This window comes from Eucalyptus grandis, chromosome 4, assembly GCF_016545825.1.
Source record: "Eucalyptus grandis isolate ANBG69807.140 chromosome 4, ASM1654582v1, whole genome shotgun sequence".
NCBI lineage: Eukaryota > Viridiplantae > Streptophyta > Magnoliopsida > Myrtales > Myrtaceae > Eucalyptus > Eucalyptus grandis.
In genome coordinates this window covers 35959497-36100917 of record NC_052615.1, presented here as the reverse complement: position 1 = coordinate 36100917, position 141421 = coordinate 35959497, and the positions used below count along the sequence as shown (strand labels likewise).

The window sequence follows — 141421 nt, the reverse complement described above, 5'->3', positions numbered from 1 at the left end:
GCCAACTAGCCTTGCCATGGCTAGGTGAGGCCGTTGGCCAAAAGAAGAAAAAAGAAAAATATTAAAAAATATTAAAAATTTAAAAAGAAACAAAAAAAAGTTTATGTTTATTTTTTATTTCCTGAACAAATTTACCAAACGCCTTTCTTCATTAAAAAATTGTTCGCTGGAAGATAAATAATTTTTTTTATTTCATTATCTATAACAATTTTTGAAAAAAAATGTTACCAAACGCGCCTTAAGTCTCATTCACTCGTGTGTTCTCATTGCATGTTAGAGCAAGTCATCCATATGTTCACATGCGTTCAAACTCATTCAAAGAGCTACAATATGGTAAGCCTCGTTCAATTTGCTTATTTTTTCTCCTCAAGTGATGGGAAAGCTTCTTCATTATCTTTCTTTATTCTGAGAGAGAGAGAGAGAGAGAGTGAGTTAAAATGTCCAACTACAATTAGCTTATGAGTTATCGGGTGTATTTATATTTTTTTAATCATCAATAAAGCTTTATCTTAAAATGGATTCAGGTTTTGGTTTTGGGTTAAATATAGAAGTGTTGCGAGCCATCCATAAATTACAAATTGAGTTTCGACTTTGAGTTTGGTCTTAATAAATCACATTCAAATTTGAGATATTTATCTTAATAGTTTATTCGAGAAATGCACATCTTATCACTAATATATCGTTTTTATTTTGTAGATGCTTGTGAAGCTTAATCTTGTCCAAATATATAAAGTAACATGACAATCAAGCATTAAAGATCTTTTGCCTACTCAATTTGAGATACCGGAGGTGAAGATTTAATTGAAAAGTGTTTGGTATAAATTGCACAATTGTGGATTATATCAATAAAGCTCAACTTTCGTTGCGTTTTTTTGAATTTTTATATTGAAATGTGGCCAACCCTTGATTCTCATGTGTCTTTAGTTAAAGTCGAGGAGTTTTTAGATGTCGTAAGGGAGCTTGATCTCGCTGGAAAGAACATATTTGAAGAAAAGAAAAAAAACCCTCGGGGACATTTTTTTGTTAAAAAAGTCACTCGAAAGTTTATTTTCGCAATTTTTTATATTAAATGATATTTCTATTTTAGCATAAAATTAAAATGTGAAAGCGAAGGCAAGAGCCGTGTGACTTTATGAGTGCGTTTTGAAGATATTTTACTGTGGGGTCCACAGTTTTCAGAACTATTTCCATCTTCCATGGAACGTGGCAGCCGTTTCACACCCTCCGACGCGTCATGCACGCGGCCGAGACTGATAGGAGTGAGAGATGGCGCAGTCCAGTCCATGACCCGCTCTGGTTGGATTTTAATATTTTTAAATTTATTTTCCCCGATCCTTCGAATATCCAACAACTCATTTATAACACAACCCCAGATATATTAGTAAAAAAAAATGAGTTTATAACCTGTTTTGACATATCAAAAGCGTGTTTGAGTTTTCTATTTTTTGGTTTAAAGTGATCGTTGCAAAATTATTGCACATAACCCAAACTAAACTTTTAAGCCGAAGAAAAAAAATCAGCTAAAATAAGACGGAAAGACCAAACTTGACCTTTCGGTCGCCTCTCTTGCTGAATTTGGGATACACGGTTGGGAAAGTTCACTGTTATTGACTGTTAGCCTAGCGGCACCATAAAGTTGCTGACTCTGCCATGAAATTGAGGTTCGTGCGGATCGAAATCGTTTAAAAGTTAATTTGAGAAAGAATGTCCGTTGCGTTTGCTTAAAATACAGGTGAACTCTAAAGGCAGTCGATAGCTTATTTACTCTGCACCATGGGGCGTACATTTTCGTCCGGGTCGAACCCCTTCTCCGTGACCGTGAGCTTAACGGCGAAGAGGAAGGAAGATGAAAGTGAGAGGAGAGACGAGAGAGTAACGACAACAGCAAGGCACCCAATTTTAATCGCGACTTTCTTTTCAAATTTTTTTTTTTGGCGCTTTTTCGTTCTAAGTGTCACAATTCGAATGGGGAGAGACCACGATGACGTGACAATTCGAAGCTACCTCACATTTTCTCTGGCCGAGACTGGAAGCATTCGGAACAGCGACGGCTGGAACGCGCTTTTTGCAAAGGAGACGCGCTAGTCCAAAGATACCTTACGGTCTGGAATGGACAGCGGTGAAGACTGTTATCAGTCGAAAGGACCCTCTGTCGGCTCCAATAATTGTACTAGCCTGTGTGCTCCAGTAATTGTACTTATTCCATAGAGGTCATCTTGTTATCTCTACCATAACCCATATTGCTTACTCTGCCGATCTTTACTCTTCTGATTTAGCCCTAAAATACAAAATTAAAAATGTTTCTGTCCGTAGCGCCGATACTAAAAGTCATCAATTGGAGAAAAGGCAAGATGCCAGTCATTTTTGAGATGTCTACAAGTGCAAATTTGTCAACTAGAGCAGTGTCCGGTAATTTTTTGGGGACCTACAAATGCAAAGAGCCAATCAAAGTGGCTCCCCCCCAAACAATAATCTGTCATTTGCATTTATCAATGCTCATAATTACGAGCTCAATATTTTATGCCATCGCTATATCAAGCATCGTCGCTTTAACACGGATCGTTCATTCGAGGCATGAACGTCGTCTAGTTCAAAAATGTAAGCTCCGCCACGTAAAACGAGAACAGCTGGAACGCACTTAGCAAAGGAGACGCAACGGTCGATGCAAATCGGTGGGCCCCACCGACAACTAAATCCGACTTTCCCAGAAATGGGTGGTTTGCGAGGACGCGGACTTCACACGCAACGACTGCTCGTTCCCTCCCGATCCATGTGCATCCTGTAGTGTAAAGCACCAGCAAATAACCCTCTGCACGGTCGTCCTGTTGGGCAACCCGATTAGAGGCATTTCGTTCTTTGATAGTAACAGAGAGATCGGTTCAAGAAACATCGGAGGAGTAAAAATGAAACGTGATCGAGCGCCCGCACACAATTCTGGCCAAAGCAACAAGAAGAGCGCCCGTCGAAAAGTTGATGATGCCAGTGCGTCTAGCTCCTCCGCCGCTTCGACGGGCAGTGACAGCTACGATGTGTTCTTGAGCTTTAGCGGTGAGGATACTCGCTTAAAGTTCGCGGATCACCTCTACAACAGCCTCGTCGATGCCAGAATCCGCGTATTCAGAGACGAAAATGAGCTTCGCGAAGGTGAGAAGATCGACACCGAGCTTCTTCAGGCCATTAAAAATAGTAAAATCTCGATCCCGATCCTCTCTCCGAACTACGCTTCGAGCAAATGGTGCCTTCATGAGCTCGCTGAGATGATAGAGTGCATCAAAAGCGGGCACGTTGTCTTGCCCATATTTTACCATGTTCAACCGACCCATGTGCGAAAACAAGAAGGGAGCTTTGGAGAGACTTTCTGCCGTTTAAGTACGAATCATTCGGAGGAAGATGTTGTGAGATGGAAAAAAGCACTCGAAGAAGTGGCTTCTATAAAGGGATGGGAACCAGCGAAAACTGCTGACGGGTATTTCTTTTTCTTTTGAAGCCTCGTTTGCTTTCTTGCAACATGATCTTGCTTGTAGAGGAGGCTATACATTCGTGTGCTTCTCAACTTGTGCTTGCTTTTTTTTTTCTACTCTTATATGCTGTAGTGTTGTGATGATGAGATATTACAAATATGACTGTTCTTCTAATGCATTTTGGCTGGAATGCTTTATAAACAGCCACGAAGGAAAATTGGTGAGAAAGATCGTCACAGCAGTTTTGAGAAAGTTAAAGAAGCCCCCTCAGCCTGTTGTTACCGAACAACTTGTCGTTACCGAACAACTTGTCGAAATCGATGATTCTGTGGAGGATATTTTGAGAAAGCTGGATGGTAGCCCTAATGGTACTGTTGGTATTTATGGAATGGGGGGCATTGGTAAGACAACTTTGGCCAAGGTTGTCTACAATAAGCTCTTAGACCAATTTCGGTATCATAGTTTTATTGCAGATATTCGAGAATCCTCGCGAAGCAAGGGCATTCCTCGTTTGCAGAAACAATTAATACGTGATCTGAAAGTGGTAGAACGAGTGTCTAATAAGGATCATGGAATCAGGATCCTGAGATCTATATTTAAAAGTAAGAAAGTCCTAATTCTTCTAGATGATGTGGATGATATTGATCAAGTTAAAGCTTTGGTTGGGAATTATGATTGGTTTGAGATGGGAAGTAGGATAATAATCACCACAAGAAGCAGGTCTGTTCTTGATGAAGCTGAGGTGAAATGCAAGTATAAACTCAAGGAAATGGCTAAGGATAAATCTTTGAAATTGTTTAGTAGACATGCCTTTAGGAGTGACTCTCCTCAGTGTGGATTTGAGTCTCTCTCCAATTCCGTCGTGTCCATTACCAGAGGGCTTCCCTTAGCTCTTGAGCTTATAGGTTCACATTTGCGTGCGCAAAACATAGATTTTTGGCAAGACGCGTTAAAGAAGTTACAGAAAGTACCATATGAGAAAGTGCAAGAGAAGCTCAAGATAAGTTATGAAGCATTAAACTATGAGGAAAAGCAGATATTTTTGGACATTGCTTGTTTCTACGTTGGAATCGATGGATATGATATGGGAAGCGATGTAGATGAGGTATCATACATGTGGGATGCCTGTAATTTTTTTTCGAAGATGGGGATTGAAAAATTGAGTTCAATGTCACTAATAAAAATTGAAGATACTCAAGTGCTGAATATGCATGACCAACTGAGAAAACTTGGTAGGGAAATTGTTCGTCAAGAAGATTACAGTACGCCTATGAATCGAAGTAGGCTGTGGGCCCCTGAGGAAGCCTTGGAAGTACTTCAGACAAATAAGGTACTTGTAACCTCTATCATCATTCTACTCTCTTTTGACATGAATTCTCTTAATTGGAATGAAGTGTTAGACCTCATAACCCAGATTACTCTCCTTATATTCTTTCCTTGATGTGATTTGGGAGTGATGTGCTTAGCATCTATACATGGTAAGACATTTTCTATCGAGTTGAAAAAAAAAATAAACTTTTGGGTTTAAACATTAAACTCACTGTTGATTAGTGGTTACATGTGCACTTGGTGTTAGTATTGATTGATTCTAAGTCTTTATTCGATGTAGCCATCGCATTTTTCCCCTTGAAATGATCTGTTACCCTGATTCTCTAATTGGATAAGAGAAGAAAAAAGGAGGAGGAGCTAACGGCATAAACAAAAGAAGGGAAGAATTTCATCTTAAAAAATAAATAATCACATATATGATAATATCTAGTCTGATCTGAGCATCAACTTCACACTATAGAATGAAGGCAAAGTGACATATATGGGTCTTTTGTTTGCTGATTTGATGCAACAACATTTGTGAAGGGAATTGAAAAAGTTCGCGTTCAGGCCCTCCTTCTCGACGGAATTGAGTCGCCGATTGAAATCACAGCTGAGCAATTGGAGATGCTACCAAACTTAAGGCTCCTTATAGTGAGAGATGCAAAACTGATTGGAGATTCCAAAAGCTTGCTTCCTAAGTTACGATCGCTTTTTGGATGGGATGCCCTGCATTCGTGCCCGGTCATTTCCATCTAGAGAAATTAGTCATACTTAATTTACAAGAAAGCGACATTTCAGAGATTTGGGAAGGTTGGAGTCATCTCCGTGGTTAGGGAGAGTATCTTGTTTTGTCTTTTGTTTCTAATGATTTATTCTTTGCAAAAATTTATCAACCACTTTGTTTTGCAGGTGGCGAAGCAGTTGAAAGTTCTAATTCTTAGGTATTGCAATAATTTAAAAATTACTCCTGATCTCTCACCCTTCCGAAATTTAAAGATGTTAAACTTGAGAGGATGTGAAAACCTAGAGAAAATTCATCCCTCTATTGGAGAAGCCAGGGGCCTCGTTTTTTTATTTTTGATGGAATGTAAGAAACTCTCAAAGCTACCGCATGAAATGGGCAAATTGGAAGAACTGAAGGAGCTTCACATATGGAAGACTGCTATACGGGAAATTCCTGCATGTGTAGGTTCTTTGAAGAAGCTGCAAAGGCTTGATGCCAGTGATTGCAGCTCATTGGTTGCCCTTCCCGACTCAATTAGCCATCTGAAAAATTTGTGGCTCCTTGACTTGAGTGGTTGCTCTGGGTTATGTACACTTCCAAAGAGCATTGGATCACTCGTAAAATTGCAGCGCTTGTCATTAAGCGGAACGGGGGTTTCAATAGATTTGCGGTTTGATTATCGTATCCCTAACTCGATTTGGAAGTTGGAATGGTTGACACAACTGAAGTTGTCATATTCGGGCATTTGTAAATTATCTAAATCCATCGGGGATTTGAAAAAGTTGGAATTTTTGGATATTTCTCATTGTGAGAAATTGAGTAGTTTACCTAGTACTATCGGCAAGTTGGGCAACCTAGAAGAATTAGATGCCTCAAATTGCAAGAATCTAGGAGGAGAAATTCATGTAGATGGGCTGTCTTCATTGAAGATCCTTCGTTTAAGTTCAACAGGTGTTTCTGGCTTCCATGGCACATTCGATAAGGTTTCTTGTCTTGAGCAACTTATGTTAGACGATTGCCATATGCTTCAATCATTGCCGGAGCTTCCTACCTCTTTAACAGTTTTGGAAGTCAGCGGTCAGCATCGCACATTTCCTAAACTTTCTCGTTTAAGCCACCTGAGAAAGCTCACTGTTAAGGATTGCCCACTGTTGAAATCCATGCCTAAACTTTCTCGTTTAAGCCACCTGAGAAAGCTCACTGTTAAGGATTGCCCATTGTTGAAATCCATGCCGAAGCTTCCCTTAAGTCTATTGGAACTTTTTGTCTGCAATTGTGGTGAGTTGGAAGAGTTACCGAGTTTGTCAAGATTGGAATTATTGTTAAAATTATTTCTTGAGTCGTGCGGAGAGCTGACAGACATTAGGGGTCTAGAGGGATTAAAATCCTTAGGATGGCTTACCGTATCTAAATGCTGGAAGTTGTCCAACCTTGACGGCCTTGGACATCTAGAATCTTTGAGAGACTTGTGTTTATTGTCAAGTGGTTCAATATTGAAAGATGATCAAGTTCGAGGCTTTGAAAAATTGAAAAACTTGGAAAAGCTAGCGGTAGCGGGCTGTGAGTCCCTTGTAAGAGTGGACGTTTCGCAATTAACACGTCTAGATCGTTTAAGTTTTCGTGGATGCTGCAAGCTACTCGAAATTAAAGGCCTTGAGAGATTGAAAAACTTGATAACGTTAATTCTCGCGGGGTGCCCTATTGATACATTACCAGACCTCTCGTGCTTGCATAACCTGGAACTTGCGTGGGTTGACAAGCGCTCGAACATTACCTGATGTTCGGGGAGTGAGGAGAGCCTAATATGTGGGCAACGGATTTTATGAGTACCGGCCTCAGTAAATTTTCCACATCCATCAAATTTCGAAGATTCGATGAAATAATGGGGGGTCAAACTCGCATGAACTTCTGGACATCGCAGAGCTCTGGGAATCAAGGCGTTCAAACTCTAGAAGGCATTCAGCGATGCAACTTATCAGACGAGTTAACGGTATTCGGCCACAACGTCCGGAACGATTCACAAATCCTCGGAGAAGGTAAATAAAGCAGATCACGCTATTCATCGTCTCTGTCTCCATCTCCCCCGCCTTTACGACCCAAGTCTCCAATCTCAATTTTCAATTCTTGATGTTCAGGAGGTCATAGTTGAAAAAGCAGAGGAGATCGAGTTCGGAAACAGCACACGCAGCAGCGTCATTCTTCATGGTCAAATTCAGATAAGTGGAACCAGCTCCTTCGGTGGGCGATGATGCTTCGAAGAAGCACGACAAGCAGCGGAACAAACCGCGAGTCTTTTCGTGTGGTGAAAATTGCTGAGAGCTTATTCATCCACGATTCTTGTTCAAAGGGGCTTTTGAAGGACGGGTTGCACAAAGTACTTGAATCTGGTGAAGCCTTTGGTACATGGGAGTGACGCCGTGAAGTTCCCCTCTCGGTTGAGTCGCTGCTGGAATCGTCTCCGGTGATGGCAGGCTCTTCACTGAGGATGGGGAAAGGGGTTTCGAGTGAGGCCGAGGCACCTGCCGGAAAAGATCAAGTCGAGGACTCTTGGCTACGGCGATTGTTAGCCATCTCTTCTGCGGACATCATGATGCAGGTGCGGTTAGTAACGCATAAATTAGTTAGTGATCAATTTTTTTTTTTCCCTTCAAATTATGCAAGCAGGCACTACAATAGAATTACAAATGTGTTAATAAAAATAGTAACTGAAAGATTTCTTCTATTTTTAAAGATTTTCACCAGCTAAAAATGTTTACTGTTAATGTATTAACCATTTGATATTAGTGACGTACGAAGGAAGAAGCTTGATATTTAGTTAGAAGTTTTTTTCCTTTTGTCTGCTTTCCCTTTGCATAAAATAATGAGGTTGAATTTAATCGTTTTCCATGACAATAGCATACTGTTTTTCCCTCTCTTTCGTGATTCAAGCAACAGGGTAGCTAATGGAGGAGGACAGCATTATGCTTTGGGGAAAATCACTCTCTTGATGATGCCAAGAAGTCATCGGAATGCCTTCTAAGAACATTACATGTCATAGCCATCAAGTAAGACTGCTGATCTTAGATAACCTATCAATGACTATCACCAGCAAATCCGAGTTGTAATTTTCTCTAAGTACCAAGTTTCAAGATGATTTGCTTCCTTCCTTGACATCTATTTGGTTATGTTTATTCGCCTATGCAGATACTGTTGACTTCATTTTATCCATGGGGATACTCAAATGAAAGAACAGTTTGCCTTAAATAAGCCAATATTGTACTCTCCAAGGAAACCCCTTAGCTTCAGTTATCTCAATCCGTTAAGAATTCTTTTCGTGGTTAAGTCATTAACATGTTTTTGATACACTGCTAAATTCTCTTCACAAGATTCCCTGGCCATTTTGGATTCTTGCTGAGATTTACGTGTTGAATTTGACCGAGGGCTGAGGGCTGAATATCGATCAAATTCATTCCGTCTGGAAAAATGAGCTTCAGATTTTATGTGTTACTCATTCAAGCATTAGAAATTTTTTTACGCTATGCAATGTGATTCGTTCTGCTGATGCTCATTCTGGACCTTTGGAATAGCAAGACATACTATAGCATGCTATGTACGATGAAAGAAACATGTCTTTTTAATCTGGGACATGTAAACCAAAGAGAACCATATGTGGAGGTAGTTCTGCTGTGAGATTAAGAATGAAGTGACTGTGTAAATGGACTGTTTGTTTGTTTCGGCACTGGAATGAGGCAGAGCTGGATGATGTTGCTTTTGCTTTGTGAGAATTTTGGTGTCAAGACTACTCTGAAAGATTTGATAGTAATCGATTCTGTGGATAACAAATTGATCTCATGATGTTGCGCCAATTTGCAGGAGCTGTTAATGGCTTTCTTAGGGATAGTTTTTAAGTTCACTGAATTGATGCAGTTTATGAAGGTTGCGATTTATAATTATTGTTCTTGACATTCAGGCAGCTTGAGACTTTGGAATTGTATTTATCCAACTCCTGATTTGTTGAAGGATTAAGACTTGACAAGCAATTTCTCTATGAACCTGAGGAAAATATTGACCATAATTGTGTGATTCCTAATGCGGAAGATTGAACATCCTGACATTAGTTATAGAGGACACATATGTGGAGTCTCAGGATTTCCGTTCAAAATTCTTTTGTTCCAGAGAAAATGTATTTTGATAGCCAGGACAGTTGCTGACTAGATGTCAAAAAGCTGTTTGTCAACGATTCAAATGTCTTATTTGGTTGCCCTTATGGTAAAATCAAGTTCTTTGCCCCTGATCATGATATTGTTAATTCAGTTATCTCAATCCCTTAAGAATTCTTTTCATGGTAAGTCATTAACATGTTTTTGATACACTGTTATATTCTCTTTACAAGATTCCCTGGCCATTTTGGATTCTTGATGAGATTTACGTGTTGAATTTGACCAAGGGCTGAGGGCTGAATATTGATCAAATTCATTCCGTCTGGAAAAATGAGCTTCAGATTTTATGTTTTACTCATTCAAGCATTAGAAATTTTTTTATGCTATGCAATGTGATTTGTTCTGCCAATGCTCATTCTGGACCTTCGGAATAGCAAGACATACTATAGCATGCTATGTACGATGAAAGAAACATGTCTTTTTAATCTGGGACATGTAAACCAAAGAGAACCATAGGTGGAGGTAGTTCTGATGTGAGATTAAGAATGAAGTGACTGTGAAAATGGACTGTTTGTTTGTTTTGGCCCTGGAATGAGGCAGAGCTGGATGATGTTGCTCTTGCTTTGTGAGAATTTTGGTGTCAAGACTACTCTGAAAGATTTGATAGTAATTGATTCTGTGGATAACAAATTGATCTCATGAGGTTACGCCAATTTGCAGGAGCTGTTAATGTTAGGGATAGTTTTTCAGCTAATTGAATTGATGCAGTTTATGAAGGTTGCAATTTATAGTTATTGTTCTTGACAAGTCAGGCAGCTTGAGACTTTGGAATTATATCCATCCAACTCCTGATTTGTTGAAGGATTAAGACTTGACAAGCAGTTTCCTTATGAACTTGAGGAAAATATTGACCATAATTGTGTGATTCCTAATGCGGAAGATTGAACATACTGACATTAGTTATAGAGGACACATATATGGAGTCTCAGGGATTTCCGTTCAAAATTCTTTTGTTCCAAAGAAAACGTATTTTGATAGCTAGGACAGTTGCTGACTAGATGCCAAAAAGCTGTTTATCAACGATTCAAATGTCTTTTTTGGTTGCCCTTATGGTAAAATCAAGTTTTTTGCCCCTTATCATGATATTGTTGAGAGTTAATTAAGTATAGAAGTATAGAGTAGTATGTTCAATTCGCATTGTTTGGCGATGCGGATCTTGGGTCTTGAACTCTCTGGCCAATTTATGTTCTTGTTTCTGCAATTATATTTGAAGTCCATTGTCAATTTCCATTAATCTTCCAATTCTACAGGAAAGGAAAACAAAGGCACCTTACTATACTCTCTTTTGTTTTTCCCATTTGTTGTGGCAGAACGAGAACAGACAGACAAACGGCAGGAAGGCAAAAAAACAATTAAAGAAGAAAGGGGTGATTATGAAGTGAGGTGAAGGGATCCAAGTTGATATATCCGTTGAACGAGGACAGAGATTCAGAGGTTGTGGAGGTATCTTCCAGCAAGCGAAGCAGCTTCCTTGACAAGAGAGAGGATGTCAACTTAGCATTTGCTTCCTCTTAACGTTCCCCCTCTGGAGTTCTGCAAGTTGGCCGTGCAGTTACATTAAGTTTTGGCTGCATTCCTGGCTCAAATAGCCATCTGCACAACACCTGCCAGGTCCCCATCTATGAATAATTGATCAAATCAAAGGATCGCCGCCGCTTAGTACATTTGACAAGCCAAAATATTCGTGAAGTTAATGTACCGGCACGGTTTATGAGAAAGAGATAATCTGGGTATGCACTTTTTGTTATAAAAGCAAATGTCGATATTATAGACCAACATGAGTGCATTTGCTGCCCCCCAGTCTCCTCCCTCGAAACATCAGAACAGTAATCAAAGTTGGCTTGTGAATGAAGAGATGGTCTAGTGAAATTGTGGAACAACAGAGTTAATTTTACTCAATCTGCAACGTACCTTTTCATCTTTGTGAATCCAGGCATGTGTAGACGTATGAAGCTATCTTTCCCTTGTGAAGAACGTTCCCACGTTCTCCGTCATAAAATGCTCATGTAAAATGCAGGGGGCCAACGACTAGTTATATCGATCAATTCAAAGAGGAGCAAGTTGAATACGTTGATGTCGAAACTCACTTATTTGGGCTTGAACCCAGGCTTTGCGCTTCATGCAGCAAGCGTTGAGGCCGTTGCAGGGTCTCTCCCCCCGACATCCGCTGTACAAATGGTAAACGCAAGGTCGAAATTACATGATAACAGGAAATAGGAAAATAGGGAAAGCCTGGTTGTTTTGAACCAAATATATAATTCAGTCAGAAAATTTGTTCCTCGGGCCACCATCGATGACCTTCCTCGACATCTTTGCCATTATTGGTTTCTCTGCTTATGGCGCGGAGGCTCGTGAGATGGAGGCCAACCCATATTCCTAATTCAGTGACTTGACCAATAAAGAACTTTCCCGTGGTCCTTTGAGTTGAAAAATTTCGTGACTCTTGATTTTCATACGTAGAAAACGGAAAAGGTAACTTTGTCAGCTTGATTTCGTTAGTGATGGATAACTTACACCCTTGCGACTTTTAGTGACTTTTATAGTTACCGGAACATCCCATGCTTTAACAAAAATATATGCTTTTTAGCTTCGACTCCCCGTTACCTATTACTTCGACAAATGGCCAAGTGACACATCATCATTCCCTACTAGTTTTTTACACTGAGAGTAATCGGTGATTACAACATCCAGACACTCAACTCCGAGTCTAGACAGTTAGATCTGTTGGGACCAGTAGTTTAAATTCAGTTTAGTATATGTACTCGCTATGTGTAAAAGGAGTAGAAAGCGAATCGTTGCCCTTCAGCACTCCTACACGAAGGATCTCTGTCCGTTGGATTACAAAATAACAAATCCCAGTCGTCCATTGAAAAAGTGTTCGTGAGGTAAAAATTATTATATGAGAGACGCAATAAGCTCTGGGATGTGACATTTTTGGGATGGAGAATCGATCTCTTGAGAGACCTTAGAACCCTGTAACTAAGACAGTGGTGACTTCAAGTCTTTAACATGCATGGAAAGAATTGTGTGGGCACATTGAGATTGAAAATTTTTAACATTTGAATTTGTGTAAGAAAAGTAATGTGAAGGAAATAAATGTAGGATTGCTCAACCAAAATAAATCAATAGCCGTAATTGATTGGGTGAGAGAGAGTGAGAGAGAGAGAGGCTAGCCATGAAGACAAAACTCGAGATTTCTTTTACTACACAAATGAGCAAAACTCAACATGAGATTCTTTCCGATGCTAGTGCCAGCGTCAAAATGGTAGCCAGGGAAGTTTCTTACGAAGTATGAAGCAAATGCATTTGATTGCTCTCAAATTTCAAAATCTCTTTGGCACAAAATTTGCAGCTCAAAGCATGTGATAATAGCTTCTCTATTTGTTGCGGGTCAAGGACTCTCTCCTTCCTTGAATTATGGTTCCTACTTTTCATAAAGTGATCTCTGATCAATGATAGGACAGAATCCATTTGATACATATCTAAAGGATTCCTTGATTTGAACTGAAGAAACAATGTCACTAGATCATAATCAAACTGGCCCCAACGTTCTTTTGTTCGCAGGCATCTACACCAAGGGCATGACTTGAAAGGAAACAAGGAAAGAAAGAAATGGGAAGAAGAATTAGTAGACAGCATAAAGTAAAGAACGTGCGGGATTTTCTTCATCAACCCCCCAAGAAAAGAACATGATTGAACCCCGACTCTGAAGTGAAGTTTGTGCAATGAGAACGTCCTTCCAGATGCAATCCAAAGCTAGAAGCACATATATTTCCAGCAAAACCAAGAAACCAGTGTACAATTGCGGATCTGCAGCAGAGCTTCACCAGTTATCGTGTTTTTTTTTTTGGTAAGGAGCTTCACCAGTTATCGTGTTATTCTCCAAAAACTTCAAAATGTCGATTTTCATCACCAAGACATCGTCCCTCAACTTCTAGCAACTCATGAGGTTAGTGGATACAGTCCTTGAATTCTGTTTCTGGTGGGTGTGGCGGCTCAAAGTGTGGAACAGCTTTCTAAGGCTTCACTCTGATAAGCCTGTCATGTACGTATACGGTGTTCGCGCAGCTTCGCTTTATCACTTTAGCTGCATGAGTAAACATAAAGGAATGAGCACAATTGCCCAATACCCATGATAAGTAGCCTTGTCTTAGCTAACGTAAAATACAGAAGCTAAATGGGAACATAAGAACGCCTATACACATTAATCAATGAGTTTTTTAGGCTGTGTATTACGTTGAGAAGATCAAATATGCCTCACTCCCTTTTTATCAAAGTAAGGACGATCAGAAATTCCTGTTTCCATTCAGCCTTATGCCAAAACAAATGTCATTTCATGAACGAAGAGGAGAAGAGTTGTCATGCTTTATGGATGCGTTCTCTCAAAAAAGTAAAATATTTTTAAATATGGATCAAATTGAATCCATAAAGATTATAAGATGGTTGTTTGTTGATGTTGGATTGGAAAATAAATGCCTGGAAATTAAATTGCAGGAAAGATAAATTTACTGGAATTTCAAAGGTAAGGATAATCTTGCGCAGAACATTTAGTTTTTTTTTATTAATTTTACAAGAGTATAATGTAGATATTTATAACCTACCATCGATCATTACATACAAGCAGTTTTTTATTTTTAAATCCACCAAGCAGTTTTATTTTTTACCGTGGCATGACCGTCGATTCAGCGATTTTCAATTAGAATTAGTGAAAGAATTAAATTGGCAAATCGTGAAAAGTTTTAGGAAGATTAAAAAGTTCAGGATTAAATCAACTGTCATACAATAAGTCTATGATTTTTTGGATAGTTTTCTCAAAAAACATATATGTATGGCAAAGCCTAATTGTTTTGAACCAAACAAATTCCTAACCACCCAGTACATTTCAATTTCCTTCATACCTACGTACCTAAACCTAAACCTAAATCCGTTATAACCATGAAAAACGATGGTGCATGGGAGACAATTTACTCTGACATGGAGTCTCCTGTTGTATGATTTGTAAAAGGAAACAGAAATATCATATGATTTCTCCTGCTTATAAGGTTCATGTTGCCTTTCGGTCTTCACAATATCGTACAACATTCACTGATGGCACCAACTTGTCCGCCTTGTTGTCGTCTCTACGACGACTACGTTCGTCTACGTAAAAGGGACAACGTTGTGATTATTGATGTCAAAGAGTAGTTAGCAAAGATGATTTCGCAAAATTTATGTGATAAGATTTATGTTGGTCGTTTTAGCACATTCATCCATGACCAATGCACCATTTGGGACACCACTCAATGGGCCAATTTTCCAAGGGCAATATCTTCTTCAACCATTCTCTTTAATTGATAGATTATAAGTTATAGACATCGGCCATATATAAACTTTTTTAAAACTAAATGTAAGTGATGTCTGTATTTATAACCCAACAATCAAAGGTATAATCAAAAGGAATTTCCTCTAACAAGGTTATAGGAAAATATGGCACATTTTGTAATAATAAAATTACTCTTTTGATGGTAATTCCATTATATCCTCTAATGAAATACCTTCACTTGCGATGATTTTGAGTTTTCATTCCTTAATATCACACTGAATCAACTAAGTACATTCTCCCTCTCACTTGAGTTCAATGGAAATAGATGGGTTCTACATCACATTCAAGAGGGAATTTAAAACCTATTAATTTGGCAATGTTATGTTGAGCGAATTATGAATAAACAACGTGTTAGGAATGTCTAGAAATCTATATTCGCTGATGTTTAACCATGAAACTAAGTTAATTATCCAAAGAAAACCGAAGAACTAAGTTTTTCTTTTCTTTTTCATTTCTTTACCAGTACCATTGAACTTAATTTGCAACTGCCGAAATCCTTAGTTTCCACAAACAAGCATAAATTTAAGTTGGTACCTTGCACTAAATCATCAATAGAGCTTTTGCCCTCGTGTTGTCATAAATTGCCGACTTTGTATACATAACATTTTTGTGAAGTTCCTCAAATCACCCGTCACATGCTATTATTATGCCTTCCCAAAACAACATGTCATCTCTTCACGGGGTGTACCCTCACCAATAATCTCTTATCAAGCTTCTTAAATTCCTTCCTTCGCTTTGGGCTGGAATACTTGCACGACACCTGCCATTTAGGCCCTGTTTAGTAATCTTCCGAGGAACAACTATTTCTATTCTTTTGTTCCCCAAAACGAAAACAAGAACATAAATCCGTTTGATAAAATTTTTATTCCCAATAATAGATTTGGAATAGAATCAAAAAGTGAAAAAAAAAGTAGCTTCTTGTTTCCAAGAACAATTCCCGGAATTGGTTTTTTTTTTCCTTTCTCTTTTCTTTTCTCTTCTTCTCTTCTCCTTTCTTCTTCTTCTCTTTGGCCGTCGCTGGCCTCAGCTATGACTAGTGACTGGCTAGACGAGGGCCGACAACGCTCCCCGAGCCTTGTTGTGGCTAGGCGAGGGTCAGCCTCTCCTTGGCTGAGTGAGGTCGACCTCATCGGGCCACCTCTAATTCAAGGTGGCCCTAAGTGAGGCCGAGCTTGAGCCTCACACGCCCCACGACGAGGCTTGGCCTCGCCAGGCTAGGGTGAGGTTGACCTCATGCTTTGCCCGGGCGAGGCCGAGGCTTGCCTTGGCAAGCGAGGCTCGAGCGAGCTCACCATAACTCGCCCAATCGGTCGCCGGCCACGGCGGTGGCCGATGACTAGCTACAAAGAAGGAGGAGGAAGAAGAAAAAAAGAAAAATAATAAAAAATAATAAAAGTATTAAAATATTAAAAGAAACAAAAAGAATTTAAGAATCTTACAAAATGCATTTCTATCCTAAGAATAGAAATGTTGGACAATAGTAAGCACAATCTTTTGCTCAAAAATTGTTTTCTGAATAGAATAAAAAAAAAAAATTATTTTTGATCAAAAATTGTTTCCCGAATAAAATAGTTATCAAACGTGCTCTTTGTGACTTGATGATGTGACTTGTTGACGTAGTGCTTCAAGAGAAGGTAAATTTCTTTTGTTAACAACGTCACAAGCGCAGCTCAACACATTGGATATAAAATTACCTAGGTTACACGACAAAGTACATGCTGTCAACATTTTCATAGTTAAAAAAAAAAAAAAATAACAACACACACACACAATTGCAAAACTAGAATTTGAATGAGTTTGTCGCCTTCAAAAGGTTGGTATCTGTTAATATAAAGAGGAAGAGCTTTGTTAGGTGTAGGATTATTAGCACCCCAAATCCTGGAAAACCCTCTTGACTTGCCGGTTTTGGACTTTTGGAGCGTATAACTCGCACCATCACCTTTAATACCATATTGAAACCTATTCGATTATGTCGGTTTCATTGCAAATTCCGCAGATTCTCCTAAACCCCACTTCTATTCATGAGTTTGAACACTTTGATGGCGACACAAATGCAACAAAACATCTAATCATACCGGGAATCCATAACAATTGAGATAATTGATGCTTGTTGATACCTAAATTTTGGCGATACGATCATTTATTTATTGCATAGAAAACTATTATTTAATTTTATTCTTGAAAAAATATTAATTGCATAGCATATAGATTTAGGTGCATTTATTTTTAATTTGCATTTTTTGCATTTATTTATTGGATCGGTGACGGGTGGATTCGAATTAGTGATTCTTAACTTTAACTTGGCACGTCAGACTAAGCCCACAGTGAGCAAATTGGCCCAAAAATTAGTGATAAAAATTATTTCGTGAAAAGTAGCAATTTGAAATTTTTCCGGGATACAATGAATTTTTTTGAATAGGGCAAATGTGAAAAGCAAATATTACTTTCGGCAAAACGAATATTGCATTTGGAAAAAGAATTTTAGTGGATATCGATTTGGAAAAATTGAAACCCCGATCGGTGGCCTATAAATAAGTTGTTCGCGTAGGGTTTTGAGAGGCCACATAATCGATACAAACGGCCACATTTAGAGAGACACAATAGAGACGAGGTGACTAACATCGTGAGAAAAAATCTTCTGTTCTTCTTGTAGTCTGCATGGTGAAGATGCATGCTTGAGCTCACGATCTTTTTCTTCCTGGTGATCGCTCATCAAATTTGCAAGGCCACGCCCTCAAGCCGTCCTTCAAGTCTCCTTTGCTGGGTTTCCACGATCTGCACATAGAAAGGCCAAGAAAGAAAGGAAGACGAAAAGAGAGAGAAGGGTGGCAAGAAGAAGACGAAAAGGGGGTTTTCTCTCGAGTAAAAGAAAAATCAAGACACGAAGAGAGAGAGAGGGACTAGGGGAAAACGTTCGCTGATTATAGGTTGTTGACACCTAAATTTTGGCGATCCATTTAGACATTTAAAAATCAGGGGTTAATTTTATCCCCGAAAAATAAAATCACATGGCATATAGTTTAGGAACATTTTTGTTTATTTTATTGGACCAACGGCGAGTGCAAAATTTTTCACATATTCGTTCGCATTCTTCACACATTTATGCATTTTCGAACAAAAAGGAAAATTTTGGATAGAATATGTGAAAAATACAAAAGGGAATATTAATACGAGGTGGATATATGTCAATGATATATTTAGGGGTATTATGCGCGAACAAAAAAGGAAAAATATATACCGTAGAGATACATTTTTAGACCTATATAATACCTCGCGTGCAATTTGTTTGGGAGGCCACACATATCAATCCACACGGCCATACAAAGGGGAAGGAGTTTCAAAAAAAATTTTGGAGCAAAAAGGGAGCTTCTTTTGGTGAAAAAGAACACAAAAGAAAAGCAAAAAGGAGAGAAAAAAGATGAAAAGGTGAAAAGTGACGTGAGAGAGAGAGACCAGAAAAAGAAAAGAGAAAAGGAAAGCCCCACGTTACTGTTCATCGTCTTCTTCGTGGGGGTGTCCTCGCCTTCGCCAGCCCACACCGTCGCCGCCTTACGAGCCGCAGCCCATCGTTGCTCTGCCGGTGACCCGCGAGTCCGCTCCATTCCACCGCGCCTCTGCTCACCCGACGCCGCTACCGCCCCACAGCTCCGTCCGCGACGCCCACGCCAGATCCGGCGTCCGCAAGAGCCCTCGCCGGAACCCGGAAGCGCGAGCTTCGCCCGCGGCGCCCCGCCTCTGTTCTGACGACCTGACGCCGCCCCCGCTGCTCAAGCCGTCGCTCCACCACACCTCCATCGTCCCGACGACCCGCGGTCCGCGGTCCGCGATCCCAGCTCCGTCGCCCCTCCTCAGTCCGCGACGCCGCCCGTGCCGACGCGCTCACCGCTCGCTCGCTGCCGGTTCCTGTTGAGCCCTCGCCGGAACCCTAGCCGGCGTTCTTTCCCCACCGGAGCCCTAAAACCAGCGGCCAAGATTTTTTTCTTTCTAAAAAAGAAAAGAAAAATTTTACTAGGTATTTTTGCTTTACTTTATTAAACAAGTTTAGGTTTTTCTCTGTTTTTATCGTTATCTTTTTATGTGTTGTTTTCTTTGGTTGAAATACCTATTTATGCATAATTAAAAATCTCAATGTGACACTCGAATCGCAACCGCGCTAGGGGTTTTATTTCATCTATAAGGCTTTAGATGAAATAATTAATTAAACGGACTAAAATTAATATTTTGATCTTTAAGGCTTAAGATCAAAGTATCGATTTTACTAGCGAAATATTGTCTCGATCTAAACGATGTGCGATATTTCGATGATTTTGAATGAATTGTCTCGTCTTAATTGCCTAGTTTATCTCGAGATATGTTTGAATTAGAATATTGCATGTCTTAGGGTTTACATGTTTAGAATAGGAATTTTATTTAAAAAATAAAAAAAAAAATCAATTTAGGGTTAGCTTCATTTAGATGCATGTCATTTAGGGATTGTTATTAGACCCATTTAATTAGAAATTGTATGACATTAGAATTAAGTCATTTAGTTAATATTGCATTGCATATTACATGATTCTCATTAATTAAGTGAAAAATAAAAAAGAAATTGCGTGGTAATTAGAAATCATATCTAGGGTTGTTGATGTGGTTTTTAACTTAACATTGCGGATGCTTTCGTTGTTTTGAGGTAAGTTTTTGCAATTTATTTATTGTTTATCCGGGTGTTAAATTAGTGGATTGCGCACTCATTTGATCACCTTACACGTGTTAGGAAAATAGATTTAAAATCAATTTAAGTCGCGCAAAACATTTTTTTTGAAAATAAAGTAATGGTACCGAAAGGGCATTAGAGAATCTAGTGTAACCAAGTCCCATACCCATAGTCTGCAGTTGTAGGAGTAAAGTGAAACTCCCATTACTTTACTTGGGTTTAATCGACCCACAAAAAAAATAGATTAGTGGCGACTCCTAATTGCATGCTAAAACATGAACCTAAGTCGCGACCAGGTATGGAGGCAGGAGGCGAGTTAGTTTAAGCTTAACAATCTATTAGCCAAACCTTAGGTGGCTCACCCCGAAAAATTGGTCGCGACATAGGTCAACCCCAGAACGCAGCAAGTTTCGGTGCTGCTCCTACGAAGTCAAACCAGCGCTGCTCCTACGAAGTCAAACCAGCAGACTCCAAGCGGCATCACAGCGATTCCTCATCGGTGTGGACTTTCAAACATCAACCAGCAAGAAAGAAAGAACGAACCCAGAATCCCAGCGGCGCCCTCAGCTTCTCCAGCATCGACGTGGACTTTCAAACATCAACCAGCTTGCTGTTCCTGCTGCTCTGCCACGCCAGCGTCCATCTCTTAGTGCAGAAGTATCCGCCGGTTCTTCAGCCTTGAATCGTGCCCATCATGGCCCAGCCCAACATCGGTGAAGCTTGCCGGTCTTGCTGCATCGACGATTCCGCTCATTATTCAACTCAACGCCACGGATTGCTTCCCCTCACGCAGCCTTACCATTCTGGTTTCGATGCTGTGACCAGCTCTCGACATCAACGATCACTTGGCGACACCGGCCTCCCTTCGAATTACCTAAGCTTTCGATAGTTTTGCAGGTTTCTTGGTGTCCCGTATCACAGCCCATCGAACTTGTCGTGGCCTTGTAGAGCCAAGCCGAGATGTTGCCACGATCGCCCATCCTCGCTACCCCGAGATTCCATCGTTATCCATACGGCACTGTCCGTTGAGTCAGACTTTGGAAAAATTCAAATTAGGTAGGTTTATTTTGTAGATTTATTTTATCTTATGCTTTGTTGGATTTACTTCTCCATGCATGATTGAAATCCCTGATGCACCGTCTTGATTCGATATCACGCGCAAATTTTTATTTTATCTATAAGGCTTTAAATGGAATAATTATTTACGTGGGAGTAAAATTGATATATTGATATTTAAGGTTTAAGATCAATTTATCGATTTTATTAGTGAAATAATCAATTTTGGATTTCAATTCGAGTGATGGATAGCATTTTTTATAACCATGGATGATTTGGTTTTTTTTTTTTTTGGTCAATCTACTCTATTCCTACTCTACCCACGACTTGTGCCCGGCCTCTTGCGGGCGTGGGAGTCGCAACCCACTCTCGAAACTTACGCGTCCCTACCTCCCATCCCCTCCCGAAAGGTGGGGATTGAACTCACCTCCCTTCCATGTTGGAAGGGTGGCATCACTCAAGAAACCCCCAAAGTGGTTTGGATGATTTGGTTGTTTATCTCGAAAATTAAAAAAAAAAAATTACATTTGCATTCCATGTAGATTAGCTTAAGGTTGCATGATAGGCTAGTTAGTTTTTTTTTTTTTTTTTAAATGCATGTTTAGAAGGTATCTAGAATAGATAATATCTCACTTTAGTTAGATTTTTATTTTTAGTAATTTTTAATTATGAATTTTCATAAAAATAAAAAATCATGCGCATGTTATGTAGGATTAGATTCATGAAATGCCTGTTAGTAGGTTCATTTAGTTAGAAGTTGCTCGTCATTAGAATTAGGTCATTTGGTTAATTCAGATTGCATATTTAATTATTGCATTTCTTTAATTTCAAATTTCATGGAAAATACAAAAAAATTTAGAATAAATCCATTTCATGCTTCAAGGTATGCTGCATGCTCATTTATGTCATATAGTTTAAGTCATATTGCCATGTTATATTATTTCATGTTAGATTAGTAGCATGTATTGCATAAAGTATGATTCTCATCGAATAAGTGAAAACAAAAAAAGGAAATTGCGTGTTATTTAGAAATTATATTTAGGATTGTCGATGTGAATTTTGATCTAACACTGCAAGTGCTTTCATTGTCACGAGGTAAGTCATGGATATTAAATTGGTAGTTTGCGTACCCTCATAAACACTTCACATGTTAGGAGGATAAATTAAAATCAATTCAAATTGCTTGCCAAACATTTTTTTCAAAATAAAATAGAAAAGTACCGAAAGGGCGTTAGAGAAATCTAACGTAATTAATTTCCCGAACTCACAGTATCTGGTTCGTAGGAGTAAAGTAAATCTCTCGTTACTTTACTTGGGTTTCTAATCAACCCACCAAAAATAGATTAGTGGCGATTCCTGATTGAAAATCATTTGCATCTTAAGAACTTGAACCTAAGTCGCGAATTGGTATGAGCTTGGGAGAGCTCGAACTAAGTTTAGGCTTAATAATCTATTAACCAAACCTTAAGTGGTTTACCCAAAAATTTGGTCGCGACAATGCTCACCTTATAAAGGATCTATCTTTCAACATAGGATGCATATAATTGGACAAATGATCTTAGATTATACATTTGTAACTTATTTACCCCTTTAAAGGCATGTGCATGGCACATGTTAAATGAAAAGATTTATGGGATAAAAGCATAACATTGTACAAGTTCGGGTTTGAGGGAGTGGGTATGCAACCTTATGAAGCTCAAAGTTTGTTGTGCACCAATTTCAAAGTTAAGAGGGTAAAATAAAATTCTCCCTAAATGTAAGAATGAGGTTCCACACTCATGAAACCTAAGAGTGCGATGATAATTTATCTAATTATAAGTGATTTTCCTCATTTTTTAAGCAATGTAGTTGCATTTAATCATGGCCAATATTTTCCTCCATATCTAGTTGGAGAAAATTTCCTCAAACCATATCTTTAATTGGTGCCATATTATGGATTGTAATTTTAACTAAAATTAAATGCGAGCGTATTTGCAACCCACCAATCAGAGTCATAGTAGAGAATAAGGAAAACATGGCCCTTCTGACCAGCAATGTATAATGTAACTATTCTGCTGCTGCATGGAGAGGGAGCGTCTAAGGAGTTGGGATGTCCTTTATTGATCTCAAGTCATTTTCCTTTTATTTTCTCCTTTTTGGTTTAATTTCTATACCATGTCATATTTTGCGTTGCTTGCTTCAGAAATTGCAAATTGGCTCAAGAAAAATTAAATACAAGTGGAACAGGATGTCCCATAATTAAACTATTTATCATTATAATAAGTTGTCTAATTAAAAAAAATTGCAAAACCAATAGTACTTAGAACATTTAGGCCAAAAGTCAACAAGAAGAAGAAGTAAGAGCATAAGTGTTCCATAATTAAATATGTTATTTTTTTTAAAGTTCATAAGTTAATGAAAAGCAAATTGTTAATGTTTGCGCAGAAAGAGAAAGCGTTATTTTTTTAGAGTTTAGAATTAAGCTTACAAAATCTATCCGGTGTATAGATCTAAAATAGCCCTTTGCATTTAATCATCCCCAATTTTATTTCTTGTAATTTATTTCACAAGTCTATTCTCGTGCATACCACGGTGAAAATTGCTTTTGTTTCAAAAACAAAGGGCAAAGGGAAGAGAATTCCTTTTAGGCACAAAGGATCTCCATCTAGGTCCACTCTCAAATCTTCCTTGGATTCGTGCAGGCTTAGCAACTTAATAGTGCACCTCATTCTAGGAGCAAACACAACAAGCAAAAAGATCAATTAGGGGTGTGCAACAGAAACCACCTGAACCGGGAACCGGTCGAACCAGACCGGACCGGTCGGTTTCGGGTGGTCCTAGAGGGTCTTGGTCCGGTCTCAGGTTCCTATTTTTGGAACCGGTGATCGGTTGGTCCGGTTCCCAATTTCAGGATCGGAACTGGATCGGACCGAACTGACCATTTATATATAATACCCATCACCATCATATTCATTTCTTCTCTCATAACTCAAAGCTAATAATCCTTCCTCTTTTTTGCGTTTCTGAACTACACTCAACAGTAACCATCACATTAGCTTTTATTTTTCAATTTTTTGCAATTCTCCTCACTTGCCCTTTCCCTCTTGAAACCTAAATGGCTAAACCCTTCTCTCTTTTTTTTTTTTTTTTGTTAGTTTCTACTTTAATATATAGTAACCATCACATCAACTTCCATTTTCCCAAATTTTGTAATCCAACTCGGCAATAATTCCATTCAACTTCCATTTTCCCAAACCCTTCCTCCCCACACATCATCATCTCTTCGCTCTCTCCCATCTCCCGTTGCGGCCCCGGCGATTCCCAAGGCCCTCTCGTTCTTTGAGGTGAGTCCCAAGTCCCGTCCTCGATAAGCTCTTTTGTTCTATTTTCATTGCCGTGCGGCTTCGTTGTTTGATCATTTATACTACGTAGTCTCATCTTCGTGTGTTTCGACATGCGATGTGATGTCATTGATGTCGCATTTGGGGTGGGGGGCGGGGCAATGGGCGATTGGATTTCGTCTCCTCCACGCATTTTGGTGTGGGTAAGAGCGCTTCGTTAGGGGATTTCAATCTCTTGGTTCTCTGTTGATATTTAATTCTTCATGTCTTGATGGAAGATGGGTTGGTGTAACTCTATTATTTGTGTTGCTCGTGTTTCGTGGACAGTGTTGCTATATTAGGCGCTGCTGTGACCTATATCTTCCATTGTCGATGCTCGAGCGAGCTACTGAGCCACTGGATTTAATCGAGCTGATTCAAAGAAGAGGGGGATTGAATTTATGCTTTGGATCAATGTTTCTTCTTTATCTGTTTGTTTTTTTGTTGATTATTGATGTTTTGTTGAGTCCATTTTCTATTTTAGGATTATGATGTGCGATTTTGGAATCCCATCGTTAAGATTTTGCAAAGCTTAGCAGGTTTTTTTGTTAAATGAAATGAAAGCAAGTGATGGTTCATTGGAACGGGACCGGACCAGTTGGTCCGGTCCGGTTCTCAATTCCAAGACAGCCGGTCCGGTCCACGGTCCAGAAAAAGTGGGAACCGGTCCTCCTGGTCCGGTTCCCGATTCTTGGGTGGAACCAGACCGAACCGGGAATCGATCACCCCTAAGATCAATGCCTGGCATCTTTACCTAACACCCAATAAAAGCTGGCCACATTGCTTACTCTGCTACTCTTAGTCTTCTGATTTAGCCTAAAAATACAAAATTGAAAATGTTTGCCTTCGTAGCACTCATTCCAAAAGTCATCCATTCGGGGAAAAAAGAAAGATGCCAATCATTCTTTGGGGGCCTACACACGCAAAGAATCAGAACATAAGCGAGGCGCTCTAAGTTTTCTCTTTTTATGGAAAATCTAGTTCAACTTGCTTTAACTTTTTCAAATGCACCCAAATTCATTCAGAAAGCTATGCAATTTGGCCTGTAAGTCTAGTTCGAGTTCGCTTTAGATGCTATAGCAAGTTATCAATGTTCAATGTGTTCAAACTCATTCAAAAAGCTACACTATTGTTGAGTAATCTTCCAAGATTACAAGGAAAAGACTATACTTACTTTCCCCTCACTTGAAGTGGGAATTTTCTAAAAACTCGACGGCGCATGGTCACAAAAGGCGTTCATTCCACATGAACGTCATACGGACAACATAAACACTGGGTATTATATATATCATGAAGCACAGGCAAATTAAATGATGATATAAGTATTTGAGAGCTCAAACGTCACAAGAAGAAGCCCACGCCAGCCTGCCTTCTCCCTCCTCCATCTTCGCGAGCAAAGAGCGAGAAAGAAAAGCTGGAGAGAGAGGGAGAAGGAGGGAGCATCGAGCAAGAATAGAGAGAAGAGAGAGGGAGAGAACACCGGAGAGCGAGCTTGAGAGAGAGAGGGCGAAGGACAGAGACCGGAGAGGAAGAAAGGAAAAGGAGAAAAAACACAAAAACGAGGCTTCTTCTTCTTCCTCGCCGACCCTCCTGCGGCACCCAGCGCCTGCAACCCAACGCCGGCAGCCGAGCCACCGAGCCTCACCGCCGCTCCGCGCCCCCGAAGTCGCGACCCCGCCTCTGTCGGCCCCGCTCCGCCCAGCTCTGCCACGTCGACGCTGCTGCCGCGACTTGCGGCAACCCACGAGCACCGCTGCACCTCCGCGAGCAGCCGTGAGCACCCGCGCCCTCTGCCGGTTGCTGCGTCCTCGTGCCAGTCACCGACACCTGCTGCCGCCGACTCCTTCTCTCCGGCCATCTGCGAACGCCGACGCTGCAGCAAACCAGCCGTTGCCTTCCTCCTTCCGGCGAGTTCCGAACGCCGGCCACCGCCGCTCGCCCCCGCGACGCCGCAGCAATCCGCGAGCTCGTTTGCAGCGCCTCCGTCCTCAGCCCGTCCGTCTGCAACCCCCTTGCAGCGCTTCCGCCCGCCGGTAGCCGCTCCTCCGCCTCTTCTCCGCCTGCGACTTGCAGCAGCCGAGCCCCCGCCTGACCGACCTCCGGCACAGCGTCGCCGTGCCTCGCCGTGCCACCGCCGCCAGGAAGCCCTAGAGAGGAGGTACGAGCCGGGTTAAAAAACGGGTAGGGTTTTGGGCGATTCAAGGCCGGATTTGGGCTTGTGAGCTTGTGGACTTCCCTTTTTTAAAAAAAAAATTAGACCGGACTGGACCTGCGAGGGAGTTTTTCTCACGCAGATTTTCGGATCAAAGCACTGCGCGCCATGGACAGCCAAATCCCACTTACCCTAAAGACAGGGCATGGTTGATTTTTTATTAATTTGTCCACTTTTCCCCTCCCGATCCATGTGCATATTTCCACGGGCATCTTAGTGGGCAACCCCAATAGAGGCAGACATTCACAGAGAGATCGGCTCGCTAGTTATTGGAGAAGCGAAAATGAAGCTTGATCTAGTTTTTGGGCTTTCTTTGCGGTGTTGGTCGCGTCGGTTCTTCTCTCTGTGCTCGCATACAATTTTGTCAAGAACAAGAAGGAGAGCCCCGTCGAGTAGCAGATGATACGGGCGCGTCTGATTCATCCGCTGCTTCGGCAGGAAGTGACTGCTACGACGTGTTCTTGAGCTTTAGCGGCAAGGATACTCGCAAAACCTTTGTGGATCACCTCCACAACAAGCTCATGGATGCTGGAATCCGTGTGTTTAAAGACGACAATGAGCTTCGCGAAGGTGAAAAGATCGGGACCAATCTTATTTTGGCCATTAATAACAGTAAGATCTCGATCCCGATTCTCTCTAAGAATTACGCTTCAAGCAAATGGTGCCTTCAAGAGCTCGTTGAGATGACAAAGTGCATGAAGAGTGGGCACATTGTCTTGCCCATATTTTACCGGGTTGAACCGGCCCATGTGCGATACCAAATAGGAAGCTTTGGAAAGACTTTCTCCCGTTTAAGTAGGAAGTATTTGGAAGAAGATGTTGCGAAGTGGAAACAAGCACTCCAAGAAGTGGCTTCTCTAAAGGGGTGGGAATCAGACAGATTTGCTAGCGGGTATTTTATTTTCTACCGAAGTCTTGCTTGCTTTCTTTCAGCTGAGACTACACATTCGTGTGTCTCTCAACTTGTGCTTGTGTTTTTTACTCTTATATGCTGGAGCGTTGTAGTGATGAGATAAAAAATATGATTGTTCTTCTAATGCATTTTAGCTCAAATGATTTATAAACAGCTACGAAGGAGAATTGGTAAAAGAAGTCGTAGGAAAAGTTTTGAGGGAGTTAAAGAAGGCCTTTCAGCTGGTTGTTACTGAACAACTTGTTGGAATTGATAAAGCTGTGAATGATATTTTGAAATTGCTGGATGATAAACCCGGTGCCACGCAAATTGTTGGCATTCATGGAATGGGGGGTATTGGTAAGACGACTTTAGCCAAGGTCGTCTACAATAAGCTCTCTGACAAATTTCAGCATCGTAGTTTCATTCCAGATATTTGAGAATCCTCGCGGCGCAAGGGTATTTCATGTTTGCAAGATCAATTAATCTTTGATATACTGAAAACGAACAATCTAGTGTCTAGTCTAGATGAAGGAATTAGGATTATGGAATCTAGATTTAAAGGCAAGAAAGTCCTAATTCTTTTGGATGATGTGAATCATAAGGATCAACTCAAAGCTTTGGTTGGGAAACCCGACTTGGTTTGAGATGGGAAGTAGGATAATCATTACTACAAGGATAAGTTCCATCCTTGATGAAGTCATGAAATGCAAGTATGAACTTAAGGAAATTGATGAGGATAACTCACTGAGATTACTTAGTAGACATGCCTTTATGAGGGACTCTCCTCCGTGTGAATTTGAATCTCTCTCTCGTGCTGTCGTGTCCACTACCGGAGGGCTTCCCTTAGCTCTCGAAGTTATAGGTTCATATTTGTATGGGAAAGATAAAGAATTTTGGCGAGGTGCGTTAGAGAAGTTACGGAAAGTACCACATGAGGAAGTGCAAGAAAAGTTGAAGATAAGTTATGAAGCATTAAACGAGGAGGAAAAGCAAATATTTTTGGATATTGCTTGTTTCTTTATTGGAAGTAATTTAAAAATTGTATCCTACATGTGGGAAGCCAGTGGATTTTTTCCAAGGTTGGGGATTGACACGTTGAGTGTTATGTCTCTAATAAAAATTGAAGATGACGGAGAGTTGAGGATGCATGACCAATTGAGAGATCTTGGAAGAAAAATTGTTCGTGACGAAGATTATTCTCGTGCCTTTGAATCGAAGTAGGTTGTGGGTCCATGAGGAAGCCTTGCGTGCTTTTCGAGATATAAGGTGACCGTTACCTCTATTGTTTTGCTTGGACATGAATTATCTTAATTGGAATGAATTGTTCGACCTCACGCTTGAGATCACTCTCCTTGTATTGTATCCTTGATGTGACTCGAAGTGATGTGCTTAGCATCTAACCATAGTAGACATTTTCTATTGAGTTGAAAAGAAAAAGAAAAAGAAAACTTTGGGTTTAAACAATAAATCCCTGCTGCTTAGTGGTTACTTCGTGCACTTGGAGTTAGTATTGATTGATTCTAAGTCGTTATTCGATGTAGCCATCGTGTTAACCACCGCCGCCCTCCCCTCTCTCCCTTTTTCTTTTTCCTTTCCCCGAAATGACTATTGCACTAGTTCTCTAATCGGATAAGAGAAGGAAAAGAAAAAGGAGCAAATAGCATAAACAAAAGAAGGGAAGAAATTTCATCATGTAAAAATAGATACTCGCATATATGACGAAATCTGGTCCAACCTAAGCGTCAACTTCAAAACTATAGTATTAAGGCAAAGTGATATATATGGGTCCAATGTTACCTGATTTGATGCAACATTTGTGAAGGGAATTCCAAAAGTTCGTGTTCAGGCCCTTTGTCTTGACGAAGACAAGTCGCAGAGGAAATTCACAACTGAGCAATTTGAGACACTACCGTTCTTAAGGTTCCTTGCAGTATATGGTGCAAAATTGATAGGAGATTCTGAAGGCTTGCTTCCTAATTTACGATGGCTTGTGTGGAAGGGATGTCCTGCATTTGTGGCTACTAGTTTTTGTTTGGAGAAACTAGTCATACTTGATTTATCAAGAAGTGACATTTCAGATTTTTGGGAAGGTTGGAGTCATCTCAAGGTCAGAAGAAGAGCATCTTGTTTTGTCTTTTGTTTCTAATAACTTATTCTTAGCAAAATCAATTGTTTTGTTTTGCGGTGGCGGAGCTTGATTGAAAGTTCTAGATCTTACTTATTGCCGTTGTTTAAATATTATTCCGATCTCTCGGCCTTTGAAAATTTAGAGATATTAATCCTCGAAGGATGTAATAAACTGAGCAAATTCCCCATTCTATAGGAAAAGCCAAGGGCCTCATTTTTTTGAACTTGCAAGGATGTGAGAAACTCCAAGGGCTGCCCCAAGAAATGGGCAATTTGGAACAACTGCTGGAGCTTAACATAAGACAAACTGCTATAGAGGAAATTCCTCCATGGATAGATTCTTTGAAGAAGCCGGAGATGCTTAATGCTCGTGGTTGCGAATCACTTGGTTAAAATTCCCGACTCAATTAGCCATTTGGTAAATTTGTCGACCCTTGACTTGAGCTATTGCATCAGGTTATGTAGACTTCCAGAGAGCATTGGATCCCTCATGAAATTGCAACGCTTGTTATTAAACGGAGTGAAGAATCCAAAAAGTTCCCAATTTGATCATGCTCTCTGTAATATCCCAAACTCAATTGGAAAGCTGGAGTGGTTGATTGAATTGAACTTGTCAAATTCAGGCATTTTGGAATTGCCTGAATCCATTGGGGATTTGAAAAACTTGAAAATTTTGAATATTGCTTATAATGAAGGATTAAGTAGTTTACCTAGCACTATTAGCAAGTTGGGCAACCTTGAAGAATTCGATGCTACAGAATGCGAGACTCTGGGAGGGGAAATTCCCATAGAGGGTTTGTCTTCACTGAAGATCCTTCGATTAAGTTCGACATGCATTTCTGGCTTCCTTGATGCATTTGATAAGCTATCTCATCTGGAGACACTTGATGTATATGACTGCCAGATGCTTCAATCGCTGCCACAAACAATCAGTAAGCTCCCTTCTCTGCAACACCTTAAGTTAACTAGTTGTGACAATTTTCGATCGCTGCCAGAGCTTCCTACCTGTTTAACGGTTTTGGAAATCTCCTGTCAACATCACACATTGCCTCAACTTTCTCATTTAATCCACCTAAAAGGGCTCACTATTGTGGATTGCCAATGGCTAGAATCCATGCCAGAGCTTCCCTTAGGATTAGTGGAGCTTCACGTCCACGGTTGTGATGAGTTGACAGAGTTACCGAATTTGTCAAGTTTGAAGTTCTTGTCAGAATTAGATCTCAGTTCGTCCAGCGAGCTCATAGAAATCAAGGGTCTAGGAGCTTTAAAATCCTTAGCAAAACTAAATGTATCTGGATGCTCGAAGTTGTCCAACCTTGACGGCCTTGAACATCTTGAGTCTTTGAGATTCTTGTGTATGAGTATGTTCTCTGGGTCAGATGCTCCAGCGTTGAATGATGATCTATTTCGAGGCCTTGACAAATTGAAAATCTTGGAAGAGCTGCAGATGTGGTATTGTCAGTCCCTTATAAGACCGGACCTTTCACAATTAACACATAGGAAGCAATTAAGTACTCGTGAATGCCACAATCTAGTCGAAATTAAAGGTCTTGAAAGATTGAAAATCTTGGAAAAATTGGATATAGAGGGATGCAGATCCATTGAAAAATTCCCAAGCCTCTTGTGCTTTGATAACCTGAGACATTTGAACATTAGAGGGTGCTCGAAGCTTGGTGATGTTCAGGGACTGGAGAAAGTCCCAGTTGTGTTTAAATGAGGGATTCAGCTTCGAGCCTCAGCAAATTGTCCACATCAGTCTAATTTCGAAGATTAAATGAAATGATGGGGTTTAATCTCGCATGACCTTGTGGAGATTCCAGAGCTCCAGAAATTGAGGAAACCAAGACGTTCAGCGATGCAACTTATCGGAATTTCATACGTTCATTGCACTACTATTGCAGAGAGAAAAGTTGGCCCGTGAGAAGATTGCTCCGATGAGTCAAGCACAATGGCCACAATGTCCGGAACGATTCACGTTTCCCTCAAAAGGTAAATAAAGCAGGTCATCCTGTTCATTGTTGAGATGCATTGCCAAATTTCATCAGCATTTCCAGCTTGATAAAGACCATTTTCTTGGATGGCCGGCTATTCCACTTCTGTCTTTTTAGTAGTTAAAAAAATTGAGACGCTGGTCGTGGAAGCACGATGGTTCAGGGGTATCGTGCTCTGGATCGTGGGAGGAGTCAATAATACATTCACAAGAGGTGCAGTTAGTAAAATACCAACCATTTAAATGATTTACCAATGTTTCCTTAAATTAGTTGGTGACCAATTTTTTTTCAAATTGTACTAGTGTAGACTGTCAATGGATCTACGAGTATGTCGATTAATTAGTAAGTTGCGAAATTCTTCCATTAACCAATAGGGGTTACCCCAGTGGCCATCCTTCCCATTTGGTATGGGGTGGAGATGCGTGAATGAGGAAGCGGGGTTTTGCAACCTACACAGCAATATCTAGAATATGATCAGACAAAAAAACAAAACGAATTTCTTCCATTATTAGACAATTTTTGCTGACTCAAATTTTCTATGGCTAATGTATTAACGATTTTGGTGTTAGCAACATACGAAAGAGGAGGTTTGATATTTAATCACCAGATAAAAAGATGGATTATTGTCTTTTTGTCTCCCTTTTTTTACATGAAATAATCTGGTCGAATCTAATCAATTTCCTTGACAACAGCGTATTGTTTTCCTTCCTTTACGTGATTCTATCAATGGGCAAGCTAATGGAGGAGCATGGAATGATGCTACTGAGAAATCACTCTCTTGATAATGCCAACAGTCATCAGAATGCCTTGAAATGTCATAGCCATCGAGTAAGATTGCTCATCCTCCATAAGCTAATAATGACTATTGCAACCAAATCTGAGTTGTAGTTTTCTGGGAGTACTGATTTTGAAGAATAGTTTGCTTCCTCCTTGACATCCAGGTGGTTATGTTTATTTGCCTATGCTGATATTCATTTTATCCGTCACGATGCTCAAATGGAAGAACAATTGCTTCATCTAAGCCATACGTACTTTTTAAGAAACCCCTCAACTTCAGTTATCTCAGTCCCTTTAGAATCCTTTTTGTGGTAAGTCATTAAAATGTTTTTGATACACTGCTGTAATTTCTTAACAAGATGCCCTGGCCATCTTGGATTCTTGATGAGACTTATGCATCGAATTTGACCAAGGGCCGAATATCAACCAAATTCATCACCTGTGGAATAATCAGCTTCAGACTTTATGTTTTATTAATTCAAGCATTAGAATATTTACGATATGCAATGTGGATATGTTTCGCCGATGCGCATTCTGGACCTTCAAAATAGCTATAGCTTGCCATGTAAGAAGAAAGAAACGATGTCATATTAATCTGAGACATGTAAACCAAAGAGAACACTATGTTGAGGTGGTTCTCATGTGAGATTAAAAATGAAGTGACTGTGTAAATGGACTGTTTTGGCGCCGGAAGGAAGGCAGAGCTGGACGTTGTTCTTGTTTTGTGAGAGTTCTAGTGTCAAGACTGCTCTAAAAGATGGAGATTCCTCAATGTCACCTCACGGCATGATTTGGTAGTAATCGATTCAGTGGATGACAAATTGTTGATCTCATGATAATGCACCAATTTGCAGGGGCCCTAAATACCTTTTCTTAGGGATAGTTTTCCAGTTTTTGAAGCAACTACTTGAATTGATGCAGTTGATGAAGTTTTCAATTTATAATTATTGTTCTTGACGGTTCCAGCAGCTTAAGACTCTGGAATTATATCCATCCAACTCCTGATTTGTTAAAGGATTAACACTTGTCAGCAATTTTTTTTATGAATTTGAGGAAAATATCAACCATAATTACGTGATTCCTAATGCCGAAGATTGAACATTCTAACATTAGAAACAGAGGACACATATGCGAGTCTCAACCATAATTCTTTTGGTAGCTACTACGGATGCTCACTGAAGGTCACAGTTGTTTGTCAACGATTCAAATGTCTTTCTTGGTCGCCCTTATGGTAAAATCAAGTCCGTTCCCCCTCATCATGATAATGTTAACATTAATTAATTTAAGTATGGAAGTATAGGGTAATATGTTCAATTCGCAATATTTGGCGTTCTATATTTGTACGTGGATCTTGTGTTTTGAACTCTCGGCCACTTCATGTTCTTGTTTCTGCAGTTATAATTGAAGTCCATTGTCAGTTTCCATTAATCTTCCAATTCTATAGGAAAGGAAAACAAAGGCACCTTCAATACTCTCTACTCTTTTTCCCATTTGTTGCAACAGAACGAGAACAGACAAAGACAGAACACGAAAGTTGAAAGAGAGGGGTGATCGCGAAGTGAGGTGGAGGGATCCGAGTTGATATGTCCATTGAACAAGGAAAGAGATTCAGGGCTTGTGGAGGTATATTCCGGCAAGCAAAGCAGCTTCCGTGACAAGAGAGAGGATGTCGATGACATCCTCAACTCAGCGTTTACTTCCTTCAAACATTCGCCCTCCGGAGTTCTTGAAGTTGGCCATGCAGCTCAGCAAGTTTTGGCTGCACTCCTGACTTAAGAGAGTTGTCTGCACGAATCCCTCAGGACTCAATGTTACAGCTCCCATACGTTTTTGTGGGCGATATGACCTTGTCTATAAATAAAAGTTAAAATTAAACCATCCAACAATATGATTTCTTCATCATTGATGTCGATTGGTACATTTGAAACAATATGATTTCTTCGTCATTGATATCGATTGGTACATTTGACAAGCCAAAATATTTGTGATGTTATTGTCCTAGAACGGTCAATGAGAGAGATAATCTAGATATGCACTTTCTGTTATAAAAGCAAATGTTGATATTATAGCTAACATGAGTGCATTTGGTCCCGCACAATCTCCTCCCCCGGAACCTCAGAGCAGAAATTACAGTTGGCTTGTGAATGTAGAGATGGTTTAGTGAAATTGAGAAACAACATAGCCTTTGCAGGCACATTAATTTTACTCAGATGTTTTCACCACATTTGGTGTCTATCCTTTCTTTTGACCCGTTGGTCCCTTACGCCATTTTCTCTTCATCTATAGACGTGTAAAGCTACCGTTCACCGGTGAAAAGCTATCCCGCATTCATCTTCATAAAATGTCCATGAGGATGCCGGGGGCCAACAACTAGTCATCAAGTGATTTGATGAAGAACAAGCTGGATATATTGATGTCGAAACTCATTGTTTTGGCTTGAACCCGAAGCGTCATGCTTCGTGCAGCAAGCATCGAGGCCGTCGTCGGTTTCTCTCCCGAAAAGAAAAATTATCCAATCAACAGTCTTAAACATTCCAATTTAGTTTTAAGCTTTTCATTTTTGCCAATTTAATCTTGAACTTTTGTGCAAAATTGGAATGTAGTTTTTTTGACCAATTTTCACTTGAAAGTACTAATGTGGTAATATCGTGCCATATAGCAAGGCCGATGATGACTAGACTATCTCACCATCAATTTTCATGAAAATTTGTCGGAAGAACTATACTAGAATGTTGTGCAAAGGTTTAAGATTAAAATAGTAAAATTGAAAAGTTTAAAACTGATTATATAATTTTTCCCATTTGCACATTCAAATAGAGGAGACCACGATATTTGTCGTACCTCAAAAAAAGAGGCATTGTATAATTTTCAATAATGATCTTTTTTATGTTCAATAGTAATTAATCAACAATATATAAAAAAAAAAAAAAAAAAAAAGAGCGGCAAATGAATCGAGAATCCTTCATCACATTATGTATTAAAAAAAAAAAGTGAAACTTTTCTAGAGAAGATAAAGCATTACTAGATACCTCAACCGAACTTGGATTCGCATTTTCCACTGCATTCTTTGCTCTGCGAGATTATTCATTCTTGCAAGTAACAAATGTTGCTACTGTCAATTATTACGATCATTGTGACCATTAATCCAGCCTTCGGCTGAATTGGATGAGTTTCAATTCTCTTCTTCCGAGTTGCCAAAACTTCCACCCCTCGGACCACAACGCTGCCTGCCTCATGTCTAGTTCTGATATTAAATGTTTTTGCCCGATTGATAACATGACTGGAATTTTGTGAGTTAATTTCACAGCTTAATTAGCACAAGGTTCGTGTAATTCGCCTTCTCTACGTAACCTCTTGAGGTCTCGTTATGAGTAATTGATTATTGGCGAATCCTCTGTAATAGTCTCGACACCATTAGTTTGCTCTTTGATGGAGCTCGAATATTACCGACCTAGGTCCAATCTGGATAATATACATGCGCATCATAAATGCGTTTAATTAATAGTAAAATTTTGGTAACCTATTTATATAGGCTTCTGTGCATTAGTAATGTGTGCTTCTTTTTCCGTGATATGTTTATTTTATTGATAACCTATTTTTATAAAATAGAGTTTTTTTTCTCAATTATTCTTTTATTGGTTAGTTGCGTTTGAATTTGCCTTTTTTAGAAACAAAAAGAGACTGTCTAAATTACATAAAAATCGTGCATTGAAAAAGAAATAAATACACCAAGAGTTGCATTTCCAGAGAAAATGCCTATATACATTAATCAGTGAGTCTTTTTAGGCTGTGCATTACATTGAGAAGATCAATAGGCCTCACTTCCTCCTTCGTCAAAGAAATAACGACCAGAAAATCCCGTTTCCATTCAGCCTTATACCAAAACGAATGATATGAATGGTATTTTATGAACATAGAGGAATAGAATCGTCAAACTTTACGGATGCGTTCCACCGGAAAAGTGAAATATCTTCAAATATGGATCGAATTGAATCAATAAATATTATAAAATGGTTGTTGTTGATCTTGGACTGGAAAATATATAGCTGGAAATTAAATTTGAGGAGAGACAAATTTACCGAAATTTTAAAGGTTAAGATTAATTTGCAAAGACCATTTAGTTGTGAAAAAATAAATCAATGTGGATAATTATAGCCCACCACCGATGATTACATGCGAGCAGTCTTTGATTTTTGAATCCACCAGGCAGTTTTATTTAAGTGGATATTTAGTTCTCACCACGAGGGCCACATTATTAATGGTCTAAATGGGGTTTGGTCTTCATGATTTATATAGATCCTACGATTCCTCCAGCGTAATTTCATGACCCAAACAGTTGGGAGGTCAATATAAACATCTGCTGGGCATCAGCCGGGACCCACTGCGTATTATGGGCCCACTCTAGATCAGATTCGATCTAATATGTGGGCCGGGCCCACTAAGAACTAAGCCATGATTTGGGGTTATGCGGTCGGCCCACAGACCCACTTTCCTTCTTATTGGGCCTCGTGCTCGACTGTGGTGCACACCAGCCCACTCATGTGGTGGTGCGACGACTGCACGAGTTCTTTTCCCCTTCACCCATCACTTTGACCCAACGGCCGCCGAGTGAATTGCCGTTCATTCTCTATAAGTATTTTCCATCGGGAGCTTTCAATGAGCCCAGCATTCAGACACGCACCTTTGCTTGAATGCCGACCGCTGGATATGATGAGACCCACACAGGTTTCATGCGAGTCTTGTCACATTTCTATAATCCAAATTTAATTTAGTATATGTTCTCAGTCTATGTAAATGCAGTAAAAAGCTAACCATCACTCTGGGGCATTCCTACAAATCCCGGAGGATCAATGAGCGTTGGATTGCAAAAAGAAAAAAAATCTCAAACTATTCATTGGAAACCTGGAAAATCTTTGCGATGTATGACATTTTGCATGGAAGATCCAACAAAATGCATGAGAATATGAAGGGCTGTGATCGATTTGGTCTGCCAAGACCGGTAAAGGGAGGCAGGATTGAGAGGCGGAGATCAAATTAGTAATGAAAAAGAGAATAGAATTTTTGGAAAAATGACATAGATGATTGTAAACTTTTAATATATATTTAGAGAGAGAGGTTTGGTATTGAAGAAGCAAGCGAAATGTTTAAGGAGAAATGGACAACCGTGCAAAAGCAATACCATGGAACAATCAATTTTATTCTCAGAGCCAATTTTTTACCAAGCAGAAAAATCTATTTCCAACAAAACCAAGGAAATTACAGCCAAGTGTACAATTCGGCATCTGCAGCAGAATTTCTCCTGTTACCGTGTTAATTTCCATAAATCATCAAAATGTCAATTTTCATCACCAAAACGTGTGCCTCGACATCTAGCAACGCACAAAAATAGTGGATACAGTCCTTGCATTGCTTTAAATGTCTAAACGATGTCATATTTTGTGTGCTGCTTGCTTACTTTTATAAAAATGCCAATTGGCCCAAAAAAATAATAATAACAAAGACGAGTGGAACATGAGGCCTCATAATTTAGCTGTTCCTCATTAAATATAAGTTATCTAATTTAAAAAAAAATTCAAAACCAATAGAACTGACAAAAAAAAAAAAACACAAAAGGAAGAAAAAGTACGAAAATGAATTGTCCTGTAGGCCGTAGTAATCCTTGAGATGGGTTTCCCAAATTACCCACCCAGTTTGAGTGAGATTTTTAAACCCGATGAAAATTTCTTGGAAGAATCATGCGTAGGCATTAAATGTCATGATGCTGATTTTTCAATTTGGCCCCAACAATATAAACTATTATTGGGATTTACCACTGCAAAGTCTTGTTCAACTTGCTTATCTTTTTCTCCTCGGCCAATGGGAATATGTAATGTTTAAAAATATAACAAAAGTAAACTATTCTCTACGTGTCGTGACCCAAAAAATAAACAAATCGCCACTTGCTAATCTTTTTCAAATGCACCTAACATCATTGAAAAGGCCATGCAAGTTGACCATTATGTCTAGTTCAATTATGTGTTCGCTTTAAATGTTATTATTAAGTTATCAATGTTTTCACTAGCATCCAAACTTAGCTACGTGGTTTTGGCCAATAGGTATAGTTCACCTTGTTTTTTTTTCCTCCCTGGGCAACAAGAATTCTTCTCCATTATTTACTAAACAAAGAGAGAGTTAAACTCTCCCGACTATCAATAGCTTCCGAATTAGAATATGTAGGTAAGACCGTCACAGATGTATTTGTCTCAAGTAGTCACCTGAAACTTGAAGGCATCTCTAGATTCCCAATGCAGACAAATGAAATGTACGATACTTTGACAGATTTTTTTGAATTATCAATCAAGTTCCATATGCCTTCATCCTCCCACCTCATCTGCTACTTTCCCTTCTTCCTCTTTATGAACGACACTTTGAATCTAGCACGGAGATACTCAAGTGGTCGTTTCGAGCTCAAAACCATCCAAAATGGTCAAGTAACCATCTTGTTTTACAAGAAGACAACCGTACTTTTCCCGCCTTGAAGTATAAATTGCGAAAAACTTGGTTCTACATGATCATAAAAAGTCTTCACTCCACATAAATGTCATACTAACAAAGCAAACGCTATGTATTATATATTATGAGAAAACATGGACAAATTGAACAACGACTATAATTATTTGAGAGCTCAATTATTTATACCATCACTAAACACGCATCTTTCGTTTATAGCATGAGTCTAGTTTAGAAATATAAGCTCTACTATGTATATGTAATCGTCATATTTTATTTTTATTTTATTTCAAGACCCGCACAGATAGCATCCCGGAAGAATTGGAACGAGAATTTAATGATTTTAATTGGGATGCGGCATGGAATATTTTGTTAGAATATTTAATTAACAAACTATACCTTAATGTAATGATTTAAACTTTTAGAATAGTGAGTTGTGCTCCCTTAAATCCTAAGTTCAAATTTTTTTAGGCTCCGTTTGCCCCCTTAGTTAAATTTCTACACTTACTATTAGGCAAAAAAACCAGACTGAATTTGAGGGGGATTGTTGGAATATTTAATTGATAAATTACGCTTTCATCTGATTTAAAATTTTAGTATAGTCAGTCGTGATCTCACTATGTGGTCGCTCAAACAAATCGGACGCGATCAAGTATAATAAGTACATCAAATCCATGGCACAATTGTGCACAGCCGTTTGTTGAATGATAACAATTATTATATCCTATGGAAGTGGTTAGGGAAAGGACATGACACGCGATAATTATTTATTAAATTAAGTTAGCGATTTAACAAATTGCAGCTTAATTGATGCACCATTAACGTAGCAGAATATGTGCCCTGGTATCCTTATAACATCTCTTTCCCACGCCATATAATTTGTCATCATAGCGCCAAAATCGTGTTCGTGGGCCACTCGAATAAGAAGATAGTCCGTATGGTCCTAAAGTTTTTAATAAATATTGAGAGAGCGAAAAGTTTAAGAAGAAATGGACAATCGTGTAAAAGCAATACCATTGTCAGAGGGAAAAATCAATTTTATTCTCAGAGCGAAAACTTTTACCAAGCAGCAAAGTTATTTCCAACAAAACCAAGAAAATTACACCTAAGTGTACAATTATGGATCTGCAATAGAGCTTCCCCTGTTATAGTGTTAATTTTCATAAATCGTCAAATTGTCGGTTTTCATCACCAAATGATGTGCCTCGACTTGTAGCAACTCACGAGAATAGTAGATACAGTCCTTGTATTGCTTTAAATTTCTAAACCACGTCATATTTTGTGTGTTGTTTGCTTCCTTTCAAGAAAATGCCAATCGGCTCAAGAAAAATTAAAGACAAGTGGAACATGAGGTCTCATAATTAAACTGTTCGTCATTAAAATAAGTTGTCTAATTTTAAAAAATTTCAATTCCAATACAACTAAGAACGTTTGGGCCAAAATTTCAAAGTATGAAAGTGAGTTGTCCCATACTAATCCTCGAGATGGATGTTCCCAAACTGCCCACCTGCTTTGATTGATATTTAAATTAGATGAAAACTTCCTGGAAGAATCATGCCTACGCGTTAAATGTCATCACACTGATTTTTCAATTTGGCACTTGCAATATAAACTATTATTAGGGTTTACCAATACAAAGGCTAGTTCAACTAGAATATATAATGTTTTAGAATATGACAAAAATAAACTATTCTCTACATTTGGTGACCCAAAACATAATCAATTCACCACTTGCTTATCTTTTTCAAATGTGCCAAAAATCATTTAGAAAGTTATGCAATTTGACTAGTTTGTCTAGTTCAATCATGCGTTCGCGTTAAATGGTATTAGTTATTTATCAGCATGTTCACTTATGTCCAAACTTAGCTACGTGGCTTCGACAAGAAGTTTAGTTCAACTTGTTTATTTTTTTCTCGTTGGGCAAGGGGAAGTCTTCTCCATGTTCTTTATTTATTAAACAAAGAGGGAGAATCATGCCTACGCATTAAATGTCATCACACTGATTTTTCAATTTGGCACCTGCAATATAAACTATCATTAGGGTTTACCAATACAAAGGCTAGTTCAACTAGAATATATAATGTTTTAGAATATGACAGAAATAAACTATTCTCTACATTTGGTGACCCAAAACATAATCAATTCACCACTTGCTTATCTTTTTCAAATGAGCCCAAAATCATTTAGAAAGTTATGCAATTTGGCCAGTATGTCTAGTTCAATCATGTAGTCGCATTAAATGGTATTAATTATTTATCAGCATGTTCACTTGTGTCCAAACTTAGCTATGTGGCTTCGACAAGAAGTTTAGTTCAACTTGTTTATTTTTTTCTCGTTGGGCAAGGGAAGTCTTCTCCATGTTCTTTATTTATTAAACAAAGAGGGAGAATCATGCCTAGGCGTTAAATGTCATCCCACTGATTTTTCAATTTGACACCTGCAATATAAACTATTATTAGGGTTTACCGGTTTACCAATACAAAGGCTAGTTCAACTAGAATATACGACAGAAATAAACTATTCTCTACATTTGGTGACCCAAAATATAATCAATTCACCACTTGCTTATCTTTTTCAAATGCGCCAAAAATCATTTAGAACGTTATGCAATTTGGCCAGTATGTCTAGTTCAATCATGTGTTCGCGTTAAATGGTATTAGTTATTTATCAGCATGTTCACTTGCGTCCAAACTTAGCTATGTGGCTTTGACAAGAAGTTTAGTTCAACTTGTTTATTTTTTCTCGTTAGGCAAGGGGAAGGCTTCTCCATGTTCTTTATTTATTAAACAAAGAGGGAGTTGAACCCTCTCAACTACCAACAGCTTTTGAATTAGAACATGGAGGTGGAACCGCCACGGGGTGTAATTGCATTAGGTAGTCGCCTGAAAATTGAAGACGTCTTTAGATTCTCAATGTGGACATATGAAATGTGGATATTTTGTGAGATTTTTTTGAAATATCAGTCAAGCTCTATCTTGCATTTCATCCTCCCATCTTGCCTCCAGCTTTCCCTCTTTCCTCTTTATCAGTGACGCTGTGAATATGGCGTAGAGGTAGTGATCGTTTCGAGGTCAAAAGTATCCAAAATAGTCGAGTAATCTTCTTAGTTTATAAAGAAACTACTGTAATTTCCTCCTATCTTGAAGTATTAATTGTGAAAAACTTGATGCTATGTGATCGCAAAAAGTTTTCACTCTAAATAAAATATAGATAAAATGACAACCGTACATTATATATCAGGAAAAGTAGTGACAAAATGAATAATGACCATAATTATGAGCTCAATATTTTATGCCATCACTATATCAAGTATCACCACTTTAAGATGGATCATTCATTTAAGGCATGAACGTCTAGTTCACCATGTATAACAAGAACCGCTGGAATGCACTTTGCAAAAGAGACGCACCAGTTCCGGAATTTTAGGGTGTGCATAACAAAATTTCTAGAATAGAAATCAATTTCTGGTCAGAAATTGATTTCTCAATTTTTATTCCATGGATGAGTTTATGAGTAAAGAAATATGTTTGATAATAATTTAAAATTTTTATTTCTGAAATAAAAATTCGTTTGATTACAAAATAAAATTTCTATTTCTAGGAGCGGCAATGATTGGTGTCCGGTAGCTAAAGTCTGACGTTCGACGACTGGCATTCGGCATTCGGTGATCGGCGGCGAGCAACCAAAGTTCGAAGTCCGACGTTCGGTGTCCGGCACCAAGTCCAGTGACCAACGACAGGTAGCCAAAGTCTAGAGTCCGACATCCAGGGTTTGACGATAGGAGGCCGGGCAAGTGGGTGGCCAATGGCTGGAGTTCGGTGGTGGGTGGCAAGCGGCCAACATTTGGCGGTCGGTGGCGAGCAAAGAAACGGTCGCCAACGAACATCCGGTAGTTGGTAATGAGCCTCGGCATCCAATGATTGGCGATGAGCAACCAACGACCGATGGGCATCTGCATCCGCGACCGGCGGTTGGTGATGGGTGGTTGGAGTGCGGTGGCCAACGGCCGACATCCGGTAACCGGTGGCCGGCGGCCAACATTCGGTAACCGGCGGTCGGCGGCTAGTGGCCGAGGTTAGTGGCTGCCGACCGGCAACCGGTGGCAAAGCGTTCGGCATCCCACGGTGGCAAGTGGGTAACAAGCGGTGACGAAAATAAACGATGAGAAAAATTTTGATTTCTCATTTCTATTTCAGAAATAAAAGAAAAGCTAAAAACTTTAACTTCGATTTACATTCCAAATTTATTTAAAATATAAATCTGTTCTAAAAATAGAAAAATAAAATTGCGTTACCAAACGAATTTTTGTTCCAAACTTGTTTTGAGAAACAGAAAATGGAGAAATAGATAAACCAAAATTTTGTCATGTGTGCTTTTAGGGTCATGAACCGACAGTTATGAGTAAAAACTTCGTGCAAAAACGGTGAGCCCCATCGACAGCTCAATCCCACGTAGCCAAAAGAAATGGCTTGGGTGGTTCGCGAGGACGCCCACTCCACGCGACGACTAAAACCGGTCATTTTCTCTTAATTTGTCTACTTTTTAACTCCCGATCCATGTGCATCTCCATCTTGTATTGTAAAGTACCAAAAACAAAACCCTTTGCAAGGTCATCTTGTCGGGCTACCCGAATAGAGGCATTCCATTATTTGATATTAACAGAGAGATCGGTTCAAGAATCACCGAACGAGTAAAAATGAAACGTGATCTAGCGCTCCAACACAATTTTGTCCAAAGCAACCAGAAGAGCACACGTCGAAAATGTCGAACAATTCATTTATAGCCCATCCCCAAATATGTGAGTCAAAAAATGGATTTATGTCCTATTTCAACACTTTTAAAGTGTGTTTGAATTTCTTAATCTTTTGGTTTAAAATGAGTGTTGCAAAATGATTGCACAGAACCTAAACTAAAATTTTTAAGCAGAAAAAAATCGGTTAGAGTAAGACAAAAAGACCAAACTTGACCTTTCGGTGGCTCCTCATGCTGAATTTGGGATACATGGCTGCAAAAGTTCACTGTTATTGACAGTTAGCCTAGCGGCACCGTGAAGTTGCTGACTCTGCCATGAAATTGAGGTTCTGTCTCATGCGTGCGGATTGAAATCGTTCAAACGTTCATTTGGGAAAGTATGTTTGTTGCGTTTGCTTAAAATATAGGTGAATTCTGAAGGCAGTCGTGTCTTATGCACTCCGCACCGTGGAGTGGACATTGCGTCCGGTCGAACCCTTCCGCGTGACCATGAGGTTTACGGCTAAGAGGAAGGAAAATGAAGGCGAGAGGAGAGAAAGTAACGACAGAAGCAAGGGACCCCACTTTTAATCGCGACTTTTCTTTTCAAATTTTTTTTTTTTTTTTTTTTTTTTTTTTTGCCTTTTCTGTTCAAGGGTCACAATTTGAATACTGGACGACCCCATTGACATGACAATTCGAGATTCCGTCATATTTTCTCCGGCCGAGACCGGAAGAATTCGGAATAGCAACAACTGTAACTCACTTTGCAAAGCAGAAGCGCTAGCCCAAATAAATTTACGGTCTGGAACCAACAGCGATCAAGACTTTTACCAGTAAAGGGAGCCCCTGTCCGCTCCGATAATTGTACTAGCCTGTGTGCTCTAATAATTCTACTTTTTCCAGGGAGGTCACTTCTTGTGGAGCTCTAATAATTTGCATACTGGCTCGTCTTGTTGGGCAGCCCCAATATAGGCATAGTTCGTTCTTTTCATATTCAAGGAGCGACTCGGTTCGTGAGTTGCTTGAAGGAGTAAAAATGATACGTGATCTACTGCTTAGGCTTTCTTCTGTGATGTTGGTCGCGTCGGTTCTTCTTTGTGTGCTCGCACGCAATTTTGCCAAGAGCAACAAGAAGAGCACACGTCGAAAAGTAGACGATACCGGCGCATCTAGTTCGTCCGCCTCTTCAGTGGGAAGTAACAGCTATGATGTGTTCTTGAATTTCAGCAGCAAGGACACTCGCAAGACCTTCGCGGATCACCTCTACAAAGGCCTCATCAATGCTGGAATCTGCATGTTCACAGACAACAATGAGCTTCCCAAAGGTGAGAAGATCGGCACCAACCTTCTCCAGGCCATTAAGAATAGTAAGATCTCAATCCCAATTCTCTCTCGAAACTATGCTTCGAGCAGATGGTCGTTGAGATGATAGAGGGCATGAAGAGCGTCAGGCACGTTGTCATCTCCTTGGATTCGCGCAGGCTCAATAATTTAACAATGCACCTCATTCTAGGAACAAACGTTGCAAGCAAAAAGATCAGTGCTTGTAATCTCTACCTAACACTCGATAAGAGCCTGCCATATTGCTTACTCTGCCGTATTACTTACTTTGATTTAGCCCAAAAATATAAAATTAAAAATGTATGCCTTCGTAGCACTAATTCCAAAAGTCATCCATCGAGGAAAAAAAGTAAGATGCCAGTCACTTTTTGGGGTCTACAAACGCAAAGAGTTCATCAAAGCGGCCGACTCTAATTGACTCTCTACGTTTGCTGGCTCCCAAAAAATGAGCGGGACGCTCAAACTTTTCCTTTTTAATGGGAAGTCTGGTTCAAGTTGCTTTAACATTTTCAAATGCGCCCAAACTCTCTGCAATATGGCTTGTAAGTCTAGTTTAAAGTGATCATGTGTTTGCTTTAGATGCTATAGCAAGTTATCAAATACGCTCACACGTGTTCTTTTGTTTTTTTGGTCAAAACACGTTCACATGTATTCAAACTCATCTAAAAAGCTCCGCTACAGTTGATTAATCTTCTAGGTTTACAAGGAAACCACCCTACTACTTTCCTTGCCTTGAAGTAGAAATTGCTATTCTGCAGGGTCACAAAAAATCTTCATCAACGAGTAGCAAGTACTATATATCATGAAATTGCACAGACAACTTGAAAGACGACTATAAATATTTGAGAGCTCAATTATTTATACCATCACTAAACATATATCATTCATTTATGGCACCGACGTCTAGTCAAGAAATGTAAGCTTTATATGTGTAATCATCGTATTCTTTTTCGTATGTTTATTCTAGGCGGTTTTCTCATACTGCATTTTAAAGCTGCGTGCGGCAAAAGCTTTATTACTTGACCAATGGATTTGGGGGCTCGTAAATAGAGTCGTAGGTGCGGAACAGGATGGTCCCACGCAGATTTTCGGATCGAAGCGGTGGGCCCCTTCGACGGCTACTTACCCGAAAGAAAGGGCATGGTTGATTTTATTATTAATTTGTCTACTTTTCCCCCTCCCGGTCCGTGCGCACCTTGAAGTACCAAAAACGCAGCTCTCCAGTCATCTTGTTGGGCACCACCAAGTAGAGGCATTTGATTCTTTGATTTTCACGGAGAGATCGGTTCTAGGGTTATTGGAGAAGTAAAAATGAAACTTGATCCAGTGTTTGGGCTTTTTTCGGCAGTGTTGGTCGCGTCGATTCTTCCCTCTGTGCTCGCATACTATTTTGTCAAGAGCAACAAGAAGAGCACGTGTCGAAAAGCAAATGATACCAGTGCATCGAATCCGTCCACTACTTCGACAAGTGAAAACTATGATGTGTTCTTGAGCTTCAGAGGCGAGGATACTCGCAAAACCTTCGTGGACCACCTCTACAATGGCCTCGTTGATGCTGGGATCCACGTATTCAGAGACGACAATGAGCTTCGCGAAGGTGAGATGATTGGAACCAACCTTCTCCAAGCCATTAAGAACAGTAAGATCTCGATCCCGATTATTTCTCAGAACTACGCTTCAAGCAAATGGTGCCTTCAAGAGCTCGTTGAGATGACGGAGTGCATGAAGAGCATCAGGCACGTTGTCTTTCCTATATTTTACAGGGTTGAACCGGCCCATGTGCGACACCAAAGAGAAAGCTTCGGAAAGAATTTTTCCCATTTAAGTAGAAACTATATAAAAGAAGATGTTGACAAATGGAAACGAGCACTCCAAGAAGTGGCTTCCCTAAAGGGATGGGAATCGGAGAAAACCGCTAACGGGTATTTCACTTTCTATCAAAACCTTGTTTACTTTTTTTCAATTGGATCTTGCTTGTAGAGGTGGCTATACATTCGTGTGTTTCTCATCTTGTACTTGCGTTTTTAACTTTTATATGCTGTAGCTTTGTGATAATGAGATAGAACAGGATACGGGTGCTCTTCTAATGCATTTTAATCCGAATCCTTTATAAACATCCACGAAGGAGAATTGGTGAAAATCGTTGTCAAAAAAGTTTTGAGTGAGTTAAAGAAGGCCTTTCAGCTGGTTGTTCCCGAACAGCTTGTTGGAGTCAATAATGCTGTGGAGGATATCTTGAGATTGTTGGATAATAAATACGGTGCCACTCAAATTGTCGGTATTCATGGAATGGGGGTATCGGTAAGACAACTTTAGCCAAGGTCGTCTACAATAAGCTGTTCGACCAATTTCAGCATTGTAGTTTTATTGCAGATATTCGAGAATCCTCGCAGACCATGGGCATTTCATATTTGCAGTATCAATTAAAATTTGATATACTGAAAGAGAAAGATCATGTGTTTAATCAAGATGAAGGAATCCGGATTATGGAATCTAGATTTAAATGTAAGAAAGTCCTAATTCTTCTAGATGATGTGGATGATAACAATCAGATCAAAGCTTTGGTTGGGAAACATGATTGGTTTGAGATGGGGAGTAAAATAATAATTACCACAAGAATAAGGTCTGTTCTTGATGATGCCAAGGTGAACTGCAAGTACGAACTCAAAGAAATTGCTAAGGATGAGTCCTTGATCTTGTTCAGTAGACATGCCTTTAGGAGGGACTCTCCTCCATGTGAATTTGAATCTCTCTCTCATGCTATCGTGTCCACTACCGGAGGACTACCCTTAGCTCTCGAGGTTTTAGGTTCATCTCTGTGTGGACAGAACCAAGCATCTTGGCAAGATGCATTAAAGAAGTTAAAGAAAGTACCGCATGAGAAAGTGCAAGAGAAATTGAGGATAAGTTACGATGCATTAAACTATGAGGAAAAACAGATATTTTTGGATATTGCTTATTGCTTTATGGGATATGGTTTCAAATATGCATTCTACATGTGGGATGCTTGTAATTTTTTTCCGAATATGGGGCTTGAAACATTGAGTTTTATGTCACTAATAAAAATTGGAGATGATGGAATGTTGAAAATGCATGATCAACTGAGAGACCTTGGTAGGGAAATTATTCGTCAAGAAGATTACCATTCTCCTATGAATCGAAGTAGGCTGCACCTCCGTGGGAAAAAGTTGGAAATATTTCAAAGAAATAAGGTAATTCTAACCTCTATCGTTGTTCTACTCTCTTTTGACATGAATTATCTTGGTTGGAATAAATTGTTAGACCTCACAACGGAAATTACTCTCCTAATATTATTTCCTTGATGTGATTAGGTAATAATGGGTTTTGCATCTATACACGGTAGATGTTTTCTATTGATGTTTTCTATCAAGTTAGGGTAAAAAAAAAAAAAAGAAGAAAAAGAAAACTTTTGGTTTAAACAATAAACTCCCTGCTGCTCAGTGGTTACTTGTGCTCTTGGTGTTAGTATTGATTGATTCTAAGTTGTCATTCGACATAATTATTGTGTTTATTTTTTTCCATTGAAATGACCTATTGTACTGCTTAGGATGATAAAATCTGATCTCACCTGAGTGTCAACTTGACAACTATAGAAAGGTAAAGTGGTAATGAGTGTAGCTAACTCGATGCAACATTTGTGAAGGGAATTGAAAATCTTAACGTTCAGGTCCTTGTTCTCAAAGGAGATAGCTCGCGGAGTGAATTCACAACTGAACAATTTGAGAAACTACCGAACTTAAGATGCCTTATTGTGACTGATGCAAAACTGATTGGAGATTCCAAAATCTTGCTTCCCAAGCTACGATTCCTTATGTGGAACGGATGTCCATCCGTGGCTACTAAATTTCATCTAGAGAAATTAGTGGTACTTGTATTACGGAGAAGTGACATTTCAGAGCATTGGGAAGGTTGGAGTTATCTTGAGGTCAGATAAAGAACTTATTTTGTCTTTTGTTTTTATTGGCTTACTCGCAACAAAAATTTATCTAATCATTTTGTTTTGCAGGTGGCAAAGAAATTGAAAGTTCTAGATCTTGCATATTCCCCTCATTTAAGAGTTACTCCTGATCTCTCGAGCTTTCAACATTTAGAGATATTAATCCTCATAGGATGTGATCATTTACAGCTAATCCACCCTTCTATTGGAGAAGTCAAGGGCCTCGATATTTTGAATTTAAATGGATGTGTAAAACTCCGAGAGCTACCACAAGAAATGGGCAAGTTGGAAGAACTAAAGAAACTTTACATAAACAAGACTGCTATAGAGAAATTCCTCCATGTATAAGCTCTTTGAAGAAGCTGAAGAGTCTTGATGCCAGGGATTGCGAATCATTGGTTGGAATTCCTGGCTCAATTAGCCATCTAGAAAATTTGTCAATCCTTAACCTAGCTAATTGCTCGAAATTATGTAGACTTCCAGAGAGCATCGGGTCCCTTGTGAACTTGCAAAAGCTACTCTTAAGCCGAGCGCAGTTTTCAGGAGATTTACATATCCCTAACTCAATTGGGAACTTGAAATTGTTAACTACATTGGAATTGTCATTTTTAGGCATTTGTCAGTTACCTGAATCTATTGGGGATTTGAAAAACTTAAAAATTTTGAATATTAAATGTTGTGAGAAATTGACCAGTTTACCTAGTACTATTAGCAAGTTGGGCAACCTTGAAAGATTAAATGTCACAAGATGCAAGAGTTTGGGAGGGGAAATCCCTATAGATGGGTTGTCTTCACTGAAGATCCTTCGATTAAGTGGGTCAAGCATTTCTGGCTTCCCCGACTTATTCAGTAAGCTTTCTCGTCTAGAGAAACTTGAAGAATTATATGCCACAGGATGCAAGAATCTAGGAGGGGAAATTCTTATGGATGGGTTGTCTTCACTGAGATTCATTCGATTAGGTGGGACAAGCATTTCTGGCTTCTCCAATGGATTCAATGAGCTTTCTTGTCTTGAGAAACTTGAAGAATTAGATGTCACAGGATGCGAGAATTTGGAAGGGGAAATCCCTATAGGTGGGTTATCTTCACTGAAAATCCTTCGATTAAGTAGGACAAACATTTCGGCTTCCTAACTTATTTAATAAGCTTTCTCATCTTGAGCAACTTGAAAAATTATATGTTAGCAAATGCAAGAATCTGGAAGGGGAAATCTCTATAGATGGGTTGTCTTCACTGAGGGTCCTTTGCTTAGGTGGGACAAACATTTCTGGCTTCTCCAATGGATTCAATGAGCTTTCCCGTCTTGAGAAACTTGAAGAATTAGATGTCACAGGATGCAAGAATTTGGAAGGGAAAATCCCTACGATGGGTTGTCTTCATTGAAAATCCTTCGATTAAGTGGGACAAGCATTTCGGCTTCCCTAACTTATTCAATAAGTTTTCTCGTCTTGAGAAACTTGAAGAATTAGATGTCGGGAATGCAAGAATCTAGAAGGGGAAATTCCTATAGATGGATTGTCTTCACTGAAAATCCTTCGATTAAGTGGGACAAGCGTTTCTGGCTTCCCTAACTTATTTAATAAGCTTTCTTGTCTTGTGAAGCTTGAAGAATTAGATGTCAGTAAATGCAAGAATTTGGAAGCGGAAATCCCTATAGATGGGTTGTTTTCACTAAGGATCCTTCGATTAGGTTGGACAAGCATTTCTGGCTTCTCCAATGGATTCAATAAGCTTTCTCGCCTTGAAAAACTTGAAGAATTAGATGTGAGACAATGCAAGAATCTGAGAGGGGAAATCTCTATAGATGGGTTGTCTTCATTGAAGATCCTTCAATTAAGTGGAACAAGCGTTTCTGGCTTCCCCAACTTATTCAATAAGCTTTCTTGTTTAGAGAAACTTGAAGCATTACATGCCGTAGGATGCAAGAATCTAGGTGGGGAAATCTCTATAGATGGGTTGTCTTCACTGAGGGTCCTTCGCTTAGGTGGGACAAACATTTCTGGCTTCTCCAATGGATTCAATGAGCTTTCCCGTCTTGAGAAACTTGAAGAATTAGATGTGAGACAATGCAAGAATCTGAGAGGGAAATCTCTATAGATGGGTTGTCTTCATTGAAGATCCTTCAATTAAGTGGAACAAGCGTTTCTGGCTTCCCCAACTTATTCAATAAGCTTTCTTGTTTGGAGAAACTTGAAGAATTACATGCCGTAGGATGCAAGAATCTAGGAGGTGAAATCTCTATAGATGGGTTGTCTTCACTGAGGGTCCTTCGCTTAGGTGGGACAAACATTTCTGGCTTCTCCAATGGATTCAATGAACTTTCCCGTCTTGAGAAACTTGAAGAATTAGATGTCACAGGATGCAAGAATTTGGAAGGGAAAATCCCTACGGATGGGTTGTCTTCATTGAAAATCCTTCGATTAAGTGGGACAAGCGTTTCTGGCTTCCCTAACTTATTCAATAAGTTTTCTCGTCTGGAAAAACTTGAAGAATTAGATGTCAGTAAATGCAAGAATTTGGAAGCGGAAATCCCTATAGATTGGTTGTTTTCACTAAAGATCCTTCGATTAGGTTGGACAAGCATTTATGGCTTCTCCAATGGATTCAATAAGCTTTCTCGTCTAGAGAAACTTGAAGAATTAGATGTGAGAGAATGCAAGAATTTGGAAGGGGAAATCCCTATAGATGGGTTGTCTTCACTAAAGATCCTTCGATTAAGTGGAACAAGCGTTTCTGGCTTCCCCAACTTATTCAATAATCTTTCTCGTTTAGAGAAACTTGAAGAATTAGATGCCACGAGATGCAAGAATCTTAGAGGGGAAATTCCTATAGATGGGTTGTCGTCACTGAGGATCCTTCGATTAGGTTGGACAAGCATTTCTGGCTTCTCCAATGGATTCGATAAGCTTTCTTGTCTTGTGAAGCTTGAAGAATTAGATGTCAGTAAATGCAAGAATTTGGAAGCGGAAATCCCTATAGATGGGCTGTCTTCACTAAAGATCCTTCGATTAAGTGAGTTAAGCATTTCTGGCTTCCTCGATGGATTCGATAAGCTTTCTCGTTTTGAGAAACTTCAATTATATGACTGCAAGATGCTTCAATCGTTGCCGCAAAGCATCGCTTATCTGCCTTCTCTACAACTCCTTCAGTTAAGAAGGTGTCGCAATTTTTAATCACTCCCACAAAGTGCTCGTTGTTGATTTTTGCCAACTGTTGAAATCCATGCCGGAGCTTCCCTCTAGATTGTTGGAGCTCTGTGTTTACAATTGTAATGAGTTGAAAGATTTACCAAGTCTGTCGAGATTGGAATTTTTGTCAAGATTAGTTCTTTCTTGTTGCAATGACCTGACAGAAATCAAGGGTCTGGAAGCATCAAAATCCTTAGCAAGATTCTTTGTACATAGATGCCGAAAGTTGTGCAACCTTGACGGCCTTGAACATCTATCGAAGGACTTAACATTACCAAGCCTCTCGTGCTTCGATAACCTGACATATTTGAACATTAGAGGTTTCTCAAAGCTTCGTGATGTTCAGGGACTGGAGAAAGTCGCAAATGTGTACAAATGAGAAATTTACCTTCGAGCCTCAGCAAATTGTCTCCATCTGTGGAAATTCGAAGTTCTAATGAGAAGATGGGGGTCAATCTCGCATAAACTCGTGGAGATCACAGAGCTCTAGGAATCGAGGTGTTCGACTCTAAAAGATGTTAAGCGATGCAACTTATCAGAATTCCATTCGTTCATTGCACTACTGCAGCAGAGAGAAACAATGGGTCCCCGAATTCACGTTTTGCTTTGAAAGGTAAATAAAGCAGGTAACACTGTTCGTTCAAGGAATGTTGACTCTGGTCGTGGAACTTGACACGATGCTTCAGGGGTATCGTGCTGTGGTTCTTGGAAGGAGTTAATAACAAATTTACAAGGAAAAGTAGAAGGATTTACCAACGTTTTAATAGATCGGAAGATTACTGATGTCTTTCAGATTTTATAGGCGTGGTTAGTAAACTACCGACTCAAAAATGATTTTACTATCGTACTCATATATTAGCTAGTGCCCAATTTTTTCAAATTGTACAAGTGTAGCACTTCAATAGATTTACAAATCTGTCAATAAATACGTAAGATACGATTTTCTGTGACTATTAAATATTTTCACCGACTAAAAAGTTTCTGTAGTTAATGTATTAACCCTTTGATATTAGCAACCTATGAATGAGGAGGTTTGCTTTTTGTCTCCTTTCTTTTACATGAAATAACTAGGTCGAATTTATTCAATTTTCATGGGTGTTGTTTTCCTTCTCTTACGTGATTCAAGGAACGTGGAAGCTGATGAAGGAATATGATATGATGCTTTAGAGAAATCACTCTCTTGATAATGCCAACAGTCAGATGTCATAGCCATCAAGTAAGATTGCTCACCCTGGATAAGCTGTTAATGACTATCACAAGCAAATCAGAGTTATAATTTTCTGGAATTACTGAACTTGAAGAATGATTTGTTTCCTCAGTTGACATCTATGTGGTTTTGTTTATTCACCTATGCAAATACTTTCGATTTCATCTTATACGTGAAGATGCTCAAATGGAAGAACAGTTGCCTCAAATGAGCCATATGTACTTTTCAAGAAACCCCTCAACTAAAGTTATCTCACTCCCTCAACAATTTTTTTCGTGGTAAGTTATTACCATGTTTTTTGTACATTGCTATATTCTCTTCACAAGATTCCCTAACCATTTTGGATTCTCGATGAGATTTATGTGTCGAATTTGACCAAGGACAGAGATTGAGGGCCTGTGGAGGTATCTTCGGGCAACCAAAGCAGCTTCCGTGACAAAGCAGAGGACGTTGACGACATCCTCGACTTAGCATTTGCTTCCTTTAAACGTTCGCCTTTTGTAGTTCTCGAAGTTGGCCATGCAGCTCAGTAAGTTTTGACTGCACTCCTGGCTGAAATTTTCATCTGTACAACACCCGCTAGGTCTCAATGTCCAGATTCCTAGGGGTGAGCGATTTTTGAGTAGAACCGGGAATCAGAGAACTACACCGGAGAGTCTGATTCGGTTCCCGGTTCTAAAGAGACCGGTTCCGGTTCTCTTTTTATGTTTACCATAGTCTCAGTTCTCTTCTCACTCAGTTCACTTCACGCTTCACACTTCACACTCACAGTTCTCCTCTGTCTCTGCCCGACGCTGCTTGCCCTTGACGAGTTCCTCGACGAATCTCCATACGGAGTCGGGCCTCAAGTCCCTCGACGAGTTCCTCTCCGGCAAGACCTACATCTCCGGGCAACACTTCAATCTCTCTCTCTGTTCTTCGCACGGGGGATCGATCGGTCGATTCGGCATCTTGGGCCCCCTTGCTTGTTTAGGATGTTTATCGGCGTCGTTTTCGATGGCAGAGATCAGCTCATGAAGGAGGAAGGACGACATCAAGGTGTACGCCGCGGTTCTCGAGAAGCCCGGAGGCTCGTTCTCGAACGCCGGCAAGTGGTACCGTCATTTGTGCTCTCCCACAAAGGAATGCACAACAATTACAAAGGTGTGTGATCTTGTCTTTGTTGATTGCGTTTCTGAATAAGAGAAATAGATCATCGCAGCCCTGTTAGCAAGGTTAAGTAGTTTGTAGCTCAGAGATGTCAAGCCTGGACTCATCGTTTTGGCTGCTTAGAATATCGGAAGTGAATGTTTCATGAGAAATCGATACAACTGAAATCGTATGCATCAAAATCTGCACTCGTGAGTTTTAAAAGCCTATTTGGGTAGCCAGCGTACTGACACTTTTAACAACTATATGCAGGCTTTTTTCTTCTCTGCAGTCAGAGCTGAGACACACTGATGTTATCTTTTGTTAAAATCAAGACATTTCATGTGGAGAATCTAATTTCCCCTTCACATGGTGTTCGTAAAATTATCGAAATATGTAGGATGGAATTTATTCACTGGTCAAATTACTCTAATTGTCTCTATGTGTGCGTGCGCCTTTTTTTAATAAACACACATAACAAAAGAACACAATCTAACTCAACATGAATTGTAATTAGCTGGGCCTAGGATGGATCTTTCACTTGCTGCCTCTGTCTGATCTGGGATGGCATGCATGTTTTGATTAGTAAATGTGCTTCCTGCTTGCTTGCCTACTTATGTTTTGCTTGTCCCGATTTTCTTCTGTCCTGTGTCCCCAAGCATTTTGAAATATCAAATTGTTGGTTTCAGTTCAGCTGCAAATTCGAAAGTAAATTTGCAAACCAATTCGGTACCAAAGACAGAACTAGGAGGGGGGTGGACGTCAGTGAAGTCAGCAAAAGCAACTTTTGCTTCTAATATGCCAATTATGAAGCATGGGCAAAAAGATGTGTTATCAAACAGAAAGGTGTTTCTGCTTTTTCAAGTTTCATTTTGCTCACCATGTGGCAATCGATAATAAGACATGCTTGTCAATTCTTCAAATGAAGGATTGGTACAAGTTGTCTTGAGTTGCTTGAAATCATCTCAGTGATTTTGTTGCACATATGGTCTTATCACCTGGTCAAAGGGCAAGTTCATCTTACTCGTGGCATTCTCGGCAGGTCAGGGTGGATGAAAGAGACTGTCGACTTGCCATTGAGTCGGATGAGGAGATTGACAGTGGATTTCCTTGCTTGCTTGATGACAGGGAGACGGGTAAAACTAATTTCTATTCCTTATGGAATGATAAGTACCCGTCAGCTGCTACTAGTTGTGAAGTAAATGGAAGTATCACCAGATTTACAAAGGCATTCGGGACCAAGATTAAGTCCATCAGCTCCACTTAAGATTTACATGTAGAATGTTATTATTTTCCACAAACCTGATACCATTCATGAAAGCTAGTAAACAGATTAATTTTAAAGATATCTCCAGCTTTGTGCAGCTATATAGATGTTTATAAAAAAAGCACTATCCCTCATCAAAATTCCTTGGGCAGATAAGGGTAGCTCCATAACAGATGAAGTCAAGGTAGAGACGGCGCGTATTCTAAGGAAAGCGAGGAAACAAAAGTGGAGGTCTTCCAAAACTATAGTCATTATTGAAGGTCAGTAACTCCTTTTCTATGAGTTGCCACACATTTAGTAGTTCCTGCCCGTAGACTAGTAGATGTCTGCAAATAATATTCTCTCCAGCCTTGTGCTTCAAGTCAGGAAGAATTATAAGTCATGGCAGATACAATTACATCTTGTAGTACCCCTATCATTGTAAATCAAAGCATTATCGAAGATTCGTTTGTTGTTTATTGGCCAATGATACTGCAGTAGACAAAGTGGTATTTGTTTGTAATGCCTAATTCATTCCCACTGGGGGGTTACTGGATAGGCCAACGCTTCTTCCATAGTTCTCCGTAGCTTGGTGTTGGAAATAAGGCTCAATTCCTGGCGGAGAGGAGACAAGCTTCTTGGAAAAGCAGATCCAGTTCTGCCGAATAACCACCATAAGGTATCTTCTCACCTGACTGAGCAATGTAAACTGCTGTAATCGTTAATATTACATGTAAATCTGGTGTAACCATGTCACGGACATTTACCTAGTTGTTTGCTTCTTCTTTTTCCATTTACCTCATAAAAATAATAAATAAAAATCTACTAAGATGTACACACTGAATATATCTGTAGCTTTTCATGATTGATATTCTGGAGAATGGAGTTGTCTATTAGACTGTCAATCAAGATAACAAAGCAGTGGAGTGATCAGCTGAATTATGAGATGAATTTCTGGCAATTGATAGTGGAATATGATCTCTAGAACAACGCATGCCAGTAGCACCCTGTCTAGCCCAAAATAAGATCCATGATCCCTCCTCTGCTTGAGATTTTCTCCCTTTTGGGCCAACCCCTTCGCTCCAACCTTTAAAACGGTTGCATCTTTTGCCATTATTTTTGTAGTTTTCCCTAACTGACCTCTTTACATATTACTGCTGATCATAAGCATTCATTCCAACGCTTGCCTCTATTCTGCTGTATCCTAAAACTGAGGCATCTCAGAGTATTCTGCTCATTTTACTAATGTCTTCCTTTGTTTTCAATTGCCACTGCTTTAAGATGCTTGCATATATTCTTACTTGTTGTGCTAGCATGTTATTGAGGTCCTTACTTAGACAGCCATTCTGATATTGTTATTGCAGGTGACAGAAATACACAATTTTAGTCAGAATGATTTGATGGCCGAAGATATATTTGTCCTGGATTGTCACTCAGCAATCTTTGTCTGGGTGGCAAAACAAGTTGACTCCAAGATGAAAATGCATGCTTTAACCATTGGAGAGGTATGGTTCAACTTGAGGCATAGAGGTGGCATGGTATTTTGAGTCCCATGTATTTTTACATGTTCTTCTGTTCTGCTCATGTGTTTAGGTCCATAATTGAAAGCCTTTGCTGCATGAGCAATTTTTGAGTTGTAAATTAAAAATCATTGTTTATGGTTCATAAAAGATGATGAACACCAACCGTAATAGAGCCTGTATGTGGCAGAATGTTTCTGCATAAACAGAATGAAATTATACATGGCCCAAGACTTGTAAATGCTAATGATAGCCAAATGTTGGGAAATCCGCATCATAAAGTAAACAATATGCACCTGCCTTGACTGATTATGATGCTCATCTTAGCACCGTGAAGGGAAATAGAGAAACAGAATGTCAAGATCAAATTTGATGTAACAGGTGCTATTCTGGAAACAGAAGCCTTATATGGTTAGATGCAGAGTAGATTCTTTCTTATATATATATATATATATTTTTTTTTTTTTTTTGATGTTCTTAAGTTGATGCTTGAAGGTTTGGTTTGTATTGTTGCTTTACCTTTTCCTGCTCCATTGGATATTCATAAGTTGGCTGCGATGAAGGTCTACGAGAACGGTTTATCTACTTTCAATGTGTTTTTCAGTATCTGATGAGATTTCATAAATCAGATTATTGGAGGTGGTTTGCAAGTTATCTTGCGGTTACATGACCTTATTGTCATATTTAGATCATTTTGTGTTATTTCCTATTTTCACTTTCTGGTCATTCTCTGCTCCCCATATAGACATGTTCTGTGCCCCTTGAGTAGATATTGCTTTTCTTTCACAGCTTTCAGTGATCACTGAGGAGCGGGATAAATATCAAACTCTTGTCAATGAGCTGAAGAAGCCAGAGAAAGCTGAAACTGGGAGTAAAGTGGCAAATGTAAACTTCTGCAATCTGCGGTTCACCGTCATCTTTGTCCCTCATTTTAATGCTATTGCCACATATCCTGACAATCCTCTGTGTTTATATGGAACAGGAGTTGCAGTTGTCTCTTGCCAAGAAGGAATGCTGTATCAAAGAAATGGAGAGCAGTTTAAATGAGCAAAAAGGAAGCTAATAATCGGCAACGGGAGGAGATTAAGTTACTAAATGAGAGGCTAAATAATGAAGCAAGAAGGATAAAATCACTGGAAAGGGAGAGTGATCGGCTTAGATCAGAAATTTCTCTTTTGGAGTCAAAGGTAAGGTCTTTTAAGAGTTTGCAAATTCGCATCATTTTCTGTTGGCTCAACTCTTTTCCTTATTAGAGTGAAGTATCTGGCTATGCTAAAAGGTCTATAGGTTGCCAAATGATCTGTGATCTGGGCAATCACACCATTTGTTTTTTGTGGTTAATACTGCTGCTGTTTGCTCTGTGGTTTTGTGTGCATAAGACTGGCGTCTTCATCTTTAATAGGTCTATATGCTTACACAGGTTGCACGTGCATCTTGATTTGATGTATCTATTAGAAACAGTGAGATTTCTGTGATGAAGTAGCTTTTGGTTCATGCTAGCCTCACCCATGATAGCCTTGAACCTGCATAAAATAATAATGGATGTGAATTTAACATCGTGCAATTGTTGTGGACATTTCTGTGACCTACGTAGATACCGAGTGCAAAAATGAGGAAATATGTCCTGGCATCTTTTATGGGGCCAAAAAAAGGAAAAGTGTCTTCCCATCAGGCAATTGCTTTGCCTTTAGGCAGTGGTTATGCTTCCACCAATACAAATGTTGTATCCCTGGAGGAATCTAAAGATGTGTTGCTTCATCTTTTATGATCAAAGATCTGGTTTGACTCGATGAAAGCCTTCACATAACTATTACACAGTAATGCTCACTTTGGGACTCATTTTTGCTTCATTCTTTTTTATATTTCTTTTTACATTTCTTTTTTATATTTGTTTATTGCTTCACTTGACTAAAAACATGTTTTCCTTTTCTGCAGCTGGGTCATGGTGATTTTTCTGCCACAAGTACAAAAGTACTGCGCATGGTGAATACTCTTGCAATTGATAATGAGGAAAGGCAAACCATTCAAGGGGCAGGTCTCCTCTTTCAATGCACCAGTTGCTAATTTCGAGAATCCAAATGCAAGAAATCTCTCAACTCAACCACCAGTTGTCAGGAAGATCTTTCCAAAGTCTGTCACCCTTGATTCAACGAAACTAGCTTCCAAATCTTCAGTTATGGCAGCTATCAGTTCCACTTTTGAGAAATCACCACTGATACGAGAAGTCATCATACCCAAATCTATCAAAAGTACGCCATAACTTATAAATTAATGCTTAGGGAAATACACCAACAGCCAACTATTGTTTCTATGGAGTTTTATCTGATCATTTTGTTTTACCGAGCAACGAGTCCTGAGACACCAAAACAGAATTCAGAGCCTAATAACAAAGAGAACTCATGCTTGGTCGAAGTTTGTTGTTTGCATCAGTGATTTTCTTGTGTTTGTCACAACAAAAGTCGCTAAGTTGCCATCGTTTTTCTGATCTTGGCTTGAGCTGACATAGAAGCTTTGGTTTGTGTCTTTCCTTCTTTGTTATAGTTCAGATCTAAAAATGTGACATAGAACCTGGAACTGACCCTGGAAACTGTGACATGGTAGGTTTAAGGTTATTGGTTCTGATTGGTAGGTTTCAGGTTCCAAAATATGAGGAACCTGTACCCGAGGGTTGGCTCAAAGTTTTAGACGGAACTTGTAAGGAACCGGGAACCGCTCACCCCTACAGATTTCGATATATTTATGTGGGCGATACAACCTGTTTATGAATAAAAGATCAAGTTAAACCATCACGCAATATAATTTCTTCATCATTGCCATCCCTTCATCCATTTGACAAGCCAAAATATTTGTGATGTTGTTCTGAAAGAGTTGATGAGAATGACCGTAATTAAAGTTGGCTTGTGAATGATGAGAAGGTTTAGTGAAATTGCGAAACCAATAGCCATTAGTGTCTATTCTTTCATTTGACCCATTAGTCCCTTACGCCATTTTCTCTTAATCCACTCCGCCATACACTTTATCATGAATATACATCCATGCATGTATAGAGTCTATAGACGTGTAAAGATATCGTTCGCCAGTGAAAAACTGTCCCACATTCATCCTCATAAAATGTCCATGCTAATGCAGGGGCCAACAACTAGTCATATTAAGCAATTTGATGAAGAACAAGCTGGATATATTGATGTCGAAACTCATTGTTTTGGCTTGAATGCAAGCGTCATGCTTCATGCAACAAGCATCGAGGCCATCGCAGAGTCTCTCCCCCAAAAAGAAAATTATCCAATCAATCCTATATATTCCAATTTAGTTCTAAATTTTTCATTTTTATCAATTTAGTCATAAATATTTGCATGTTTAAAGTCATGACTTAACAATGTACCATATAAGATAACCAGCGAGGACTAGACTGACATTAAATAAATTAAAAGTCTGGAATAACATTATACATCGAGTTAAAATTCATACACTATTTGTATTATTATCCTAATTTTTCCCCTTGCTTATGAATTTGATAATGACCAAGTGAGACGTCATTGATTTCCTACCCATTTTTCTATCGCTAACGTTCAGTAACCCAACATATAGACACATGACCTTAACTCCAATTCCAGACCATCAGATCTGGGAGACCTACACGAGACTTACACAAATCTTGTCATCGTCGGTATTCAGGCTCAATTTAATATATGTACTTGATGCGTGTAAGAGGAGAAAGTGAATATAACACCTTGGCACTTACACGAATCCCAGAGGATCTTAACCATAGGATGGCAAAAGAACGAATCTCAATTGTTCATTGAAAAACTTTAAAATATTTGTGTGGTACGACACTTCAATAGAAAGTACGATAAAATACGCTAGGATACAAGATTTTTATGATGGAGAATCAATCCCTCCAGACATCATAGAACCCTGTGACTTCTAAGTCTTTTAACACGCATGGGAAGTGTTGTGTGGACTCTTTGAGATGTTAATAAGTAGTGAGAAGATAGACAAACTCTGATCAATAATAGAACAAAATCCACTTACTCAAATCTAAAGGTTTCTTTCATCTGAACCGAAGAAACGATGTCACTCCATTATCAAACAGACTGCAATATTCTTCTGTACGTAGGGATCTAAACAAAGGGCTTGGCTTAAAAATAAACAAGGAAAGAAACGAAAGGGAAGAAGAATTAGTGGACGGCATAAAGGGGTTACAAGATTTTCTTCCTCAAACCCCCCAAGAAAATTGAACATGATCGAACCCAACTCTGAAGTGAAGTCTGCACAATGAGAACTTACTCCCAGATGCAATCCAAGCTAGAAGCAAAATCTATTTCCAACAAAACCAAGAAACCAGTGTACAATTGGAGATCTGCAGCAGAACTCACCAGTTATTGCGTTATTTTCCAAAAACATCAAACTGTCAATCTTCGTCGCCAAGACATCGTCCCTCAACTTCTAGTAACTCACAAGGATAGTGGATACAGTCCTTGTATTCTGTTTCTGGTGGGTGTGGCGGCTCAAAGTGTAGCACGGCTATCTAAGGCTTCACTCTTATGAGCCCGACATGTATGTATACCGTGTTTGAGCTCCCACAATCAGCTCTATGACTTTCGCTGCATGAGTAAACATAATAAGTAGCCTTATCTTAGCCAACGTGAAAAGTAGAAGCAAAATGGACACAAATGAACACCTGTAAGAGCCCCAACAAGGGGAACAGGTTCCAACAATTTCTCTGCTTTGTCGAGCCTTTCCCTGAAATATCAGAGAAGGAACGTGGTTTTCCATGAGGAGATTCATCCCAGAAATGTAAACTTCGCCCTGGATATAATTTCTAGTAGCTATAAGTATACCTTGTGTATTTGCTAAAAAATGGATCTCTCATGAGGTAGAGTGCCCAGAGTAGCTTTCTTCTTTTCAACTACTTAACAGGGAAAAAGAACACAAGTTGACAAATCTTGAGAGAATCATTAATCTGGACATTAGATGGCTGAAGTAAGGCCAGTCCAAAAGCATTGTGATGTAAGCCAGGGCATGCATGCTAAATGGACAAATTCAAATGAACGAATACATAACTACAGACTCTAACCTCATCTTTTTCTGAAGTGGTGTACTTGAACTTATGGTTTTACTACCCCACCCAGACAAAGTAACTTGAGGAAAGATGCCAACGCCAACCACATCCATGGCCAGTGAAAGAAACCAAGGAGTCCAGGACTGAGTTCCATACTTTCTAATAAACAAAACATAGATTAGTGGCCTTGCAATAAATAGGATCTCCCCCATGAGAAATAAAGATCCATGAACACCCCTCTCGGACAAAGTAGATGACAATGTTGATTTCTCTGCCTTTGGAGCTGTCATAAAACAAAAATGTATCAGCAAAAGTACATCATACAACTTTACCAAGGTTCAACTAACAACCTCCTGGCATGCCTACCAAGAGATTCCATAATAGCATTCTATTGCTGCACCCTGCGCAACCACAGTGGGTCAGAAACCATTCTAGCATTCTCTCCAAATCTGCTTAACGCTGACAGTGCTCTTCCTTCCAGACTCCACCCATTCTGCCCAAAGCCGTTCCTGAAAGAACCAGGCCCACTATAAAATCCAGGTTTTCTGGAATCTCCAGGTCTGGACTGTGAGGAGGAAACTTCTGATGCCTTCTCAGAATTTAGAATCTCTCCGCCCTGTAGAAGCATCTTATAGCCACCATTCCTAAACATGGCTAACCTAACCAAAACCTGGTTCAAACAGACTACCAGAACATCAGGAAACTACACAAACTATGGCTACATGAAAATTCAGCCAACATCATCTAAACTCACTTAATAGCCTCTGTAGCTGCAATGAAGTTCCACTTCTTGGTCTAAGTTGCACCGACACGGACACGCGACACGCGACGCGACACGACACGACACGCCGACACGTTATTTCTCAAAAGTAGAGAATTTCGACACATTCCGACACGTTATATATTAAATAAACATTTTAATATATAAATGCATAAATAACTAAATAATAAAAATAAAAAGAGCCTAGAATTAATCTATACTAAAAACATTAATAATACATTTGTTAATATCATTCATTATTTTAATTTGACAAATTCAACTACATTTCATTGTAATAATCTATAAAACTTGGAGGAAAAACAAGTAATCCACATTTCATTATTAAATTTAAAATTTAACAATAAGAAAAAAATCAACATTCCATCATCAAATATAACAAAAGTCATTCATCCACATTATCTACTTCTTCTGAAAAAAAAAAAAAAAAAAAAAAACTCTCCGGCTCATCAAGTGAAAAATTTGCAATTTCAAGAACCTAACATCTTCAAATGAGTATTAGAAATTTGTTTTAGCTTTTATTATTATTTTTTATTTTTTTACATATTTATATTTAAACCCCAAAAGTTTTGAAAATTTATAAAAATAACTCGTGCGTGTTGAAGTCATGTGTCGGAATTTCGACTCACGTGTCGAAGCGTGTCGAAGGTAGTTGACCACGTGTCGAATTTTCCGATATGCGTTGACCGCGTGTCGGAGCGTGTCGAAGCGTGTCGGAGCGTGTCGGAGTGTCGGACATGACACGAAGGGTCCCAGAGAGTGTCCGTGCAACCTAGTTCTTGGTATCACCATAGTAATGTTGTGCGACGACTTCAACAAGTGTTTCCAAGTCCTTCAATGCAGATATGCATAACGAATAAGGAAATGTAGAAGGCTCAAGATGACGAGTGTGGATCTGAGATGCGGCGGTATCAATTATGTGTTCATTGACGGCAGTTATGACACCCAAGATAGCAGTCTCTGCAGTAAAATGACAAACTTTCCCAATAAACTTCAAATTCTTTCATTACACATGAGGAAAAAAATGTGGAAAACAATAGTCAAAATTCTATAGGAACAGCAGCCTAAATTTTAATTAACATGGGCTTCCGTGTGCACAGTTTACTCCTTGAATAAACCCCCACAATTTAAGGAAGTGATGGCCTATTCAAACATGCTTTCTTGAGGTTCTGTATATTTGGAAATTTAAAGCAATGACAATACGGAATGTACGGTTCCACTTTGACCAAAAAATCTCTCCTATTCTCAATGGATGCTGAAAAGGTCCTAAAAACCTAAACTGAAAAGGAGTAGTTTTTTTTTTTTTTGGTCGGAGAAAAGGAGTAGTTAAATGTAAACAAATTCTCGCACTTGTATGTTCAATTTAACCCAACTACATCTCATAGGGCAAGCATAAAGGCATTTGATGCAGAAAAGGTTTTTCAAACCCTAAGTTGAAACTAATTAAATGGCTTCTTATCCTCTCTGTACAATGTTTTTCCTTCCAGCACATATAATAATCCTTCTTCCCAAACTGAAGCTTCCACCACCCAATAAAGACCCACAATGATATGAACCAAAATCTATGGCAACCCATTCACAAGGAGTGCAATGAAAGATGGCTTAAGCCTTCTTATGGATATGACACGTACACATCAGCCAACTAGGATAATTCTAATAGAAATATCATTAATGACAAAGTCCTCACCCGAATGCCCAGGAACGGGCTGCATCAACACTAAATAAATACTGATGAAAGGAATGCAATGGGCCCTGTTATGATCGATCATCTTTTGTCACGCAACTTCGAAGACCCATCAAATCACAAAATTGATAGAGAAAGGAACAATACCATATGGGAACATTTGTCAGGTCATTCATCCTAATAGTACTAATTCAATCTTGGTTACCTTTTGACGAGGGATGTACTGAAAAATGCTATAATGGGGGAAAAAAGCGAAATACCAAGTGGAAGTTCAGTAAACTTAACTTTGAATTTGGTCCTTTTTTGTGTTCTACTACGCACTTGCTTTCGAGTAAAAATAATCCATTCGCTCGATCCAATACAACATCTTCTAAAATATTTCCTTCTAATGTCTATTTGAACTTTTAGGTACTCATATCTTTCCACATGCTTACCCCAAAAGTTTCTCGTACAAGTTGAAAACAGAAAACAGAAAAAGAAGTCTTTTCACTTGCATATAATTTTATTAGCAAATACTCCATTTTTCCCTAGCTCAAGCCTAGACCTTTCCATACAATTGGAGAAGTGGCCAGTCAAAGGCATCATATTTTTCACATTTCCTACGGTTGTCAATTGGTAATGGTGGGCGCTCAATTCATCTTTCTAAGTAGACAAGACTTAGCAATATCGCTGAAACTTTTATGATGGTCGTGACTCTCATAAACAAGCCGCATCGGAAAAAAAGAAGAAGAAAATATTGATTTGTCATAGTTACTGAGATTGCAGTTAATTATTGAATGATGGGCTGGGAAACTGATGACATTTCTCTCAATTCCATGTTGAATTCTCTCTCTCCCCCGGCTGTGCGATAGCAGTCACTTTCTGACGAAAATTAAGATTACCCACATACAAACTAGCTCACTGAGGGAAACTTTAACAGTTCTCCTATGCCTCCAAGAACTTGCAACTGCCCCAGTAAAGCATTTTGCGGAATTCAAATAGTAGAATCACATAAAAGTATACGCCTAAATTTATACGACTAGCCAATTAAGGGTGCTTCTTCAGCTCTAGCTTCTCGAGAACTTCTACTGAAACTTCCCTTTACACTCGTACTATTTGAACAGAATCACGAACAAGAATCCCCCTCGACGGCTGAGAAAATTTACTTAACACTAAACTAACCCACCAAAAGATTAAAAAAAATAATCAAAGAAGAAAGGGGTGGTCATGAAGTGAGTGAAGATATGGAGGTAATATAATCATTGAACGTGGACAGAGATTCAGGCCCGTGGAGGTATCGTTTGGCAAGCAAAGCTGCTTCCATGACAAGAGAGAGGACGTCCATGGCATCCTCGACTTCGTATATTCACCTTTTGCATAATCCATCTTCTTCAACCTATGCTGGAAAACTTTTCTCATTTCAAATTCCAGATTTCAACCATAGTTCTCTCTCTCCTCCAACTCCAACGGCCCCAACTGTCAACGCTCCCAGTTTATTCAACTATTGTCCCGAGACGTACATTGTTGGCTTCGATGGTCTTCAGGAGTTGGAAGAGAAAGGCAATCTCTCTCTTCAATTTTGGGACGACCCCGAGGATGGCTCTGATCAGGTTATTCTTCTTCCTTACTTCAAATCTCTTCATGTTCCTCATCTTATGATCAGTGCTTTCCCAGTCAGTCTCAAGAGATCCTTTCCATTCACCAGGATTCCATTCTAGCAAATATTTGGTCGAAGAAAAGTTGTAGATTTAGGTCTTGTTCCAGTTCTGGACTCTAAATTCTGTCAGTGGTACCTGAGGCTAAAACCTCACATGATACATCTCCGGGAAGGAGCCCGAATCGACCTAGCTTTGGAATTTTCTTGCTTCGAACTTAATCCTGGAACCTGGCTCGTTAGGTTTTCCTTTTACCTTCTGGTCTTCCTCTGCTAATTGGGCCTCTATGGATCACCCTCCTCGACATATTTGCCACTACTGGTTTCTCTCCTTAGCGTGCGAAGGCTCATGAGATAGAGGTCTCATGATCCATTAATCGAAAAATTTCGTGCTCTTGATTTTCATATGTAGGAAATAGAAAAGGTAATCTTGTGAGCTTGATATCGTTCATAATGGATAACGTATTCACTTGCCCATCATTTTTTAGATAATGACATTGCAATTGCTTGAACTTTTATTCATCATGACACCTAAACTTATCTTTGCCTAACAAGTATCTCAACGTTCTAAATTTTGCTCATTGAGAGACTTATGCACCATGTGACAAAAATATTAGCGATGATTGACACGAGATGTGCGTTTATAGTGATAGTTTTTTCAGTTTCTGAAGCAGCTTGTTGAATGGATGCAATTTATAAAGGTGGCAACTTGTTAAAATTGTTCTTGACAATTCAAAAAGCATGAGATTATGGAATAATATATCCAACTCCTGATTTGTAAGATTGACACTTGACAGCGAGTTCCTTATGAACATCTTAACATTAGAAACCGAGGGCGTACATGCGGAGTATCAAGGCTGGGCATGAACTAAGTCAATATTCAACGATTTCCATTCGAAATTATTTTGTTCAAGAGAGAACGTATTTGGAAGCTAGAACAGTTGCTGACTAGATGTCAAAAAGCTGTTTGTCGACGATTCAAATGTCTTTTCTGGACGCCCTTATAGTAAAATCAAATTCGTTTGTCCACATCATGAGATTGTTAGCATTAGTTAATTAAGTACCGAAGTACAGTGTAGTTTGTTTAATTCACATTATTTGGCATTCTAAACTTGTACACGGGTCTTGAATTTTGACGTCCATGGCCAATATAGGTTCTTGTTTATGGAATTATAATGGAATTCCATAGTCAGTGTCCATTACTCTTCCAATTCTGCAGGAAAGGAAAACAGGGGCGCTTTACAGTATTCTCTTTTCTTTTTCCCATTTGTTGCAACGGAACAAGAACAGACAAAGACAAACAGCAGGAAAAAAAAAAGAATTAAAGAAGAAAGGGGTGATCATGAAATGAGTGAAGGGATGCTAGGTAATATATTTCGGCAAGCAAAGCAGCTTCCATGACAAAGAAGAGGACGTTGATCGCATCCTCGACATCAGAGCATAGATTTCACCTTTCCATCTTCGTCTTTTGCATACTCCATCGTCTTCAACCTCTTCTCCCAAATTTTTCTCGTTTCAAATTCCAGATTTCAGCCATAGCTCTCTCTTTTCCTCCAACTCCAACAGTACCTACTGTCAAAGCTCTCAGTTTCTTCAACTCTCGTCCAGTGCCGTACATTGTTGGCTTCGATGGTCTTCAGGAGTTGGAAGAGCAAGGCAAGCTCTCTTCTTCAATTTTTGGACAACCCCGAGGATGGCTCTGATAGGGTTATTCTTCTTCCTTACTTGAAATCTCTTCATGTTCCTCATCTTATGATCAGTGCTTTCCCAGTCTTCTCAAGAGATCCTTCTCATTCACCAGGATTTCATTCTAGTATACGTTTGGTCGAAGAGAAGCCGTAGATTTAGGACTTTTTCCAGTTTTGGATACTAAATTATATCAGTGGTACCTGAGGCTAAAACATCACTTGGTACATCTCTTGGAACAAGCCCGAATTAACTTAGCTTTCGAAATTTTCTTGCTCCGACTTACTCTTAGAACCTGGCTTGTTAGGTTTTCCTTTTACCTTCTGGTCTTCCTCGGCTAACTGCGTTTTTCTCCACCCCCCAGAAAAAAAAACCCACCCTGGGGACCTCTATCCATCACCCTTCTGGACATATTTGCTATTACTGATTTATATGTTAATGACCCGACCAATAAAAAAACTTTCTTATGATCCATTCATTGAAAAATTTGGTGAGCTTGATTTTTCATATGTAAGAAATAGAAAAGGTAACTTCGTGAGCTTGATTTCGTTTATGATGGACAACATGTACGCTTGCTGTCATTTTTCAGATAACGATGTTGCAAATGCTTGGACTTTTATTCATTAGATACCTAAACTTATCTTTACCTAATAAGTCTCAACATATTAAATTTCGCTCTATGAGAGATTTCTGCACCATGTCACAAAATTATTAGCAATGCATTACAAGTCTAACTAGGTGAAAATGTCGCACGTTCTTTTTAAACTCAGCCTGTCACATATTTGTTCTTTTTGCGCTTTGGTCTTTCTTCTTCTTCCGCACTCCATAGCAGCTGACTTTGCTCTGCTCCTCCACGGCCACTGTCATCAGGTTGCAACAGCACCACCACAAACTCCAAAACCGAATCAGTCGACCGTACTCAACATAATGGATAGCAGCAGCAACGGCTGCTTACAAGGTTCCTGCGTGGGAAGTTCTCTTTCGGTCTACACAATATTGTACAGCATCCCTATATTGCAGCAGCTTTTTTGCCATGCCGTCGTTTCTAAGTTCGTCTACGTCAAAGAGATGATGTTACGATTATTGATCTCAAAGGGTAGTCAGCAAAATTGATTTGCAAAGTTTGCATTTATCAAATTTTTGTTGGTCGTTTAAGCCCACCCATCAAAGACCAATGCAACATTTGATACACAAAACGAGCCAATTTTATAAAGGCAGAATTTTCTTCAACCATACCTCTTATTGGTGGGTTATAAATTATGGACGTGAGCTGCATATAAATTTAATCAAAATTGAATTTTGAGATCTGTGCTTGTAACCCACCAATCAACAGTATAAGTGGAAAGGAATTTTGTCTAACTGGGTTGTAGGAAATATTTTGTAATCATGAAATTATTCTTTTGATGGAATTACTATTTTCTCCTCTAATAAAGTACCTTCAATTATCATGAATTCGACTTTTCATTCCTTAATATCATACCAAATCAATTAAGTTTAATTCTCCCTTCTCTCACTTGATTCCATCGGAAATGGATGAGTTCTTCTTCACATTCAAGAGGGAATTTATACCTATTAATTTGGCGATGTTATGTTGAGCGAAATCAGAATAAACGACATGTTGGGATGTCAAAAATCTACATTTACTAATTTATCAAATTAAGTTAAGTATCAAAGAAAATCATAGAACTGTCTTTTTTTTTTTTTCTTTTTCTTTTTTCTATCTTTCACTTTGCCAGTACCAAATAGCTCAATTTGCAAGAAGTGAAATCCTCTTAAATCTTACAAATAGATATCAATTTAAGTCGGTACCATGCACTAAATCATTGATGGAGTTGTTGCCTCGTGCTATTATGTGCTCCTGGAAACATGTCATCTCTTCACAGGGCATACACGCACACGTAATCTTGTATCAAACTTCTTGAATTCCTTCATTGTCTTTGGGATAGAATACTCGCACGAAACTTAACTTTTGGTAACCTAATATTGACAGATCAGGCGACTCATTGACAGGGTTGTCCGAGAGAGCGTAAATATTTTTCATCTTGTGGGGAATAACATTGCAAGTTTCGCTGGAGTCAATCCACCAACCTTCATCATCGTTCGCCATGAGAACCCCCATGATCATCGCAACCACGTCATTGTCCTCCGCCAAATTGGCTTCATTCTTCTTTCGTCATAGCAAAAGGGAGCCCCATGATCCATTTTGCCACTCCGAAAGCAAGTCTCGTTCAAAAATTCACTAAAATTACTAGATGCGGGTTCCTCAACATCATGAACTTTGTTCACTTTTGGCTTGGTTTTCAAATACATCATGATTTCTGGCCTAACTTTCACTTTCAACTTAAATGCATTGAAGCGATCGATCCAAACTCAAAAGACTCTTTCTAATGCTTAAAAGCTTTTGGCAGTCTTTCCATGGAGATGGAAGTTTACCAACAATAATAGAAACGAGAAAGGTCTTGGAGATTGATTCATCCACATCTGCATACGCAGTTACAATATCTCTCAATTCGTTGACTTCATCGGTGATAGGCATAGAATGATCATTTTATAATCGAGGTACTTGTTAACCAATAAAGATGTTACTAGTGTTCTCATTTACGTGCCTCTATCGGACGCCTTTCCAAACATCATCAGCCGTCGATTCATTTGAGGATGTTGAAAAGAGGGTTGTCCATTGCGTCGTGGATCATGAATAGGCTGTTTCGGTCATTTTCCATTCGCTTCTTTGGACCTCGATGAGTTCCCTATTGGAAGATTCATCTCGTACATGTAGTTCTTAGAGCATAGCCAAACTGTGCAACAATCAATTGGCAGCACATCTTCGTGCTCCATCTCCTGTGGTTGAAAGCATTGAATTTCTCGAGCTTTTCCACGTCTTGAACTTGTGCCTTCGGGAAGACGTAATCCATTTGAGACAATAACTATGTTAAACTTGCCGTGGAATAAAGGTCACAAATTCAAGTTGAACAAAATTGAAACAGGAAATTATAGAAGAATTGGACGGAGACACGGCATTACCTGTTCAAACTCCACCGTTCCAACAGAGGATCATTTAATTTGCTCAAAGCTGGTCGAATTTGTCTCATGGCACCAGTCCCTTCTTCTTATTTGCTTTTCTTCCTTCTCCAGTATGTAAGTCAATAAATATATAAATATCAAATATCAAATACATCAAGAATCATATAAGAAATATTATTAGCAAATACACACACATATGCATATATATATATATATATATATATATATATATATATATATCTATAGGTTGCGCGAAAATCGCCCTAGAGCTCAAATTACTCATGATTCCTGAAATGGATTAATATCTCCTTATTTCCTCATAGGTTATTGATCTCATCTGACAAACTAAATGTGCATAATGCATTGCTTGAAAATAACTCCAGCTAAGTCTCATGTGTTGGGAGCTATGCGAGGCTATAGAAGCCTGCATTTGTGGCTAGAAAACTTTGTAATTGCCTAAAGTACCCGTTGACGCCATCAAAGCGCAAGCGCACAAACATATAAAGTGGGTAAACCTCACATGAGGCTGAGTCACATAGCACATTCACATAGAAATTTTACACAGCTATTTGCTTTTAATGGTCACTTTAACAAATCTCTAGTTCTTCATTTATGATTCTTAACCATACCTTTGATAGGTGTCCAAGTTATGAACAGTAAATTTAAGTAAAATTAAATATGAATATTTTGCAAACTTGTAACCCATCAATCAGAAGTATGACGTGGAATAAGGAAAACATGGCCTATTAGACAATATTTTGTAATGTAAGTATTTTGGTGCTTGGAGAGGGAGCCTCTGAGGAGTTGATGTGCCTTTATCGACACCTAACTCACTTTGCTTTTCTTTTTTTCCTCCTTTTTTCTTAATTTCTCAACTGTCATATTTTGTGTTGCTAGCTTCCTTTTAAAAATTGCAGATAGCCTCAAGAAAAATTAAAGACAAGCATAACAAGAGATCCCATAATTAAACTATTTATCATTATAATAAGTTGTCTAATATTAAAAAAAAAAAAAAAAAAAACTGCAAAGCCAATAGTATTGATAACATTTGGGCCAAAAGTTGAAAAAAAGAAGAAGTAAGAACATCGGTGTTCGATAATCAAATTTATTACTTTTGGCGTCCTAAATTTATTATTTTTCTTAAAATTAATAAGTTAATGAAAAGCAAATCGCGGATGTCCTCCCGCACAAAAAGAAACCATTATTTTTTAGAGCTTAGAATAAAGCTTATAAAATAAATAGTGTCTAATGTATGATCTAAAATAGATGCGGTGAATCTAAAATAGTGGCCACTCAATGAAAGTGCTTTGGAGCATTACTTTAAATTTATCTAACAAATTAGATTCACTATATCTATTTTAGATCTATACAACAGACAAAATAGATTTTTATGAGCTTAATTCTAAGCTCCAAAAATATTACTTTCTTTTCTTGTGCTAGAACATCAACAATTTGATTTTCTTTAACTTTTGAACTTTAATGAAATAATATGACAAGTGTACCGGAAATCCTAAAATTTGTCACAAACTCCTTAGAGGTCCTCTCTCCATGCACCATAATACTTACATCATAGATTACTATCTAATGGGCCATATTTTCCTTATCACATGCTATGCCTCTAATTGGTGGGTTACAAATATGAAGACCACTCACATTTAAATTTAATTAAGTTTACAGTTCATAATTTAGACACCAATCAAGATATGATTGGAGGAAATTTTCCTAACCAAGTACGGAAGAAAATATTAACCATGATTAAATGCAACTACATCATTTAAAAATGAGGAAAATCACTTTCAATTAGATAAATTATCATAACACTCTTAAGGTTCCATGAACGTGAAACCTCATTCTTACATTTAGGGAAAATGTTATTTTACCCTCATAACTTTGAAGTTCTTCATTAATTTGCATTCCCCCTCCCCTAAACCTAACTCGTATAATATACACTAGTTAACCCCAATAACCTTTTCCCTTAACATGTACTGTGCATATGCCACATCTGAAAGTCCCAATATCAATTAATAATAAGTAGGAATTTAAAGACGATAAATATCATGAGTGGAAATTTCAGTTGGATTATTAACGTTGTAGTGAAGGAAAGTCTAAATTGTTTTTTCCATGTTCATAATTATTAACTTGCTTGATTGATAAGTCAAATTATCATACATTTCAATTGTCCATATTAGAACTCTAGAGACCTTCAAATTTCAAGCAATACAATTAGATAGTTCTACTTCTACATTATAACTCGGAAGTTATTGGTAGTTGGAGAATTCCTCTCTCTCTCTCTCTCTCTCTCTCTCTCTTAAAGAAAGAACATGAAGAAGCCTTCCCGTTGCTCGAGAAGAAAAAGAAAGCAAGTTGAACTAGATATACTATAGTGTAGCTATCTGAATGAGTTTGAACACATGTGAACATTTTCATAACTTGCTGTAGCTTCGAAAGCGAACATATTATTGAACTAGACTTACAGGCCAAATTGCACAGCTTTCTAAATGACTTTAAGCCCATTTGAAAAAAGTTGAGTAATTTGAACTATACTTTCCATTAAAAAGGAAAATTTAAAGCAGCCCTGCTCATGTTTTCGAGGCCAACAAGCGCACAAAGTCGATTAGAGTTGGCCGCTCTAATTGACCCTTTGCACTTGTAGGCCCCCAAAGAATGACTAGCATCTTTCCGTAGCGTAAGCAATTCGACAAGTTTTTATTGGGTGTTAGGTAGAGATACCAAGCATCGATCTTTTTGCTTGCAATGTTTGTTCCTAGAATGGGGTACATTGTTAAGTTGTCGAGCCTGCGCGGATCCAAGGAAGATCTTAGAGTGGACCGAGATGTAGATCCTCTGTTGCATGAGGAAACTCTCTTTCCTTTGCTTTTTGTTTCTGAAAAAAAAAAAAAAAAAAAAAAAGAAGCAAAATTATTATCTTACTATGCACGAGAATAGACTTATAAAACCAAGGAGAAAGAAAGAAAGAGTAAAGCGTGATAGATCGCATTTGGCTAGCCCTACAAACCCATTCTTTACGCAATGGAGGACCTCCATCTCGGTCCACTTGAAGATTCCTTCAATTTGCGTAGGCTCAGCAACTTAGCAACGTACCTCATTCCAAGAACAAACACTGCAAGTGCCAGTTTGTTGAATAAGCTTTTCATTCCACATAAACAAAAAGATCAATGCTTGATATCTCGACCAAACACCCAATAAGAGCCTGCCACATTGCTTAATTCGGCCGATCTTAGTCTTTTGATTTAGCCCAAACATATAAAATAAAAAAAAATTGCATTTGGAACACTAATTCTAAAAGTCTCCATTGGGGAAAAAGCAAGATGCCAGTCATTCTTCAGGGCCTACAAGTGCAAAGAGTCAATCAAAGCGGCCCACTCTAATTGACTCTTTTGCATTCGCTGGCCCAAAAAAAAAATAAGCAAGGCGATTGTAATTTTCCTTTTTGACGGAAAGCCTAGTTCAACTTTGCTTAACTTTTTCAAATGTGCCCAAACTCATTTAGAAAGTTATGCAATTTTTGCCCAGGAAGTCTAGTTCAACAGTGTGTTTAGATTGTATGCTATAGCAAGTTAGTAACATGTTCACATGCATTCAATCTCACTCAGAGAGCTACACTATGGTAAGTCTAGTTCAACTAGAGTTAAAATGTCCAACTATCATCACCTTCTGAGTTAGAACTGCTACCGGGTATATTTGCCTAAAATAGTTGCCTAAAATTTACGGTATCTCTATATTCCCAATATGGACATATGAAATGTATGGTACTCTAATAGATTTTTTGAATTATCAATCAAGCTCTATCTTTAAACAAATTCGGCTTTGGTTTTGGGTTAAATATAAAAGTGTTGTAGGCCATCCATAAATTATTAAAAGTTTCGACTTTGAGATTGGTCTTGATAAATCGCATTTCAATTTGAGACATTAATCTCAATAGTTTGTTTGAGAAATGTATATCTCACCACTAAAGTATGGTTTTTATTTTGTAGATGCTTGCAAAGCTTAATCTTGTCCAAATATATCTGGATAACATGACAATTAAGCATTAAACATCTTTTAGCTACTTAATTTGATATGCTGGATAGAGGTGAAATTTAATTAAGGAGTGTCTAGTATGAATTACAAAGCTGTAAATTATATCTATCAAGCTCAACTTTTGTTGTGTTTTTTTAGAATTTTGTAAATGGAAATGTGGCCACAAAACCTTAAGGACGTCTTATTTGAAAAAAAAAAAAAACTTGAGGACATATGTAGTCGAGTCTAAAGTCACCCGAAAGTTTACTTTCGCAAATTTTTTTTTTTTAATATTTAATGATATTTCTATTTTAGCAGAAAATTTTAAAGTGAAAGTGAAGATAATGGCCGCGAGTATACGACTTTATGAGGGCCGTCCGGAGATATTTTATTGTGGGGTCCACCGTTTTGACAACCGTGACAGCCGTGTCACACCCGCTGGCGTGTCATGCACGCAGCTAAATTTTAATATTTTAAATCTATTTTCACCAAACCGTTAAAATGTCTAACAAGTCATTAAGAGCCTAGCCCCAGACGTACAAGTAAAGAAAATGGGTCTGTGTCTTATTTTGACACTTCCGAAGTGTGTCTAAGTTTTTTTTTTTTCTTCTTTCTAACATGAGTGTTGCAAAACGATTGCACGCAACCTAAATTAAAATTTTAAGCAGAAAAAAGGGGCTAAAATAAGACAAAAGACCAAACTTGACCATTCGGTCGCTCCTCACGCTGAATTTGGGATACATGGCTGGAAAAATTTGCTGTTACCGACTGTTAGCCTAGCAGCACCCCGAAGTTGCTGGCTTTGGCATGAAAATTGAGGTTCTGGTCTTATGGGTGCGGATCAAAATCGTTCAAACGTCAATTTGGGAAAGGATGTTTGTTGCATTTGCTCAAAATATGGGTGAATTTGGAAGGCGACCGGTGATTTTTTCAGTCTTGTGCCGTGGAATGTACATTTCGTCCAGGTCGAGCCCCTACCCCATGACCAAAAGCGCAGAACGAAAGTGAGAGGAAAGAGAGAGTAACTCGGGACTACCTCGTATTTGCTCCGGCCGGGCCTGGAAGAATCGGACAAAAACAGAGGAAACTCACTTTGCAAAGCAGACGCGCTAGTCAAACAGATATTTTATGGTATGGCACCGACAGTGGTGAAAAAGCAAGAAGAGCCTCTGTCTACTTCAATAATTGTACTCTTTTGCATAGAGCTCATCTTATCGTGCTCTGATAATAGAAAAAATGAAACGTGACCTAGTGCCTGGGCGCTCTTTTGCAGTGTTGGTTGGGTCGATTCTTCTCTCTGTGCGCACACGCAATTTTGTCAAGAGCAACAACAAGAGCATACGTCGTGATGATTAAGTTCACTTTAATCCAATTTAATTTTTTTCCTTTTGGTCCAAGGGGCGTATAATCACTTTTCATATGACTTTAAGTACACTTCTAGAATAATTGTTTACCTTAATCTATTTCTTGAGTTCTTTTAGCATGGGTCTATAGGCTAGTATAATGTCATCTATTAAATTCATTTCTTTCTTTTTCTTTTTTATTAGATGCAAATATTAACGTCGGGGCCAAAAAGGATTGTAATTTACGGAGGTAATTTTTTGTCTCAGTCCATTCACTGAGCTTCCTTGGATTCGTGCAGAATCAGCAACTTAATAAACTCTGCAAGTGCCGATTTGCTTAAAGACCTCTCATTCCATAGAAACAAAAAGATCAATGCTTGTTATCTCTACCATAACACTAAATAAGAGCCTACCCATATTGCTTACTCTGCTGATCTTACTCTTCTGATTTAGCCCTAAAATACAAAATTAAAAATGTTTGCGTCCGTAGCGCCGATTCTAAAAGTCATCCATTGGAGGAAAGACAAGATGCCAGTCATTTTTGGGATGCCTATAAGTGCAAATTTATAAACTAGAGCAGCGTTCGGTAATTTTTGGGGACCTACGAGTGCAAGGAGCCAATTAGAGCGGCTCGCCCCCAACAATAATCTGTCATTTGCAATTATCAATGATTATAACTACGAGCTCAATATTTTATGCCATCGCTATGTCAAAGCATCATCGCTTTAACACGGATCATTCATTCAAGGCACTTTGCAAAGGAGATGCAACAGTCGATGCAAATCGGTGGGCCCCACCGACAACTAAATCCCACTTTCCCAGAAGAAAGGGCATGGGTGGTTCGCGAGGACGACCACTTCACACGCAACGACTAAATCCAGTCTTTCTCTATTGATCTGTCTACTCGTTCCCTCCCGATCCATGTGCATCGTCATCTTGTAGTGTAAAGCACCAGAAAAAGAACCCTCTGCACGGTCGTCTTGTTGGGCAACCCGATTAGAGGCATTTCGTTCTTTGATATTAACAGAGAGATCGGTTCAAGAATCATCGGAGGAGTAAAAATGAAACGTGATCGAGCGCCCGCACACAATTCTGGCCAAAGCAACGAGAAGAGCCCACGTCCAAAACCTGATGATGCCAGCATTGTTAAGTTGCTGAGCCTGCCGCATTGCTTACTCTACTGATATTTTATTTTATTTTTTTCTTTTGGTAATCAAGGATCCGCCACGCCTCCTTTCGCTTACACTAATTGGGGTCCCACAGCCTGTACAATGCCTGAACGGCACCTCAAGCCTAACGTCAATGCCTTGGGAAAAGCTAGCATAGGACCCATCACTATGGCTTTCCACTTATAACGCTAACAACTGCGATTCTGATCATAATCTTCTGATTACTCAAAAATATAAAATTAAAAAACTCTTGCGTTTGTAGTACTAATTCCAAAAAGTCCTTCATTGAGGAAAAAGCAAGATGTTGGTTATTTTTTGGGGCCAAAAAGTGCAAAGAATCTATTAGTGCATTCACTAGCCCCCAAAAAATGAACAAGGTTGCTCTACTATTTTCTTTTTAATGGAAAGTCTAGTTCAACTTTATTTAACATTTTTAAATGCGCACAAACTCATAAGCTATGCAACTTTTAGCCGATAAGTCTCGTTCAATCGTGTGTTCTCATTGCATGCTATAGCAAGTCATCCATATGTTCATACGCGTTGAAACTCATTCAAAAAGCTACACTATGGTAAGTCTAGTTCAATTTGCTTATTTTTTTCTCCTCAGGCGATGGGAAAGCTTCTTCATTATCTTTCTTTATTTTGAGAGAGAGAGAGAGTTAAAATGTCCAACTACAATTAGCTTATGAGTTATCGGGTGTATTTGCTTAAAGTAGTTGCTAAAATTTGAGGTATTTCTATACTCCCAATAAGGACATATGAAATGTATGATACTCTAAGATTTTTTGAATTATCAATGAAGCTTTATCTAATCACTAGGATTCGCCCCAATGGCCACCCTTCCAACATGGAAATGGGGGGTGAGGGGGTTCAAATCCCCACATTCTCAGAGAGATAGGGTGGGGACGCGTAAGTTTCAGGATTGGGTTTCGACTCCCACGCCCTGTAAGAGATAAGGCAAAAGTCTGAAAATGAGTGTAGAGTAGGAATAGAGTAGGACTAAAAAAAAAAAATCAAGCTTTATCTTAAAACGAATTCGGGCTTTGGTTTTGGGCTAAGTATAGAAGTGTTATAGGCTATCCATAAATTACAAATTGAGTTTTGACTTTGAGTTTTGACTTTGAGTTTGGTCTTGATAAATCACATTCAAATTTGAGACATTTATCTCTAGTTGATTCGAGAAATGTAGATCTTATCACTAATGTATGGTTTTTATTTTGTAGATGCTTGTGAAGCTTAATCTTGTCCAAATATATAAAGTAAAATGACAATCAAGCATTAAAGATCTTTTGCCTACTCAATTTGAGATACCGGAGGTGAAGAATTAATTGAGAAGTGTTTGGTACGAGTTGCACAATTGTGGATTATATCTATCAAGCTCAACTTTCATTGCGTTTTTTCAATTTTTATTATTGAAATGTGGCCGACCCTTGATTCCCTTGTGCCTTTAGTTGAAGTCGAGGAGTTTTTAGAGGTTGTAAGGGAGCTTGATCTCGCCAGAAAGAACATATTTGAAAAAAAAAAAAAAAATCTTGAGGACATTTTTTTGTTAAAAAAAGTTACTCGAAAGTTTATTTTCGCAGTTTTTTTATATTAAATGATATTTCTATTTTAGCAGAAAATTAAAATGTGAAAGCGAAGGTAAGAGCCGTGAATATGCGACTTTATGAGTGCTTTTTGAAGACATTTTACTGTGGGGTCCACAGTTTTCAGAACTATTTCCATCTTCCACACGGAACGTGGCAGCCGTTTCACACCCTCCGACATGTCATGCACGGGACCGAGACTGAGAGGAGTGAGAGATGGCCCAGTCCATGACCCACTCTGGTTGGATTTTAATATTTTAAACTTATTTTCCCCCGATCCTTCGAATATCCAACAACTCATTTATAACACAACCCCACATATATTACTCAAAAAATGAGTTTACAACCTGTTTTGACATATCAAAAGTGTGTTTGAGTTTTCTATTTTTTGGTTTAAAGTGATCGTTGCAAAATTATTGCACATAACCCAAACTAAACCTTTAAGCAGAAGAAAAAAATCGGCTAAAATAAGACGAAAAGACCAAACTTGACCTTTCGGTCGCCTCTCTCGCTGAATTTGGGATACATGATTCGGAAAGTTCACTGTTATTGACTGTTAGCCTAGCGGCTCCGTAAAGTTGCTGAATCTGCCATGAAATTGCGGTTCGTGCGGATCGAAATCGTTCAAACGTTAATTTGGGAAAGAATGTCCGTTGCGTTTGCTTAAAATACAGGTGAGCTCTGAAGGCGGTCGATAACTTATTTACTCTGTACCATGGGGCGTACATTTCGTCCGGGTCGAACCCCTTCCCCGTGACCATGAGCTTAACGGCGAAGAGGAAGGAAGATGAAAGTGAGAGGAGAGAGAGTAACGACAGCAGCAAGGCACCCACTTTTAATCGCGACTTTCTTTTCAAATTTTTTTTTTTTTTTGGCTTTTTCGTTCTAAGTGTCACAATTCGAATGGGGACAGACCACGATGACGTGACAATTCGAAACTACCTCACATTTTCTCTGGCCGAGACTGGAAGCATTCGGAACAGCGACGGCTGGAACGCGCTTTGCAAAGGAGACGCGCTAGTCCAAAGATACCTTACGGTCTGGAATGGACAGCGGTGAAGACTGTTATCAGTCAAAAGGACCCTCTGTCGGCTCCAATAATTGTACTAGCCTGTGTGCTCCAGTAATTGTACTTATTCCATAGAGGTCATCTTGTTGTGGTGCTCTAATAATTTGCTTAACGGTTCATCTTGTTGGGAAACACGAATATACGCATATCTTTGTTCTTTCGTATTCACGGAGCGACTCCGTTCGTGAGTTATTTGAAGGAGTAAAATGATGCGTAACCTACTGGCTGGGCTTTCTTTTGCGGTGTTGGTCACGTCCGTCGTTCTTTATGTGCTCGCATGCAATTTTGCCGAGAGCAACAAGGAGAGCACGCGTCGAAAAGTAGACGATACCGGTGCGTCTAGTTCATCCGCCGCTTCGGCGGGAAGTAACAGTTATGATGCGTTCTTGAGTTTCAGCAGCAAGGATACTCACAAGACCTTTGCGGATCACCTCTACAAGGGCCTCATCAATGCTGGAATCTGCATGTTCACAGACAACAATGAGCTTGCCGAAGGTGAGAAGATCGGCACCAACCTTCTCCAGGCCATTAAAAATAGTAAGATTTCAATCCCGATTCTCTCTGAACTGTGCTTCGAGCAGATGGTGCCCTCGAGAGCTCGTTGAGGTGATGGAGTGCATGAAGAGCGTCGGGCACGTTGTCATCTCCTTGGATTCGTGCAGGCTCAGTAATTTAACAATGTACCTCATTCTAGGAACAAACGTTGCTAGCAAAAAGATCAGTGCTTGACACCCAATAAGAGGCTGCCGTATTGCTTACTCCGCCGATCTTCGTCTTCTGATTTAGCCCAAAAAATATAAAATTAAAAATGTATACATTCGTAGAACTAATTCCAAAAGTCATCCATCGAGGAAAAAAAGTAGAATGCCAGTCATTCTTTGGGGCCTACAAACGCAAAAGGTCCATCAGAGCGGCCAACTCTAATTGAGACTCTGCGTTTGCTGGCTCCCAAAAAATGAGCGGGGCGCTCTTAACTTCTTCTTTTTAATGGGAAGTCTGGTTAAACTTGCTTTAACATTTTCAAATGCGCCCAAACTCTCTGCGATTTGGCCTGTAAGTCTAGTGGGTTCGCTGTAGATGCTATAGCAAGTTATCAAATACGTTCACATGTGTTCTTTTGTTTTGGTCGAAATGCGTTCACATGTATTCAAACTCATTTGAAAAGCTACGTTACAGTCGATCAAATACGTTCACACGTGTTCTTTTGTTTTGGTTGAAACGCGTTCACATGTATTCAAACTCATTTGAAAAGCTACGTTACAGTCGATCAAATACGTTCACACGTGTTCTTTTGTTTTGGTTGAAACGCGTTCACATGTATTCAAACTCTTTGAAAAGCTACGTTACAGTCGATTTATCTTCTAGTTTTACAAGGAAAAAGCACAGACAAATTAAAAGACTACTATAAATATTTGAGAGCTTAGTTATTTATACCATTGCTAAACATGTATCATTCATTTATGGCACCAACGTCCAGTCAAGAAATATAATCTTTATTATGTATATGTAATCATGGTATTCTTTTTCATTTGTTTATTCTAGCCGGTTTCCTTATACTGTATTTTAAAGCTGCGTATGGCATAAATGTTTAATGCTTGATCGATTAACTTGGGGTCTCGTTAATGGAGTCGTAGATGTGGAACAGAATGCTCCCACGCAGATTTTCGGATCGAAGCGGTGGGCCCCTTCGACGGCTATATCCCACTTTCCCGAAAGAAGGGCATGGTTGATTTTTTTTTTTTTTTTTTTTTTAATTTGTCTACTTTTCCCCCTCCCGGTCCATTTACATCTTGTAGTGTGAAGTACCAAAAACGCAGTTCTCCAGTCATCTCGTTGGCAACCCCAATAGAGGCATTTGATTCTTTGATGTTCACGGAGAGATCGGTTCTAGAGTTATTGGAGAAGTAAAAATGAAACGTGAAACCGTGTTTGGGCTTTTTCTTGCAGTGTTGGTTGCGTCGATTCTTCTCTCTATGCTCGCATACTATTTTGTCAAGAGCAACAGGAAGAGCACCCATCAAAAAGCAGATGATACCGGTGCATCTAGTTCGTGCGCTACTTTGACAAGTGAAAATTATGATGTGTTCTTGAGTTTTAGAGGCGAGGATACTCGCAAAACCTTCGTGGATCACCTCTACAATGGCCTCGTCGATGTTGGAATCCATGTGTTTAGAGACGACAATGACCTTCGCGAAGGTGAGGTGATCGGAACCAACCTTCTTCAAGCCATTAAGAACAGTAAGATCTCGATCCCGATTATTTCTCAGAACTATGCTTCAAGCAAATGGTGCCTTCAAGAGCTCGTTGAGATGATGGAGTGCATGAAGAGCGTCAGACACATTGTCTTGCCCGTATTTTACCGGGTTAAACCGGCCCATGTGCGACACCAAAAAGAAAGCTTTGGAAAGAATTTTTCCCATTTGAGTAGGAAGTATATAAAAGAAGATGCCGACAAATGGAAACAAGCACTCCAAGAAGTGGCTTCCCTTAAGGGATGGGAATCGGAGAAAACTGCCAATGGGTATTTCACCTTTCTGTCAAAACTTCGTTTACTTTTTTCAACTAGATCTTGCTTGTAGAGGTGGCTATACATTCATGTGTTTCTCATCTAGTGCTCGCGTTTTTAACTTTTATATGCTGTAGCTTTGTGATAATGAGATAGAACAGGATATGAGTGTTCTTCTAATGCATTTTAGCCCGAATTCTTTATAAACAGCCACGAAGGAGAATTGGTTAAAATCGTTGTCAGAAAAGTTTTGAGTGAGTCAAAGAAGGCTTTTCAGCTGGTTGTTCCTGAGCAGCTTGTCGGAATCAATAATGCTGTGGAGGATATCTTGAGATTGCTGGATGATAAACACGGTGCCACCCAAATTGTTGGTATTCATGGAATGGGGGGAATCGGTAAGACAACTTTAGCTAAGGTCGTCTACAATAAACTATTCGACCAATTTCAGCATCATAGTTTTATTGCAGATATTCGAGAATCCTTGCCAAGCAAGGGCATTACATATTTGCAGGATCAATTAAAATTTGATATACTGAAAGAGAAAGATCATGTGTTTAATCAAGATGAAGGAATCAAGATTATGGAATCTAGATTTAAATGTAAGAAAGTCTTAATTCTTCTAGATGATGTGGATGATAACAATCAGATCAAAGCTTTGGTTGGGAAACGTGACTGGTTTGAGATGGGAAGTAAGATAATAATTACCACAAGAATAAGATCAGTTCTTGATGATGTTGGGGTGAACTGCAAGTATGAACTCAAAGAAATTGCGGAGGATAAGTCCTTGATCTTGTTCAGTAGACATGCCTTTAGGAGGGACTCTCCTCCGTGTGAATTTGAATCTCTCTCTCATGCTATTGTGTCCACTACTGGAGGGCTACCCTTAGCTCTCGAGGTTATAGGTTCGTTTTTGTGTGGACGGAACCGAGCATTTTGGCAAGATGCATTAAAGAAGTTACAGAAAGTACCACATGAGAAAGTGCAAGAGAAATTGAAGATAAGTTACGAAGCATTAAATTATGAGGAAAAACAGATATTTTTGGATATTGCCTATCTCTTTAGTGGATATTCTTTTAAATATGCGTTCTACATGTGGGATGCTTGTAATTTTTTTCCGAGTATGGGGCTTGAAACATTGAGTTTTATGTCGCTAATAAAAATTGAAGATGGATTTTTGAAGATGCATGACCAACCGAGAGACCTTGGTTTGGAAATTATTCGTCAAGAAGATTACCGTGCTCCTATGAATCGAAGTAGGCTGTACCTCCATGAGAAAGAGTTGGAAATATTTAAGAGAAATAAGGTAATTGTAACCTCTATCATTGTTCTACTCTTTTGGACATGAATTATCTTGGTTGGAATAAATTGTTAGACTTCACAATGGAAAATACTCCCCTTATATTATTTCCTTGATGTGATTAGGTGGTAATGGGATTTGCATGTATACATGGTAGACGTCTTCTATCGAGTTAGGAAAAAAAAAAGAAGAAAACTTTTGGTTTAGACAATAAACTCCCTTTTTGCTTAATGGTTACTTGTGCTCTTGGTGTTAGTATTGATTAATTCTAAGTCGTCATTCAACATAATTATTGCGTTTTTTTTTTCTTGAAATGACCTATTGCATTACTTAGGATGGTAAAATCTGGTCTCACCTCAGTGTCAACTTGACAACTATAGAAAGGTAAACTGATAATGAGTCCACTTTAGCTAACTCAATGCAACATCTGTGAAGGGAATTGAAAATCTTAACGTTCAGGCCCTTTGTCTCGAAGGAGATAGCTCAAAGAGTGAATTCACAACTGAACAATTTGAGAAACTACCGAACTTAAGATGTCTTGTGGTGACTAATGCAAAACTGATAGGAGATTCCAAAATCTTGCTTCCCAAGCTACGAATCCTTTGGTGTTCCGAATGTCCTGCATCCGTGGCTACTAAATTTCATCTAGAGAAATTAGTGGTACTTTCATTACGGGGAAGTGACATTTCAGAGCATTGGGAAGGTTGGAGTTATCTTGAGGTCAGATAAAGAACATGTTGTTTTGTCTTTTGTTTTTATCGGTTTACTCGCAGCAAAAATTTATCTAATCATTTTGTTTTGCAGGTGGCGAAGGAATTGAAAGTTCTAAATCTTGCAAATTCCCCTCGTTTAAGAGTTACTCCTGATCTCTCGACCTTTCAACATTTAGAGATATTAATCCTCAAAGGATGTGATAATCTAGAGCTAATCCACCCTTCTATTGGAGAAGCCAAGTGCCTCAATGTTTTGAGTTTATATGGATGTGTAAAACTCCGAGAGCTACCACAAGAAATGGGTAAGTTGGAAGAACCGAAGGAACTTTACATAAACCCGATCGCTATAGAGGAAATTCCTCCGTGTATAAGTTCTTTGAAAAAGCTGGAGAGTCTTTGTGCCGAAGATTGCGAATCATTGGTTCAAATTCCCGGCTCAATTAGCCATCTAGTAAATTTGTCAATCCTTGACCTAGCTAATTGCTCAAAATTATGTAGATTGCCGAGAGCATCGGGTCCCTTGTGAACTTGCAAGAGCTACTCTTAAGCGAACGCAGCTTTTCAAGAGATTTTCATATCCCTAACTCAATTGGGAACTTGGAATGGTTGACTACATTAAATTTGTCATTTTTAAGCATTTGTAAATTGCCTAAATCTATTGGGGATTTGAAAAACTTGAAAATTTTGAATATTAAATGCTGTGAGAAATTGACCAGTTTACCTAGTACTATTAGCAAGTTGGGTAACCTTGAAGAATTAGATGTTAGCAAATGCAAGAATTTGGAAGGAGAAATCCCTACAAAAGGGTTGTCTTCACTAAAGATCCTTCGATTAAGTGGATCAAGCATTTCTGGCTTCCTCGATGGATTCGATAAGCTTTCTCGTTTGGAGAAACTTGAAGAATTAGAGGCCGGAGAATGCAAAAATCTAGGAGGGGAGATTTGTATAGATGGGTTGTCTTCACTAAGGGTCCTTCGATTAGGTTGGACAAGCATTTCTGGCTTCTCCAATGGATTCAATAAGCTTTCTCTTCTTAAGAAACTTGAAGAATTAGATGTCAGACAATGCAAGAATCTGAGAGGGGAAATCCCTATAGATGGGTTGTCCGCACTAAAGATCCTTCGATTAAATGGGACAAGCGTTTCTGGCTTCCCTAACTTATTCAATAAGCTTTCTCGTCTGAAAAAACTTGAAAAATTAGATGTCAAAGAATGCGAGAATTTAGGAGGGGAAATTCTTATAGATGGGTTGTCTTCACTGAGGGTCCTTCGATTAGCCGGGACAAGCATTTTTGGCTTCTCCAATGGATTCAATGAGCTTTCTCGTCTAAAGAAACTTGAAGAATTAGATGTCCGCAAATGCAAGAATTTGGAAGGAGAACTCCCTACAAAAGGGTTGTCTTCACTAAAGATCCTTCGATTAAGTGAGTCCGGCGTTTCTGGCTTCCTTGATGGATTCGATAAGCTTTCTCGTTTGGCCAAACTTAAAGAACTAGATGCCACAAGATGCAAGAATCTAGGAGGGAAGATTCTTATAGATGGGTTGTCTTCACTGAAGATCCTTCGATTTGGTTGGACAAGCATTTCTGGCTTCTCAAATGGATTCAATAAGTTTTCTCGTCTTCAGAAACTTGAAGAATTAGATATTAGACAATGCAAGAATCTGGGAGGGGAAATCCCTGTGGATGGGTTGTCTTCACTGAAGATCCTTCGATTAAATGGAACAAGCGTTTCTGGCTTCCCCGACTTATTCAATAAGCTTTCTCGTCTGACGAAACTTGAAAAACTAGATGCCACAGGATGCATGAATCTAGGAGGGGAAATTCTTATAGATGGGTTGTCATCACTGAGGATCCTTCGATTTGGTTGGACAAACATTTCTGGCTTCTCCAATGGATTCAATAAACTTTCTCTTCTTGAGAAACTTGAAGAATTAGATATTAGACAATGCAAGAATTTAGGAGGGGAAATCCCTGTGGATGGGTTGTCTTCACTGAAGATCCTTCGATTAAATGGAACAAGTGTTTATGGCTTCCCCGACTTATTCAATAAGCTTTCTCGTCTAACGAAACTTGAAGAGCTAGATGCCACAGGCTGCATGAATCTAGGAGGGGAAATTCTTATAGATGGGTTGTCTTCACTGAGGATCCTTCGATTAGGTTCGACAAACATTTCTGGTTTCTCCAATCGATTCAATGAGCTTTCTCGTCTAGAGAAACTTGAAGAATTAGATGTCAACAAATGCAAGAATTTGGAAGGAGAAATCCCTACAGAAGGGTTGTCTTCACTAAAGATCCTTCGATTAAGTGGGTCAAGCATTTCTGGCTTCCTCGATGGATTCGATAAGCTTTCTCGTTTGGAGAAACTTGAAGAATTAGAGGCCGAAGAATGCAAGAATCTAGGAGGGGAGATTTGTATAGATGGGTTGTCTTCACTAAGGGTCCTTCGATTAGGTTGGACAAGCATTTCGCTTCTCCAATAGATTTAATAAGCTTTCTCTTCTTAAGAAACTTGAAGAATTAGATGTCGACAATGTAAGAATCTCGAGAGGGGAAATCCCTATAGATGGGTTGTCCGCACTAAAAATCCTTCGATTAAGTGGGACAAGCGTTTCGGCTTCCCTAACTTATTCAATAAGCTTTCTCGTCTGGAAAAACTTGAAAAATTAGATGTCAAAGAATGTGAGAATTTAGGAGGGGAAATTCTTTTAGATGGGTTGTCTTCACTGAGGGTCCTTCGATTAGCTGGGACGAGCATTTTTGGCTTCTCTAATGGATTCAATGAGCTTTCTCGTCTAGAGAAACTTGAAGAATTAGATGTCCGCAAATGCAAGAATTTGGAAGGAGAAATCCCTACAGAAGGGTTGTCTTCACTAAAGATCCTTCGATTAAGTGAGTCCGGCGTTTCTGGCTTCCTTGATGGATTCGATAAGCTTTCTCGTCTGGCGAAACTTGAAGAACTAGATGCCACAGGATGCATGAATCTAGGAGGGGAAATTCTTATAGATGGGTTGTCTTCACCGAGGATCCTTCGATTTGGTTGGACAAACATTTCGGCTTCTCCAATGGATTCAATAAACTTTCTCTTCTTGAGAAACTTGAAGAATTAGATATTAGACAATGCAAGAATTTAGGAGGGGAAATCCCTGTGGATGGGTTGTCTTCACTGAAGATCCTTCGATTAAATGGAACAAGTGTTTATGGCTTCCCCGATTTATTCAATAAGCTTTCTCGTCTAGCGAAACTTGAAGAGCTAGATGCCACAGGCTGCATGAATCTAGGAGGGAAATTCTTATAGATGGGTTGTCTTCACCGAGGATCCTTCGATTAGGTTCGACAAACATTTCGGTTTCTCCAATCGATTCAATGAGCTTTCTCGTCTAGAGAAACTTGAAGAATTAGATGTCAACAAATGCAAGAATTTGGAAGGAGAAATCCCTACGTAAGGGTTGTCTTCACTAAAAATCCTTCGATTAAGTGGGTCAAGCATTTCTGGCTTCCTCGATGGATTCGATAAGCTTTCTCGTTTGGAGAAACTTGAAGAATTAGAGGCCGAAGAATGCAAGAATCTAGGAGGGGAGATTTGTATAGATGGGTTGTCTTCACTAAGGGTCCTTCGATTAGGTTGGACAAGCATTTCTGGCTTCTCCAATAGATTCAATAAGCTTTCTCTTCTTAAGAAACTTGAAGAATTAGATGTCAGACAATGCAAGAATCTGAGAGGGGAAATCCCTATAGATGGGTTGTCTGCACTAAAGATCCTTCGATTAAGTGGGACAAGCGTTTCTGGCTTCCCTAACTTATTCAATAAGCTTTCTCGTCTGGAAAAACTTGAAAAATTAGATGTCAAAGAATGTGAGAATTTAGGAGGGGAAATTCTTTTAGATGGGTTGTCTTCACCGAGGTCTTTCGATTAGTCCACGAGCATTTTTGGCTTCTCTAATGGATTCAATGAGCTTTCTCGTCTAGAGAAACTTGAAGAATTAGATGTCCGCAAATGCAAGAATTTGGAAGGAGAAATCCCACGAAGGGGTTGTCTTCACTAAAGATCCTTCGATTAAGTGAGTCCTATTTGGCTTCCTTGATGGATTCGATAAGCTTTCTCGTCCGCGAAACTTGAAGAACTAGATGCCACAGGATGCATGAATCTAGGAGGGGAAATTCTTATAGATGGGTTGTCTTCACTGAAGATCCTTCGATTTGGTTGGACAAGCATTTCTGGCTTCTCAAATGGATTCAATAAGTTTTCTCGTCTTCAGAAACTTGAAGAATTAGATATTAGACAATGCAAGAATGCGGGAGGGGAAATCCTGTGGATGGGTTGTCTTCACCGAAGATCCTTCGATTAAATGGAACAAGCGTTTCTGGCTTCCCCGACTTATTCAATAAGCTTTCTCGTCTGACGAAACTTGAAAAACTAGATGCCACAAGATGCATGAATCTAGGAGGAGAAATTCTTATAGATGGGTTGTCATCACTGAGGATCCTTCGATTTGGTTGGACAAACATTTCTGGTTTCTCCAATGGATTCAATAAACTTTCTCTTCTTGAGAAACTTGAAGAATTAGATATCGACAATGCAAGAATTTGGGAGGGGAAATCCCTATGGATGGGTTGTCTTCACTGAAGATCCTTCGATTAAATGGAACAAGTGTTTCTGGCTTCCCCGACTTATTCAATAAGCTTTCTTGTCTAGCGAAACTTGAAGAACTAGATGCCACAGGCTGCATGAATCTTGGAGGGGAAATTCTTATAGATGGGTTGTCATCACTGAAGATCCTTCGATTTGGTTGGACAAACATTTCTGGCTTCTCCAATGGATTCAATAAGTTTTCTCGTCTTGAGAAACTTGAAGAATTAGATATCAGACAATGCAAGAATCTGGGAGGGGAAATCCCTGTGGATGGGTTGTCTTCACTGAAGATCCTTCGATTAAATGGAACAAGCATTTCTGGCTTCCCCGACTTATTCAATAAGCTTTCTCGTCTGGCGAAACTTGAAGAACTAGATGCCACAGGATGCATGAATCTAGGAGGGGAAATTCTTATAGATGGGTTGTCTTCACCGAGAATCCTTCGATTTGGTTGGACAAGCATTTCTGGCTTCTCAAATGGATTCAATAAGCTTTCTCGTCTTGAGAAACTTGAAGAATTAGATATCAGACAATGCAAGAATCTGAAAGGGGAAATCCCTGTGGATGGGTTGTCTTCACTAAAGATCCTTCGATTAAATGGAACAAGCGTTTCTGGCTTCCCTGACTTATTCAATAAGCTTTCTCATATGGAGAAACTTGAAGAACTAGATGCCACAGGATGCATGAATCTAGGAGAGGAAATTCTTATAGATGGGTTATCATCACGAGGATTCTTCGATTTGGTTGGACAAGCATTTCTGGCTTCTCCAATGGATTCGATAAGCTTTCTCGTCTTGAGAAACTTGAAGAATTAGATATCAGACAATGCAAGAATCTAGGAGGAGAAATCCCTGTGGATGGGTTGTCTTCACTGAAGATCCTTCGATTAAATAGAACAAGCATTTCTGGCTTCCCCAACTTATTCAATAAGCTTTCTCGTTTGGCGAAACTTGAAGAACTAGATGCCACAAGATGCATGAATCTAGGAGGAGAAATTCTTATAGATGGATTGTCTTCACTGAGAATCCTTCGATTAGGTTGGACAAGCATTTCTGGCTTCTCAAATGGATTCAATAAGCTTTCTCGTCTTGAGAAACTTGAAGAATTAGATGTTTGCGAATGCAAGAATTTTGAAGGGGAAATCTCTGTAAATGGGTTGTCTTCACTGAAAATCCTTCGATTAAGTGGGACAAGCGTTTCTGGCTTCCCTAACTTATTTAATAAGCTTTATTGTCTAGAGAAACTTGAAGAATTAGATGTCGAAGATTGCGAGAATCTAGGAGGGGAAATTCTTATAAATGGGTTGACTTCATTGAGGGTTCTTCGATTAGGTTGGACAAACATTTCTGGCTTCTCCAATGGATTCAATGAGCTTTCTCATCTTGAGAAACTTGAAGAATTAGATGTTTGCGGATGCAAGAATCTGGAAGGGGAAATCTCTATAGATGGGTTGTCTTCACTGAAAATCCTTCGATTAAGTGGGACAAGCATTTCTGGCTTCCCTAACTTATTCAAGAAGCTTTCTCGTCTGGAGAAACTTGAAGAACTAGATGCCACAGGATGCAAGAATCTAGGAGGGAAAATTCTTATAGATGGGTTGTCTTCACCGAGGGTCCTTCGATTAGGTTGGACAAACATTTCTGGCTTCTCCAATGGATTCAATGAGCTTTCTCGTCTTGAGAAACTTGAAGAATTAGATGTCATAGGATGCGAGAATTTAGAAGGGGAAATCCCTAAAAATGGTTTGTCTTCACTGAAAATCCTTCGATTAATTTGGACAAGCGTTTCTGGCTTCCCCAACTTATTCGATAAGTTCTCTCGTTTGGAGAAACTTGAAGAGTTGGATGCTAGGGGATGCCGGAATCTGGGAGGGGAAATTCTTATAGATGGGTTGTCTTCACTGAGAATCCTTCGATTAGGTTGGACAAGCATTTCTCGCTTCTCTAATGGATTCAATAAGCGTTATCATCTTGAAAAACTTGAAGAATTAGATGTCACAGGATGCGAGAATTTGGAAGGGGAAATCCCTATAGATGGGTTGTCTTCACTAAAGATCCTTCGATTAGGTGGGACAAGCGTTTCGGCTTCCCAACTTATTCAATAAGCTTTCTTGTATGGAGAAACTTGAAGAATTAGATGCCATGGGATGCAAGAATCTAGGAGGAGAAATTCTTATAGATGGGTTGTCTTCTTTGAGGATCCTTCGATTAGGTTGGACAAGCATTTCTGGCTTCTCCAATGGATTCGATAAGCTTTCTCGTCTTGACAAACTTGAAGAATTAGATGTCAGTGAATGCAAGAATCTAGAAGGGGAAATCCCTATAAATGGGTTGTCTTCACTGAAAATCCTTCGATTAAGTGGGTCAAGCATTTCGGCTTCCTCGATGGATTCGATAAGCTTTCTTTTCTTGAGGAACTTCAATTATAAAACCGTGAGATGCTTCAATCGTTGCCGTAAAGCATCACTTATCAGCCTTCTCTACAACTCCTTCGCCTGAAGGCGTCACAATCTTTGGTCGCTCCCACAACTTCTTGCCTGTTTAACAAATTTAAGAGTCACCAGTCAGCATCACACATTGCCTCAACTTTCTCATCTAGTCCACCTAAAAGTGTCCGTTGTTGATTTTTGCCAACTGTTGAAATCCTTGCCAGAGCTTCCTTCTAGATTATTGGAGCTTTGTGTTTACAATTGCAATGAGTTGAAAGAGTTACCAAGTCTATCGAGATTGGAATTCTTGTCAAAATTAGTTCTTTCTTGTTGCAATGAGCTGATTCTTTGTTCATAGATGCCGAAAGTTGTCCAACCTTGACGGCCTTGAACATCTATTGAAAAACTTAGAAAATTTGAGTTTACCTGGCTGCAGATCCATGGAAACATTACCAAACCTCTCGTGCTTCGATAACCTGACATATTTGAACATTAGAGGGTGCTCAAAGCTTCGTGACGTTCAGGGACTGGAGAAAGTTGCAAATATGTACAAATGAGGGATTTAACTCCGAACCTCAGCAAATTGTCCCCCATCTGTGGAAATTCGAAGATTTAATGAAAAGATGGGGGTCAATCTCGCATATACTCGTGGAGATCACAGAGCTCTAGGAATCGAGGTGTTCCACTCTAAAAGATTTTCAGCGATGCAACTTATCAGAATTCCATTGCACTACTGCAGCAGAGAGAAACAATGGGTCCCCGAATTCACGTTTTGCTTTGAAAGGTAAATAAAGCAGGTAACACTGTTCATTGTCCAGATGCATTGCCAAATTTCATTAGTAGTTCCTACTTTATAACACCATTTTGCTTGATAGCCCGATATTCTTCTACACTTGTCTTTTACGTAGTTCAGGGAATGTTGACTCTGGTCGTGGAAGTTGACACGATGCTTCAGGGGTATCGTGCTATGGATCTTGGTAGGAGTTAATAACAAATTTACAAGGAAAAGTAGAAGGATTTACCAACGTTCTAATAGATCAGAAGATTACCGATGTCTTTCAGATTTTATAGGCGTGGTTAGTAAACTACCAACTCAAAAATGATTTTACTATCGTACTCATATATTAGCTAGTGACCAATTTTTTCAAATTGTACAAGTGTAGCACTTCAATAGATCTACAAATTTGTCAATATATACGTGAGATACAATTTTCTGCGACTATTAAATATTTTCACCGACTAAAAAGTTTCTGTAGTTAATGTATTAACCATTTGAAATTAGCAACCTACGAAGGAGGAGGTTTGCTTTTTGTCTCCTTTCTTTTACATGAAATAACTAGGTCGAACTTATTCAATTTTCATGGGTGTTGTTCTCCTTCTCTTACGTGATTTAAGGAACGTGGAAGCTGACGAAGGAATATGATATGATGCTTCGGAGAAATCACTCTCTTGATAATGCCAACAATCAGATGTCATAGCCATCAAGTAAGATTGTTCACCTTGGATAAGCTGATAATGACTATCACAAGCAAATCAGGGTTACAAATTTCTGGAATTACTGAACTTGAAGAATGATTTGTTTCCTCAGTTGACATCTATGTGGTTTTGTTTATTCACCTATGCAGATACTTTCAATTTCATCTTATATGTGAAGATGCTCAAATGGAAGAACAGTTGCCTCAAATGAGCCATATGTACTTTTCAGGAAACCCCTCTACTAAAGTTATCTCAGTCCCTCAACAATTATTTTCATGGTAAGTTATTACCATGTTTTTTGTGCATTGCTATATTCTCTTCACAAGATTCCCTAACCATTTTGGATTCTTGATGAGATTTATGTGTCGAATTTGACCAAGGACACGGATTCAGGGCCTGTGGAGGTATCTTCGGGCAACCAAAGCAGCTTCCGTGACAAGGCAGAGGACGTTGACGACATCCTCGACGTTGCATTTGCTTCCTTTAAACGGTTCGCCCTTTGTAGTTCTCGAAGTTGGCCATGCAGCTCAGTAAGTTTTGACTGCACTCCTGGCTCAAATTGTCATCTGTACAACACCCGCTAGGTCTCAATGTCCAGATTCCTAGGGGTGAGCGATTTCTGGGTAGAACCGGGACTCGGAAATACACCGGATAATCTGGTTTGGTTCCCGATTCTAAAGAGACCGGTTCCGATTTCCGGTTCTTTTTTTTTTGAACCGGTTAGGTTCAAAAAAAAAAAGCCCTAACAATTTTTATGTTTACCATGGTCTCAGTTCTCTTCTCACTCAGTTCACTTCACACTCACAGTTCTCCTCTGTCTCTGCCCGACGCTGCTCGCCCTTGACGAGTTCCTCGACGAGTCTCCAACGGAGTCGGGCCTCAAGTCCCTCGACGAGTTCCTCTCCGGCAAGACCTCCATCTCCGGGTAACACTTCAATCTCTCTCTCTGTTCTTCGCGCGGGGGATCGATCGGTCGATTCGGCATCTTGCGCCCCCCTTGCTTGTTTGGGATGTTTATCGGCATCGTTTTCGATGGCAGAGATCAGCTCACGAAGGAGGAAGGACGACATCAAGGTGTACGCCGCGGTTCTCGAGAAGCCCGGAGGTTCGTTCCCGAACGCCGGCAAGTGGTACCGTCATTTGTGCTCTCCCACAAAGGAATGCACAACAATTACAAAGGTGTGTGATCTTGTCTTTGTTGATTGCGTTTCTGAATAAGAGAAATAGATCATCGCAGCCCTGTTAGCAAGGTTAAGTAGTTTGTAGCTCAGAGGTGTCAAGCCTGGACTCATCGTTTTGGCTGCTTAGAATATCGGGAGTGAATGTTTCGTGAGAAATCGATACAACTGAAATCGTATGCATCAAAATCTGCACTCGTGAGTTTTAAAAGCCTATTTGGGTAGCCAGCGTACTGACACCTTTAACAACTATTTGCACTTTGCAGGCGTTTTTCTTCTCTGCAGTCAAAGCTGAGACACACTGATGTTATCTTTTGTTAAAATCAAGACATTTCATGTGGAGAATCTAATTTCCCCTTCAAATGGTGTTCGTAAAATTATCGAAATATGTAGGATGGAATTTATTCACTGGTCAAATTACTCTAATTGTCTCTATGTGCGCATGCGCCTTTTTTTAATAAACACACATAACAAAAGAACACAATCTAACTCAACATGAATTGTAATTAGCTGGGCCTAGGATGGATCTTTCACTTGCTGCCTCTGTCTGATCTGGGATGGCATGCATGTTTTAATTAGTAAATGTGCTTCCTGCTTGCTTGCCTACTTATGTTTTGCTTGTCCCGATTTTCTTCTGTCCTGTGTCCCCAAGAATTTTGAAATATCAAATTGTTGGTTTCAGTTCAGCTGCAAATTCGAAAGTACATTTGCAAACCAATTCGGTACCAAAGACAGAACTAGGAGGGTGGACGTCAGTGAAGTCAGCAAAAGCAACTTTTGCTTCTAATATGCCAATTATGAAGCACGGGCAAAAAGATGTGTTATCAAACAGAAAGGTGTTTCTGCTTTTTCAAGTTTCATTTTGCTCACCATGTGGCAATCGATAATAAGACATGCTTGTCAATTCTTCAAATGAAGGATTGGTACAAGTTGTCTTGAGTTGCTTGAAATCATCTCAGTGATTTTGTTGCACATACGGTCTTATCACCTGGTCAAAGGGCAAGTTCATCTTACTCGTGGCATTCTCGGCAGGTCAGGGTGGATGAAAGAGACTGTCGACTTGCCATTGAGTCGGATGAGGAGATTGACAGTGGATTTCCTTGCTTGCTTGATGACAGGGAGACGGGTAAAACTAATTTCTATTCCTTATGGAATGATAAGTACCCGTCAGCTGCTACTAGTTGGGAAGTAAATGGAAGTATCACCAGATTTACAAAGGCATTCGGGACCAAGATTAAGTCCATCAGCTCCACTTAAGATTGACATGTAGAATGTTATTATTTTCCACAAACCTGATACCATTCATGAAAGCTAGTAAACAGATTAATTTTAAAGATATCTCCAGCTTTGTGCAGCTATATAGATGTTTAAAAAAAAGCACTATCCCTCATCAAAATTCCTTGGGCAGATAAGGGTAGCTCCATAACAGATGAAGTCAAGGTAGAGACGGCTCGTATTCTAAGGACAGCGAGGAAACAAAAGTGGAGGTCTTCCAAAACTATAGTCATTATTGAAGGTCAGTAACTCCTTTTCTATATGAGTTGCCACACATTTAGTAGTTTCTGCCCGTAGACTAGTAGATGTCTGCAAATAATATTCTCTCCAGCCTTGTGCTTCAAGTCATGAAGAATTATAAGTCATGGCAGATACAATTACATCTTGTAGTACCCTTATCATTGTAAATCAAAGCATTATCGAAGATTCGTTTGTTGTTTATTGGCCAATGATACTGCAGTAGACAAAGTGGTATTTGTTTGTAATGCCTAATTCATGCCCACTGGGGGTTACTGGATAGGCCAATGCTTCTTCCATAGTTCACCGTAGCTTGGTGTTGGAAATAAGGCTCAATTCCTGGCAGAGAGGAGACAAGCTTCTTGGAAAAGCAGATACAGTTCTGCCGAATAACCACCATAAGGTATCTTCTCACCTGACCGAGCATCGTAAACTGCTGTAATCGTTAATAATATATGTAAATCTGGTGTAACCATGTCAGGGACATTTACCTAGTTGTTTGCTTCTTCTTCTTTTTCCATTTACTTCATAAAAATAATAAATAAAAATCTACTAAGATGTACACACTGAATATATCTGTAGCTTTTCATGATTGATATTCTGGAGAATGGAGTTGTCTATTAGACTGTTGCTCAAGATAACAAAGCAGTGGAGTGATCAGCTGAATTATGAGATGAATTTCTGGCAATTGATAGTGGAATATGATCTCTAGAACGACGCATGCCAGTAGCACCCTGTCTAGCCCAAAATAAAATCCACGATCCCTCCTCTGCTTGAGATTTTCTCCCTTTTGGGCCAACCCCTTCGCTCCAACCTTTAAAACGGTTGCATCTTTTGCCATTATTTTTGTAGTTTTCCCTAACTGACCTCTTTACATATTACTGCTGATCATAAGCATTCATTCCAACTCTTGCCTCAATTCTGCTGTATCATAAAACTGAGTCATCTCAGAGTATTCTGCTCATTTTACTAATGTCTTCCTTTGTTTTCAATTGCCACTGCTTTAAGATGCTTGCATATATTCTTACTTGTTGTGCTAGCATGTTATCGAGGTCCTTACTTATACAGCCATTCCGATATTGTTATTGCAGGTGACAGAAATACACAATTTTAGTCAGGATGATTTGATGACCGAAGATATATTTGTCTTGGATTGTCACTCAGCAATCTTTGTCTGGGTGGGACAACAAGTTGACTCCAAGATGAAAATGCATGCTTTAACCATTGGAGAGGTATGGTATGGTTCAACTTGAGGCATAGAGGTGGCATAGTATTTTGAGTCCCATGTATTTTTACATGTTCTTCTGCTCAAGTGTTTAGATCCATAATTGAAAGCCTTTGCTGCATGAGCAGTTTCTGAGTTGTAAATTAAAAATCATTGTTTATGGTTCATAAAAGATGATGAACACCAACCGTAATAGAGCCTGTATGCGGCAGAATGTTTCTGCATAAACAGAATGAAATTATATATGGCCCAAGACTTGTAAATGCTAATGATAGCCAAATGTTGGGAAATCCGCATCATAAAGTAAACAATATGCACCTGCCTTGACTGATTATGATACTCATCTTAGCACCATGAAGGGAAATAAAGAAACAGAATGTCAAGATCAAATTTGATGTAACAGGTGCTATTCTGGAAACAGAAGCCTTATATGGTTAGATGCAGAGTAGATTCTTTCTTATATTCTCTTTTTTGATGTTCTTAAGTTGATGCTTGAAGGTTTGGTTGTTATTGTTGCTTTACCTTTTCCTGCTCCATTGGATATTCATAAGTTGGCTGCGATGAAGGTCTACAAGAATGGTTTATCTACTTTCAATGTGTTTTTCAGTATCTGATGAGATTTCATAATACAGATTATTGGAGGTGGTTTGCAAGTTATCTTGTGGTTACATGACCTTATTGTGATATTTAGATTATTTTGTGTTATTTCCTATTTTCACTTTCTGGTCATTCTCTGCTCCCCATATAGACATGTTCTGTGCCCCTTCAGTAGATATTGCTTTTCTTTCACAGCTTTCAGTGATCACTGAGGAGCGGGATAAATATCAAACTCTTGTCAATGAGCTGAAGAAGCCAGAGAAAGATGAAACTGGGAGTAAAGTGGCAAATGTAAACTTCTGCAATCTGCGGTTCACCGTCATCTTTGTCCCTCATTTTAATGCTATTGCCACATATCCGGACAATCCTCTGTGTTTATATGGAACAGGAGTTGCAGTTGTCTCTTGCCAAGAAGGAATGCTGTATCAAAGAAATGGAGAGCAGTTTAAATGAGCAAAAGGAAGCTAATAATCGGCAACGGGAGGAGATTTAAATGAGAGGCTAAATAATGAAGCAAGAAGGATAAAATCAACCGAAAGGGAAAGTGATCGGCTTAGATCAGAAATTTCTCTTTGGAGTCAAAGGTAAGGTCTTTTAGAGTTTGCAAATTCGCATCATTTTCTGTTGGCTCAACTCTTTTCCTTATTAGAGTGAAGTATCTGGCTATGCTAAATGATCTGTGATCTGGGCAATCACACCATTCGTTTTTTGTGGTTAATACTGCTGCTGTTTGCTCTGTGGTTTTGTGTGCATAAGACTGGTGTCTTCATCTTTAATAGGTCCATATGTTATACAGGTTGCACGTGCATCTTGATTTGATGTATTTATTAGAAACAGTGAGAGATTTTTGTGATGAAGTAGCTTTTGGTTCATGCTAGCCTCACCCATGATAGTCTTGAACCTGCATAAAATAATAATGGATGTGAATTTAACATCTCGCAATTGTTGTGGACATTTCTGTGACGTACGTAGATACCGAGTGCAAAAATGAGGAAATATATCCTGGCATCTTTTATGGGGCCAAAAAAAGGAAAAGTGTTTTCCCATCAGGCAATTGCTTTGCCTTTAGGCAGTGGTTATGCTTCCACCAATACAAATGTTGTATCCCTAGAGGAATCTAAAGATGTGTTGCTTCATTTTTTATGATCAAAGTTCTGGTTTGACTCGATGAAAGCCTTCACGTAACTATTACACAGTAATGCTCACTTTGGGACTCATTTTTGCTTCTTTCTTTTTTATATTTCTTTTTCACATTTCTTTTTTATATTTGTTTTATGCTTCACTTGACTAAAAACATGTCTGCCTTTTCTTCAGCTGGGTCATGGTGATTTTTCTGCCACAAGTACAAAAGTACTGCGCATGGTGAATACTCTTGCAATTGATAATGAGGCAAAGCAAACCATTCAAGGGGCAGGTCTCCTGCTTTCAATGCACTAGTTGCTAATTTTGAGAATCCAATTGCAAGAAATCTCTCAACTCCACCACCAGTTGTCAGGAAGATCTTTCCAAAGTCTGTTACCCTTGATTCAACGAAACTGGCTTCCAAATCTTCAGCTATAGCAGCTATCAGTTCCACTTTTGAGAAATCACCACCAATACGAGAAGTCATCATACCCAAATCTATCAAAGGTACACCATAACTTATAAATTAATGCTTAGGGAAATACACCAACAGCCGACTATTGTTTCTATGGAGTTTTATTTGATCATCTTGTTTTACCGGGCAGTGAGTCCTAAGACACCAAAACAGAATTCAGAGCCTAATAACAAAGAGAACTCATGCTTGGTCGAAGTTTGTTGCTTGCATCAGTGATTTTCTTGTATTTGTCACAACAAAAGTTGCTAAGTTGCCATCATTTTTCTGATCTTGGCTTGAGCTGACATAGAAGCTTTGGTTTGTGTCTTTCCTTCTTTGTTATTGTTCAGATCTGAAAATGAAACCAAAAAAAAAAAACCCGTTGGAACTTGGAACCAATCCTAGAAACTGTGACAGGGTAGGTTCTAAGTTCTTGGTTCTGATGGGTAGGTTTCAGGTTCCAAAAGATGAGGATAGGTTTCAAGCTCCAGACGGAACCTGTAAGGAACCGGGAATTGCTCACCCCTACAAATTCCGATATATTTATGTGGGCGATACGACCTGTTTATGAATAAAAGATCAAATTAAACCATCACGCAATATAATTTCTTCATCATTGCCATCCCTTCATCCATTTGACAAGCCAAAATATATGTGATGTTGTTCCGAAACGGTCGATGAGAATGACTGTAATTAAAGTTGGCTTGTGAATCTGGAAAAAAAAAAAAAAAAAACCGATCAAAAAAAAAAATCTGGAAAAAAAAAAAAAAAGTTGGCTTGTGAATGAAGAGTAGGTTTAGCGAAATTGTGAAACCACAGCCTTTGCAGGCACATTGATTTTACTCTCAGATGTTTTCACCACTTGGTGTCTATTCTTTCTTTTGACCCATTAGTCCCTTACGCCATTTTCTCTTAATCCACTCCGCCATACACTTTTTCATGAATATACATCCATGCATGTATAGAGTCTATAGACATGTAAAGATATCATTCGCCAGTGAAAACTATCCCACATTCATCCTCATAAAATGTCCATGCTAATGGGGGGGCCAACAACTAGTCATATTAAGCGATTTGATGAAGAACAAGCTGGATATACTGATGTCGAAACTCATTGTTTTGGCTTGAATGCAAGCGTCATGCTTCATGCAACAAGCATCGAGGCCATCGCAGAGTCTCTCCCCCAAAAGGAAAATTATCCAATCAATCCTATATATTTCAATTTAGTTCTAAATTTTTCATTTTTATTAATTTAGTTATAAACCTTTGCCAATCAATTTTCGCATCGCTGAAAGTCATGACTTAACAATGTACCATATAAGATAACCGGCGAGGACTAAACTGACATTAAGTAAATTAAAAGTCTAGAATGATATTACACATCGAGCCAAAATTCATACACTATTTGTATTATTATCCTAATTTTTCCCTTGCTTATGAATTTGATAATGACCAAGTGAGATGTCATTGATTCCCTACCAATTTTTCTATCGCTAGCGTTCAGTAACCCAACATATAGACACATGACCTTAACTCTTGTCAATGAGCTGAAGAAGCCGGAGAAAGATGAAACTGGGAGTAAAGTGGTAAATGTAAACTTCTGCAATCTGTGGTTCACCGTCATCTTTGTCCCTCATTTTAATGCTATTGCCACATATCCCGACAATCCTCTGTGTTCATATGGAACAGGAGTTGCAGTTGTCTCTTGCCAAGAAGGAATGCTGTATCAAAGAAATGGAGAGCAGTTTAAATGAGCAAAAGGAAGCTAATAATCGGCAATGGGAGGAGATTAAGTTACTAAATGAGAGGCTAAATAATGAAGCAAGAAGGATAAAATCACTGGAAAGGGAGAGTGATCGGCTTAGATCACAAATTTCTCTTTTGGAGTCAAAGGTAAGGTCTTTTAAGAGTTTGCAAATTCGCATCATTTTCTGTTGGCTCAATTCTTTTCCTTATTAGAGTGAAGTATCTGGCTATGCTAAAAGGTCTATAGGTTGCCAAATGATCTGTGATCTGGGCAATCACACCATTTGTTTTTTGTGGTTAACACTGCTGCTGTTTGCTCTGTGGTTTTGTGTGCATAAGACTGGTGTCTTCATCTTTAATAGGTCCATATGCTTATACAGGTTGCACGTGCATCTTGATTTGATGTATTTATTAGAAACAGTGAGAGATTTGTGTGATGAAGTAGCTTTTGGTTCATGCTAGCCTCACCCATGATAGTCTTGAACCTGGATAAAATAATAATGGATGTGAATTTAACATCTTGCAATTGTTGTGGACATTTCTGTGACCTAGGTAGATACCGAGTGCTAAAATTATCCTGGCATCTTTTATGGGGCCAAAAAAAGGAAAAGTGTCTTCCCATCAGGCAATTGCTTTGCCTTTAGGCAGTGGTTATGCTTCCACCAATACAAATGTTGTATCCCTTGCGGAATCTAAAGATGTGTTGCTTCATCTTTTAAGATCAAAGATCTGGTTTGACTCGATGAAAGCCTTCACGTAACTATTACACAGTAATGCTCACTTTGGGACTCATTTTTGCTTCTTTCTTTTTTATATTTCTTTTTTATATTTGTTTATTGCTTCACTTGACTAAAAACATGTCTGCCTTTTCTGCAGCTGGGTCATGGTGATTTTTCTGCCACAAGTACAAAAGTACTGCGCATGGTGAATACTCTTGCAATTGATAATGAGGCAAAGCAAACCATTCAAGGGGCAGGTCTCCTGCTTTCAATACACTAGCTGCTAATTTTGAGAATCCAAATGCAAAAATCTCTCAACTCCACCACCAGTTGTGAGGAAGATCTTTCCAAAGTTGTCACCCCTGATTCAACGAAACTGGCTTCCAAATCTTCAGCTATAGCAGCTATCAGTTCCACTTTTGAGAAATCACCACCAATACGAGAAGTCATCATATCCAAATTTATCAAAGGTACACCATAACTTATAAACTAATGCTTAGGGAAATACACCAACAGCCGACTATTGTTTCTATGGAGTTTTATCTGATCATTTTGTTTTACCGTTCTGTGAGTAGTGAGTCCTGAGACACCAAAACAGAATTCAGAGCCTAATAACAAAGAGAACTCATGCTTGGTCGAAGTTTGTTGCTTGCATTAGTGATTTTCTTGTGTTTGTCACAACAAAAGTTGCTAAGGTGCCATCATTTTTCTGATCTTGGCTTGAGCTGGCATAGAAGCTTTGGTTGTGTCTTTCCTTCTTTGTTATAGTTCAAATCTGAAAATGAAACCAAAAAAAAAATCCGTTGGAACTTGGAACTGACCCTCGAGCTGGTTCCAGGGTAGGTTCTAGGTTCTTAATTTTGACGGATAGGTTTTAGGTTCCAAAAGATGAGGAACGTGTAAGGCACCAGAACTGCCCATCCCTACAAATTCCGATATATTTATGTTGGCGATACGACCTGTTTATGAATAAAAGATCAAATTAAACCATCACGCAATATAATTTCTTCATCATTGCCATCCCTTCATAGCTAAAATATTTGTGATGTTCCGAAACGGTCGATGAGAATGAGACAATTCATTTGCGCCCGCCCCCGCCCCACCCCCCCCAAAATAATCTCCTCCTCCGGAACCTCAATGACCATAATTAAAGTTGGCTTGTGAATGAATAGAAGGTTTAGACTAGTCCCTTACGCCATTTTCTCTTCATCCACTCCGCCATACACTTTTTTATGAATATACATCCATGCATGTATAGTCTATAGACGTGTAAAGATATCGTTCGCCAGTGAAAAACTGCCCCACATTCATCCTCATAAAATGTCCATGCTAATGCCGGGACCAACAACTAGTCACAATAAGCGATATGATGAAGAACAAGCTATATTGATGTCGAAACTCATTGTTTTGGCTTGGATGCAAGCATCATGCTTCATGCAACAAGCATCGAGGCCATCGCAAAGTCTCTCCACCAAAAGAAAATTATCCAATCAATCTTATATATTCCAATTTAATTCTAAATATTTCATTTTTGTCAATTTAGTTATAAACCTTTGCCAATCAATTTTCGCATCGCTGAAAGTCATGACTTAACAATGTACCATATAAGATAACCGGCGAGGACTAAACTGACATTAAGTAAATTAAAAGTCTAGAATGATATTACACATCGAGCCAAAATTCATACACTATTTGTATTATTATCCTAATTTTTCCCCTTGCTTATGAATTTGATAATGACCAAGTGAGATGTCATTGATTCCCTACCAATTTTTCTATCGCTAGCGTTCAGTAACCCAACATATAGACACATGACCTTAACTCCAATTCCAGACCATCGGATCTGGGAGACCTATACGAGACTTACACAAATCTTGTCATCGTCGGTGATTCAGGCTCAATTTAATATATGTACTTGATACTTGTAAGAGGAGTAGAAAGTGAATATAACCCTTTGGCACTTATACGAATCCCAGAGGATCTTAACCAAAGGATGGCAAAAGAACGAATCTCAATTGTTCGTTGAAAAACTTTAAAATATGTGTGGTACGACACTTCAAATAGAAAGTACAATAAAATACACTAGGATACAACATTTTTATGATGGAGAATCAATCCCTCGAGAGATCATAGAACCCTGTGACTTCTAAGTCTTTTAACACGCATGGAAGTGTTGTGTGGACTCTTTGAGATGTTAAAAAGTAGAGAGAAGATAGACAAACTCTGATCAATAATAGAACAAAATCCACTTACGCAAATCTAAAGGTTTCTTCATCTGAACCGAAGAAACAATGTCACTCCATTATCAAACTGACTGCAATATTCTTCTGTACGCAGGGATCTAAACAAAGGGCTTGGCTTAAAAAGAAACAAGGAAAGAAACGAAAGGGAAGAAGAATTAGTGGACGGCATAAAGGGGATACAAGATTTTCTTCCTCAACCCCCCAAGAAAATTGAACATGATCGAACCCAACTCTGAAGTGAAGTCTGCACAATGAGAACTTACTCCCAGGATCAATCCAAGCTAGAAGCAAAATCTGTTTCCAACAAAACCAAGAAACCAGTGTACAATTGGGGATCTGCAGCAGAACTTCACCAGTTATTGCATTATTTTCCAAAAACATCAACATGTCAATCTTCATCGCCAAGACATCGTCCCTCAACTTCCAGTAATCCAAGCTAGAAGCAAAATCTGTTTCCAACAAAACCAAGAAACCAGCGTACAATTGGGGATCTGCAGCAGAACTTCACCAGTTCTTGCGTTACTTTTCCAAAAACATCAACATGTCAATCTTCATCACCAAGACATGGTCCCTCAACTTCTAGTAACTCATAAGGATAGTGGATACAGTCCTCGTATTCTGTTTCTAGCAGGTGTGGCGGCTCAAAGTGTAGCACAGCTTTCTAAGGCTTCATTCTTATGAGCCCGACATGTATGTATACCGTGTTTGGGCTCCCACAATCAGCTCTATGACTTTAGCTGCATGAGTAAACATAAAGGAATGAGCACAATTGCCCACGATAAGTAGCCTTATCTTAGCCAACGTGAAAAATAGAAGCAAAATGGACACAAATGAACACCTGTAAGAGCCCCAAAAGGGGAACAGGTTCCAACAATTTCTCTGCTTTGTCGAGCCTTTCCCTGAAATATCAGAGAAGGAATGTGGTTTTCCATGATGAGATTCATCCCAGAAATGTAAACTTTGCACTGGATATAATTTCTAGTAGCTAAAAGTGTACCTTGTGTATTTGCTAAAAAATGGATCTCTCATGAGGTAGAGTGCCCAGAGTAGCTTTCTTCTTTTCAACTACTTAACAGGGAAAAAGAACACAAGTTGACACATCTTGAGAGAATCATTAATCTGGACATAGATGGCTGAAGAAAGGCCAGACCAAAAGCCTTGTGATGCAAGCCAGGGCATGCATGCTAAATGGACAAATTCAAATGAACGAATACAAAACTATAGACTCTAACCTCATCTTTTTCTGAAGTGGTGTACTGAAACTTACGGTCTTTACTACCCCACCCAGACAAAGTAACTTGAGGAAAGAAGCCACCGCCAACCACATCCATGGCCAGCGAAAGAAACCAAGGAGTCCAGGACTGAGTTCCATACTTTCTAATAAACAAAACATAGATTAGTGGCCTTGCGATAAATAGGATCTCCCCATGAGAAATAAAGACCCATGAACGCCCTTCTCGGACAAAATAGATGACAATGTTGATTTCTCTGCCTTTGGAGCTGTCATAAAACAAAATGTATCAGCAAAAGTACATCATGCAACTTTACCAAGGTTCAACTAACAACCTCCTGACATGCCTACCAAGAGATTCCATAATAGCATTCTGCTGCTGCACCCTGCGCAACCATGGTGGGTCAGAAGCCATTCTAGCATTCTCTCCAAATCTGCTTAACGCTGACAGTGCTCTTCCTTCCAGATTCCACCCATTCTGCACAAAGCTATTCCTGAAAGAACCAGGCCCACTATAAAATCCAGGTTTTCTGGAATCTCCAGGTCTGTACTGTGAGGAGGAAACTTCTGATGCCTTCTCAGAATTTGGAATCTCTCCGCCCTGTAGAAGCATCTTATAGCCACTATTCCTAAACATGGCTAACCTAACCAAAAACCTGGTTCAAACAGACTACCAGATCATCAGGAAACTACACAAACTATGGCTACATGAAAATTCAGCTAACATCATCTAAACTCACTTAATAGCCTCTGTAGCTGCAATGAAGTTCCACTTCTTGGTATCACCATAGTAATGTTGTGCAACGACTTCAACAAGTGTTTCCAAGTCCTTCAATGCAGATATGCATAACGAATAAGGAAATGTAGAAGGTTCAGGATGACCAGTGTGGATCTGAGATGGGGCGGTATCAATTATGTGTTCATTGACGGCAGTTATGACACCCAAGATAGCAGTCACTGCAGTAAAATGACAAACTTTCCACATAAAACTCCAAATTCTTTCATTACACATGAGGAAAAAAATGTGGAAAACAATAGTCAAAATTCTATAAGAACAAGCAGCCTAAGTTTCAATTAACATGGGCTTGCGTGTACACAGTTTTCTCCTTGAATAAAGCCCCACAATTTAAGGAAGTGATGGCCTATTAGTCAATCATGCTGTCTTGAGTTTCTGTAAATGTGGAGATTTAAAGCAATAAAAATATGGAAATGTATGGTTTCACTTTGACTAAACAATCTCTCCCATTCTCAATTGATGCAGATAAGGTCCTTAAAAACCTAAATTGAAAATATGTAGTTTAACCTAACCAAATTCTCGCACTTGTATGTTCAATTCAGCCCAACTATATCTTATAGGGCAAGCATAAAGGCATTTGATGCAGGAAAGGTCTTTCAAACCCTAAGTTGAAACATGTAACTAAAAGTTACCAAATTTTCACAAAACCTGCTTCTGGTCCTATCTCTGAAGAAGAGAATCGCTCGGGCAGCAGCCATGTAAAACCCTGATGCACAATTAAAACGTCCAGATGAGATAAGGGCATAAGTAGAGAAGAGTCTGCTTTCATCAGAAATAGCACTCATGATATTGTAATTCACCTAAAACCGTACATAGAATAGTCCAAACAAATCTTTAAAAAAAAAAAAAAAAGCACACAAATAGAGCTTTTGTATGTCAGATCAAGAATATACTATGGAGTGAAGCAAATAAGACTTTTTTTTCCGTTACAGATTGTAAGCGACAAGATGCACATAACTGAAATAGAAGCTAGGCAGCATCCAAGTTAATGCTAGGCTGCGAATGCATAATACTACCATTTTTCTTGTAAATTTAAATCAAGTTCTGAATATGCTGTAAATGAAAGAGGGTGAGCAGGGAAAAAAAGGCCAAAATGCAGATGTTGGTCAAAGACATATCTTCTCGCTTTTTAACCACTTTTCTGTTGTCCAGCTCAGATAGAGCTTTATGTTAATGCAATTGCAGGCAATAGATCACTACAAGTTAGTCCACTGCGAAATCTTCCAAGTAAAAACTATATTGAGAAAGGAGATACAACAACGTGATAAAAATTTATACAAGAAGAAGATCCACAAGATCCCAAAAGACTCAATAATAGAATTGATCCTCCAAATGATGGTCATTGAGAGCCATCAATTGATAAACTTATGTTAAGATTGCCAAAGATAGTGTGTTGTGCTCTTCGACAAACCATGACCCCTAAAAAAGTACAATAACAAGACAATGGAACTAATTAAATGGCTTTTTATCCTCTTTGCACAATGTTTTTCCTTCCAGGACATATAATAATCCTTCTTCCCAAACAGAAGCTTCCATCACCCAATAAAGACCCGCAATAATATGAAACAAAATCTATGGCAACCCATTCACAAGGAGTGCAATGAAAGATGGCTTAAGCCTTCTTATGGTTATGACACATACACATCAGCCAACTAGGATAATTCCAATAGTAATATCACTAATGACAAGGTCCTCCTCACCCGGTTGCCCAGGAACCGGCTGCATCAACACTAAATAAATACTAATGAAAGGAATGCAATGGGCTCTGTTATGATTGAGCATCTTTTGTCATACAACTTAGAAGATCCATCCAATCACAGCATTGACATAGAAAGGAACAATACCATATGGGAACATTTGTCAGGTCATTCATCCTAATAGTACTAATTCAATCTTGGTTACCTTTTGACAAAGGATCTACAGAAAATGCTATAGAGGGGGAAAGGAAAAACCGAATACCAAGTGGAAGTTAAGTAAACTTAACTTTGAATTTGGTCCTTTTCTGTGTTCTACTATGCACTTGCTTTCAAGTAAAAATAATCCATTTCACTTGATCCAATACAACATCTTCTATATATTTTCCTTCTAATGTCTATTTGAACGTTTAGGTACTCATATCTTTCCACATGCTTACCCCAAAGTTTCTTGTACAAGTTGAAAACAGAAAAAGAAGCCTTTTCACTTGCATATAATTTGATTAGCATATACTTCATTTTTCCCTAGCTTAAGCCCAGACCTTTCCATACAATTGGAGAAGTGGCCAGTCAAAAACATTATATTTTTAACATTTCCTATGGTTGTCAATTGGTAATGGCGGGCACTCGATTCATCTTTCTAAGTAGACAAGACTTAGCAATATCACTGAAACTTTTATGATGGTCATGACTCTCATCAACAAGCCAGATCAAAAAAAAAAAAAAGATTGATTTGTCACAGTGACTGAGATTGCAGTTAATTATTGAATGATGGGCTGCGAAACCGATGACATTTCTCTCACCCTGCATTAAATTCTCTTTCTTCTTTTTCTCTGCACTTTTCAAGCAAGCTACTACTCTCTTGCTTCTCTCTCTCTCTCTCTCTCTCTCTCTCCTCTCTCTCTGATTTGTCATAGTTACTGAGATTGCAGTTAATTATTGAATGATGGACTGGGAAACTGATGACATTTCTCTCAATTCCCTGTGTTGAATTCTCTTGCTTCTCTATTTCTCTCCACTTCTCGAGCAAGCTACTACTCTCTTGCTGAAGCACACAATACTCTCTCTCTCTCTCTCTGAACTTGCAACTGCCCCAGTAAAGCATTTTGTGGATTACAAATAGAAGAAGCACATAAAAGTACAAGTACACCTAAATCTGTACGACTAGCTGATTAAGGGCGCTTCTTCAGCTCTTGCTTCTCAAGAACTGAGAAATTTTAGTTCACACCAAAGTAACCCACAAAAAGAGTAAAAAAAAAGAAGTAATTAATTCCGTTCCATTGTCTCATGCTCTAATCATCACCCTATAGCATTACTAACCAAATGGTTAGTCTACAAACTTCAACTGTACATAGCAGTCGCCAAAACCCCTCGGCGGCAACAACTAGAACACCAAAACAACCGTATCACGTCTTTCAATTCAACCTACTGCAATCGAAAAAAAAAAATAACTCGCATAGATTACTTTCATCCCAACCTTCACCTAAGAAATTCTACCGATCCATCGACCTAAAAAATTACAATATCAGCCAGCTCATACCACTACTTCAGCTTCATCACCATGCTCTAACAGGACACCCCTGCAGCTCACGACCCCCAAGATCAGAACTTCGCGGCGACATTCGGCGAAACACAGTTTCATCGACTCGCGTCCCACGCCAAAATTCACTCCATGCACGCACCGCCAACCGATAACAGAGAACACGAAGCGAGATTCCAGAGAGAGCTTACGTTGGCCAGAGACTCCAACGAGTGCACGTACTCCTTGTTCCTCCGAACCCACCGCTTGTACGCCTCCATGGCCGTCGAGCGCACCCAGCTCCGACCGGCGCGGCCTCCGGCTCCGGCTCCGCGGCGTGGCGCTCCGGACGATTCAGGCTCCGAGCAAGGCCGGCACCGATCGGAATTCCGAGGCTTTTCCGAGGGAAATTGCAGGACTTCTGATCCGGTCTGGATATTTTTGTCTTTTGGTGGGGGAACCGCGCTTCGCTCGTCGGCCGTTGATTGGAAACTCGGTGATGAGTTTTCGGCCGTCGAGATCGCTCGGGGCCCCGCTCTTCTGCCGGGGGCCCTGGTTTTGGACGGTGCAGATGGGGTTTGTGATTGATTCGCCGCGCGCGGTCGATTTCGTCGGGATATTTTTTGCTGGGGAGAGGATACGGATTTCGCGCACTCCGATGCGTGAGGAAACTTTTTTTGGAGGAATTTCGCTTTGTTAGAATTATCAAACGAGACAACCAGCTATATATATATATATATAAAAGAGTTTTAAATTTTTTTTCAATCATTACTTTGGTCGATATAATTAACACTTTGATGATGTTGATACAATAAAAATTTCGATATAAATATGATAAATTTATTTTAAATTAATATTTTTTTATCAATAAAATCACAAATTGATATATCACGATAAATTTAACTGTTTATTTTCATTAAAATTTACAGTCAAATTATTGAGTTAAGTGGCATATAGTAGTTGGAAATGTACAGATTTAAAGTTTTACCATTTATTTGTCACAAATTTATTAGTTTATGATTTTTTGTTATATTAATCAAATTTAATAAAAATTAATGGGAGATAAATACGTCACAAATGTATTAATTTAATATCTTTTATAGTAAAAAAATACATTCAAAGAAAATTTATCACATGAGCATCAGTTTAAGATTTTTCGTCATATTAATCTATTAAACTATCTTCATGATTATTAAAGCTTGATATGGCAATACCAATAGAGCAGGAAAAATTTGCTTTTTCTGTATACTTTTTTGCAGGCTCCTTCCTTTGTTTCGTTTTGTCGATTCCACCAGTCCGTAAACTATTTTGAGATATTCGGAGAGATCCTCTTCTCAAGTAGCGTAGATATAAAATCGCTTACACCAAGACTGATATAATCGAACTAGCGGTACAGAATTTGGGAAGACGAGGTACATAATCGATGTGGAGTGCCAACCAGCGATTGAAGTCTCACTCGACATTGAGGTACGAGATCGAAAACGCAACAGAAATGCATAGAAATATTCGAGTTGACCGAATGTAATAATGACTCGGTCGTTTGCCCACCCAAACGGAAATTTCGGAAGTCCTTCGTGCGCCCGCAACGGAGTCAATCACGGAATCGGGACTGCACCCCGTGTACCACGATCTATGACCCTTGCGTTTTAACATTAAAAGAGAAAAAAAAAATTGAAATTCTCATCAAATCTATAATTTACATAGTAAAAGAAAAAATGAGCCTTTTTGCATAGCGTTCGTCTCTTTTCACTCGAGCCGTTGCTAAATGCTAGATGGATGGAAATCTTTGTGTAAAAGAAGAAGATAAGAGAAATTATATCCCATTGGCAAATTATTATTCCTTTGGTTGGAAATTATTGATGATTACCGTACATATAGAAAAGATATTGCATGTAATTGATAGGCGATCCACAATCTAGTGTCGAAATTCTAGAGATTGTTTTCGAGATCAACTTTTATTTAGTTAAAATTAATGGCTGTGTAAGAGACAAAAGAAGGTGGCGTTTCTTTTAGCTAGGGTAAAGGGCAGCGAAATGTAACGTAAGCTGAGTTAAGTAGGTATATTTGATTTGTAATCTCATCTTAGATGGAACATATCTATGTACGAAAAGGGAGGAATCCATAATGAGATTCTACTTAAAAAATTATTAAACGGTAATTTAGGTGCGAGATTGTATTTCACTGTTCAGTATCGGTGATAGAATAAGTCGATCTGGCATTTCAATGTGCTTGAGGAAATATAGATCCAGTTCCATATTTTCCGGAATCACATATAAAAACTAAGGTTAAAAAAACAAAAAAAGAATATGTCGAGCTACTTAAAAGGAATTTCTAAACAGATGGAATTTGCGAGAAATAAAGATTTCTCCAATCGCATGCTTTGGGCCTCTTCCGAACCGGCCCGCCCCATTTTCGGAGTAGCCCAAACCGACCCTGTGCCAATCGACGGACCAGCCCGCGCCACGGCGGACGGACTTCGACGGCTAGATTTTCGAGGACGGTGTCTAGGCAAGGAAATTTGATAACGTCACCGACTCGACGGTGATCCGAGTACGAAACCCCCGTCTTCCTCCCGGTCCTAGGGTTTCCTGTCGTCGATCGGTCGTCCCCATCGAAATCCCAGTACCGAGCTTCCACCATTGCACACACACACACACACTCTCTCTCTCTCTCTACCCTTCTCTCTCTCTCCATTCGTCTGCCGAGAAGCTTTCGAGCCGCGAGGTTTGTCGGGAACGCTGTTCTCCATAGAAGCATTAGGGGACTAGCTATGGCGAGGGGTCGCGTCCCGCCCTTTTTGAGTTTTTCCGCATCCTGCAAAGTCGAGGTTTTTGATTCGTCTCTGCGACTCCCTTGGCAGGTGGAATCTTGGGCTTCCTCGATCAGCCGAAATGAGGCCGGTTTTCGTGGGCAACTTCGAGTACGAAACGCGCCAATCGGAGCTCGAGCGCCTCTTCTCCAAGTACGGCAGGGTGGAGCGCGTCGACATGAAGTCCGGTAATTGCCTTTCTCTTCCGGTTCCTGATTAGGGCTTGGACCCCACGTGAGATCGCGTGCTTAAGGATGTAGTGTCCGATATGCTGTGCTGATTTCGGGTTGCGCGGTCGCTTGGCTGCCTTGCTTTAGGTGTTCTTTTATTTCGGACTTGATTGCGCTAATTTGACTGACGATATATGCGTGATGCGCACCAGAGGGAATAAGTGCGGCGACCTGCCGATCTTGTAGCCATAAAAGAATTGAATTCAATGGCAAGTAGCAGGCAATGTGTTGGGGGCAGGAAGATTTAGCTTACTGGAACACATGGATGGATTAACTGTGAATGGAAATGAATGGAAAGAAAAGCTTGTCTAAGCTTTTGTAGAATAAGATGTGAGTTGCACTAGATTTGTGGGTCGCCCGCGTGGTTGCCTGCAGCCGAGGAATTTTCGATTTAATTGGAGAAGTCTCCATATTTAAGTGTTTCTTTTGACGCAGGAATCTCTACTAAAGGAAAATGAGCTGAGACATCTCTGCACAACATTCCTTTTGGAAAGGAATGCTTCATGCTTGCCTGCTCTCCCGCCACATTCAGATGGCACCATACTGCATTCCTTGCACTTCCTCATCCTTCACTCATCCTCCTCACTGCTATAAGTTGCCATCTTACAAGAATGGTCACGCCAGGCTCTATCGATTTTATTGCCCTGTCTATCGATCACGACAGATATAGGGGGATCAGTGCATCCTGTCACGCCAACTTCCGTTTCTGATTCGTCTCTGAATGCTGAACTGAAGCTTGCTTTAGCAATGACATCTCAGAACTGAAACCTTGGATTTAGACATTTAATATGCCACCACCATGACTTAGTTCAGCTTGCCACGCCTCTTCAAACTTTCTGTACATCAGCCCTTCTCATATATGCAGGTGTCGTACGTTTCTAGTTTCAGCTAGGGAAAAGGAAAATGATTTAGTTATTCGCATTTCTGTTCTCCAACTGTCCTGCTTTTATATCTCCCTCTTAACTTTTAATTCATGGCAGGGTTTGCTTTTGTCTATTTCGAGGACGAGCGTGATGCTGCAGATGCCATTCGTGGGGTGGATAACATGCCATTTGGTTATGACAGGCGCAGGTTGTCAGTGGAGTGGGCTAAGGTGTGTTTTTTGTTTGCTTACGCGTTTATGTACAATTTTTGTCTCGTCGTTGAGCTTTTTGTTTGCATTTGCTAAAACGTTCAGAGTGGTTCTTGGTCCAATAAAGTTCATTTGATTGGTTTTTTCACCTTTCTAGGGAGAAAGGGGACGGCATCGAGATGGTTCTAGGTCGGTGACTAACCAGAGGCCCACTAAGACTCTTTTTGTCATCAACTTTGATCCCATTCGCACAGGAGTTCGTGACATAGAAAGACACTTTGAAGCTTATGGAAAGGTTCTTAATGTTCGTATACGTCGCAACTTTGCGTTTGTGCAGTTTGAGAGTCAAGAGGAGGCTACAAAAGCTTTGGAGTGCACTCACATGAGGCAATAAATGCTTTTTATGTTTATTTATTGTGTTTTCTGCTTTGCAAATCTGGAATCAGTACATTGAAGATGATTTTGCACTTTTGCAGCAAGATATTGACAGAGTTGTCTCAGTTGAATATGCTTTGAAGGATGATGGTGAGAGGGATGAAAGATATGGCAGCCCTAGAAGAGGAGGTCGGCGTGGCGGATAGTCCTTACAGGGGAGGTCACCTAGCCCACTGTACCATCGGCGACCAAGTCCTGATTATGGTCGAGCTCGAAGCCCAGTGTATGATCGATACAATGGTCCAGCTGGTGCAGCTTATGATCGTCAGAGGAGTCCAGAATACGGCAGGTACCGCAGGTACCATTCTCCCTTTTGAAGAAGGCTTATGAATTTGCTCGATGAAGACTTTCTTTTGGCCTTAATGAGGACTTGTTGTCATAATATATGAGTGATGGTTCTTGACTTTTTTCTTTTTGTCCATTTGAACAGCCGCTCTCCTGTTCGAAGATCAAGAACTTGAAGGTCCTCAAGAAGCTGAGTAGAATGTGGAGATTAAACCAAATAGATAGCTGCAGACTTGTTACTTGTGTAGTTTTAGGGACTTTTTGTGGAGAATATTCTCCTCTCTCTCTGGACCTGCTTGTTGCACTTAAATGATCTCTGGATGATCATTAATGTTGAACCCTGTTGCTTTCTTGCATTTGGTAACCCTGAGTTGGCTGCTGTTAATTCGCCCTTCATGTGGAAGAACCTTCTACTTTACTGAAGATTGTCGAGAAATTATCTGCATCTTGTGCCTTCTATATTGATGGGAATTGATATGTACAATTGTGAAGCACATTCTTGGTGTCCCATTAAATGTTCCATTTTTGTTATGAGCTTCATAGTCATGAACGTAGGCATAGTCAAGAATGTAGGAGCCTATTTTTGGGGCCAATTTTGTACTTGAAAGGGCTGTTACCTGTCTAAAGTCGGGAATTAATGTGCAAAACACTTTCTGTTTATTAGAACAATTTGCAAGTTAGAAGAGAATGCTGCTTATTGTGCATAATGATGTACATGTGGAGTTTGCGACAACCTGGTTGTTCTTTTTGGGCGGGTCATTTTGTGTCATCTTTTTGGAGCTACGCAAGGAGTAGCATGATGGATTTTGCTGCCTAACAGATTTTGAAGAAAATGGGCAGATGCGATGTCTAATGATTCTGCAGTAGATATGTATGGTATGATGCCCATTCGTACGATGGGAATGTAACCAATGAAACAGATGAGCTGCAACTGGCTTTTGGGCATTGTCAATAGATGCAGTAGAAGCAGGAACATGAAAAGTGAACGTGGTTCACGTAGTCCTAAACTCTTTCCTACTTATTCCACTGGAAGGACCATCCGCGATGGAAAGAAATTCGATGAGTCCTTCCATCGCCTTTGTTACAAACTGGGCACCGTTTAGTGATTGAAAATTCTTCTGAACTCGTCGGAGGAACACGAGTCTGACCGGAAGCTTTGGCGAGCTCCTCATCAAGGGCCTTCTGAAGCCAAGCCTCTGCATCTTGCATCAATTCAGGGCTGAGCCTCACCATCAGGATGCAAAACTCTGTTTGGTTAAGGACACCGTCCCCGTCGAGATCTCCTCTTTCACCATCGCCTCGGACTCTTCTACGCTCATTCCTTCCATTCCCAGAAGGGCTGAATTCTTTCAGGCTCTCTGATGTTATCAAACCACTTCCGGGTTCCGCCAAGAGCCTGAATCCCCCACACAACTCCGACACGAAAGTCTCCACATCGAGCTTCTCTGCCATCACCGGCAACATGTCCTCAAACTCCCGGTCGTTGTTGGTGGCTGCCATTTCCTTGAACGGTCACTTTCCTCTCTCGAGGCTACAACTCACCAGCCTGATCAGTGAGATGGGCGAGCTTTTGAGATGCGAAAGAAGCGCCTGTGATGGCAAATCTTAGCAGATGGGTCATGTGAAAGGGAAGGAGTTCTTGATGGGGTGGAAACTGTGATGGGTTTTCTTGGATAATATAGGCAGGGTGGTGGGGATGGGATCCGGGGCGATTTGAAGTTGTCAACTGGAACAGGGCTTAGGTGTCCACCATACAAGCCACCCATATTGGGAAAATCAACGTCGGTGATAAGACCTAACCAAGAGAGAACCTGTTCCTTATGCCCTGTATTCTCTCGCGGGGAAGGACTTCTAGGAAAGTGCCTACCGTTTGGATGGGAGGGAATACAGGATCTCCAAGGTCAGGCCAGAAAGATAGCTTAATTTGTCCGGAGCTGCAGCTTCTGAGAAGCTTCCTTTCTCCCATCACCATCCTGTTGGTTGCTTCTAAAATGCTTATTCTTCCTTCTGTTCTTTTCCAAATGACATCTGCCGTCCAATTTAATAATTCACGCCCAAACAAAACGGAGAGGCGTGAGTCGCTCGCACTGTCATCATCTTATTTTGATCGGTTTATTATTGAAATTTTCTCATTTCAAAAGGGGGCGGGGGGAAACAGGTCTAACCCATGAAGCCTGGCAAAAATTAGTCCACACAAAACTTCAACATGTGATTATGCATTTGGGTTAGTAACTCCTGAAATCTCGTCTTCCCTATGAAACACCATGGCAAACCAGAGCATAGCAACATTAGGATGAATGGTGGCTACCTAGTATGAGGGAAGGATGTATTGGCACAGTCCGTATGCTGATTTATTGCTTAGGACATGACCATGTAGATTCTTGTCTTTGTTATAGCCAGAGAAACATGAAAATAGTGAGGTCAGCATTCAGTGGTATGACCTGATATTAAGTAGCGAAAGAAGGGTCTCTCTTGCTTTCATTCTTTGCAAGGGTTACTTATTAGAAAAAGAAATGATGACTTTTACGCCGGATTATACTCATGCCTCCTGCATAGACTGAAAAGAGAGGCAACCGTATTAAAATGGAATTACGCTTGCCGAGAAGAGCTGCAAAGAGAACTTCAAACGGAGCATAAATTTGGGATGGTTGGGCAGCAGGACAAACCGCATCTAACATATTGTCCGGGGATTATAGCTCATATGATAAGATCTTGTACAAGTGAGAAGAAAAGAAACGGTGGCAAGTTACTCGACAGGAGAACCCAAAGTGTGCAGATGTATTGATCAGCCTAGAGAATCGCAGCAGGTGTTATTATTAATGAATAGTTAGCTTTCTTTGTCACCCATCTCTTCTTGGTGGCCTCCAAAGCTTCCTCTCTCATTCTTGAAAGTTCAAGAAACCAATGCTGATATTGTGCTTCAATTGCATCTAGTTCCAACTTCAGCTCAAGATCCATATCTTTCTCCGCAAATGATAACGAAGAACAGCTGCTTGTGAGGCTCATGACGTTAGATATTCCGCTCAAATCGGCAAAGGACGATGTTGAGTTCCTCAGAAAGTTGTTCATTTGGAAACAGTCTCCTGCTCTAATATCATTCTCAGACGGTCTGCAATCCTCATAATGTGAATCCCCAAAATCCTCGGAGGCATACCCACTCGAGTCATTGCATAATCCGTCCATGGTACAATCTACAAATTCAGCTGCTTCATCATGTTTATGTTCTAGTATCTCTGAAGCAACCGATGCCCCTGAGTCTTGATCTCCCAAATTAGCCAGGTGCTGAGACGAATAAAAGCCATTGTCGTAAATGGTTCTGCCAATGCTATCATAAGAGTCACCCTGAATGCCTTGCAGCCTAACATCCGGCAGACCTGCATCTAAAATAAGACCATCGTCTTGCTTATTCACTAGTTCAGCAGGCACGCTCGTTAGTATTGAAACCAGTATTGAAACCGACAGGCTACCTTCTGAGACTTTGTCTTTCCCATGAACTGAGGAAATTCCGGGTACCCCCACTCCATGCGACATATAATTGGAGGAGGGCTTCCAACCAGGTAGAAGTCTAATTATTAGAAAGTCAATAAACTCAGCAATGAAGGTGACATCATGATCTGCCAACTCCAAATGTTCAACCATCTCCGCCGCCACCGAGAGTGCAGTATCACTTTCAAGGTAAAAGAGGAAATGTATGTTTCTGACTCGACCTGAGAGAGAGAGCAGCCAATTACATGTTATTACCTTGCAAATGTTACCACGGTCAAGGTTGAAGAGATACTTCAAGGGAAGAAGAGAGAACAGTCAGAATGCATTTAAACTAACCAGCTGAGTCAGCAATACGCAAGGTCAATGAAACAGTGTTGTCTTCATTTTTCATTCCTTTCAGCCTGAACTCATTATTGTTATTCGTCCTCTGAAATTCTAGAACGGGGCAATGCAGGTTCTCCTTGTTGCTTCTACTACAGGTGCTTAAGGACAGCAGCTTATAGTCAGTGTCAACATCCATGGATAGAGGACCTGACAAATTTAATGACCTGGGGCTTAAATTAGGCAATGACAAAGGATCACGAATCAATTCCTTTGGATTCTCAGTTTGAAGGAAGGCGTCAGTCAGAAGCTCCTTTGCAGAAAGCCTATCGCTTGCTGGAACGAGACATTTCTGAATGAACTCCCTAATTTGAGGATCACTCACCTTACTAAGAGAAGCAGGTTTTACCCCCTGCAGCAAAGCACAAAAATAAAACTAGATGCTCCAACAGAAAGAGATTATCTGGAACTTTTAAAGATGACAGAGCATTAAATGATTATTGGTGACTTTACCGAGGTAACTTTCTTATATATCTGAGCTGCATTTATGCATTCACTGTAGGGATATTCACAAGTAACCATCTCCAACATGCACATCCCAAAAGAGTATACGTCAACAAGTTCGTTATAGTTCTCTTCATAAAGCTCTGGTGCCATAAACTCAGGAGTTCCTGCAGAAAATACATAAAAACTATAAAAGTTCATCAAATCTACTATCTCAAAGCAGACGAACTAGTCTCTCACCTATAACACTCCGAGCTGTTGGTTGCTGCATAACAGTTGCTAACCCAAGATCTCCAATTTTAACTTCTCCATGATTTCCATTTACGAAAATATTGTCACACTTCAGATCTCTGTGAATGATTGGAGGGTTTTGACTATGTAGGTAGGCCAGACCTTGAAGAATCTGCCTTGCCCAATTTTTTATTGCCTTCATGTCCACATTTTTATGCTTCTTATGATACCTGACAGCCAAAATGGCATGATTACTCTGATTAAGTCCATAAATCTGACCTGGAGTGACTGTTCAGAGGAAAGGCTTGAATAAGAAGAAATAAAATTTTATGAAATAAAAATTAATTAATAAATAAACCAAACAATGTGAGTAAAATGGACAAGAAACTCAAGAGAACATACTGCCGCAAGCTTCCTGATGTGAAGAGTTCAGTAATCATGTTAATAGTTTTCTTCTTGTCATCCACCCAGGAATCGTAAAACTTTAGGATATTTTCATGCTTCGACATTTTCAGCAAATGAACCTCCACATAGAGTTTTTCCAGATCTTCTGGTGACTGCAAGACATCATCAATTTTGACTTGGTTCCATGCAACTTCTATTCCTTCAACTTCGTCAAATGCCTTATATCTGAGGCAGAAGATTTTCTGGTGTTAACAAAATCCTCTCATCTCCACATGGATATTGCTAGAGCTGCTTAATAAAAACAGTTTCAAACTTCAATAGGAGAGTGAGGGGAACGAGAGATCATACACAGTCTTGAAAGCTCCCTTGCCCAAGATCTCGCTATACTGCAACAGAAGGAAAGAAAACACCGATAACAATAGCTGGGAGAAGGAGGATAATAAAACAACTTTTGCAGTCCCTATTGCATAATGTATTCAACCTAGTTTTGCTCCATGAAAGTACTCCTGAAGCATATATAAAGTGCTAACATAACAACAGTCAAAACTTGACAACCATCCAAGACAACTTTAGTAGACAAAAGCCAGGATCACGAACTTGAACATTCGGTACAAGAAGCAAAAGCTGCTGTAGAATGTGATGTGCCATGTCCACAACATACTTTGATGTTGCTTGATGCTGCTGATCAATTAAGGAAGCTCAAACACCTATAACACCGTAATTTCTGCATTCATAGGCGGATGCTTACCAGCACTAATACACAATTGAGTATACAATGTAATACCTATTGAAATCAAGCATTTGATCATAGTTGCTAATCCAACTTCAATGTCATTCCATGAAATGGATAGAACTCAGGTGTCATTTATCAAAGGCGCGGACATACCCGAACATAGCGCCCAGCAGGATCCTTCTCAACGTAATCGGAGTCGGAATCATCGCTGCCATCCTTTAACGAGCTGGCGTCACTGGCAGGGAGGACGGCAAAAGAATTCATTCTGGCCAAGAACCACACGGAAACCAGGAACCCGAGGAAGAAGCAGGCTGTGAATCTGGGAATGGAGAGACGGCAACGGCTCAGACAGCCAGTCGCCGTTGATCGACCCCACGAGGAACGGAACAATGGCTGCAGCAGAATGGACGGTGGCCCTTTGGTAAAGAGGAGAATGCCGATCCCGAGGATCGGGGTCGGCATCCGAGAGCAACGTGAGATTGCTGTTGCTGCTGTCCAAGGTGAGGGTGAAGGAGGAGGAGGAGGGAAGGAGGAGGAGGCAACGATGAGCTTGACGCGCGCAGAAGCCCACTTGCCGCGCCACCCAAACCCACCATATTCTCACACCAAACCCAAACCACAACCAAAACCAAAACCCATCATTCGTTCTTCGAGCTGCGTCAAACCCGCCCGTCCCCACCAGCGAGAAAAGTGAAAAACAAGAACGTTGACGTTCCAGAGCAATGGGGTACGAGGAGGATCCGAGGTGGGAAAAGGAAAAGAAAAGGGGAGGAAAGAAAAGGAGAGCAAGAGCCGAGGTTATATGAACGCCATTGTCGGGGAGGCAGGAAGGTGAGCGCGCGCCAGCGAAGGGATGGCCACCACTTGTGCGGTCGATCCTGCGGTTACTCGGTTGCCATTTTGTTGCTCTGCAGGCTGCAGCTTCCAGTTCCCACCATTGAGGACGTAACGGATAACGAATTACCGAACGGACGCCCCCGCCCATCGAGAAGGGAAAGGACGCCACGGCCGTTTCGGACATCCTGGGCCTTTCTCGTCATCAGCCCACCACGGTTTCGGGTCGACAGCGACGTTAACGAAGCCGAGTTCTGAGGCTCGTTGAAGGTGAGTGACCCGTCCAGGGGCGATTTGGAGAGAGCAGTTGGGCCCAAATACCCGTCATAGATCCCCTTTTTTAGGAGCAAGAAGTTAGGTAACGTTGTTGGGCTCGAGCTACTTCCACCCGTCGAATAGCTTTATAGACATACGATGAAGTTCGAATTGTTCGAAATAGCCCTCATGGCCACTTCATTCGTGGTAAAATTGAGGAAAGAGGAAAAACAAATTCATTTAAGGGTAAGCATCAGTCTAGGTTAGACATCAATCGAGGTGCTGAACCGAATTAGCAGACCCACCTTAGACCAATCTTGGACTGACCCCACTTTAACTATGTTTGTCGTTTGTTTTGTTTCCAGGTGGCTAGAGTTTGAAGCAATCTTTATGGATGAATGAGGAATGAAGTTGTACAATTCATATTTTATGTTACGTGTTTTGAACTTTGAAAAAATTGTCCAAAAATTATAAATTTATTGCACTTTTTCCAATTCAATCATAAATAAAAAAAAATTAAGTCCTAAATCTCTTCATGTTTTATAATTTTATTTCACATGTTCATCTTTCTATGAGTTGTTGCTTTTAGCAAGTGAAGAATTCTATTGGTACTAACTTTTATTTTGCTTGACTAAGGAATGAATTGTATAATTCCTTGTTGCTTTAGAATTCTATTTGTCTTTACTATTGCTTTACTTCTCGTCGTTTTGTTGCTAAGTATCATTGTTCTAAATATTCTGTGTTGATGGATATATACTTTGAAAAAGTAAGTTTATCCTTTCAAGGAATACAAAAAAATTAAACCAAAAAGAAGAAAAGAAATCGCCTAGTTCCCTAGACCAATCTTGGAATCAAATTGACCAATAAGTTCAATCCAAAGTCAGTTCCAGGATTTACGAGGTTGCTTCCAAATTCCAAAATTGAGAACCAACCCTGTGCGAATAGGTTTCCAAGTGGCAAGGTTGGATCGACCTAATTTGGAAACTGCTCACCCGTAGATTTATTGTACTTTCGACAAGAGTCCTCTAATATTAGAGTATTTTAATAAACCTAATTATTCGAATTCTATTTTAAAAGAATGTTTATAAGGTTATGATGTCTAAGAAAATCAATTTACAATCTCTCCCTAAAGTTCAATCTCACTCATCAATAAAGTTATAATGTCATATACAGTGGAAATATGGTTAATGTTGTAAACTTTTTATACTTATAATTTAGCTTTCTAAATTATGTTAATTAACAAGGATTATCGACAAGAGTCTAACTCATTGCAAAAATCCTTCATAGAATTCAGCTTAAGCACATTAACAAGTGTAAAGAGAAGATATAAAGTTTGTATAAAAGTGAACGGAAAATAACATAAAGCGGTGAATGAAACAACATTGTTTTGATCGATACAAATGATCTTGCATTTTCATGATGATGTGCAGCTTTTTCCATTCGCGGGTTTTAATCAATCAGTTTTCTCGAAATTATTTCAGTCGACTCAATAAGTTAAAATGTGCTATAATCATTCTAAAAATGGAAATAGCGTGAGCCCATTGTTAACACGATCTCGAAGTTGTTCTTTTTTTTTCCCCTTCCCGGGAAATGAGGGAAGGGAAAAAAAAAGCCACCTTATTAAAGCTCCTAGTGTAGTACCTAATTCATGCGATTATGCTCGTACTGGTTATAACACTTGTACATCGGTCATACATAACATATTCTTATCGGTTAAAGCCTGTCTATATATCATGCATTGTACATCTCATGTCCATCCTGATTAAAGAGGCTCTTTAAGTGTCTGTCATAGTCTAACTAAGTAGGGGGTGTAGCCTCGTCCGACATAATATGTTAATCTTTCAGGTTTGGATGGATCCGTAAGGTTTAGTAATGACCGGCACTCAACTTAAAAGACCACGTTTATCCTAACAAACGATTATGACATTTCACATTGGACGGATCTGATGAATAATTATCTCGAAGGTACTGATTAACCATATTCAATAAGAGACGGTTCAATTATCAAAGTAGGAATTATATATTATAAGAGTGGAATCATGTACGCTCAAAACTATAAAGTTTTCCACACTGATTGTTTAAAAAGTGCCAGCGAGGCATCTGTTAATAAATTCCACTCCATTTAATTAAAAGGGTTGGTTAAAATAATTTATCTCTTTAACCTAAACTAATGGTCGGCCATATATTGTAAATTTGATAGTGATTTGACCGGAAGCTATGGTGCCTCCCTCTACTTTCGTTTTCTTTCGGGGCAAATGGAGACAAAACCTCCGATCAAAAAAAAAAAAATGGAGACGAAACCGGACCACTTGAGTGGGTGGGCATGGATCGAAAATAGGTCCAAGGCAAATCAACTCATTTTAACTCGGTCTTTAATCCATTTTTACGTAGTATAATATTAACGATCCATTCTCGACCTAATCCTCCCTGATTCCTGCCAATATCCTTCTCAACCCACACTCCAATTCTTAGCAAATTCTCTCCTTAAATATACAAAATGGCATACTGGAAAAAAAAACTAAAAACAAATTAAACATGAATAAAAAATAGCAAATAAGAAACAATGGATTGTAAATGAAAAGTCATCCTCCATGGGATCCCGTCGAAATAGCAAGAAGTCGGGTACGTATTTAGCATGAAAAAGCCCATATAAATAGCGAGGAAAACTAAATATACAACTAGAGGATCGGCATAATCAATAAGAACATAGATACCATATCCACTTCATTGCAGATCGATCGGAACGTATGTTTCATTGGTGCGTTTATTTCACGCAAAATTCAAAATGTAAAAAATTATTTTCTGAAAAATAATTGGTTATATCGTTTAGAAAAATTAGTCAATAGAAAATACTTTTGTTATTAATAATAATTTATGACTTATTATTTTTGTGGGTGACGAAAATATTTTTCATTAATTTATTTTTGTAAGCAATACAAGTGATTATCTTTTGGATTTTTTTTTTCAAATCTTGAATTTTCAATGAAATAGACACAATCAAGTGTATTTTAGATGGACCACCCTTCATTTAGACATCTAACTTTTGGACCGATCACTTGTTTGACGAAGCAAAAGATGCAAAAGCGAAAAATTAAACTTAAATTTCCCCTTACATTGTACGTTTAGAGTATATGCACTTTAATTATGGAAGTAGAAAAACAAAAACAAAACAAAAAAGAGAATAAATTTCATTCAATTATTGACATTACAAATGCCGAAAAATAGCGTGTGCTAATTGAAATATTATTTTTGTCAAAAAAATTTGAAAGATTATTAATCTCTTATCCCTAATATTCTAAGAAATTCTTTCAACAAAATAAAATAAAATCCTCGTAGGTGAACCGCAGTACAATCTAGACAGGTTCAATGTAGCTAACTAATAAGACGAGTCCGAGTCATATCCATTTAGACTCATTTTTAATTGGTATTTTTTTTTTATAATTTATTTTGACGCATCTATAAAATCGAAGTGATCCATTTTAAACCCAGCCAGACAAATATGAGTGGAAAAAAATGAGTTGTTCGATCCATTTCGCCACATCTAGACAAGAACGAAGTCCACCGAAGTCAGGTGTAGTAGTTATTTTGTTACGGATACACATGTTGACCATTATGGAAGACAAATTTATTGTAATATCACAAAGAGCTATAGACACACCCTTAAAATTTAAATGATCCAAAATAATCCTCACGGAATTGGTAAAAGAGGAAAAACATAACATTACTATGGATCGATCAATCTCGGGATGATTATCCATCTTTCCTTAACAGTTATTTCCTCTTCTTCTGTGCTCGAATAAGAGAAGCTTTATAGATTTATTTATTTATTTATTATGAGGACCCTTTTTAAAATTTGAGTATTTTTAAAACTTTTGCATTGAAATTCTATTCTGAGACAATAATAATGATAACAAATCTACGATGGTTAAAGCATATATTTACAATCTCGCTCTGAAGTTCAATCTCTTATCTCCTATCATACACAATAACTCTGATCTAAATTCTTTCTTGAGTGGAAATCTTTTGGTTAAAGTTATGATCCTTTTATGCTTATAATTTAGCTTTGTGATATATTAAATAAAAAAAACTATCAACAAGATTCAAACTCATTGCCAAAAAATCCTTCATAAAAATCAGCTCAAGCACATTAATAAGCATAAGAGAGGAAATAAAGATCATATAAGAACGGCAAATAAAACGACATCATTTTGATTAGTACAGATGATCTTGTGATTCACCTCTGTGATTTTAATCAATTCGTCTTCTTCAGATTATTTTCGTCGACCCAAGAAGTCGATGTGTTGCCTTTTTTAAAATATGAAAATAGTGTGAACCCAAGCCTCTCTATTCATCGTGCATAGTACTTCTCATTTGATTCTGTACTTCTAGCGTTACAACAGTTGTACTTTGTACATCGATAGCACCTAAGCTGTTTTTATTTGTTGCAATGGAAATAATCGTGGGCATCCGACGGTCAGTCTGGTCCTTTTACCATCTCTCGTATGCAAATCCATCAAATTCTCAAAGTCGGGTTTGAGGACGACCAACCATTCAACTTACCTGCGAGTACATGAAACATTAAATGTTTGCATCGAACGGGTTTTATTAACGAGTGTTTCGAACCACTGATTAACACTATTTAAAAATAGAACCTTGTTTGAATTTCAAAGTGTGAATTACATACGACACGAGTTAAATCTGTCAAAATAAGTTATAAGTATATTTCTTAACTTGTATATAATAATAGGTTGAGTTTTATATATGTTAGTTATATTCTGTAAATGGGTCATAAATGTATTTAAACATAATATAAGTGTTAAATGGGCTATAGTTGGGTCATAAACAGGTCTACAACTTACTTAAATCCAACACACTTTTATGACTTTCTCTTTATTCTCTCTCGCCGTCTTTCAATCACACATTCACCCACTTCGCACTCGTCTCAATTTGGATAAAACTTTTCTTGAATTTGGTTAAATAAGGAAGAGTTTTTAGTAATATGCGTTGAGTCGGGTCTCTAAATTTCCACCGAATGGAAATGGGTTAAATTGGTCTATTTGGATTAAATCATTTTCGACCTAACCTACTTATTAATAGGTCTAACGTGAGTGAAGTCCAACGCATTAAAAATTGTAGAGTTTTCTTTTATCAATTGTTTAAGGAGCCATCGTGATTCACGGGGCATTTGTAAATGAAATGATGCGAAAACTTTGTTACCCATAACCTAAACTCGTGATCCACCATTTATGGCAATTTGATAGTGATTGATGATGGGAAGGAATAAGCATCGTACAAACAGCCGGAAAGCTATGAAGCTTTGGGCTCTCCTCTACTTTTGTTTTCTCGTGGGGGGCACAAGGACATTTCGATTAAAGCGACTCAGCGAAAGACGAATCAAGAAAGAGGAGATCGGGCGGGTCGAGTCAAGTCGAGATTGAGTGGTCGGAAATCAAATTCGGTCCGAATTTACCTATTTGATCCCTACCGACTACTCTCTTTTTTTTTTTATGTAATTGAAGTTTAATAACCGATGCTCGATCAAACCCTATTCAAATCAAATCAATACTCAACCCAATTCAAGCTCCAAATTTTAACAATTTTTTTCCCTTAAATGTAAAAAATAACGTGCTGAAAAACAAAACTAACCATTTAAAAATAAATTAAACACGAAAAAGTGATCAAATAAGAAGTCCTCCTCCATGTCCCGTCCAAATAATAAAGAGTCTATTACATCATTGGCATGGTAAGGCTCATATAAATGGATAGTAAAATGAACTACGTATATTGAATATATATAGCTACACAATCGACATAAGAACATAGATACCGTACCTACTTCGCTACATATTTGTCATTTGACTATAATTAATGTTTCACTAGAATCTAAATCGTGATTGGAATCAAAGTGTGTTTTAGATGGACCACTCTTCCTTTAGATTTCTTTTTGGTCCAGTCACTTTGTCTGACGCAAAAAAAAAAAAAAAGATAAATCATAATATTATATAACTCTTTAATTATGGTAGTAGAAAAAAGAGAAAAAGGAATAAATTTTCATTTTAATGATTGACATCGCAAATGCCGAAAAAAAACGCAGGTGCCCATTATTAGTTAATTTTCGCTCCTTATAACTGATTTTATCCCATGAATAAAATCGGTGTCACCCATTTTAAATTGGGAAAATTAACCTATCAGTCATAAACATATTGTAAAGATGTTAATTCAGTCTAAAACTTTCTAATTTTGTCAATTCAATCCTGCACTTTCGCTCGAAAATTCAATATAATCCTTCAATAAATTTTCGTCGGAATAGCTAACGTGATGATCAAATTATCACCGGCCGTCTTATGTGGCACATCGCCACATCAACTATTATGACAAAAGTTGATAGGAAAAGTTACATTAGAATTACGCACAAAGATTTAGGACTAAACCGTGAAACCGAAAAGTATAGAATTTATTGGCATCTGTACAACATGTTTAGTATTGATTGGATAATTTTTGTATTTGTAAATTCAATCTAACAAATATGAGTGGAAAACCGAGTTGCTGGCTCATTTCGCCACTTCCAGACTAAATCGAAGTCCGCCAAAGCAGGTGTAGAAGTTATTTTGTTAATTGCGACAACTACGGGAAGGATCATACCACGACGGCTCAATCGAGAGACTAGCTCACTCAATATATATAATCCCGGGACCTAAAAATATAAAATAAAAATGCACGCAACCTGCTCCCTAAACAAGAGATGCTTCTATTTGACCAAAATACCAAAAAAAGATGCTTCTAAACTGTGAAATTTTATAGGTTTACAGCCGATCGTTCAAAAAATTTATAATGTCAAATGAAAGCTTTATTTATTATTTAAATATTATAACATTTTCTCTTATGTTTAATCCGGTCTTTTTGCCTAGTATTAGCGTGGCCTCTAACTTTGATACCATCTAAGATTTTATAGAATCATATTCAACCGTTCTCAAAGTTATTAGATAAATGTTTGATTTATTATTTAAATATTGGGTTAATACCCTAAAAACCCAAACCATACACTCGTGACAAATTTACCCCAAACCATTTTTTTGACCACCAAAACCCCAAAATGGTATATCTTTGACAAATTTACCCCAAACTAGTACACTTGTGACAAATTTACCCTTTGTTAGTTTTTGTTAAATTTTATTATCAAATTATTAAGTTAAATGACACGTGACAATTGACTAGTATACCAATTTGGGATTTTACGATCCGTTTGTCAAAGTTTACAATTTTTATGATTTTTTTGTGATATTAATTCAATTTAGCGAAGAGTATATTTGTCACAAATTTATCAGTTCGTGGTTTTTTGCGGTCGAATAAATTAGTTTAGGGTAAATTTGTCATAAATGTACCAATTTAGGTTTTTTATGGTCATTTGCAGGGTAAATTTGTCACAAAACTGGTTGGGATTTTTCATGGTCAAAAAAAATAGTTTGGGGTAAATTTGTCACAAGTGTACAGTTCGGGGTTTTTCAGTATTAACCCTTAAATATTTTAATATAAAAAAGAAAAAAACAAAGGATGCCATTCTCAGTGGCTGCATTATGCCAACTGCAAATGAAAAGAACATTAAACTCTTTTTTTTTTTAATCTTTATGTTTAAATGTTACGTGTAATGAGAAAAAAACAATGTCTTATGAATGTCTTATTGTTGCAACCCTTTTGAGATGAACCTGAGGAGGTTTGACGGATTATCAAGTGGGCACAAATGCGAGGCATTGCTCGTGCTGGCGTGTGTTTTTCCAAACCCTTTTGATTGCAAATTAGTTTCTTTAGTTGATTATGGAAATCATTTCTACTTTAAGAGTCGCTATTAACTTTTTTTTCGAAGCCGGTTAGGAGCCAGGTAAAGCACAAGAGGTCGCTTACTTCCACAAACTAGGCATTCGGGTCTGGGGATTTGGTCATGCTAATTGTCCGATTATCACCCTTTCAAGCACCTAAACATGCTTTGTTAATTATGTCGCATAGCCTTATCCAGTTATGAATCCTGGGTACATTTCATAGTTGAGCACAACATAATAAATTACATATATATAATCACCAGCCAAATGAACAAAGTGAAAAATCATTGGGATTCGCCCACGGCCACCCTTCCAACATGGAAGGGGAGGTGAGGGGTCAAATCTCCACCTTCTTAGAGAGGATGGGATGGGGACAAGTAAGTTTCAGGAGTGGGTTTCGACTCCCACGCTCTGCAAGAGGCATGGCAAAAGTCTGAGGGTGAATGTAAAGTAGGCATAGAGTAGGACTGACAAAAAAAAAAAAACAAAGTGAAAATCCAAAAATCAAAGTGCAGTCAAGGTATGGTAAGTAAAATCTAATATGAGTTGGGCAAAGAATATACTTGACATCGTTATTACGCCCTGGGGCAAGACCCTCATAAGTGGGGTATAAAATAAGCACGCCAGTAGAGACAAAATATGGATGGAATTTCTAATCATGAAATCCACCACATGGACAAAGAGAAAATGAAAGTCATATCTAAATTTGCAATAATATTCAAATACTAAATGATACCTCGTTATGCAATCATGAATATTCCCTTCTTCTTCTTCTTTTCTTTATATGAAATCATGACGTGCAATTCCACTTTGCACCAGTTCAGGTTCCCTCATTCGTTCCCCGACAAGCTCTCGCCATCACACATACCAAAAAGGATGACAAAGGACGAGGGGCAGAGCAGAGGCGCCTACCCCCGACCCCCGCCGGCCGCGTCGGCAAATATCGGCCTGGGAGCGGCACATTCCAAGGCGGTCCGCCGATCGCGACCTAGGTGACGCCTCGGTCGCAACTTCCAAAGGACAAATCTCCCGTCTAACAAAACGTAGAGACAGAAGAGAGTTAAGTCTCTAGAACCAATCACTCCAATGATCTTAACGATGATTTACCCAACACAAGTGATCAAATCGGTTCAAAAAACGACGCCTGCTTTCTGGCACGAACGTGAACAAATATCCGAAATCCTCCTCGAGTCGGTTAAACCCGGGCCCTCCCACTTTCGCTAAAAGGTGATTCTCGAGACCTTCTCACAATCGGTCTTTTCCCACACCACCATAAATTACAGCCTTGCATTCCGCGGTCACAACACCGGATGATCCAACGTGATTGACTCACCGATGATGATGAAGGGGCGAACAGCAATGATTGACTAAGCAGCAACGGTGCAATAAAATCTGCTGTTCTTTCTAAATGAATCTGCCCACTTCCTGCGTATCATCCTCTGCTCTCCTTGCTTTCTTGCGCGCCCATCTCCTTTCCTTTCCTTCTTTTGCGTGCCCTCCCTCCTTGCTTTGCCTCGCATTTTTTTAATCTTGTTCAGCTAATCTCTTGCCCTCTACCCCAATTCATGAACCGAATGCTCTGCCCATTTTGAGTAATTCAAAATCCAACAACTTGACCTTTAATAAAATGAATTTTTTCTTTTGTGGGAAAACAAGTTTGACTATTTAAAAGGAAAAAAAAAACATATACAAATTATCTTTAAGCAAAAATTAGGCGTTGACACTTATAGATAGAAATCATAAATAATGTGGCTGCAATTTAGAAATCCTTTGTTTAATTGTGGATCTTTACTCAAAACTTCTTGTTTGCCAACTGTGCTTGTCATTGACAGATTTTTATCTACATTTCTTAGCAGCACCTCGAATTTACCAATTTTTTTAGAGATTACTAACCTTAATAATAAGTGCAACTCACTCATTTTCTCCAATTAAGTCACCAACTAGTTTTGTGCTATTAGCTCTCATTCGAGTTGCTACCAACTCGACTTTTCTTTTAATTACCAAACATCTTATTTGTTATCAAATTTTATTTACCTTTTTTAGATATAAATTAAATTTACCAACTCTTATGTAAAGTTGCTAGCTTTAATTTAACGATTTAGGGAAAATTTCAAAATGGGACCCAAGTGCCATCTTTTTCAAATAAGGGCCCAAAGTGAACATTGTTTTAAATAGGGACCTGAAGTGCCATCACTTTCTCAAATAAAGGCCTGAAGTGAATGTTATTTCAAATGAGGACCTAAAGTGATTATGTTTGTTTTAAATAAGGACTTGACTTTTCGACAATCAAGAGTATTTTTGTCTTTTGCCATTTTCCGCCTTTTTTTCTTTCCTCTTTTTTTTTTTTTGTTTCTTCTTCTTCCTCTTCGCTAGTGGCCAGCCGACCACTGGCGATGCCCACAGAGGGCTGGGCAAGGGTCGCCCTCGCCGGTGAGGGCTGCCCATGCCAGCCCTTACTAGTAGCTAGCGAAGGCCGACCTCGTAGATGACCCCTGGGTGAGGGTCGCCACGCCCAAGCAACGCCATCCCTTGCCTGTGGCTAGCGTGGATGGCCCTCAACGGCAAAGGCGACCCTCGCCCAGCCCTTTGTGGGCATCATCGATGGTTGGCAGCCATCGACAAAGAGGAAGAAGAAGAACCAGAAAAAGAAAAGGGGAAAATGCCAAATGATGAGAATCTTAGGGAAATCCCTTATGATGTTTTGAAGATGACAAAATAAATCAAAGGCTACTAACATGTTTAATGGTTGAGTAATAGACCATGCAGATAATAGAACATGTAAAGGATATTATCAAAGTCGAAGACGACCGTAAGACCGAACGTAACATATGTCCAGAGTATATTTTGAAGATTTCCAGGATTTCGTGTCAAAGTCCGAAGACTGACTCAAGACTCAAAGTCCAAGACCGCGACTTTAGTGTCAAAGTCTGTTCTACATCGAAGTCCACAACTCGACTAATTCCGATCCGAACGTGAATGATGAACCGAAGACAAACTCTATGCTGAAGCCGAACCGAGGAAGACAGACTCTATGTCAAGCCGAACTGGGTACGACCTTAAAGCTAAATGCTCGTGCGATATGTTCAGACCCAGATTGTAAAGTCTACAGACTCATATTGTAAAGTCTACAGACTCAGACTTTACATCCAGATTCGATGAATCGTAACTCAAGCCCAATCATATAACGGCTAGTGATCTGGTTTGGATTCCACATCAAGATTGATTTGATTGACTCAATCTATTTGATTGACAATTGGATGTTGAAGACAAGATCTTTCTATACGAAGAAGCTTTACTTATGGAAACCAAGATTTCGTTTGTATGGGCGATCGGAATCAATTTGGGATTTTACCTTTGTCACTCAACGGCTACCAAATCTTCTAGATACGTAGCTGTCCAATGGGTATATTGGAGGACGATTCTCCGGATACTGTCCAACGGTAGTTTGGAAGTGGAGGAGTATTTAAGGAGATCATGGACCGATGAGCAAGTAAGAGACGAAGCGTAGAATTTATAATTCCAAAGTCTGAGCGACTTTCGATCATATACTTGTCTCTTGAGAGCTTAAACGTTTGTAATCTTGAGAGAAATACCAAGAGAGTGACCTAGTGAGATAGTGTGATCTACTAAGTGTTTGCACTCGAAGTTGTAATCTCTTGTTGATTGCATATTGGAATCCAGCCAAGAAGGCTGTTAGCGTGGGAGAGTGGACGTAGGCTTGGATTAAGCCGAACCACTATAAATCTTGTGTTCTTATTCTCTTCCCTAACTCCTTTATTTTGTTCATACTAGCACTCTCAATTGGTATCAGAGCCAAGTTCTCGGTTTATAAAAGTGTTTTTACTTTTGAGCTAAAGATTCTTTATGGCTAGTATGTTGGCACCAGGACTTATGGAAGGGCAAAGCAACACAAGGCCGCCATATTTTGATGGAAAGGAATACGACGTGTGGAAGAACAGAATGAAAGCATTCCTAAGATCCAGAGATCTCTTGCAATGGGATGTTGTGGAAAGAGGAATCAATCCCACTATTGCGTCTACATCAAATAAGAATAGCAAAGACAAAGAAACGAAACTCCCCGCTCCTATGTCTCGGATGGAGATGTCCAAAAGAGAAGCGCTTGATGCAAAAGCTATTTATTCTTTACATTGCGCATTGTCTCCCGTTGAATATAACAGAATCTCTTCATGTGAAACAGCAAAAGAAGTTTGGGATAAACTTCATGTTACATATGAAGGGACCGATCGTGTAAAAGAGACAAAAGTAAACTTCTTGCTCGGCAAATATGAATCCTTCAAGATGAAGCAAGGAGAGTCAATTGGAGATATGTTCAGCCGTTTTACAGAAATTGTAAATGGTTTAGCATATCAAGGTCAGCAAATTTCTTCTCCAATGAAGGTCAACAAACTCTTGCGAGGTCTCTCAAAAGATTGGAACCATGTCAAGACCTCAATCCGGGAGACTCAAAGGATTATGCCACTCACCGTTGATGAATTGATCGGCACTCTTCAATCCTATGACGTGGAGCAACTCAACGATGAAGATCCCGAAGGAAGGATCCAAATGAATGGATACCAAAAAGGGAAATGAGTTGATTGCAGGAAATTCTTTAAGGGATGAATGATTGCAAATCTATGCAAATCATGATGCGATCAGAAATGCATCTCCTGCGACAATTGGTCACAAAAGAATCTTCCATAAGGATTTTGGAAAACTGATCAGAAAACCATGAAGATTTTATTCTATCTTCTGGAGGAAATACTAGAAAAATATTCTATTCAACGTGCACAAGCATCAATTCTATTCGCAAATATTGTCATGATCGCAGGGGGAGAAATCGAATCCAAAAGAAAAGGAAAAGAATCGTGATCATCTCAAAAAGGCAACAAATTGAGGGGGAGCATTGATCAATTATGGAAAAATCTTTTTGGATTGATTATGATCTTATTATGGATGGAAGGAAAGGTAAATGTGTCAGAATTTATTCTAAAAAATCTGGTTAGTGCATCTTTTATTACCTTTTGTCATTAATAAATCTCTTACTGATATTATCATTTTATTATGACAAAAAGTGTACGTGAATTTTATGATGCATCTGTGATTTTTATTGGATATTTGCTGATATGATCGAAGTGAGCTATATTACATATCTTTAATATTCGATAAAAGCTGATTTGTGGAAATTGTGATTCATGCAAGATATTTGTTATCATTCTCTACGTGAATCCATTACTATCGCTTTTTGATTATGACAAAAAGGGGGAGAAGATATGAATATGCATATGTGCTGATTGGTTGATATTATATTATCTATGGCATAATATTGAGCTGCGATTATTTTCTATATATTATTATGCTCAATTTATTTACTGTCTTCTGATATCCTTTGATTTGAATTAAAAGCGTGTTTACAAATCTGCATATTCAGAGATTGTTTTGTCATCATCAAAAAGGGGGAGATTGTTAGGGAAATCCCTTATGATGTTTTGAAGATGACAAAATAAATCAAAGGCTACTAACATGTTTAATGGTTGAGTAATAGACCATGCAGATAATAGAACATGTAAAGGATATTATCAAAGTCGAAGATGACCAGAAGACTGAACGTAACATATGTCCGTAGTATATTTTGAAGATTTCCAGACTTCGTGTCAAAGTCTCAAGACTGCGTACTCAAGACTCAAAGTCTGAAGACTCGCTGACTTTAGTGTCAAAGTCTCTTTCTACATCGAAGTCTCAAACTCTCGACTAATTCCAGACGAACGTGAATGATGAACCGTAAGACAAACTCTATGCTCAAGCCGAACCGTAAGACAGACTCTATGTCAAGCCGAACCGGGTACAGACCTTAAAGCTAAATCTGTTCGTAAGCGAGATATGTTCGACCCGCATTGTAAAGTCTACGACTCATATTGTAAAGTCTACGGACTCGGACTTTACATCCAGATTCGATGAATCGTAACTCAAGCCCAATCATATAACGGCTAGTGATCCGGTTTGGATTCCACATCAAGATTGATTTGATTGACTCAATCTATTTGATTGACAATTGGATGTTGAAGACAAGATCTTTCTATACGAAGAAGCTTTACTTATGGAAACCAAGATTTCGTTTGTATGGGCGATCGGAATCAATTTGGGATTTTACCTTTGTCACTCAACGGCTACCAAATCTTCTAGATACGAGCTGTCCAATGGGTATATTGGAAGACGATTCTCCGGGATACTGTCCAACGGTAGTTTGGAAGTGGAGGAGTATTTAAGGAGATCATGGACCGATGAGTAAGTAAGAGACGAAGCGTAGAATTTATAATTCCAAAGTCTGAGCGACTTTCGATCATATACTTGTCTCTTGAGAGCTTAAACGTTTGTAATCTTGAGAGAAATACCAAGAGAGTGACTTAGTGAGATAGTGTGATCTACTAAGTGTTTGCACTCAAGTTGTAATCTCTTGTTGATTGCATATTGGAATCCAGCCAAGAAGGTCAGTTAGCGTGGGAGAGTGGACGTAGGCTTGGATTAAGCCGAACCACTATAAATCTTGTGTTCTTATTCTCTTCCCTAACTCCTTTATTTTGTTCATACTAGCACTCTCAGAGAATACCCTTGATCGATCGAAAAATTTAGCTGGTTGGCAACCGGCGAGGTCGGGTCCCTATTTTGAAACAACCAAAGTTACTTCAAGCCCATATTTGAAACAATCAAAGCCACTTCAGGTCCTTATTTGAAACAAAGTCTACTTCGGGCCCTTATTTGAGAAAATAATGACACTTTGGGTCCTTTTTTAAAATTTTCCCAACGATTTATTAATTTTTTGTAATAAAGTTATCGGCTAATTTTGTGTTACCAACTCTCATTTGATTTAGTCATTAATATCTATTTGGTCTTAAGTAGGGCAAATCAAAGTTTGTAACTAGATAGAAAAAACAAAGAAATTTTGATAAAGCAACTCAAATGAGACTTGATAAATCAAATTGATTGGTAACCGATAGGAGAAAATCAGTAAGTCACGGAAATAAAGGTCGGTAAATCGTACAAGAGTTGATAAAAATGAGACTTAATAAATCAAAATTGGTGATAACCGATAGGAGGAAAATCGGTAAGTCACAGAAATAAAGGTTGGTAAATCATACAAGAGTTGATAAAATGAAGGCATCTGTAAGAGAGACAAAAAAAGTTGGTAATTGATAATAAAAAGAAAATGTTGGTAAGTAACTCAAACAGGAGTTGGTAACCAATATTGGTTAGAATTTTTATATAAAAAAGTAAAATTTGATTAAAACAATCAAATAAAGTATAGTGAATCTTATAAGAGTTGGTAAATTCAAGACATTGTTAAAAATACCAAAAGATAACAAAAATTGATCTTGTAAACTATCAAAAGAGTAAATGATTTCATAAAAGTCTCGGTAGGATATCAACATGTTACCGAGAAATCATGTGATCGGTAACTTTCTTACCAACCGCTTTTTGGTATTTATAAATTCTTTCAGAATTCTACCGGTACCCAAAAAAAAAAAAAAAAAAAAAAAAACGTTATTTTGGGAATGGAACAATAGAATGGTCAAAGAATAAATAAACGGTAAGTAATTGAAATGAGAGTTAATAACCATAAGTGGATAGAATTTAAAAGAAAAAAAATTTGGTGAGTCACTTAAATTAAGATTAGTGAACTCTCATGAAAGTTGATATATTTAAGACGTTGATAAGAAAACAAAACAGAAGGCAGTAAAAGATAATGAAAAAATTGATTACTTGTAAACCGTCAAAGAAAATTATAATTTGAGAAAAGTCTCGGTAGTTTATCTGAAGTTTATGGGAGAAATCGGGTGACCGGTAGCTTTAATACCGATCGTGTTTTTTTTTTTTTTTTTTTTTTTTTTTTTTTTTGTGTTTTTAATACTTACCCACTTTTTTAGAAATCTGCCGGCATGGAAATTGAGCTGTTATTTTCCACATGGTATTGTACAAACGGAGCAGTAGAACTGTCGAGCAAAGCATACATGCACCTAGAAAGAAAGGAGGGATTCCGCCATTATCGCATGAGAAAGTGCACTGACTAGAAAGCTCCAATTGGGAGGATCTTATGATAATGTTGTCTTTGAAGATCTCGATTAGCGGGGCATCCCCCTTTTTAATTAATCTCGCAAGCCCTTGTATGAACTTGAGCTTGCCTGTTGTAGTGCGTTGTCGTGCCTCCCGGTTCCTCATTGGCTGACCCGTCTGACATTTCTCAAAAGATCATTTCCGACGGGCCCTGATCTTTTGGAACTCGATCGGCCCGCTTCAATTTCAGGGCAGTGCGGGGTAGCTTGGAATGGAATCACGCACTGCGCTTCCCATGCACGACTTAGTACAGAAGCACGTGAGGGAGAGAGAAGGGCAGATAGCGAGAAGGGTCGCTGCGTTCGTTCGGGAGTCTTGCGTTTAGACTGCGCACTGGTGGACGCAGCTTGGCCAACATATTTATATCTTCCTGGTGACTCTATAAATCACCTCAACTTTATAGCTATACCCCCATCAATACTGACGCACCTCCCTGAGCCTCTCTTTTCCCCCCTATTGGCAATTCGTAAGCTGTCTTCCCGCCGTTCCTTTATAGGAACCGACGTAACATCCAATTTTTTCGCAAGGCGATCCGTAAACTTAAAAAGGCCGGCAGCCTTCTGTTGGTAAGTGCTCGAAAAGAGTACGCCGATCATGCCACTCGCTGCAATTGGATGTGCCCTGCTGACATCTTGTCGCAGTTGACCCATTGTCGAGAGAGACGGAGAGACGGGAATGGGGAGGGCTCCTTGCTGTGCGAAGGTCGGATTGCACCGGGGTCCTTGGACTCCTAGAGAAGACTCATTGCTTGTTAACTATATTCAAGCACATGGCGAAGGCCATTGGAGATCCCTCCCTAAGAAAGCTGGTAATTCCTCATTACTCAGCTTTGGCTACTAAATTGCCCACGTAATTTGAAGCCCTAACTAATATTAATTGCCTTCATTAATTTCTTGTTCTATATTCAAAATTGAAATGGAATTTCTCTATGCCTGAGTGGTTATAATGAACTTTGATTCAAAAGCCAAAAGGACTGGTGATTCGAGATAAAATACATCCTAATAAATAAGATGAACACCCCTTTAGCGATTTATTTTTTACTCAAAGCGTGCCACAACAGTCCTCAAAATATTCACTTCGTAAGGCTGTATTCATGCTTACTGAAAATCATGGGCGTTACAAAATGCATGAAGGGCTTCTGAGGTGCGGAAAGAGCTGCCGACTTAGATGGATGAATTATCTGAGGCCCGACATCAAGAGGGGCAACATAACTCCGGACGAGGACGATCTGATCATCAGATTGCACTCCCTTCTCGGCAACCGCTGGTCTCTCATTGCCGGTAGGCTCCCTGGCCGAACCGATAACGAGATAAAGAATTACTGGAACACCCACCTCAGCAAAAGGCTCCTGAGAAATCAAGACAATCACCCGACCCATCGTCCACCCTCCACTAAGAGGAGGAAAACGACCGCCAAATCCACTAAAGAGAGCACCAAAAATCGAAGCACAACAACAAGAAGAGCCCTAATAGAGCATCCGCGGAGGCCACGGAGAGGCCCAAAGTTCATCTTCCCAAGGCCATTAGGGTTACTACGTCCTTCTCTTTACCTAGAAACGACAGTTTCGATTGCAACACTGCGATTAGCTGGTCCTCCAGTCAAGGAGGGTTACTTGACAGAGAAGTGGCTCATGTTGCCAGGTCAGATGAAACTGCTGGGCTATACGGCTTCTTTGTTGGTGATCCGCAAGATCGCGGTCACCATGAATTTTTTAACGGTGCAAATGACGACAGTACTGCCAACCCTCATCGTCTTGAGTGCCCATCCGAAGAAGAACCAGGAAAAGATCAGAACGGGACGCTCGAGAATCTCTACGAGGAATATCTGCAGCTCCTGCGGACGGAGGATGATCTTGTTCAGCTGGACTCTTTTGCTGAGTCGTTGCTGATGTGAGAGAGAGAGAGAGAGAGAGAGAGAGATGTTTCAAGCCATGCAGGCCAAGCGTCAAAATCAAATGGGCGTTTAGGTTTACACTGTGGTTTTGAATCGTAGATCCACAAAACACGTGCTTACCTTCTGGCCAAACTCGGGGACCCTGGATGCCTTTGTAAGTTCTCAAACTATGAGAACGGCCACCTCTTGTAGATTTTCCATCCCCCCTGTACTTTCTAGGGTTTTGTTAAATGTATATGATGCCTATTCAACTTTTCTCCAAATCCTATGATGTACTTTCTCAAGGCGATGTCATACTCGTTGACTAGTGTATAGCAAAACACCCTCGGTATGAAGTCAAAACATCCTTTTACACAAGTTATCCAAGTAGTTCCACTACAACAAAATGAACTAGCGCGTTTCAATTCTATTCGATCTCATCTTATATGATGCTTACTTCTACTCTTGCTCGCTTCTATGGATATAACCAATTAGCCAAAAGCAATGAATAGAAAGAGGAGCAATCTTAAGTCCGCACTCATGCAAAGTCTATATTGTCTACTCTCATCAATTACCTTGAATGACTTCGTTTATGATCATATTCACGTGCCACATCCACTCCCTTGACTAAAGAATTAATAGAAAACCTAATTGCTAGTGTCTCAGCGGAGATGCAGTGACGGGCTTGCTAACCCTGGACCTTTGAACCATGGGTGGAATTGAGCAAAAATGCCTCAACCCAAAGTAATTATGACTTGATTCGAAGCAGTAATGGCTCAATTTGAACATTCCATAATAAGATTGTGATTTTTATGACAGATAGCTAACGCCAGTTGCTAAAGAAAAGAATAGACTGAACACCGAGACTTTTGAGACTGTCAATCAAATCAATATAAGAACTCATCTTTTCACGTTGGCAATTTTATAAACATGCTCACATCCGTATGCGCGCACGTGTTCATTTCTTGGATGAATCGGACAACATCGTCTACTGCATACATCTTGGAGATCTCCTATGGTCTAAACAACTTATCAAACCCTCCCAATGTGGCGCATGTGCACCCTCATCTAACCAAAGAGCACCTCGCACACTAATCAACTTATTAACGTTCTGCACTCATGCAATGTCTATATTGTCTGCTCTTATCAATTACCCCGAATGACTTCATTTATGATCATATTCACGTGCCACATCCACTCCTAGAAAACCTAATTACTAGTGTCTCAGTGGAGATGCAGTGACGGGCTTGCTAACCCTGGACCTTTGAACCATGGGTGGAATTGAGCAAAAATGCCTCAACCCAAAGTAATTACGACTTGATCCGAAGCAGTAATGGCTCAATTTGAACATTCCATAATAGGATTGTGATTTTTATGACAGATAGCTAATGCCAATTGCTAAAGAAAAGAATAGACTGAACACCGAGACTTTCGAGATTGTCAATCAAATTAGTACGAGAACTCATCATTTCACGTGGGCAGTTTTATAAACATGCTCGCATCCGTATGCGCGCACGTGTTCATTTCTTGGATGAATTGGACAACATCATCTACTGCATACGTGTTGAGATCTCCTATGGTCTAAACAACTGATCAAACCCCTCCCCATGTGGCGCATGCGCACCCTCATCTAACCAAAGAGCACCTCGCACACTACTCAACTGATTAACGTTCCGTCAAACATTCGGATACCGAGCACCGCTCATCGAGAAGGGCAACCAGCGCCTCGTTTAGGCTGTAGAAAAGTTAGCAATTATTGACGCTCAAGCAGAAGGGTCCAATCCCCAGTCATCGACAACGATAATGATCAGGGTGTCTGCATCATTTTCCCCTTTCTTTTTCTCGGCTGCGGTTAGCTGGGCTCGTGATCAACTTCTGGTCCGCCTTCCTGGTAGATGACGGAATGAGGTCAAGACGAAAACGTAAAAACACAAAAACAGGAACCACATGCCGTAAAAGCGATGTCGGGGCGAGGGGGATGACGCAGATTTTACATAGTCCCAACCACTCCACTGGTCCCCACGGCGACCTTGATTTAATTAATTAATCTCGATTACCAATCGGGCCGACATGGAAGTAACCGACGTCAGGCTAGAATGCAGAGACTCCATGGCCCGTGAGAAAGGAAGAAAAAGAGGCATTCGCCCAAGCTCCTCACCTCCTTGTACAAAACTTAGCACCACAAGAAATCTCAAACCGATTTGCTCGTGCCGCTCCGAATTGCAAAAGAAATCCCATGCCAGTCCTCCCATGCCATGTTTTCCCCAAACTGACTTTTGTGTCACAAAAAAATCCCAAATTAGTATGCTCATGACAAATTCATATTCTATAAACTTCCATACAATATCCTCTTCAAATTAGTGGCATGGAAACACATGTCGTGAACAAGGTGATTGGCACGGGACAAGGACATAGAAATTCAATATAAATGAGTCTCCTAAGCGACTTCGTTTTGAGGAAGTTAAAAATTCTACTAAATCTACAAATTTTACCCAAAGAGTTCTCTCATGTTTTGAAAATATCTACTAATTCCTAATTTTACTTTGCCCTAAGACTTGAGTAGATTTATTATGGTGTGTACCGGTCTGAAATTTTATTTTATTTTTTGTGATACTAACCCTGCAATGGTTGGCTTGTTTGATATTAACTAATATATTTATTTTTTAATTTCCGGTCGACAAGGTCCAGAATATTCTCTCGTGTAGTTAGATTGTCGAATGTGACTTTTACATTTCACAACTATTTAACATTTTCTAACAAAAGAGTAGAAAAAGTGAAGTATATATTTTAATGAATGAAGGAATCAATTCCTAGTAATAAAAGTATTTATATTTTGATTGTCTACTCCCTTGTCTTGGGCTGCATAAGCGCACGTGATCTTGAAAATAGCTTATAGCAAGTGAAGGGATTAAG

General features: G+C 39.2%; 13 protein-coding genes and 3 pseudogenes across 27 annotated transcripts; 12 read left to right on the top strand and 4 right to left on the bottom strand.

The window, feature by feature from the left end:
- The first annotated feature begins 2694 nt into the window (after positions 1 to 2694).
- Positions 2695 to 11623, top strand: LOC104442209 (disease resistance protein RUN1-like). The gene is made up of 8 exons (XM_039311334.1): positions 2695 to 3466; positions 3666 to 4791; positions 5316 to 5596; positions 5679 to 7532; positions 7632 to 8092; positions 8431 to 8540; positions 8680 to 8812; positions 11006 to 11623. The coding sequence occupies exons 1-3, from the start codon at positions 2904 to 2906 to the stop codon at positions 5526 to 5528; spliced, it is 1902 nt and encodes a 633-aa protein (XP_039167268.1). The 5' UTR covers positions 2695 to 2903; the 3' UTR covers positions 5529 to 5596; positions 5679 to 7532; positions 7632 to 8092; positions 8431 to 8540; positions 8680 to 8812; positions 11006 to 11623.
- Positions 5889 to 7274, top strand: LOC120286061 (putative adenylate cyclase regulatory protein). The gene has a single exon (XM_039310933.1). The coding sequence runs from the start codon at positions 5889 to 5891 to the stop codon at positions 7272 to 7274; it is 1386 nt and encodes a 461-aa protein (XP_039166867.1).
- LOC104443247 (disease resistance protein RUN1) lies at positions 7379 to 27896 on the top strand. Its single transcript, XM_039310932.1, has 5 exons — positions 7379 to 7532; positions 7968 to 8092; positions 18590 to 18869; positions 26747 to 27269; positions 27445 to 27896. The coding sequence occupies exons 1-5, from the start codon at positions 7379 to 7381 to the stop codon at positions 27707 to 27709; spliced, it is 1347 nt and encodes a 448-aa protein (XP_039166866.1). The 3' UTR covers positions 27710 to 27896.
- A 1650-nt stretch (positions 27897 to 29546) lies between these two features.
- LOC120292674 (putative adenylate cyclase regulatory protein) lies at positions 29547 to 34198 on the top strand. 7 transcript variants are annotated; one of them, XM_039310968.1, is made up of 4 exons: positions 29547 to 31388; positions 32083 to 32218; positions 32332 to 32478; positions 33612 to 34198. In XM_039310968.1, the coding sequence occupies exon 1, from the start codon at positions 29764 to 29766 to the stop codon at positions 31114 to 31116; it is 1353 nt and encodes a 450-aa protein (XP_039166902.1). In that variant the 5' UTR covers positions 29547 to 29763; the 3' UTR covers positions 31117 to 31388; positions 32083 to 32218; positions 32332 to 32478; positions 33612 to 34198. The 7 variants fall into 7 exon arrangements, with proteins under 7 accessions (XP_039166902.1, XP_039166903.1, XP_039166906.1 ...); XM_039310969.1 differs by having other exon boundaries at positions 32309 to 32478; XM_039310972.1 differs by lacking the exon at positions 32332 to 32478 and having other exon boundaries at positions 33671 to 34198.
- An 11744-nt stretch (positions 34199 to 45942) lies between these two features.
- On the top strand, positions 45943 to 102346 carry LOC104442198 (disease resistance protein RUN1). 3 transcript variants are annotated; one of them, XM_039311622.1, is made up of 14 exons: positions 45943 to 47943; positions 48396 to 48677; positions 48759 to 52490; positions 53004 to 54227; positions 54902 to 55058; positions 55255 to 55348; positions 55632 to 55739; positions 56018 to 56137; positions 56823 to 56963; positions 57768 to 57863; positions 57961 to 58165; positions 98565 to 98787; positions 98907 to 99221; positions 102209 to 102346. In XM_039311622.1, exons 1-3 carry the CDS (start codon positions 47128 to 47130, stop codon positions 49035 to 49037), a joined length of 1377 nt encoding a protein of 458 aa, XP_039167556.1. In that variant the 5' UTR covers positions 45943 to 47127; the 3' UTR covers positions 49038 to 52490; positions 53004 to 54227; positions 54902 to 55058; positions 55255 to 55348; positions 55632 to 55739; positions 56018 to 56137; positions 56823 to 56963; positions 57768 to 57863; positions 57961 to 58165; positions 98565 to 98787; positions 98907 to 99221; positions 102209 to 102346. The 3 variants fall into 3 exon arrangements, with proteins under 3 accessions (XP_039167556.1, XP_039167557.1, XP_039167555.1); XM_039311623.1 differs by lacking the exons at positions 98565 to 98787; positions 98907 to 99221; positions 102209 to 102346 and adding exons at positions 58573 to 58795; positions 58914 to 59390; XM_039311621.1 differs by lacking the exons at positions 98565 to 98787; positions 98907 to 99221; positions 102209 to 102346 and adding an exon at positions 58914 to 59390.
- On the top strand, positions 49613 to 51862 carry LOC120292644 (putative adenylate cyclase regulatory protein). The gene is made up of 4 exons (XM_039310931.1): positions 49613 to 49763; positions 49942 to 50015; positions 50292 to 50747; positions 50876 to 51862. The coding sequence occupies exons 1-4, from the start codon at positions 49613 to 49615 to the stop codon at positions 51860 to 51862; spliced, it is 1668 nt and encodes a 555-aa protein (XP_039166865.1).
- On the bottom strand, positions 61345 to 62706 carry LOC104442199 (annotated as a pseudogene).
- On the top strand, positions 80118 to 85212 carry LOC108959131 (disease resistance protein RUN1-like). Its single transcript, XM_039311619.1, has 5 exons — positions 80118 to 80566; positions 81977 to 82550; positions 82746 to 83838; positions 84268 to 84552; positions 84637 to 85212. Exons 1-5 carry the CDS (start codon positions 80236 to 80238, stop codon positions 85069 to 85071), a joined length of 2718 nt encoding a protein of 905 aa, XP_039167553.1. The 5' UTR covers positions 80118 to 80235; the 3' UTR covers positions 85072 to 85212.
- On the top strand, positions 85148 to 87653 carry LOC120292643 (putative adenylate cyclase regulatory protein). Its single transcript, XM_039310930.1, has 3 exons — positions 85148 to 85185; positions 85262 to 86984; positions 87084 to 87653. The coding sequence occupies exons 1-3, from the start codon at positions 85148 to 85150 to the stop codon at positions 87651 to 87653; spliced, it is 2331 nt and encodes a 776-aa protein (XP_039166864.1).
- LOC108959130 lies at positions 88862 to 95657 on the top strand. 7 transcript variants are annotated; one of them, XM_039311620.1, is made up of 8 exons: positions 88900 to 92680; positions 93000 to 93089; positions 93230 to 93358; positions 93461 to 93610; positions 93888 to 94005; positions 94120 to 94259; positions 94946 to 95094; positions 95291 to 95657. In XM_039311620.1, exons 4-8 carry the CDS (start codon positions 93601 to 93603, stop codon positions 95513 to 95515), a joined length of 642 nt encoding a protein of 213 aa, XP_039167554.1. In that variant the 5' UTR covers positions 88900 to 92680; positions 93000 to 93089; positions 93230 to 93358; positions 93461 to 93600; the 3' UTR covers positions 95516 to 95657. The 7 variants fall into 7 exon arrangements, 1 of the variants encoding a protein (XP_039167554.1); XR_005550598.1 differs by lacking the exons at positions 94946 to 95094; positions 95291 to 95657 and having other exon boundaries at positions 88862 to 92680; positions 93461 to 93688; positions 94120 to 94135; XR_005550595.1 differs by lacking the exons at positions 93888 to 94005; positions 94120 to 94259; positions 94946 to 95094; positions 95291 to 95657 and having other exon boundaries at positions 88862 to 92388; positions 92518 to 92680; positions 93461 to 93846.
- On the top strand, positions 95898 to 102202 carry LOC104442207 (mitotic spindle checkpoint protein MAD1). The gene is made up of 7 exons (XM_039310929.1): positions 95898 to 95936; positions 96054 to 96173; positions 96862 to 97002; positions 97788 to 97883; positions 97981 to 98079; positions 100957 to 101061; positions 101791 to 102202. Exons 1-7 carry the CDS (start codon positions 95898 to 95900, stop codon positions 101911 to 101913), a joined length of 723 nt encoding a protein of 240 aa, XP_039166863.1. The 3' UTR covers positions 101914 to 102202.
- A 1563-nt stretch (positions 102347 to 103909) lies between the features above and the next one.
- Positions 103910 to 109736, bottom strand: LOC104442206 (peroxisome biogenesis protein 16-like). Its single transcript, XM_039311624.1, is given in 9 exon segments — positions 103910 to 104613; positions 104715 to 104775; positions 104874 to 104941; positions 105109 to 105305; positions 105308 to 105376; positions 105459 to 105763; positions 105848 to 106064; positions 106552 to 106609; positions 109329 to 109736. Coding segments are annotated over 9 exon segments (1056 nt in total). The 5' UTR covers positions 109398 to 109736; the 3' UTR covers positions 103910 to 104601.
- A 1916-nt stretch (positions 109737 to 111652) lies between these two features.
- On the top strand, positions 111653 to 114441 carry LOC120292980 (annotated as a pseudogene).
- A 327-nt stretch (positions 114442 to 114768) lies between these two features.
- LOC104442192 (calcium-binding protein KIC) lies at positions 114769 to 115815 on the bottom strand. Its single transcript, XM_010055546.3, is given in 3 exon segments — positions 114769 to 115233; positions 115236 to 115297; positions 115299 to 115815. Coding segments are annotated over 3 exon segments (483 nt in total). The 5' UTR covers positions 115448 to 115815; the 3' UTR covers positions 114769 to 114961.
- Positions 115816 to 116737: 922 nt separating this feature from the next.
- Positions 116738 to 120538, bottom strand: LOC104442191 (probable serine/threonine-protein kinase WNK4). Its single transcript, XM_039310928.1, has 8 exons — positions 119781 to 120538; positions 119243 to 119280; positions 118892 to 119119; positions 118499 to 118719; positions 118268 to 118425; positions 117770 to 118166; positions 117415 to 117654; positions 116738 to 117327 (listed from the first exon to the last, which is right to left on the bottom strand). The coding sequence occupies exons 1-8, from the start codon at positions 120087 to 120089 to the stop codon at positions 116738 to 116740; spliced, it is 2181 nt and encodes a 726-aa protein (XP_039166862.1). The 5' UTR covers positions 120090 to 120538.
- Positions 120539 to 137070: 16532 nt separating this feature from the next.
- LOC120292442 lies at positions 137071 to 138883 on the top strand (annotated as a pseudogene).
- The last annotated feature ends 2538 nt before the right edge of the window (positions 138884 to 141421 follow it).

Coding starts and splice junctions, on each gene's coding strand:
- LOC104442209 (XM_039311334.1), top strand. CDS start 2,904: ATGAAACGTGATCGAGCGCCCGCACACAATTCTGGCCAAAGCAACAAG. Junction 3,467..3,665: donor CCAGCGAAAACTGCTGACGG/GTATTTCTTTTT, acceptor CTTTATAAACAG/CCACGAAGGAAAATTGGTGA. Junction 4,792..5,315: donor AAGTACTTCAGACAAATAAG/GTACTTGTAACC, acceptor ACATTTGTGAAG/GGAATTGAAAAAGTTCGCGT.
- LOC120286061 (XM_039310933.1), top strand. CDS start 5,889: ATGGGCAAATTGGAAGAACTGAAGGAGCTTCACATATGGAAGACTGCT.
- LOC104443247 (XM_039310932.1), top strand. CDS start 7,379: ATGGGGGGTCAAACTCGCATGAACTTCTGGACATCGCAGAGCTCTGGG. Junction 8,093..18,589: donor CTGCGGACATCATGATGCAG/GTGCGGTTAGTA, acceptor CGCCTTCGCCAG/CCCACACCGTCGCCGCCTTA. Junction 27,270..27,444: donor TCAGACAGATTTGCTAGCGG/GTATTTTATTTT, acceptor ATTTATAAACAG/CTACGAAGGAGAATTGGTAA.
- LOC120292674 (XM_039310972.1), top strand. CDS start 29,764: ATGCTCGTGGTTGCGAATCACTTGGTTAAAATTCCCGACTCAATTAGC.
- LOC104442198 (XM_039311622.1), top strand. CDS start 47,128: ATGGGCATTTCATATTTGCAGTATCAATTAAAATTTGATATACTGAAA. Junction 47,944..48,395: donor AAATATTTCAAAGAAATAAG/GTAATTCTAACC, acceptor ACATTTGTGAAG/GGAATTGAAAATCTTAACGT. Junction 48,678..48,758: donor AAGGTTGGAGTTATCTTGAG/GTCAGATAAAGA, acceptor TTTGTTTTGCAG/GTGGCAAAGAAATTGAAAGT.
- LOC120292644 (XM_039310931.1), top strand. CDS start 49,613: ATGGATGGGTTGTCTTCACTGAGATTCATTCGATTAGGTGGGACAAGC. Junction 49,764..49,941: donor GGAAGGGGAAATCCCTATAG/GTGGGTTATCTT, acceptor TCCTTTGCTTAG/GTGGGACAAACATTTCTGGC. Junction 50,748..50,875: donor AGAAACTTGAAGAATTAGAT/GTGAGACAATGC, acceptor TCTTGTTTGGAG/AAACTTGAAGAATTACATGC.
- LOC108959131 (XM_039311619.1), top strand. CDS start 80,236: ATGATGCGTAACCTACTGGCTGGGCTTTCTTTTGCGGTGTTGGTCACG. Junction 80,567..81,976: donor TCTCCAGGCCATTAAAAATA/GTAAGATTTCAA, acceptor TTTTTCTTGCAG/TGTTGGTTGCGTCGATTCTT. Junction 84,553..84,636: donor AAGGTTGGAGTTATCTTGAG/GTCAGATAAAGA, acceptor TTTGTTTTGCAG/GTGGCGAAGGAATTGAAAGT.
- LOC120292643 (XM_039310930.1), top strand. CDS start 85,148: ATGGTTGACTACATTAAATTTGTCATTTTTAAGCATTT. Junction 85,186..85,261: donor TTTGTCATTTTTAAGCATTT/GTAAATTGCCTA, acceptor GAAATTGACCAG/TTTACCTAGTACTATTAGCA. Junction 86,985..87,083: donor ATGGGTTGTCTTCACTAAGG/GTCCTTCGATTA, acceptor CGACAATGTAAG/AATCTCGAGAGGGGAAATCC.
- LOC108959130 (XM_039311620.1), top strand. Junction 94,006..94,119: donor GGCAAGACCTCCATCTCCGG/GTAACACTTCAA, acceptor TTTCGATGGCAG/AGATCAGCTCACGAAGGAGG. Junction 94,260..94,945: donor AATGCACAACAATTACAAAG/GTGTGTGATCTT, acceptor GTTTCAGTTCAG/CTGCAAATTCGAAAGTACAT.
- LOC104442207 (XM_039310929.1), top strand. CDS start 95,898: ATGGCAGATACAATTACATCTTGTAGTACCCTTATCATT. Junction 96,174..96,861: donor TGCCGAATAACCACCATAAG/GTATCTTCTCAC, acceptor TTGTTATTGCAG/GTGACAGAAATACACAATTT. Junction 97,884..97,980: donor CTGGGAGTAAAGTGGCAAAT/GTAAACTTCTGC, acceptor TATATGGAACAG/GAGTTGCAGTTGTCTCTTGC.
- LOC104442191 (XM_039310928.1), bottom strand. CDS start 120,089: ATGCCGACCCCGATCCTCGGGATCGGCATTCTCCTCTTTACCAAAGGG. Junction 118,167..118,267: donor TATATAAGAAAGTTACCTCG/GTAAAGTCACCA, acceptor GCTTTGCTGCAG/GGGGTAAAACCTGCTTCTCT. Junction 117,328..117,414: donor GAAAGACAAAGTCTCAGAAG/GTAGCCTGTCGG, acceptor GTCTTATTTTAG/ATGCAGGTCTGCCGGATGTT.